This window comes from Macaca thibetana, chromosome 19 (genome assembly GCF_024542745.1).
Source record: "Macaca thibetana thibetana isolate TM-01 chromosome 19, ASM2454274v1, whole genome shotgun sequence".
Lineage (NCBI taxonomy): Eukaryota > Metazoa > Chordata > Mammalia > Primates > Cercopithecidae > Macaca > Macaca thibetana.
The window spans coordinates 34,634,120-34,769,894 of NC_065596.1; the positions used below are offsets into that span (position 1 = coordinate 34,634,120).

The 135,775-nt window shown below is 53.3% G+C and overlaps 8 protein-coding genes and 3 pseudogenes across 20 annotated transcripts; 4 read left to right on the plus strand and 7 right to left on the minus strand.

Annotated features, from left to right (window-relative positions):
• Positions 1-1,327: 1,327 nt before the first annotated feature.
• On the plus strand, positions 1,328-19,288 carry CNOT3 (CCR4-NOT transcription complex subunit 3). Of its 3 annotated transcripts, none has more exons than XM_050771896.1 (18): positions 1,328-1,626; positions 6,548-6,625; positions 6,741-6,808; positions 7,063-7,137; positions 7,281-7,370; positions 7,625-7,753; positions 7,857-7,952; positions 9,217-9,439; positions 9,530-9,663; positions 10,220-10,276; positions 11,749-12,127; positions 12,210-12,333; positions 13,144-13,342; positions 15,837-15,936; positions 16,040-16,238; positions 16,477-16,609; positions 17,330-17,455; positions 18,918-19,288. In XM_050771896.1, the coding sequence occupies exons 2-18, from the start codon at positions 6,601-6,603 to the stop codon at positions 19,014-19,016; spliced, it is 2,256 nt and encodes a 751-aa protein (XP_050627853.1). In that variant the 5' UTR covers positions 1,328-1,626; positions 6,548-6,600; the 3' UTR covers positions 19,017-19,288. The 3 variants fall into 3 exon arrangements, with proteins under 3 accessions (XP_050627853.1, XP_050627852.1, XP_050627854.1); XM_050771895.1 differs by having other exon boundaries at positions 6,551-6,625; XM_050771897.1 differs by having other exon boundaries at positions 6,551-6,625; positions 9,220-9,439.
• Positions 18,026-73,452, plus strand: RPS9 (ribosomal protein S9). Its single transcript, XM_050771949.1, has 6 exons — positions 18,026-18,029; positions 66,626-66,656; positions 66,928-67,049; positions 67,276-67,398; positions 72,095-72,281; positions 73,203-73,452. The coding sequence occupies exons 3-6, from the start codon at positions 66,953-66,955 to the stop codon at positions 73,378-73,380; spliced, it is 585 nt and encodes a 194-aa protein (XP_050627906.1). The 5' UTR covers positions 18,026-18,029; positions 66,626-66,656; positions 66,928-66,952; the 3' UTR covers positions 73,381-73,452.
• LENG1 (leukocyte receptor cluster member 1) lies at positions 19,246-23,419 on the minus strand. Its single transcript, XM_050771942.1, has 4 exons — positions 23,185-23,419; positions 21,891-22,070; positions 20,365-20,627; positions 19,246-19,541 (listed from the first exon to the last, which is right to left on the minus strand). The coding sequence occupies exons 1-4, from the start codon at positions 23,314-23,316 to the stop codon at positions 19,325-19,327; spliced, it is 792 nt and encodes a 263-aa protein (XP_050627899.1). The 5' UTR covers positions 23,317-23,419; the 3' UTR covers positions 19,246-19,324.
• Positions 23,727-39,715, minus strand: TMC4 (transmembrane channel like 4). The gene is made up of 15 exons (XM_050771898.1): positions 39,438-39,715; positions 37,411-37,624; positions 34,470-34,615; positions 33,553-33,785; positions 33,274-33,395; positions 28,942-29,089; positions 27,977-28,144; positions 27,256-27,419; positions 26,570-26,696; positions 26,211-26,308; positions 25,650-25,833; positions 24,720-24,850; positions 24,468-24,623; positions 24,084-24,162; positions 23,727-23,993 (listed from the first exon to the last, which is right to left on the minus strand). Exons 1-15 carry the CDS (start codon positions 39,514-39,516, stop codon positions 23,925-23,927), a joined length of 2,118 nt encoding a protein of 705 aa, XP_050627855.1. The 5' UTR covers positions 39,517-39,715; the 3' UTR covers positions 23,727-23,924.
• Positions 26,704-62,190, plus strand: TSEN34 (tRNA splicing endonuclease subunit 34). 4 transcript variants are annotated; one of them, XM_050771931.1, is made up of 6 exons: positions 26,704-26,707; positions 58,587-58,658; positions 59,680-59,926; positions 60,233-60,476; positions 60,628-60,885; positions 61,699-62,190. In XM_050771931.1, exons 3-6 carry the CDS (start codon positions 59,684-59,686, stop codon positions 61,884-61,886), a joined length of 933 nt encoding a protein of 310 aa, XP_050627888.1. In that variant the 5' UTR covers positions 26,704-26,707; positions 58,587-58,658; positions 59,680-59,683; the 3' UTR covers positions 61,887-62,190. The 4 variants fall into 4 exon arrangements, with proteins under 4 accessions (XP_050627888.1, XP_050627890.1, XP_050627887.1 ...); XM_050771933.1 differs by lacking the exons at positions 26,704-26,707; positions 58,587-58,658 and adding an exon at positions 58,378-58,496; XM_050771930.1 differs by lacking the exon at positions 26,704-26,707 and having other exon boundaries at positions 58,587-58,705.
• MBOAT7 (membrane bound O-acyltransferase domain containing 7) lies at positions 39,807-58,015 on the minus strand. Of its 5 annotated transcripts, XM_050771915.1 has the most exons (9): positions 57,671-58,014; positions 56,762-56,840; positions 56,547-56,676; positions 55,512-55,638; positions 50,963-51,122; positions 48,268-48,628; positions 46,248-46,424; positions 43,140-43,281; positions 39,807-40,825 (listed from the first exon to the last, which is right to left on the minus strand). In XM_050771915.1, the coding sequence occupies exons 2-9, from the start codon at positions 56,835-56,837 to the stop codon at positions 40,634-40,636; spliced, it is 1,365 nt and encodes a 454-aa protein (XP_050627872.1). In that variant the 5' UTR covers positions 56,838-56,840; positions 57,671-58,014; the 3' UTR covers positions 39,807-40,633. The 5 variants fall into 5 exon arrangements, with proteins under 5 accessions (XP_050627872.1, XP_050627869.1, XP_050627870.1 ...); XM_050771912.1 differs by lacking the exon at positions 43,140-43,281 and having other exon boundaries at positions 57,671-58,015; XM_050771913.1 differs by lacking the exons at positions 43,140-43,281; positions 57,671-58,014 and adding an exon at positions 57,512-57,657.
• Positions 73,453-83,474: 10,022 nt separating the features above from the next.
• Positions 83,475-135,104, minus strand: LOC126943321 (leukocyte immunoglobulin-like receptor subfamily B member 5). 3 transcript variants are annotated; one of them, XR_007721734.1, is made up of 12 exons: positions 134,940-135,104; positions 134,741-134,776; positions 134,269-134,553; positions 133,824-134,123; positions 133,079-133,375; positions 132,532-132,834; positions 132,154-132,204; positions 131,815-131,865; positions 130,651-130,767; positions 129,667-129,730; positions 129,547-129,584; positions 129,190-129,287 (listed from the first exon to the last, which is right to left on the minus strand). XR_007721734.1 is itself a non-coding variant. In XM_050771902.1 (11 exons), the coding sequence occupies exons 1-11, from the start codon at positions 134,971-134,973 to the stop codon at positions 83,487-83,489; spliced, it is 1,866 nt and encodes a 621-aa protein (XP_050627859.1). In that variant the 5' UTR covers positions 134,974-135,104; the 3' UTR covers positions 83,475-83,486. The 3 variants fall into 3 exon arrangements, 2 of the variants coding, with proteins under 2 accessions (XP_050627859.1, XP_050627860.1); XM_050771902.1 differs by lacking the exons at positions 129,190-129,287; positions 129,547-129,584; positions 129,667-129,730; ... (1 more) ...; positions 131,815-131,865; positions 132,154-132,204 and adding exons at positions 83,475-83,815; positions 84,044-84,081; positions 84,162-84,237; positions 84,517-84,633; positions 85,804-85,854; XM_050771903.1 differs by lacking the exons at positions 129,190-129,287; positions 129,547-129,584; positions 129,667-129,730 and having other exon boundaries at positions 130,423-130,767.
• Positions 86,065-88,798, minus strand: LOC126943330 (leukocyte immunoglobulin-like receptor subfamily A member 6). Its single transcript, XM_050771925.1, is given in 9 exon segments — positions 86,065-86,114; positions 86,117-86,476; positions 86,728-86,865; positions 86,868-86,891; positions 86,894-87,022; positions 87,466-87,768; positions 87,915-88,199; positions 88,383-88,418; positions 88,584-88,798. Coding segments are annotated over 9 exon segments (1,359 nt in total). The 5' UTR covers positions 88,618-88,798.
• On the plus strand, positions 99,627-100,703 carry LOC126943343 (protein LSM14 homolog A-like; annotated as a pseudogene).
• Positions 110,688-115,991, minus strand: LOC126943323 (leukocyte immunoglobulin-like receptor subfamily A member 6; annotated as a pseudogene). The gene is made up of 8 exons (XR_007721735.1): positions 115,824-115,991; positions 115,624-115,659; positions 115,156-115,440; positions 114,707-115,009; positions 113,975-114,270; positions 113,425-113,727; positions 113,073-113,122; positions 110,688-111,880 (listed from the first exon to the last, which is right to left on the minus strand). The product of XR_007721735.1 is annotated as a leukocyte immunoglobulin-like receptor subfamily A member 6 (transcript).
• LOC126943329 (trifunctional enzyme subunit beta, mitochondrial-like) lies at positions 122,331-123,755 on the minus strand (annotated as a pseudogene).
• Positions 135,105-135,775: the final 671 nt, after the last annotated feature.

The window sequence follows — 135,775 nt, forward strand, 5'->3', positions numbered from 1 at the left end:
TCTCGGTTGTGTGACCCTGGGCAAATGCCTCCGGGTTCGTGGAAGCCTCAGTGTCTAGTAAGTTTTCAATCACAAGTCATTCCTCACATTCATTCATCTATTCCTTTGACAAATGGTTACTGACTACTTCCTGCGTGCTAAGTGCTGGAGATGCAAAATCCAGACAGGGAAACCGAATAATTACGAAAATGACGGTAGACGTGCAAAAATAAATTCTAACGAACAAGGCGCACAGGAGCGCTCCGCCCGGGAGGTCAGGGAAGTTTTCTCCCCAAGAAGATGACAGAGCTGAGACCTGAAACGAGCAGGAATTAGGGAGCCACCCGTCTCCTCTGTACCTTCGGCGGCGTCCTCAACACGCTAAGGAAGCGGAGATGCAGAGGAGAATGACTCTCCCACCATCTGGTCGCCTAACCAGGCAGGGGCAGGACAAAAACTCCACGCCTCACGTTTCCCAACCAATTCTGCTATGCACGGTGCTAGTGACTTAAAGCACTGTCTCTGGTCCCTTCCTTCTTTCACTCAGCAAATAATTTCAGAGATGTGCCAACACGGAGGCACTTGGGGAAAGAAGAGGCAGCTGAGAGACAGGGAAGGAGCCTACCTGGCCAGGACGCAAGGGTTGCGCCCAAGTTCCACTTCTGCCAGTTACATACACCCTCTTTCACACGCTCTACGAGCAGCTACCGCCCACTCGCCACGCTATTGGTCAAACTAGCATGAATGATAACCGTTAGGGCCAACGAAGAGAAAGGGGTGGACTTTCTTGCCCAGCTCCTCCCCCTTGGCCCAGTGGCTGTTTTGATTGGCAGATGACTTCGGCTCGGCCCCCGCTTTGAAGGCACCTGTCTGTCTCCCATTAGGTACGCGGCCTCTAACGCCCACACTCCATGCCTTCCTCCGCTTTCCCCACCCACTTCCAGGACCAACCAATTACTTCAAGGCAGAATATGCCCCCGCAACCAATTAAAAAGAGCTCTAAACTTGACGGACGACTTCCCGCCCCTGGACTGTCCTAGCTCCTCCCCGCGACCAATTGTTTTAGGAGAGGGGGGCGGATACATCCAATCAGCACGACACAGGTCTCTTGATTGACGTTCGGGTCCTCGCGCTGGCGTGTTGTGCCCTGAGGCGGGAGGAGGAGGAGGAGCGGGGAGGAAAACCTGAGCCAATCCTAGCAGGCTGCGCGGGAGGCCAATCGAACGCCGCGCCTTGGAGCAATCACCCAATCCGCGAAAGGGGGCAGGGCACATCCCTGCCAGGAACCAATAGAACGCCTCCAAGGGTCAGGAGCGACGTTCAGCGGGAGCAATGACAGGCCTATATTCGGGACTCGGGGGCGGGTCGGCGCCAGAGACGAGAAGAGAGGAGGGGAGGCCTCCTCCGCCGCCGCCATCTTGGACCGGGCCCGGTCAGCTTCCGCGGAGCCATCGGCAGACGCCGCGGCCTCCCTTGATCCCCGACCCCCGTCGTCAGAACAACCCCGGGCCCACTCCCCCAACCCCACTTCCGCTTCGCGCCGCTATCGCGATAGCGCCCGGGCCCGGGGCGCGAGAAAAAGGCGGCGGGCGCTCGCCTCCCCCGCCTGTCGCGATACGCTCCTCAGCGGCGGCGCCAGCTCCTGTGGTGAGAGCGTCAGGCTCGACTGGGCCGGACCCCTTCCCCTCCTCCCCCCGGCGCCATCGGCCGCCCTTCCCGCAGCCTCCCGCCCTGGCGACACCGCCGTCTGTCGCGACATGGCCTCCCCTCGCCTGCCCCCTGCCGCCGCCTCTGCAGCGCGGGGCTCCCGGCGGGGGGCGGCTCCCTCCCTCTCGCCCTCCCGTTCCTCCGCCTTTTTCACGCCCCTCAGCGCCGCCCGGGGGTCCTTCCGCGACCCGGACCCCGGGCCCCGCCCGCCGCCACCTCCCCGCGTGGCATCGCGTCGGGCCCCCCGGTAGGGGTGTGAGGGTGCGAAGCCTCCCGGGCGCGAGGTGCCCGCCCCTCTCCGCGTCGGTATTGGCTCCTGGCTGGAAGGATGGAGGCGCCCCTGGTCCCAGGTGCCCGCCCTCTCGGGGCTCAGGTGCCTGCCCCCCTCGGCCTCGGTCCTTCGCGTTGGGGGGCAGCCTCCGCGCCGGGGCTTCTCTCTCGACGGTGGCGGGGTGGGGGGTGTGCCAACACCCCGGGACGAGGACCTCAGCGGGGTGGGGGAGTCACCCTTCCCAGGACCGAGGCCACCCTCCGCATCCCTCCTCAGTGCTCCCCGGAGCGCAGCCTCCCCTGGATCTCAGGTTCCAGCTGCCCGTCCGTATCGGATGGGAGCCTCTTGGGAGAGGAGTGGAGGAGAAACTCCTCGGTAGTTGGAGCCTTTGCCGAAGTTTCCACCTCTGTAGTCTGCAGCTCTTCCCTCTCGTAGCGAGAAGCGCCCTGGGTGGCTCAAGCCTCGCTTCCCGCTGCACCGGGCGCCTGCCTTTTGGGGGGCTCTGGCTTTCCCCCACCTGGGGTACAGGACGGTCCTCAGTGTGGCCCACGTCTGGCCTCAGCTCTCACACTTCTTGGATAGTGCTGTCTGCCCCTGGCTTTGCAGCCTTGAACTCCCCTGCATCCTGACTCTCCGACCTGGGCGTGGGCCTCTCCCGGTGATGTCAGGGCCACTGTGGTCTTGCTGCTGGGGGCTGCTGGGCTCCCCTGGCGCTCAGGTGCCTGGTGAAGGACACTAAGCCCCCACGCTGTCCATGTTAGTGAGCTCCCACTGCGGGCAGCGCCAGCCCCTCTTTCTGAGCAGTCCCTGCCTCTCAGTGCAGGGCGGGCACCCCCCCACCCCAGGTGAGCTCTCCTGCCCTTTTGGTGAGGGGTTTTGATGTCTCCCTTCACCCCTGCCTGTGAGGCTTCTTCTGCCTTCACACCAGTCTCCTCCTTTAGGATGTCATCTCTCCAGGGACCAAGAAGCCCACTGCCCTTGATATTTGCATCAGATCCCACACTGTGGGTTTGTTATCTTTCCATCTACCCTCACACTGGGTGTCAGCAGTTGGAGAACAAGGGTTTCGCTTTCCAGCCCCGCTGCTGGTACTCCATGGGAGTAGGAAGCTTCCTAGACCCGGGTTCCTGTACTGCGAGGTGGGGGCTCTTCCCTCTGGGGCTGTGCCTTCTCTCCAGGGTAAGGACCCTTTCTTGGTGTTGCCTCCCCCAGGGATAAGGTTCTTGCCATCCTTGGTATTGGTACGGCTGCTCTTCTGGATTTGAGGTGTCCACGCCTCTGCGTGTGTCCCCACCGTAAGGCTGAGGATCCCTCTCGGATGCAGGTGCCCCCGGCTAATGCTTCCAAAACCCCGTCTTGATTTTTCACTGTATGGGGTAAGGCATAGTTGCCTGGCTGTGTGGATGTAAGATACCTGAGTCTCAAGCGGGAGACTCCACTGTGGACCCCGTCCCTGGGACCAGAGACTTCTCTGGTGTAGACTTTCCAAAGTAGGAGTTTCCAGCCCCCAACCCTTGGCAGGGGCATCTCAGTGGAGATGACTACCTCCACCCCAGGCCCTAACGCATCCTCCTTCTAGAGTCTCAGAGCCTCTGTGTGGCCATGTCAGCAGCCACCCAGGTTAAGGATCACCCTTCAACATCAGTTCCCAGAGCTCCTTGCTGCAGAGGCGGAAGCTCTCCCAGATCAAAGGCGCCTCATGACAAAGACCACTGTGTGGGCACATGACAGCCCCCAAGGTTAAGGACCGCCCAGTGTTAGTTCCCCAGGACTAAGCCTCCTGCCTCTCCCTCCTCGAGTCTTTGTGTGGTGGTATCATCTTCCCTGAGGTGAAGTTTGGGGGGTTCTTCTTTACTGGTTTTGGCCCTCATGTAGGTGTGTTGGCTCCTGTGAGGCTGGTGTCCTGCTCACCCCACCCCACCCCTTGTGGGTCCCTGCCCTGTGGGGATGTGTGTTCCTCTTGGGTAAGTCTCCTGGGCCAAGGCTCCCAGATTCCTCAGTGCTCTTGGAGAGCCTTTGCTGCTGGAGCACAGGTTTTTCACACCTGGGAGTGGACCTGCGATCACCACCTTCCTTGGAGGATCTTGGTGGACGCCCCGCGGACTGCAGCAAATGGGGCTCTTTCTTCTCTGGCAGCGTCTCTGCTTCGAGACTCAAGCTCCAGCTTCCCTTCTCTCTGGTCCTTTGCCAGGGGGACCAGAGGTACAGACACCCTCATGATATAGGAATTTTCTTGGGGGGAAGGTGTTGTCTCCGCTGTGACTAAGGCTCCAGCCTCTATAGGGGACAAGTACCCTGGGCCTCTGGCACTTGCCCCTTCTCTGTGGAGGAGCTGCCTCCTCGCTGGGTCTCAGCTGTAGCTGACTTCGATGTCACGCTGTTCTGTCTGAAACATCACCTCCCTGGGCTAGGGCTCTTGTTCCCATCCAGCTGGCTGCTGACCACTCCAGGACTTCCTTCTCTTGCTGCCACAGTGTGGTCTCCTCTCTGGGGGTGTTCTTCCTCTGTGCTAGGGCACCAGTCCTTTCCGTGTGGAGACGCAGGGAGGGTGTCACCTCCCTAAGGTGTCGATTGCCTTGTTTAGGGGTGAAGACCATGAGACCTCTTCTCTCTCTGGGCTGGAGCACCTGCCCATGACCCTCTGTTGGGTTCTTGGGATGGAAAGAGGGAGCGTACGCTCTCGTTTCACATTCTTTTTCCCCCTATGCAGTAAGAGGCTTTTCTGTGTTGGGGTGTTGGACTTTGGTGAGGATCTCTACACACCTCAGGGTTGGTGTCCAGGCCCTTGCCTTGTATAAGCTCCCTGGATCAAAGGGACTTGCCCCTCCTCAGTCAGAATCCCCACTGCGGCACTTTCTCCTGGGTCCTTTTGTTGTTGCTTTGCCTTCCTGGAGATTCTCCAGGTGTGGCATGTTAGCTGACTCTGACTCTGAGCGGGGGTGCTGCCTTTTGCTTTAGGTTGGGCCTTTTACTGAGGAGATTTAAGTCCCCTCAAGTGTAAGGTAGCACCCCTACCTATTACCACCCAGAAAGGGTCCCGGCAGTGTTGGGAAAGTTCTCTCTGGGGTTAGGGTACCAGCCCTGTCCTTTATGGGCTTCTTGTTCTAAAGCACACCCGTCCTATATGGTTGCTGCTAGTCACATGTGGTGATTAATAACTAGTTAAAAATGAAAAATTCGGTTCCTCCATTACACTTGCCATATTTCAGATGTTCAGTGGCCAACAGATAAGCATAAATAGAGTGTTTCCAGCATTGCAAAGTTCTGTTGGAGAGCACTGTTTGCCAGATGTTCCCTTCCTTGTGGGTGAGGACTCTCTTGGTGTGACTTCCCTCTGTATTGAGGCTCTTAGTCCTCAGTATGGGGCTGTTTCTGTCTTTACAGTAAGTGACTACTCCCGGGTGCCCTGCCCTGCACAAGTAGGAGTGGGAGCGGCCCCTGGATCCCAGGGAACTGTGCTTTTCATTACAGGCCCCCTCCCTGGAGGGGAAGAGGGCAATCTCCACTGGTATCTCAGAAGTCTTCTGAGCATAAGCCTCTCTCCCCAGGGCTCCCCGGTCTCGCTGTCAGGCCCTAAGATGTGTCTTCCCTTGGACTCAAGTTCCTTGGAACTCCCTTTTGACCTCAGTCTTCTCTGGGTTCCATGTAATTTCCTTTAAAATAAAGATGCTTCTCTCTTTAAGTTTTGGGTTCCTGCCCTGATGGTGCCTGTTTCCCTGAGTCTAAATTACCAATCCACTTGATATGGGATTCCTTCGTGTGTGCAGATTGGCTCCCCACAGCTGTGGTACCTTTGCACCGTCTTATCTTAGTAAGATTTCTGTCTTCTCCCAGGTCTCTCTTGGGTGCTGCCTTCTGCCCCCAAATCTCTAACCCTTCTTGGGGTCAGTTTCTTTGGGTTAGGAGTGTTATTTCCTTTTGGTTTAAGGATCCTGCTCTGGAATAAATTTCTTGGTGGTTTAAGTCCCTTCTACTTGGCATTCAGCCCTGTCTGTCTGAGTGGGTTCAGCTCTTCATAGTTTTCGGCATCTCTGCTCGCCGTCATTTTCCCCCACCCCCAATCTTTCTTCTCTCACCTACAGCTTACACACACACACAACACACACGCACACGCCCTTCTCTGTGAGCTGCCAGTTTCGCTTGTCTGCTGGCTTGTCTGAGGGATGACCTCTTCCAGCCACCTCTGTACCCAGCCCCTCTGAGTCGGAAGTGTGATCTGCAGGGCTAATGCCTTCATCCCAGTCATCAGCTGCGTGCAGCATGACTTTGTCCTGCTCTGAAACATCTTTCTGAGTGTAATCTGGGGAGGAGGTGCTCCATGCTACAGGAATTTTCCACTTCCTGAGTCAGAGGCACACAAAAAAGTATGTAACTTTTCTTGTTTCAACAAACTTATGGGATCCTCTGTTGGCCAGACACTGTGCTGAGCAGTCAAGTGAGCATCAGGAGAACTGGGACTGGTCTCTTGTCAGATAGCAAATGCTTCTTTCCTTTACCAGTCCCACCTACCTAACTGTGCTGACTAGGTCCGTGTCTCTGGGTTTTTACCAGCCGGAGAATACGTGTTAATTCCTCTCCAATCTCTCCCAGCAGCGTCCGTCTCCAAGAGAGTATGAAGAGAGTGCGTCTGTAGGGCAGGGAAGATGGCGGACAAGCGCAAACTCCAAGGTACTAGACTGACTTCCTGCTGCACCTGTAGCCATGTGCTCCCTCTTCGGAGGACTGCTCTTTAGATACCTGCCGCCTGGGCAGGATTCTCACAGCCTTCTTCCTCCCTGGCCAGGTGAGATTGATCGCTGCCTCAAGAAGGTGTCCGAGGGCGTGGAGCAGTTTGAAGATATTTGGCAGAAGGTACAGGGGCTGAGACCCTAATCATCTGGGTCTTCAGAGAGGAGGGCACAGGAAGAAGGTTCAGGACCTCTGGGTGTTAACCAGGGGGAGGGGCTACATATTGCAGATGCTGAGGACCTAAGAGAATAGGCTCTAAGACTCATTGGGGGTAGGGGTTGGGGGGTCCTCGAGTCCCTAGCATAAGGAAGACTCAGTGGAGTGGGTACTGGGACATCCCCTCCCACACTGACTTCTGAATTCCCTCCATCCCTCAGCTCCACAATGCAGCCAACGCGAACCAGAAAGAAAAGTATGAGGCTGACCTAAAGAAGGAGATTAAGAAGCTACAAGTGAGGGGGCTGGGGGCCTGGACGCCTGTGTCCTGAGGGTTGAGGGAACTGGGAGAGTGGACTGCTGGGTCCCAGGGAGAAGGAGCTGTGGGTCCCAGTTCCCGGATCCTGAGGTCTGACTTTCTTGCTTTTCCCATCTGCAGCGGCTGAGGGACCAGATCAAGACATGGGTAGCGTCCAACGAGATCAAGGACAAGAGGCAGCTTATAGACAACCGCAAGCTCATTGAGACGGTAGGAGCCTAGAGCCTGAGTCCTAGACAGCTGGGAAGGTCACCAGATTCTTGAGATCTCAAGGGGCGGAGGCAGCACGGCCAGACCCCAGAGTTTTTCAAGAGAAGTAGGGTTTCTGGAGCTAAGGGAAGGAAGAGGCAGCAGACTCAGAGCTCAGAAAGTAGGGTCATGAGGCTCAGGTCTGAGTGTCTGCTGGCCCTTAGTCACCTCCTTTCCCGCCTTTGAGAGCCCCCTGCCAACTACACTCTCTACAGCAAATGGAACGGTTCAAAGTTGTGGAACGAGAGACCAAAACCAAAGCTTACAGTAAGGAGGGCCTGGGCCTGGCCCAGAAGGTAGATCCTGCCCAGAAGGAGAAGGAAGAGGTTGGCCAGTGGCTCACGGTGAGTTGGGGTGGAGAAGAGGAGGTGAACTCTGAGGATCCTGAGCCCTGGGTGTAGGCGGGAACCCTGGCTGATGGCTTTCCTCTTCCTCTCCCTCCCCTAGAATACCATCGACACGCTCAACATGCAGGTGGACCAGTTTGAGAGTGAGGTGGAGTCACTGTCAGTGCAGACACGCAAGAAGAAGGGCGACAAGGATGTGAGTGAGGGAGACCCCACACCTTTGGGATGGGGATGGGCTGGCCAGCAGGAGGCCAGTCATTTAGGCTCCTGGGAGTTGGGGCCTGGATTCCTCAGGCAGACAGGGCCAGCAGCCGGGATTAGGGATTTGAGAGACAGGATTGGGAGGGCTTAGCAGCTGCCTGGGTGGGGCAGGGAGGAGGTCAGACAGAATCTCAGGGTCCCCTGGGTGTCTGGGTAGACAGTGGGGCCTTCGTGAAGAGGAGCGATTTGGGGGAATGTGAATGCAGGTTGAGCTTGAGCCACAGAGTAAGCGTGAGACCTGAAGGACACCCATGGCAAGAGGCCTCCTGGCATCCAGAGGACGCTGGTCCTAGGGAGAGCACAGTGGGTAGAGACAGGCAGAACATGGAGAAGGCAGAGAGCTGGGCCTGAAGGAAGAGAGGAATCTGGGACGAAGCTGGATATTGGGGTCCCAGGTTCTGAAATCTGGGATTGTGGGGTATGAGTTCAAAGGGATACAAACTGTATGGACTTGTTGAAACCAGAAACACAGGGAGGGGAGAGCCGGGTCCTCAGGGAAGCTCTGGGTGGGAAAGGGTCAGGAAGTGGACGATGACAGGGTTGGGTGTCAGATTCTGAGGGGTTTGGGAACCAGGGGCTTTTGGGGAGATGATGGGTCCTTGAACAGAGCAGGGATTTGGAACTGAGACTAAGATGTTAAATGCTAAAGGGGCCTTGAGAGGAGGGCAGGAGCGAGGCTTATGGATCTTCGCTCCCGCTGGGATAAATGGGTGGGGTTGGGGGACCTAGTGATGACAAATACCATCATGATTCTAAACAGCAAGCTCCTCACAAATGGGGGTTATCATTATTACTGCTGGAGCAAGCTGGAGGGTATCCGTATGCCAGAGGCAGTCAGTGGTGGGCAGGCTCAGTTGAGAAATCTGGACTCAGTTGAGAAATCAGGTGAGGTACAGATGAGGCCAAGTCATGGGATGGCACAAGGACCTCTGGGGTTGTTTAGAGGTTTCCAAGGACTCCTGGAGCCAGAAACGTGTGGGAAGAGGAGGGAGCAGAGCAGTGGGATCCCAAGATGTCAAGCCCTGTGGTCCCCACAGGGCTCAGAGGGTGGGTGGACCCCATACTGCCCTACCCCAGAAGGGGCTGGCGTGGAGGCTTTGGGTCTCTACAGGGGTCAGGGACTGAGGACAGGTTCTGTGGGGGCAGGAGGGGCCAAGCAGGTGGTCTGCAGCCCCTGAGCCTGGCCCTGGGCTCGCCAGCAGAAGCAGGACCGGATCGAGGGCTTGAAGCGGCACATCGAGAAGCACCGCTACCACGTGCGCATGCTAGAGACCATCCTGCGCATGCTGGACAATGACTCCATCCTTGTTGATGCCATCCGCAAGATCAAGGATGACGTTGAGTACTATGTCGACTCATCCCAGGACCCCGACTTCGAGGAGAACGAGTTTCTCTACGATGACCTGGACCTCGAGGACATTCGTGAGGCCCTGGGGCTGATCGTGGCACAGGAAGTGAGGGTCCAGAGTGGGCTGTGAGCCAGCTAAGCATGCCCTTCTTCTGCCCCCACAGCACAGGCGCTGGTCGCCACCTCCCCCCCCAGCCACAGCCACATGGAGGATGAGATCTTCAACCAGTCCAGCAGCACACCCACCTCGACCACCTCCAGCTCTCCCATCCCGCCCAGCCCAGCCAACTGTACCACGGTGAGGCCCCACGGGGCACGAGTACCTTGTGTTTCCAGCAGGGCTGGACTCGAGGAGGCAAATCTGGGTCACTCCAAAGTGGCTAGGGGAGAGTAATTGAGGAAACACAGATCTAGGTATCCAGGGTCTAGGCTCTTGGAGCACACCCTAAGATCCTATATCTGGGTCCCTAAAGAACATAAAGAGTAATAGGGTGTATCCTGGGCCAGTTTAGGTCCTGGATCTGGGAGATGGGAGGGGCCGGTGCCTGGGCTGCCTGAGGAGGCTGGGTAGCTGGCCACCTTGGGCAGGGATCCAAGGGTTGGATTCCCTGTGGAGAGCAGGTTCCCAGATCCTTAAGAGGCTGGTGGGTCAGTGCTGGCTCCCAGAAAACAAGAACATTGGAGAGCCTGAATTTAGGTGGTTTCTCCAGGCAGATTAAGGACAGCTGTTTGACCAGCTCTGGGGCTGCAGTGGCAGTCAGTTGGGCCCAGGGCCCGGGACATTCAGAGATTGGCGGTTCTCTGTCAGACCCCCAGAGGTCACACAGGTTTCTGTTCTGCCTCCCCTACCTCAGGAAAACTCTGAAGATGATAAGAAGAGGGGACGTTCCACAGACAGTGAAGTCAGCCAGGTGGGTGTGAGTCTGGAATGGATGGGCATGTTGGGCAATATCCCAAAGGCACATTGAGACCTGAGTGCTGGCCACTGTGCTGGGCTGGTGGACACAGGTGGGTCAGAAATCAGTGCTGCCCTGAGGGCAGGTGGGCAGGGCAAGTGGACAGGTGACTGGTGCTGTGGTCAAGGGGGTGGCACAGGTCACCCCCAGCCTGGCCAGGCAGTCAGGAGATGCTGCTGCGGAGTGCCCTGGGCTTGAGAGTCAGGTGAGTTTGCCTGGCAGGGAGAGGCGGCAGCCAGTAACAAGGGGAAGTTGTGACAGAAAGCCTGGAAGTGTGGAGAGATGGCTGGCCTGGTGTGCAGGGCCAGGGCTCCAACTGTGAGCACAGGGACTGGGACTGTCAGGCTGAGGGGCTCAGGCTTTGTGGACCTGAGTGGCCTCCAGAGCCAAACAAGCCTAGGAAGTGATGGGGCTTTGCTGTGCTGATAACACACACTTCAAGTTTCTGAGAGGAGACGGTGGTGGGCAGTGCTTCTCCAACTCCTTTAACATCGCCCAGGACAGGAGCCTGCTTTCGGAAATGCTGCTACAGAAGAATGTTAGGCAGGAGCAGCGTGGGCCTGAGGCCCCTCTGTGGGCTAACGGGATGGATGGTTTCGAGGGGACACCCTGAGTGGGCACTTAGGGGGCTGGCGTGGAGACTAAGACGACCCGCGGGTAGTAGGGAGGGCGGGCAGCAGGGCCAGGAGGCGATGAGGAGAGACACTGAGGCAGATACTCCAGGGGCCAGGCTGGGCTCTGCCACCTTCCCAGGCTCCCACTGCCAAGCAGCGATCCCAGGAGAGAAGTGGTTAGTCAGTCCTGTTGGGCGCTTGGTAAGCGCAGGGAGCCTGTGGGGTGGCTGGAAAGAAGTGCAGGAGGTGGTTAGGCTCAGCAGCCTGAGTGCTGTCGGCAGCTGCCTGCAGTGGGGATACCATGAGCACATTTACCCTCCTACCACTTTCTGGAGTGCTGGTAACTTACAGCCCTGTGAGTAGTTTCTATGACCCTTCAGGTGATGTTCAGAATTACTATCCAATTTCTAGCTGTTTTTCCTTCTACTCTTGGACATTAAGCTGCTCCAGCTAATCTCATATTGAGGACATTTAGGTGTTTCCCACTAGTCCCCTGGCTTCCAACAGATGGATCTTCTCTGGCTGCCAACCTAAGTTGTGGTCAGATCCCTGTGGGGGTGTCCGTGGGGCGGTGTCCAGGCAGGACTTGGGAAGCTGGGCAGGCTGGAAATCAGTGTGAGTGTTTTAAGCATGAAGGTGACTGAAGCCATGAGGGTGAGTAAGGTCACCCAGGTTCCCAGGAGGGCGGGAGCAGTTGGGGGCAGCGAGGCCAGAGAGGAGGCTGCTGGGACGAAAATGGAGCCTGAGGTGGGGGTGGTGAGGGAGACCAGCTGGCCCACTGGGTCCTGATCCTCTGCTCTCTCCCACCCGCAGTCTCCAGCCAAAAACGGCTCCAAGCCTGTCCACAGCAACCAGCACCCTCAGTCCCCAGCTGTGCCGCCCACCTACCCCTCCGGCCCCCCGCCTGCTGCCTCTGCCTTGAGCACCACTCCTGGCAACAACGGGGTCCCCGCCCCAGCAGCACCCCCAAGTGCCCTGGGTCCCAAGGCCAGTCCAGCTCCCAGCCACAACTCGGGCACCCCTGCCCCCTATGCCCAGGCTGTGGCCCCATCGGCTACCAGTGGGCCCAGCACGACCCAGCCCCGGCCCCCCAGCGCCCAGCCTGGCGGAGGCGGCGGCGGAGGTGGAGGGAGCGGCAGCAATAGTAACAGCAGTGCCGGTGGAGGGGCTGGCAAGCAGAATGGCGCCACCAGTGAGTGGGGAGGCAGCGGGGTGGGCATGGGCGGGGCTGGGCAGCCGCCGGCAGCCCTTCCCATTTTATTCTTTGTTCCCAGGTTACAGCTCAGTTGTGGCAGACAGCCCGGCAGAGGTGGCTTTGAGCAGCAGTGGGGGCAACAATGCCAGCAGCCAGGCCCTGGGCCCCCCTTCCGGCCCCCACAACCCACCTCCCAGCACCTCGTGAGTGTCTCGGCCATCAGCAGGGTTGGGATGGCGGCCTTTCGGCACAGAGAGGCGCTGGTGCCTCATCCCTGCATCAGTGGGTTCTGGGCCCCCCGCCCTTGCTGCTGGGAATGTCCGAGCACTGTCCTCCACCTCTGTCGGGTGTTAACACCCCCACTTCTTTCCAGCACGGAAACTACATCAGCCTCCCTGCTTTGCCCTTCAGAACATTCTAAAATATGTTCTCATCTAAGTGGAAGTTTTCTCAAGAACCCCATACCCTTTCCTCCCCATTTCTGTTACCTGCCCAAGGGTACTTGACTGCCACTGGAGGGTCACTGTTCCACTTTTCAAAGTGAATTGTCTCGAAGTCCTCGTTCCTCTGCAGCCACTCCTCCAAATCTTAGCTCAGACCATTCCCCTGTGTCCGCCTGTTTCCCGAAGACTGCCCCAAGAAAGATCAGTGTGCACAAAGGAAAGGCCTGCTTCCTGGTCCCCTCACCCCAGCTCCAGCTGGCCTGCCCAAGAGGGAATGGGCCCTGCGTCCACCTGCCCAAGGCAGCTGGTTTTGATCAGCCTGTGGCCTGGTGGAGCACCCGAGAATCCTCACTCCCACCCCCGCAGCTCTGCTCTGCTGATGGGAAACCATTCCAAAGATTGGGTTCTGCCTTTGTTTGCCCAGAGCCACTTTCTCCCATCTGTCTACCCTCAGCCGCCCCTCTCACATCCCATCTGATGTGTGCAGTCTCCCCTCTCTCCAGCCAGGCCTCTCTGCCCATCCCACCCTCAGGGGCCCTCCTCTCAACCCCTCTCTTCCATGCTCTCCAGGAAGGAACCCAGTGCGGCAGCCCCAACAGGGGCTGGGGGCGTGGCCCCAGGCTCAGGGAACAACTCAGGGGGACCCAGCCTCCTGGTGCCACTGCCTGTGAATCCTCCCAGCTCCCCAACGCCCAGCTTCAGTGATGCCAAGGCAGCCGGTGCCCTACTCAATGGGCCTCCACAGTTCAGCACCGCCCCGGAAATCAAGGTGGGCTCCTTGGACATCCCCCGAGCCTCTGTGTCCTGACTCTGCTGCTCCTTTCCTCCAGGTCTCTAGCTGCGCCCCTTGCCCCAACCCCCTTTCTGGATCTCTCTCTAGCTTTCTGTCCCCTTCTCACACTTGCTCGTTCTCCAGGTCTTTCTGTACCACCCTTCCCGTGACCTTGATCTCTGGGGGCTCTCATACCTCCCCTCTTGTTCCCTCCAAAGCTCTGTTTCTCTGGGTCTCTTTTCCTTTCTCTTGGTTATACTTGTTGCTTGCTCTCTCTGGGTCTCCATCTTCATCCCCACCCAGGCCCTCAGTTTCTGTCCCCATTTGTCCTCACAAGGCATACCAGTCTCTCTAGTTCACATGATCCATTACCTAGCTCACTACCCTCCTTTTCCTAGCTAAGAAACCATTTCAGTCAAGAAGACACTTGTTGAAGTCCACTGGGGGCCACGCTTTGTGTTGGGTGAATGCAGCCTGGTTCCTCCCTTTAGGAAGCTTCCCTGCTGGGGCAGCTGCAGGGAAGGTTGCTGTGGGCCCACTGAGGGGCATCTGAGCTGACCTGGGAGACAGGCCCAGGAGGGCTCTGAGAGGTGGTGATATTTAAGCTGAGACCTGGACCAGGCAGGGGGGCTAACAGCTGCAGGAAGGGCTTCAGGAGGTGCTTTAGGAGGAGCATGCATCTTTAGGAGGCTGGGCAGGATGCAGCAGAGAGGAGAGAGGTGTCCACTCTGCAGGAGGCAGTGCCACCAGCTGCAGGGCTGAGATAGTGGGTGTAGCAGGACAGGACGGGGGGTCCTGATCATCCAGGCTCAGGAGCTGGGGCTTGGCTTGTGAGCCAGTATCCTGTAGCGCAGCTTCCACGGGGAGGCAGCGTGTGCGCCCAGGCTGTCCGGGTCCAAGTCTTGGCATTGTCCTTTCTGTGCCTTCCCTTCATATGGGAAATGGCAATAATCACAATTATACCTACCATATAGGTTTATTTGGAAGACTAAATCATTCTTACGAAGCTATTGGAACAGTTTCTGACCCAACAGAAGCATTAATTTTTTTCTTTCTTTTTTTTTTTTTTTTTTTTGAGATGGAGTCTTGCTCTGTCACCGAGGCTGGAGTGCAGTGGTGCCATCTGGCTCACTGCAAGCTCTGCCTCCCAGGTTCAAGTGATTCTCCTGCCTCAGCCTACTGAGTAGCTGGGACTACAGATGCCTGCCACCACGCCCAGCTAATTTTTGTATTTTTAGTAGAGATGGGGTTTCACCATGTTGGTCAGGCGGGTCTCGAACTCCTAACCTCAGGTGATCTGCCCGCCTTGGCCTCCCGAAGTGCTGGGATTACAGGTGTGAGCCACCGTGCCTGGCCCAAATTTTAGAAGTATGGTGGACAAGATATTTATAGTGCATGCATTTTTCTGGAAAAAGGGGAAACAGCAGCTTTGAGATTTTCAAAAGGGGTCCATACCTTTTAACATCACCACCAACAAAAAGGAATTGCTGGGGTGGGTGGTCGGGAACCGTGGCAAGGTTTGGAGTAGAGAAGGAACAACACGACTTCATTGGAAAGGTCCCCCGGGGCTGGTGAGGACAGGATGGAGGGAGGGTGGTCTGGGTAGGAGAGGACAGGCTTGGGCTGCGTGGGGCATGGTGGCGTGACAGGGAAAGGAGCCATCCAAGGTGGGTTAGAAGCAGGACGGATAGCCGGGCGCGGTGGCTCACACCTGTGATCCTAGCTCTTAGGGAGGCAGAGGCAGGAGGATAACTTGAGCCCAGGAGTTTGAGACCTGCCTGGGCGATACAGCAAAACAGGATGGATAAGCCTTGGCAACTGATGCATTGTGGAGTCCCGCACAGGGCTGGGGTTAGGGACAGCTGCACGTGGCCGGAGGAGATGGAGGAACCAGCCCTGACTTTGGGGAACAGAAGCCTGCTGTAACCTTTGTAATAGGAAACGAGGCTGTGGCTACAGGTCTGGAGACCCAGCCTACCTGTCGCCAGCAAGGAGACTGAAGTCTAGCAGGGCTGGGCTCACCCTGATCCCAGTCACCCCATGCCAGTCAGAGGCAGAGAGCTGAGCATGTAGACTCCTGCCTCCTTCAAGACAGGCGGGAGCTCTCCCAGCATGTAGGTGTCCCTAGTGAAGCAGCGTGTACTATTGGCACATCCTTTGACAAAAATGGTAGCGCACTGTGCATAATTCTGCAGGTTGGCGTTTACTTCTGTAGTATGTCACGAACTTGTGTTTTGAAAATCTCCGTGCAGTATTCCACGGTGCAGAGTCCCACTTACTAGACGTTCCTCTGCTGATGAATGTGTCAGTCGTTTCCAGTTGTTTCCCTACAGTTTGATGCTTTTACCTGTCATGGGTAGATCATGAGGAGTGGCTCATTGGCCCTCCACAGCCCCCAAGCAGGGCAGGCGAGCGCATCTGGGACCTGTGTCAGGCTGCACTTGCTGCTGCAGCCCAAGTGCTCAGGCCAGGCCTCTCGTTTCCTCCCCAGGCCCCTGAGCCTCTGAGCTCCTTGAAGTCCATGGCGGAACGGGCAGCCATCAGCTCTGGCATTGAGGACCCTGTGCCAACGCTGCACCTGACTGAGCGAGGTGAGGAACCCAGGATGGTGGGGAAGCAGTGGGCCAAAGAGGAGGGGCTGGCCCCTGACCCATCCTCACCACTGAGGGGCCGGACCCCCACCTCTCCCCACAGACATCATCCTGAGCAGCACATCAGCACCTCCGGCCTCAGCTCAGCCACCCCTGCAGCTGTCAGAGGTGAACATACCGCTGTCGCTGGGTGTCTGTCCGCTGGGCCCTGTGCCCCTCACCAAGGAGCAGCTCTACCAGCAGGCCATGGAAGAGGCCGCCTGGCACCACATGCCCCACCCCTCTGACTCTGAGCGTATCCGGTGAGGGTCCCAGGGAAGGGGGGTGGGCTGGGGCTCGAGTCTTAGCAAGGAGGCAGTGGCTAAACCTGTGAGGCTGTGGGTAGAGCGCCAGGCCCCTGACTCGGGCTCTCCACTGAAGGTCAGCACCGCCCTGGGTCTTTCTGTACCACCTCCCCTGTGGGGATGCAGTTCTGAGCACCCTTTTGGTCAGGGCAAGACTAGCAGGCAGCTGGCACTGACCTTCCTGTTGCTCCCACAGGCAGTACCTCCCCCGGAACCCCTGTCCGACGCCCCCCTACCACCACCAGATGCCACCCCCACACTCGGACACTGTGGAGTTCTACCAGCGCCTGTCGACCGAGACACTCTTCTTCATCTTCTACTATCTGGAGGTACAGCAGGGCCCCCGGGGCAGCCTCGGGCCCCCCGGCTTCGCCGCCACCGCCGCCGTCCCCCCTCGGGCTAGAGGGGTGAGGTGGGTGCCCCACTGCGGCCACTGGGACCGCACCCCCTCCCTATTCCCAGTCCTGGGCCCCCCCCCCGCCAATTCAACCTGTCCCTGTCCCCGCTTCCAGCCCAAAGGTGTTAGAACTGCTCGGGTTGAGAGCGAGGCCAGTCCACTGTGGCTCACCCCAGCCCTTCTTCCAATAGCTTACTGGCTAACCCATGGGGTCCCCCCACAGCCCTGCTCCAGCAGCCCCTCAGTCTAGGCCGACCCCACTCCACTCGTCGGCCATTCTCAGGCCTCCCTGGAGGCCACTGGGGAACTGTCCAACCTCCTCCCAACCCCAGTGAGTCATGAGTGACCTCCACCCTCATCCCCGCTTGGGAAATTTTCTAAATTGCCTCCTCTCTCAGCTCTCATCACACATTAGTTTTTCTTCCTTCTCAAAGCTTCTCTGAAAGCAATTTTCACCTCCTGTCTCATTTTCCTTCTCCTGACCAGCATTGGTATGTTCTGTGCCCCCAGCCCCATCTCCACGAGGATTGTCCAGCCCAACTGTGGTCTGTGGCGGGGGCCGGGGTTCAGCCCTGATGTCCTGCCCCGTCCCCCTGGCTCCCCACCCAGTTTGGGGGCCCCCTGATCCCCCTCTCCACTGTTCCTCCCCCAGGGCACTAAGGCACAGTACCTGGCAGCCAAGGCCCTAAAGAAGCAGTCGTGGCGATTCCACACCAAGTACATGATGTGGTTCCAGAGGCACGAGGAGCCCAAGACCATCACTGACGAGTTTGAGCAGGTGAGGGCCCCGCTCCCTCTCTTCCCGCTGCTAGGGTTGGGGTAGAGTCCCCAGGCTCCAGGCAGCCCCTGCTGGCCTCTGCGCCCTCGCCTCCACCTTTCAGCCGGCGCAGTCCCTCAGCCTGACCACGTTCTCCTCCCTCGGGCTGTCTGCTCAGCCTGGAACACTGCCCTCTCATCCTCCACTTGGCCAGCTCCTAGGCCTCCTGTGGGTCTTAGCCCAAATGTCCCTTCCCCAGACACCTTCCTGGCGCCACCCAGCCCGGTCCCTCCCCCTTGCTTGGGTGTGGGATTTTCCCGGTATGTCTCCCTGTACCAGGCTGTGGGCTCTGCTGCCCAGGGACCTTGATGGGCCCCCCTTTCACCTCCAGGTCCCAGCACCCAGCAGGGCAGGGGCTCAGTGGGGAAGCTATTTTTTTTAATGGGCTTCTCAAGTTTTAATACTGGGAAATTCCTGCTTCTTGCAAACACTCTGGAGCCAGCCTACCTGGGTTTGAGCCCAGTCTAGCTGGGTGACTCTGGGCAAGTCACTCGAACCTGTGTGTCTCAATTTCCTTATCTGTAAAAATGGGGGGAAGAAGACCTACCTAATGCAGTTGTTATGAAGATTAAATGAGTTAATAACGTGTAAGTACTTAATGGTGACTGCTACATAGTCAGTGTCATGGATTTTTTTTTTTTCCAAATTACTTTCAGTGTGTTCTACAGTGACGTTTTTTTTCCCACCAAATACTTCCCTGAAGCCGAGCCCCTTCATGGGGATGAAGTATTACAAGGTCCTTGTCCTCAGAGAACTCAGTTCCCTCTCCTAGTTTTCCCAGGTTGCCATCTTTGATGCATTTAAAACATTCATTCAGGACCTAGCTCCTCTCCCACTGTGTCCTCAGACATTAACTACAGACTTCCTGTCCTTTCCTGGTTTGCCCCAAAACCATCCTCCAAGTTAGTACATTTCAGGCCATCCAGTCATTCAGAAATTCCCACACCACTGCCGTCACCAATAAAATGTCCCTGCAGAGTGCTTGGATTTAGACTCTGAGCCTGTTCCATTCTCTAGAACAAGGGTGACAGTACCCACTGCCTCGAGGTCTTTGTGAAGATTAAATGCTAGGCTATGCATCCTGTACTCACACGTGAGAGGTGCTCAAAAGCCGCAGCCCTCGAGAAAACGAAGGCTGTGCACTCATGCCTGGTGCTGGTGCTGGTGCTGGGGCCCCGCTCTGGCAGCTGGCTTCGGTGGAACCTCTGCGGCCCCCTCCGTTTCCTCCTCGCCGAAGTGGCATGATAACATTTCCTACCCAAGAAGAACCCTGTGAGGGTGCAGTGAGTGTGCGCATGCAGGGCAGTTGGCCCGGCGCCTGACACACCTACAGCCCTAAGAACTGTCCCCTTTGGCTGTCGGTCCGGCCCAGATCCCAGACCACCTCCTCGTCCACTCACTGACCGCCTTCTCCCCCGGCCAGGGCACCTACATCTACTTTGACTACGAGAAGTGGGGCCAGCGGAAGAAGGAAGGCTTCACCTTTGAGTACCGCTACCTGGAGGACCGGGACCTCCAGTGACACCGGCCCCTCCCTCTACCCACCCCCTTCCCCCGCATGCTGATCCCCCTGCCCAGGCGAGGGCCCTGCCCTGGAAGACTGGAGGGAGGCCCCAGGCCAGGGGCATCCCCCTCTCCCAGGAAGCAGGGAGGGGCCGGGAGGTTTTCCTCTCAGCCCCACCCTGGGGGCCCGGGGGCGAGGGCTGCCCCCTCCTCCCCTCCCCAGTGAGGGACATTTTTTGGTAAACCTATTTTCATTTTGGAAAATATTTATGAATAAATAGTTTTATATGACGGCTGGCAGCAGCTCTCCTGTACCCCCCTCAGGAGTCAATGAGCAAAGTGAGGGTCCTGCTGGCGGGGGCGCCGGGCCAGCTGGGGGTTGAACTGGGAGTTGTACCGCCGCCTCCGGTCATCTGTCTCTTCTTCCGGCTGAGCCTCCTGTAGTGCCCGGCCTTGGACCCGGGCCAGCAGGGCCTCTGCCCGAGCCCTCTCAGCTGCTTCCCTCCGAAGACGTTCAGCTCGAAGCTGGTCCAGGGATGGAGGCCTGCGGGGAGAGGAGTGAGGTCAGAAAGCTGGTAGCTCCTAGGAGGCCATTCCCCCAACCTCTCCCATAGAGGGAGCTGCCGCCTGGAAGCCCTGCTGCGTCCAGTACGCCCCAGCCTCAGCTCTCAGGTCTTCTACAAGAAGCCGCTTGGTGCTGGGACACCATGGGCACGTCTCTGGCCTTCCCTTCTGTGGACTTTGGTCCTCCCCAGTCTTTAAGATCTGATGCTCCTCCAGGTCAAGAAAGCACAATAAGCAGCCCCCTGGCCCTCTCTGGGCCTGTTTCCCTTTCTAGAGAAAAGAGTACAGGCAGTGTACCCCCTCTAGACCAGGGGTATGGAGACAAGCCTGCTTTTACTGTCTTAACCCAGCAGCTCTCAAACTGTTTGGTCTCAGGACCCCTTTATACTCTTTAAAACTGAGGACCCTAAGAGCTTTTGTTTAAATAGATTCTACCTGTTAATATACTGCAAATCAGAAGTGAAAACTAAGAAAGTTTGGACACAAGCATCTGTGCCATCAGCCATCAGAACGAGGGTGTCTTCTCATCACACAGCCTCTGGAAACCTGCACTATGTGCCTGAGAATGCGAGTGAAAAAGGCCAACAGTGTCAGGAAAATAGGCTTGATACCACGGCACCCCGGGAAAGGGTGGCAGGACCCCTGGGGCTTCCTGGACCACATGTTGAGAACCACTTCACCCAGCCAGCCCTTCACCGAGTCCCTGGTTGTCCTGACCAGAGACCCTGCAGTGCCTATGCTGGGCTGCTGCCAAGCCCTGAAGGTCTGGGCCCTGGTCTGCCGAGGAGGGTCTTCCTTCTTACTCCTTGGGTCGCAGCTTCTCAGACCCCTCCTTCTTTTCCTTTCTGCTGCAATTGCCTTCACCGCTGTGCCGTCTCTTCTTCCCCAGATGCTTCTGCATCTCCCGAAGAGGGTCCAGACGGCTCTTGATCTTCTCATCTGGGGCTGGGCCAGGAGGGGGCCCCCCTCGCTCTGGGGGTAGCTGGTACCAAGGGGGTTGAGTCTGTGCCTCCGCTGCACTCTGGCCCAGGTATGTCAGGATGCCCAGAGCTTTCTCTTGCCTCTCCTGAGGGGGCCAGGAAATACAAGAGATGGGATATAATCTTTCAAGGTGTCAGGTGTGTCTCCCTGACATAGGAATCTAAGCAAACAGGTACCTAAGGCTTGTCATGAACCAGTTGTACCAGGTGCTGGGGATGGAAGACACCAACAGAGGCCAAGTTCCCCCTGGGGGGACAGTGGCAGGTAACAGCAGGGGAAGGAGGGGACAAGTGGAGCCACTTGAGTGTTCAGAGGCAGGCATCTTTGCAGAGAGACTTGAAGAGAAGCCTGAAGGGATCAAGCAAAGCAGAGGAGCCATGGGTGGGGTCAGCAAGTCCAGAGACAGCAGGTGAGTGACAAGAGCTCATGTACCTGTTTTTTTTTGAGATGCAGTCTCGCTCTGTTGCCCAGGCTCGAGTGTAGTGGCACCATCTCGGCTCACTGCAACCTCTGCCTCCCAGGTTCAAGCAATCCTCCTGCCTCAGCCCCCCTAGTAGCTGGGATTACAGGCACGCACCACCATGCCCGGCTAATTTTTGTATTTTTAGTACAGACGGGGTTTTGCCATGTTTGGCCAGGCCGGTCTTGAACTCCTGACCTCAGGTGATCCATCCACCTTGGCCTCCCAATGTGCTGGGATTACAGGTGTGAGCCACCATGCACGACCAGACATACTTTTTACACTTGATCTTAGCCAAAAGGCAAGAGGCGAATGATTCGCCTTTTTTTTTTTTTTTTTCTGTTTTTTTTTTGAGATGGGGTCTCGCTCTGTCACCCGGGCTGGAGTGCAGTGGCGCAATCTCAGCTCACTGCAACTTCCACCTCCCAGGTCAAGCGATTCTCCTGCTTCAGCCTCCAAGTAGCTGGATTACAGGCGTGCACCACCACACTTGGCTTATTTTTTTGTATTTTTAGAGATACCATGTTGACCAGGCTGGTCTTGAACTCCTGACCTCAGGTGATCCACCCGCCTCAGCCTCCCAAAGTGCTGGGATTACAGGCATGAGCCACAGCTGGCTGATTTACATTTTTAAAAGCCTATCAAGGTTTCAGACCCCTCCAGTTTTGAGAACTGAGCAGTTTGCCTAGCAGCTGGGGACCTCTAGCATCTACCTCCAAGCCCTGTGGGTGCCCAGATGGCAACACTTCTTAAGTGTCATGCTTTGGTATGGTTCTAAATTCTGTGTGTTCGTTCTCGTTTGACCTTGATCACAAGCAGTGGCTAAAGTGCCCTCTCCCCCCAACTCGATTCATGGCTCCTCTAATGAAGTGGGTGAGGCCAGCTTACTTTCTCCTGTCGCTTTTCTTCCTCGTACTCTTTATTGCCTCTGATCACTCCTTTCCCTTCCTCCAGCAGCTCCCGAAACAGGTCCACAGGGCCAGAACTTGGGGCTCCCGCCTCTGCTGCTTCAAGCTCAGGCAGTGAGTTCTGATGTCTGGCTTTCTTTCGTAGGAATTCTGTACGGGCCTGGGGAGAAAGTTATAGGCAGGGCATTCAGAACCTAGAGGTGATTCAAGAACTGTGAGTCTGGTGCCCACCACAGAAAATGGCAGTCCAGGGTGCTGGGGTTATAAGAAAGGGAGCACTAGACGCCTAAAAGAGGCACCTGTCCTAGCTGGGGGTGAGGGTAGGCAGATGAGGCAACGCCTGGGTTTTGTAAACTGCCTTTCAAATCGTAAACCACGGGTCATCAAGGATGGCTGGAAGGAGGTCCCTGGCCTAAACCAAAGGGGTTCCTAACCTCAAGTGAGACAATTAAAACAGCCATAAAGGTAGACCAAACTGCATTAGGCCAGACGATCTGAATTCTAGCCATGGCTCCAAGTCACTACCCCAAGTCGACTGCTGAAGCCCTGTCCCCCGCCTTCAGGACGCAGATTTCAAACAGCGCTCAGCAGCCTACTGAGATTCTAAAAACCCAGACTACCTCCCACCCACTGTGGAGGATCAGACTAGCTAAGGAACTGAAAGTTGGGTGTACACCAAACAGATTTAAGGAGCCATACAGAAAGCCCGTGTTTGTGTGTATGTGTCTAGGGGGCGGTGCAGGAAAGGGCTCGCCCGATGGCGTGGAGCCTGGCTGTCCCCCTCTCCTTAAATGTGCCTTCCCCTCACTGAAGCCATCTCACTCCGTGCAACGGAGATGACAGTGCCCCTCTAAGAACGAACAGTGCCTCCTGGGGATTCCGCAAGTCAGGCGCTCTGCATGTAGTTAGCATACAATAGGTGCTCAATAAATAAACTGCGCAGGCAAACTAAAAAGTGATCCGAATTTCCTTGAACTGTCCAAGCGCTCATGTATTCATTAAATGTTTTTAAGCTGCTCTTTTGTGCTAGACACTGTTCCAGCCATGTGAAATACATCAGTGGAGGGAAACTAAGACGAAGGCGAGATCAAGGGAGGTTTCGTGGAAGTGGCCACAAGGTTTGCAGAGCAACGTCCTCGAAAACGGGATCGGCGCCTGGTCCCGAATTTCACACGGGGCACACTGAGCCTGCGCAACGCCTCCGCTTCCGGCCCCCAACCGCGGCGCGTGCGCGCTGGGCTCCGGCGGTCAGCCCGGCCGGCCTCCGAGCTTACCTCTTGCTGAGCCAGCAGCGCCCTCCGCTCACGCTCCTTCTCCTCCTCCCGGGCCTGGGCCTCGTCACGCCGCACGCGGGCGACATTGTCCTTGTTCCGGACGTGCCAGCTCTTCTTGGGCAAGATATTCATGGCGTCGTAGCTGTCCAGGGACTGGCACGCCCGCCTCTTTGCACTTCCGATTGGCGAGAGGATGCCCCCCCTCCTCTTGTCCCTACTTCGACCGCAGATTGGTTCCGAATTAGTTGGTACGGCCCCCTGGCCTGTAACGACAGGTGATTGGCTGAGACGTCCTTTTCACAGCGAATGTTAGGCGTTCGGCTCGTGGTATCCCCTAGCAACCGCCTCTTATCACAGATCTGAACCAATCATAAGTTGGCCCGCCCCGATGCTACCAGATGCGGCCGTCGATTGGTCGACATGACCGTCAAGTCTCCTTGCGGAAGTGCGCTCCGCACCGACAAACATGCCCATACATTTGATTGGCTCCTGCCCTGCGGTAGCCCTGCCCCCACCTTCAGGACGCAGATTTCAAAGCGCGCTCAGCAACCTCGGCTGTATTTATTGATACAAGAAAGATCACCCGAGAGTCAGGGACGTGGCGGCGAGGGGCCCTGGAAATCTCCAGATACCAAAGCTGGAAGGGCGTGGAGTCTTCTCCAGTTCTCCTAGTTTACAGATGTTGTGACCTAGGCTTACAATGGGCCTGGGGTCTGAAAGTGGGGCGTGAGCTGCGGGGGTCAAAGAGCCGGTTCGGTGGAGGTCAGCGCCACAGCGCGCCGTGCCAGGAAGACTTTATTCTGCGCCTCCTGCGGCAAAGAGAGGTGGAGGTGTGGCAGCCCTCTTCCCCAGCCCCTTTCCGTGTTCCCCGGGGGCCCTCTCGGACCCGCCTGGCTCACCGTCTCTCTCTGACGTTTGAGCTCAGAGATGAGGCGTCCGTAGGAGTTAGCCCGAGCCACAGTGTACGCCATCAGGATGCTGGAGGAGACAGGAACGGAAGCCACTCCTGACACGCTCTTCGAAGTCAGGGATGTGGACCCCTAAGCCCCTCCTCGTCCAGGCTCAAGGAGTTCAGTCTCCCAGCACCTCCGCGTTCAGATCCAGGAGTCCTAAGTCCCGCCCACCTCCTCCTTCGGACCCAGCAGTCCAGGAGCCTAGGCCTCCTCCCTCAGACTCAGTACATCGCCTGCTCCCACCCCCAAGCCTTTCCTCTCTTGGACGCAGGTGGTGGCCCCCAGATCACACGCATTCAAACCCAGACCCAGAAGTCTGTTCCACCTCACCTGGAGATCAGCAGAAGGGGCGCAGCAAAAGCCTGGGTCCCCAGGAAGAAGAGGAAGTTCTGTGTGGTCTCAGGGAGGCTGGAAATAGACTCAGGGATCTGGGCCCAGATGGACGACTGCCCCCGGAATGGACCACACGGCTTAGAAGGCGGGATCCTGAAGTCAAGACAGGCTGGGTTCAAGTAGAGCCAGGAGTCTGAACACTGAATGGGGGGAGAGGGAGGGAGAGAGGCGGGAACCTCTCGCACTTACAGGAAGATGCTGTAAAGCAGGGGAACGCTGGAGATGGCCAGACCCAGGAGAAGAACCAAGGGGAAAAAGAAATTCGCCGTGGAGGCCCGGAAGGTGCGGGCAGCCGGAGAGCAGGTGGAGAAGAGGGTAAGCTGGTGGGGGTAAGGCACGGAGAAAGGGGATCTGAAACACAAGAGTCTGTGCCTCTTTTTTTTTTTTTTTTTTTTTTTTTTGAGACAGTCTTGCTCTGTGGCCCAGGCGAGAGTGCAGTGGCGCTCACTGCAGCCTCCCCTCCTGGGTTCAAGCTATTCTCGTGTCTCAGCCTCCCAAGTAGCTGGGATTACAGGTGTGCACCACCACTCCCGGCTAATTTGTTTCGCTGTTGTTTGTTTTCTGTTTTTGAGACGGAGCCTCGCTCTGTCGCCCAGGCCGGAGTGTAGTGGCGCGATCTAGGCTCACTGCGACCTTCACCTCCCTGGTTCAAGCAATTCCCCTGCCTCAGCCTCCCAAGTAGCTGGGATTACAGGCGCTCGCCACCAAGCCCGGCTAAATTTTTTTTGTATTTTTAGTAGAGACGGGGTTTTGCCATGTTAGCCAGGCTGGTCTCAAACTCCTGACCTCAGGTGATCAACCCGCCTGAGTCTCCCAAAGTACTGGGATTACAGGCGTGAGCCGCCGCGCCCGGCCTACCCGCCTCTCCTTTTTCCCGAACCAGGAGTCTGAGCCCCTTCCTCATCTAGGACCCCAGAGTCTAAGTCCCCGGATCCTCAGACATAGAAGTCAGAATGCCCTAGACTCCTTCTTCTCTCAGATCCAGGAGTCTGTCCTCCAACCCCCTCCTCTCTTAAGACCTAGTAATCCAGGACCCCGTGATCTTCCTTGCCCAGGACCCAGGAGTGCGGGCCCCAATACCTCCTGCCTCAGACCCAAGAGTCCCCCCCTACCCCTTACCTTCTTCAGGTAGAAAAGCAGCAGGAACTTGACCGTGTTAAGCAGGGGCAGCAAAGGGCAGAAAAAACTCCCCACCCAGACCACCGTCTGCGCGTAGATGAGCCCCAGCACCTCGTCGGGCACCTGGAACTCCTGGGTCCCCGCCAGACGACCCAGCGCCCCAGGACAGAGGCCACAGAGGAGCCTGAAGGACGGGGCGGGGGCGGGGCCGGGCCCGAGTCAGGGGCGCGGCTACTTGGAGTTTCCCCGCCTCCACCGCCCTGCCCGCCAATAGGAAGCAAGCGTATCTGAGGAGGGGCGGGACTTTCAAGACTCCACGTGGAGGGGGTGTGTCCAGAGAACTAGACGGAGCCCAGGTGTCGCGGCGGTAGGGGCGGGGCCACAGGGAAGTAACCCACTAAAACAAGGGCGGGGAGTGGGGGAGATCTGCGGACCTAGGGCAAGCAAAGGGAGCCGGCAGAGGCGGGAACAGTAAAAAGGTGCGCGGTGAAAAGAACAGCGCGATGGGGCAGGGCCTGGTCCTGGGGGGGGTGGGGCCACAGCGAGGGGCGGGGCTCTCACTTTCTAGGAAACTGGATGAGCAGCGCGACTGCCAAGGCAGTCAGCAGATCAAAGAGCAGAAGTTTGTACATTTCCTGGCCCAGGACAGTCTCCCAGCACTGAAGAAGGAAGAAATAGGTCAGAAAAACCTCAGGACCCGAGCACCTGGAGGCCCACGCGTCCGAGTCTCCACATCGCAAGCCTATGAGACCCTGTCAATACTTTCTCTGGGGGTCCTCGTTTTTCAAACATTCATACCCATGGGAGAGTGTTCCAGCATCCCGAGCTCCCCTCTCCGCCCAAACCGAATCTGGACCCACCTAGCTCCATCTTTCCTTCAGGGACCCAGGAATCCCAGGCAGACCCCATGCCGTTCTCACCGGAAGTTCTTTGTAATTGTAGCCACAGGTTTTGCAGTCCTTAGCCTCGGAGTCGCCCCCACAAGTGATCTGTTTCCAGAGAGAGAAGAGCAGGACCACCAGGGAGGCCAGACGAAGAAACACGGTCCTGGCGGGGGGAAGGCAGAGAATGGGCCCTGATCCGGTACCCACCACGTGGCAGTCCCCTTCTCAGTGGAACGCGCTCACATTCAACCCATCTCACAGATGAAGAAGCAGAGGCCCAGCGACAGAGTCGGGATCTTTCTTTTCTTTTCTTTTCTTTTTTCTTTTTGAGACAGGGTCTCACTTGTCGTACAGACTGGAGTGCAGTGGCGCGATCTCAGCTCACTGCACCCTCTACCTCCCAGGCTCAAGCGATTCTCCTGCCTCAGCCTCCCGAGTAGCTGGGACTACAGAAGCCACTATCGCCGGGCTAACTTTTGTATTTTTACTAGAGACAGGGTTTCACCGTGTTTGTCAGGCTGGTGTTGAACTCCTGACCTCAGCCTCGGCCTCTCAAAGTGCTGGGATTACAGGTGTGAGCCACCACGCCTGGCCAGCGGAGTCAGGATTTGAATCCCTGGATCCGATATCAGCAGGATTTCCGTGTCTTACCTGTCAGCGCCAACATCCCTCTGACCGCCCCGACCCTCCATCATTCCCAGCCATCCCCATGAGGCTGGAACCTGAGCAGGATAAAAACGATCTGGAGACTTCTAGTGTAGCCTTCCAGTGGAGCAATGAGCTTGAACACGGGCGGCAGCACAAAGTTGACCCCAGCGATGAAGATGGACGGAAGGTAATTCACCACAAGCTTCAGCAGTGGCAACTGCTGAACAAGGGACTTCTCCTGGGAGAGGGAGTGGACCATGAGTAGAGGCTTGGGGTCTTGGAGGAGCTAAGCTTAAGGTCCTCCCCCAGACCTCTTCTTTGTTGTTTATTTTTGTTTTGTTTCTTTGTTTGTTTTGAGACAGAGTCTGGCTCTGTCACCCAGGCTGGAGTGCAGTGGTGCAATCTTGGCTCACTGCAACCTCCGCCTCCCGGGTTCAAGTGATTCTTCTGCCTCAGCCTCCTGAGTAGCTGGGATTACAGGCGTGCACCACCACGCCCGTCTAATTTTTGTATTTTTTGTGGAGACGGATTTTCGCCATGTTGGTCAGGCTGGTCTCGAACTCCTTACCTTGTGATCACCCCACCTCAGCCTCCCAAAGTGCTGGGATTACAGGCGTGAGCTACCGCGCCCAGTCTCTCTTCTTCCTTTAAAACCCCGAAGTCCAGGGTCCAAACATACCCTCTCCCATACTTCCTCTGTAAGATCTCTGGCATCCCAAACTTCCATTCCCTCCCTCCATCGTTGGAAATGTAGGTTCCAGGACCCCCGGCTTCCTCTTCCAAGACCCTCCGCACCTGCAGCGCCACGGTGCTCTCTGTAGCCCAGTAGATGCCATAGAAGGCTCCCCCAAGGAGTGCGATCACCAGCAGGTTAAGCAGCACCCGCACCAACCAAACCCTGGCTTCCTGGCCCAGAGTCCGCACAGCAGCCTGGCGCCGCACCACTGTCTCCTCCAGCTCCACCTGAAGGCACGAGAGATGCCCGCTTGGACTCCATTTCCCAAGGCGCTGGCCTCTGGGTTCCCCAGGCTCTCCAGAGATCCTCCTCAACGTGAACTGATGCAGCCTTCTCCCCACCAGCTAACAACCTCTGCAGTCCCGGTTCCACCCGCTCCGGGGCGCTCTAAGAAACCAGTGGCCCTTTACAGCCCTGCCCCTCCGCGGCCGGATCCAGCAACCCAAGCCCCCATCCCTGCGCGACCAATCTCAGCACCCCGGGCCCCGCCCCCGAAGCTCCGCCCAACACCCCCAAGACCCGCCCCTGGTCAGCCCCGCCCATCAGAGGCTCCGCCCCCAGGCGGCCCTGCGCTTTATGCCTGGCCTGAAGTTCCAGTTCATCTATATCAAGACGCCCCGCTGGCCGCTCCCATCACTTAACTTTGAACCAAATTGCCTTAAAGCCCCGCCCGCTTCTTGTGCTTACTTTTTTTGGTAGAGAGGGAGCCTCCCTATGTTGCCCAGGCTGGTGTCGAACTCCTAGACTCAAGCGATCCACCTGCCTCGGTCTCCCAAAGTGCTGGGGTTACAAGCATGAGCCACCGATCCCAGCCTTGGTGCATCTTTTTCCTACACCCTTGGATCTCGGGCAGCCTTATCGCGGCCTCCTCTCAACCCTCTCATTCCCCAGGACCTGCCTTTCTTGGAGAAGGAGCTGCCTAGCGTCTCTCCGGAGGCCCCATCACCGGGTTAGGCCCTGTGCGTTATCTCAGCCCAGTCCTGTCTGGTCCCTACCCCGTTGCATAACCCGCCCCCAATCGCACCTGTAATTCGTACAAGATGATGCGCTGGCGCAGCCGCACGTGGACGTCCCCGCAGAGACCGAAGTTCCAGGCTGAGAACACCCGGTGGCTGTAGCTGGTCAGATCCCCGGACTCCGCCAGCAGTGTCTGCTTCAGCCCGGACACCGAGCTGAGAGGAGAGACAGGATGTGAAAGGACAGCCAGGAACGGGGGTTATTGGGGCATCCTTCATATTGGGACCAACGGGGAAGACGAACCCTAAGGCCTTGGGTACTAGCGGAGCTGCCACCAGATGGGGAAAGGGTCAAAGAGGCGGAGACACCTACAATCATTGAAGGCAAAGTCCAAGGGAGATTCAGAGACAGACCTGGGGCACAGGCACCCCACAGAGAGAGGCAGAAACCTAGGAGACAGGGACAGAGCCCCGGAGCGAAGGGGGCAGAAACCCAGAGTGAAAGGGACAGAGGCCCTGAGGAAGACAGAGATGTGGAGGAGGGACAGAGGCCCCAGAGGGAGATTCGAAGAAAGGGAGACAAAGACAGTGAGAAAGGAGAAACTAAATCTACAAAAGATGGGGGTCAAAGACCCATAAGAAGTACAGGCATCCAGAGAAAGGGGCTGGGCGGGAAGACCCAAGAAGAAGACAGAGACCCAGAGAAGATGGCAGGTAAAGACTCAAGAGAAGGGGGCACGCCAGAAGCCATGGCTCACGCCTGTAATCCCAGTACTTTGGGAGGCCGAGACCATCCCGGCTAACACGGTGAAACTCCCTCTCTACTAAAAATTTTTTAAAAAATTAGCCGGGCGAGGTGGCGGGCGCCTGTAGGCCCAGCTACTCGGGAGGCTGAGGCAGGAGAATGGCGGGAACCCGGGAGGCGGAGCTTGCAGTGAGCTGAGATCCGGCTACTGCACTCCAGCCTGGGCGACAGAGCGAGACTCCCTCTCAAAAAAAAAACAAAACAAAACAAAACTGAGACTTCTTCCTAGCATAACCTGCCAGGGCCTACCTGATCTGACCCTTCCATACTTCTCAGAGCTTAAATCCTGTCTTTTTTTTTTTTTTTTTTTTTTGACAGGGTCTTGCTCTGTTGCCCAGGCTGGAGTGCAGTGGTGCGATCTTGGCTCACTGCAACTTCTGCCTCCCAGGTTCAACTGATTCTCCTGCCTCAGCTTCCCAAGTAGCTGTGACCACAGGCATATGCCACCATGCTCAGCTACTTTTCATATTTTTAATAGAGATGGGGTTTCACCATGTTGGCCCGGCTGGTCTCAAACTCCTGACCTCAAGTGATCCGCCCGCCTCAGCCTTTCAAAAAGCTGAAATTACAGGCATGAGCCACCGCAACTGGTCCTGCCGCTTCTTCTCATACAGGCCTTTTATTTCTCAGAACACCTCAAACCTCTTTCCTACCGCATGGCCTTCGCACTTGCAGCTCCCTCTGCCTGGAATGCTGGTGGCTTGGCCGTTCGCCTGCCTGGCTCCTTCTCTTCTTTCTCTTTATCTGCAGGTCCCTTACTCCAGATAGAAAGGCTTTTACCACTCCATCTAATGAGGGTCCCTACCTATTATTCTGTTTCACAGGGGTTGGCAAACAAGACGCCATGGGCCAAATCTGGGCCAACCACTGTTTTTGTAAATAAAGTTTTATTGGAACACAGTCACACTCACTCATTTATGTATTGTGTGTGGCTGCTTTTGCACTACAGTGGCAGAGTTTGGTTGAGTCCCAGACTGCAAGGCCTTCAAAGACGAAAATATTTACTTCCTGGCCCTTCACAGAAAAAGTTTGCTGATTCTTGCTCTCTATCCTCACATCCCATTCGTTTTCTGTATAGTATTGCTCCCAAACTCAAATAATTGATTTGCTTGTTTATTTTATTACTATTATTATTTTTGAGACGGAGTTTGCTCTTGTTGCCCAGGCTGGAGTGCAATGGCCCGATCGCAGCTCACTGCAACCTCCACCTCCTGAGTTCAAGCAATTTTTCTGCCTCAGTCTCCTGAGTAGCTGGAATTACAGGCATGCACCACCATGCCTGGCTAATTTTGTATTTTTAGTAGAGATGGGGTTTCTCCATATTTGTCAGGCGGTCTCAAACTCTCAACCTCAGGTGATCCACATGCCTCGTCCTCCCAAAGTGCTGACATTACAGGTGTGAGTCACCGGGCCCAGCCTGCTTATTTAACAGTCTGTCCCACAGTGTATCTCCCCTACTAAACCGTAAGCTGTACACATGTTTGGGGACTCCCAAATGGTTCTCCATGTCCTAGTACAGTGCCTGGGCTAAGGAGACACTACACTGCAATATATATATATTTTAAAGAGTAAAATTGAGCCAGGCGCGGTGGCTCACGCCTGTAATCCCAGCACTTTTGGAGGCCGAGGTAGGCGGATCACCTGAGGTTGGGAGTTCGAGACCCCCCTGACCAACATGGAGAAACCCCCGTCTCTACTAAAAATACAAAATTAGCCGGGTGTGGTGGCACAGGCCTGTAATCCCGGCTGCTTGGGAGGCTGAGGCAGGAGAATTGCTTGAACCCAGGAGGCAGAGGTTGTGGTGAGCTGGAGATCGCACCATTGCACTCCAGCCTGGGCAACAAGAGCGAAACTCTTTCTCAAAAAAAAAAAGAGTAAAATTGACTGGGCGCGGTGGTTCACGCCTCTAATCCCAGCACTTTGGGAGGCCGAGGTGGGTGGATCACTTGAAGTCAGGAGTTCGAGACCAGCCTGACCAACATGGTGAAACCCCATCTTTACTAAAAATACAAAATTAGCCAGGTATGGTGTTGCATGCCTGCAATCTCAGCTATTTAGGGGGTTGAGGCAGGAAAATGGCTTAACCCAAGAGGCAGAGGTTGCAGTGAGCTGAGATCACACCACTGCACTCCAGCCTGGATAACAGAGTGAGACTCCATCTCAAAAAAAAAAAAAAAAAAAAAAAAAAAGTTGACTTTTGGCCAGGCACATTGGCTCATGCCTGTAATTCCAGCACCTTGGGAGGCTGAGATGAGCAGATCTCTTGAGCCCAGGAGTTTGAGCACAGCCTGGGCAACATAGCAAGACCCTGCCTCTATAACATTTAAAAAAAAAATTTAGCAGGGCATGATGGTGCGTCCCTGTGGTCCTAGCTGCTCCAGAGGCTGAGGTGGGAGGATCAGTTGAGTTCCAGAGGCCCAGACTTCAGGTGAGCTTGATTGCACCACTGCACTCTACCCAGGTGACAGAGTGAGACCCTGTCTCAAAAAATAAAACAAGGTGGGCATGGTGGCTCAGACCTGTAATCCCAGCACTTTGGGAGGCCGAGGCAGGTGTATCACCTGAAGTCAGGAGTTTGAGACCAGCCTGACCAACATGGCAAAACCCTGTCTCTACTAAAAATACAAAAAATTAGCTGGGCGTGGTGGCGGGAGCCTGTAAACCCAGCTACTTGGGAGGTCGAGGCAGTAGAATCGCTTGAACCCGGGAGGTGTAGGTTGCAGTGAGCCAAGATCGTGCACTCCAGCCTGGGCGACAGAGTAAGACTCTGTCTCAAAAACAAACAAAAACAAATGAAAAAAAAAATCCCAAAACCTTTATTTTATTTTATTTTATTTTATTTTATTTTATTTTTTTTCGAGACAGAGTTTTGCTCTGTCGCCCAGGCTGGAGTGCAGTGGCCTGATCTCAGCTCACTGCAAGCTCTGCCTCCTGGGTTCAAACCATTCTCCTGGCTCAGCCTCCGGAGTAGCCGGGACTACAGGCGCCCGCCACCACACCCGGCTAATTTTTTTTTTTTTTTTTTTTTTTTTTTTTTTTTGGTGACGGAGTCTCGCTCTGTCGCCCAGGCTGGAGTGCAGTGGCGCAATCTCGGCTCACTGCAAGCTCCGCCTCCCGGGTTCACGCCATTCTCCTGCCTCAGCCTCCCGAGTAGCTGGGACTACAGGCGCCCACAACCGCGCCCGGCTAATTTTTTTTGTATTTTTAGTAGAGACGGGGTTTCACCGTGGTCTCGATCTCCTGACCTTGTGATCCGCCCGCCTCGGCCTCCCAAAGTGCTGGGATTACAGGCGTGAGCCACCGCGCCCGGCCCCGGCTAATTTTTTGTATTTTTATTAGAGACAGGGTTTCACCATGTTAGCCAGGATGGTCTCGATCTCCTGACCTCGTGATCCGCCGGCCTCGGTCTCCCAAAGTGCTGGGATTACAGGCGTGAGACACCGCACCCGGCACAAAACCTTGATTTGAACTCACACAGAAGAAAGGGTTACACTGCAAGACTGAGGATTCTTGGGGAGGGAGTTTCTGCCACCACCACTTGCTTTCCTACCCCAACCCGTCCCGTCACGGGGTCAGGGGTGCAGGTGCCACTGACCGATGCAGGATGAGCAAGAGGCAGATGAGGCCGACGGCAAAGGCCCAGCACAGGTAGGTGACCGCCAGGCGTGGGCGGGGCGGGTAGAAGCCATAGAAGAGAGGGGACCATTCCAGGTAACCCTGTGGGGGGGAAGGCGGCGCGGGGGCCACTGTGGGAGGAGGCGGGGCTCCTGGAGCTGCACAGTCAGGGTCTGGGGTCAGGGTTTGAGGTTCGTGTCATTGAAGGCACTGGGCTCACAGGTGGGCGGGGGAAACTCCCAGGGCCCCAGGCACCTACTTCTCCTGAGAGCAAGTTGAAGAGCTGGGTGGCAAAGGTGACCAGGCCCTGGGGGTGGGGGTTATAGGAGCCGCAGGGCGAGGAGGTGTTGGAGCCGGGAGGGCCTGGGGGAGCGCCTCCCAGCCAGGTGGGCAGCAGCGTCATGCAGGCCATCAGCACAGAGGCCAGCACGTTGAGGAGGAGCAGGAAGCGCAGCAGGGAGAAGTAGGACTCCGTGCCGGCGCCAAACTGGCCTGCAGGGGGCAGCAGAGAGAGAGGCTCAGGTTCCTTCCCGGGAGCAGGACCAGCTCCTCCCATCCCGGCACTGGGGGCCCAGCCGTGCCTTGCTTTCTTTCTATTTTTATTATTATTATTGTTATTGTTATTATTATTTTTGAGACGGAGTCTCTCTCTGCCGCCCAGGCCGGAGTGCAGTGGCGTGATCTCGGCTCACTGCAACCTTCGCCTCCCAGGTTCAAGCAATTCACCGATCTCAGCTCCCGAGTAGCTGGGATTACAGGCATGCGCCACCATGCTCAGTTAGTTTTCGTATTTTTAGTAGAGACGGGGTTTCACCATATTGGTCAGGCTGGCCTCGAACTCCTGATCTCCGGTGATCCACCCACCTCGGCCTCCCAAACTGTTGGGATTACAGGCGTGAGCCGCCGCGCCCGGCCCAGCCGTGCCTTTCTCAGACCCAAGAGTCCAGGCCCCGAGCCCCTCCTCCTTCAGACCCAGATCCCAGTCCCTTCTCCCTCAGATCCAGATCCCAGCCCCTCCTCCCTCAGATCCAGACCCCAGCCCCTCCTCCCTCAGACCCCAATATCCAGGCCCAAGCCCCTCCCCACTCAGACCCAGAAGTCTGTCCCCAGCCCCTCCTCCCTCAGACCCAGGAGTCCAGGCCCTGCCCCCAACACATCACCCGAACCCCACCGCACCCCCGATCCTCTTCAGTGTCCATGACCAGGGCTGCAGGCTTTGCAAGCCTTCCTTTGTTTTCTCCTTGGACCTCCGAAGTAGCCGCGCCCATTGGTCCGTCCTAGTTCCAGAGCCATAGATCACCTGGTCCCTGGCATTTCTTTGCCTGGGAGGGAAAGAGGCAGAAAATGAGGGGTTTTGCAGCCCCAGACTGGGAACCATCCGAATGTAGAAACAACCCAAAAGTAGAACGGAGAAGTAAATTGTGGCCTATACATAAGATAGAATACTCTGTGGCAATAAAAAAGAAACCAGTTGGCCGGGCGCGGTGGCTCACGCCTGTAATCCCAGCACTTTGGGAGGCCAAGGTGGGTGGATCATCTGAGGTCAGGGGTTCGAGACCAGCCTGACCAACATGGTGAAATCCTGCCTCTACTAAAAATACAAAAAAAAAAAAAAAAAAAAAAAATTTAACTGGGCCTGGTGGTGGGCGCCTGTAATCCCAGCTACTGGGGAGGCTGAGGCAGGAGAATCGCTTGAACCTGGGAGACAGAGGTTGCAGTGAGCTGAGATGGCACCATTGCACTCCAGCCTGGGTGACAGAATGAGATTCCTTCTCAGAAAAAAGAAAGAAAGAAGGAAACCTAATGTCAGGCAGAAGAAAACAGCAGAGAAGACTGAAGCCTGCATGATTCTATTTGTACAAAGTTGCAGAGCACAGAGCTGGCAAAGCTACACAGAAAAGCGGGAGGCTGGAGTGGGAGAATCGCTTGAGCCCAGGTGTCGGAGGCTGCAGTGAGCTGAGATCACACCACTGCACTCCAGCCTGGGCATCACAGCGAGACTCTGTCTCAAAAGAAAAAAAAAAAGGGCGGCTGGGCGCGGTGGCTCAAGCCTGTAATCCCAGCACTTTGGGAGGCCGAGGCGGGCGGATCACGAGGTCAGGAGATCGAGACCATCCTGGCTAACCCAGTGAAACCCCGTCTCTACTAAAAAAAAATACAAAAAAAAAAAACTAGCCGGGCGAGGTGGCGGGCGCCTGTAGTCCCAGCTGCTCGGGAGGCTGAGGCAGGAGAATGGCGTGAACCCGGGAGGCGGAGCTTGCAGTGAGCTGAGATCCGGCCACTGCACTCCAGCCTGGGCAACAGAGCGAGACTCCATCTCAAAAAAAAAAAAAAAAAAGGTTGGGGGAGAAGGTTACCATCTCCTCGTGAGGAGAAAGGGGGTGTCAGGGGAGGGACGCACAGGGTGCTGTCATGCTGTGTCGCTTGCCCTAGCTGGAGTTTATCTGGGCTCTCACTTTATAAATACAGTCGTCCCTCAGTATCCATGGGAGTTGGTTCAAGGACTCCCCAAGGATACCGAAATCTGTAATATCCAAATTCTGTATATAAAATGGCATAGTATTTGCATACAGGCTACACATACTCTTCTGTGGTTTTTTAAATTTTATTTTATTTTTTATCTGATTTTTCAGAGACAGCGTCTCGTTTTGTTGTCCAGGCTGGAGTGCAGTGGTGCAGTCGTAGCTCAATGCAGCCTCAAATTTCTGGGCTCCAGCAATTCTCCTGCCTCAGTCTCCCAAAGTGCTGGGGCTACAGGTGTGGGCCACTACACCCAGCGCTCCAATGCACTTTCAATCACCTCTAGATTACTTACAATACCTCATACAAGATAATGTTATATAGATAGCTGTTCTTTTAATTTGTATTTTTTTGTCATATTGTTACTTTATTACTTTTTTTTTCTTTTCTTCTTTTTTTTTTTTTTTGAGACGAGTCTTGCTCCGTCACCCAGGCTGGAGTGCAGTGGCGCGATCTCGGCTCACTGCAAGTTCCGCCTCCCAGGTTCACACCATTCTCCTGCCTCAGCCTCCCGAGTAGCCGGGACTACAGGCGCCCGCCACCACGCCCGGCTAACTTTTTTGTATTTTTTAGTAGAGACGGGGTTTCACCGTGTTAGCCAGGATGGTCTCGACTCCTGACCTTGTGATCCGTCCGTCTCGGCCTCCCAAAGTGCTGGGATTACAGGCTTGAGCCACCGCGCCCGGCCTGATTATTACTTTTAAAAGATACAGATGGGGTCTCGATATGTTGCTCAGGCTGGAGTATAGTGGCTATATTCACAGGCACGATCCCGCCACTGATCAGTAGGGGAGTGGCGATATATTGTTGTTTTTTATTGTTTTTTCCATATATATACTATATATATATTTATATTTGAGATGGAGTCCCGCTCTATCACCCAGGCTGGAGTGCAATGGCACGATATTGGCTCACTGCAACCTGTATCTCTGTGGTTCAAGCAATTCTCCTGCCTCAGCCTACCGAGTAGCTGGGATTACAGGCACATGCCACCACACCCAGCTAATTTTTGTATTTTTAGTAGAGTTGGGGTTTCGCCATGTTGGCCAGGCTGGTCTCGAACTCCTGACCTCAGGTGATCCACTCGCCTCGGCCTCCTAAAGTGCTGGGATTACAGGTGTGAGCCACCGCGCCGGGCCCACAATCATTTTTGAAGGAGGGCACCTGCATTTTCATTGTTCACCAGGCCCTGCGAATTATACCGTGAGAATGGGAAAAGAAAGAAGTTAAAGAGAGGGAGGCTTTGAAGAGGAGGCAAAGATGAAGGAAGACGTAAAGCAGAGAAATATTAACAGATTTTGGACACGCACAGAGAAAAACTGAGAGGCAGAGACAGGATTGGAGGAGACCAGGGAGATGGCGAATCCCAGAGACAGGGAAGAGATCCCGGAGCCACGGAAAGGCAGCACTCACCTGGAGTCCGAAGGAGAAACAGAGACAGGGGAAAAAAGAAACCAAGAGAGGCAGCTCTGAGCGAGGCAGAGAGAGGCCCCAGCAGCCAGGAGCGGCAGAGGACAGAGGGAGGAGACCGCGTCCAAGGTATGGGAGAAGCGCCTGGTCCAGGCTGCGCGGGTCCCAGCCGGAGGTGGGGCCTCACCTGTGTGCCCGTCTGGCCTGCATGGGCCAGGGCAGTTCCCGGGAAGGGTGAGGGTCCTGCAGCTCCGCCTGGGTGACTTCGGTGAAGGCCTTTCTGCTCCTTCCTCCGGCCTCCTCCTCCTCCTCCGGCACCCCCCAAGGCAGCACCCCAGGGCCTCGGTACCGAAGGGTGGCAGCACTGGGCAGCTCGTTCAGCACAGAGGACAGCGATGGGCCTGGGGAGGGGCAGGGGGCTGGGAAGACCCGGGAGTCTGGGCCCAAATTCCTCCTCCCTCAGACCAGGAAACCAGGCCTCAGTCCCTCCTCCCTCAGACCCGGGAGTCCAGGCCCCCAGCCCCTCCTCCCTCAGACCCAGGAGTCCAGACCCCCGGCCCCTCCTCCCTCAGACCCAGGAGTCCAGGCCCCGGCCCCTCCTCCCTCAGACCCAGGAGTCCAGACCCCCAGTCCCTCCTCCCTCAGACCCAGGAGTCCAGACCCCCAGCCCCTCCTCCCTCAGACCCGGGAGTCCAGGCCCCCAGCCCCTCCTCCCTCAGACCCAGGAGTCCAGACCCCCAGTCCCTCCTCCCTCAGACCCAGGAGTCCAGACCCCCAGACCCTCCTCCCTCAGACCCAGGAGTCCAGGTCCCGGCCCCTCCTCCTCAGACCCAGGAGTCCAGGCCCCCAGCCCCTCCTCCCTCAGACCCAGGAGTCCAGATCCCCTGACCCTCCTCCCTCAGACCCAGGAGTCCAGGCCCCCAGACCCTCCTCCCTCAGACCCAGGAGTCCAGGCCCCCAGCCCCTCCTCCCTCAGACCCAGGAGTCCAGGCCCCGGCCCCTCCTCCCTCAGACCCAGGAGTCCAGGCCCCCAGCCCCTCCTCCCTCAGACCCAGGAGTCCAGACCCCCAGACCCTCCTCCCTCAGACCCAGGAGTCCAGGCCCCCCGCCCCTCCTCCCTCAGACCCAGGAGTCCAGACCCCCAGACCCTCCTCCCTCAGACCCAGGAGTCCAGACCCCCAGACCCTCCTCCCTCAGACCCAGGAGTCCAGGTCCCGGCCCCTCCTCCCTCAGACCCAGGAGTCCAGGCCCCGGCCCCTCCTCCCTCAGACCCAGGAGTCCAGATCCCCAGACCCTCCTCCCTTAGACCCAGGAGTCCAGGCCCCCAGACCCTCCTCCCTCAGACCCAGGAGTCCAGGCCCCCAGACCCTCCTCCCTCAGACCCAGGAGTCCAGACCCCCAGCCCCTCCTCCCTCAGACCCAGGAGTCCAGGCCCCGGCCCCTCCTCCCTCAGACCCAGGAGTCCAGGCCCCCAGACCCTCCTCCCTCAGACCCAGGAGTCCAGACCCCCAGACCCTCCTCCCTCAGACCCAGGAGTCCAGGCCCCGGCCCCTCCTCCCTCAGACCCAGGAGTCCAGATCCCCAGACCCTCCTCCCTCAGACCCAGGAGTCCAGGCCCCCAGACCCTCCTCCCTCAGACCCAGGAGTCCAGGCCCCGGCCCCTCCCCCTCAGACCCAGGAGTCCAGGCCCCCAGACCCTCCTCCCTCAGACCCAGGAGTCCAGGCCCCGGCCCCTCCTCCCTCAGACCCGGGAGTCCAGGTACCCAGCTCCTCCTCCCTTGGACCAGGAAACCAGGTCCCCAGCCCCTCCTCCCTCAGGCCCAGGAGTCGGGGTGCCAGTCTCTACTTTCCCTGGACCCAGGGGCCCACAGTCCTCAACTCCATCCCCAGGCGCGGACCCCTCCTACTCCAGGGCAGAGGAGTCCAGTCCTCAACTTTCTTTTCCTTCTAGCTCAGAAGTGTGGGAACCCAGCCTCTCCTATTCCCAAGACACCCAAACTCCCAGCCCTTAGCCATCCCCTCCTTCCAGACTAGCCTGGTTCTCTAGGCTTCTCCTCCTCAGACCCCTTCAGTTCCTTTGTCCCCCATAATATCAGGAAGTGGAACCTTCTCTTCAGCCCTCAGACTCAGCAGGCCAGGCCTCCCCTTTCCTCCAGCAGGACTCCCACCTAGCCTGAAGGTCGGATGGATCTGAGCTTCTCCTGGCATCCCTACCTCCTCTGGCCTCCCGGGGGGCCAGCCACCCCCTGGAGGAGCCCCAGGCTTCTGATTCCAAGGTTGGGTTTTCTTCCATGGCCCCAGGCTGGGCTGTTTCTAGTGGCCACCAGGCAAACACTGCCCCAGGTAAGGGAGGGGCCCGGGGCAGGTGTGTACCTGGCCAGTAGGTGGCCCGGAGGGAGTAAGGTACACTTCCTGTAGTTTCTCAGGGCCGCTGATGCGAAAGGTGTCCTGGGAACTGAAGTCCCTCTGGTGCCCCAGGCCTGACAGTTTGGTTCCTGGGCTGGGCAGCTGTACCTCACCCCGGACTTCGTGGCCTAAGTCCTTCCTGCCGTTTATCACCCAGATACCTGCACAGACACAATGCCTTTGTGCAACACTTTATTGGGAAAGATTTACACGTGGTGACTTGTCATAGGCCAAGGGATGAGAAGAGGGTGCCAGGAGCGTTGGGGCCCCGAGGTGGCTCAGATGGAAGCCATGGGACGGCCGTCCCCAGGCCCGCGCATCTGCACCTCAGTTTCCCCTTTGTGAAATGGGAAACTTATGCTTCCTTCCAAGTCTGCAATATCGGTGCCATGAGCTAAAAGTGGAGCGAAAGACACAAGGAAGAAGCTTCCCATTCCCAGGACCTGCCCCCAAGCTCTGACCCCACATTGTGGATGCAAAGAAAGGGAATTTGTCCAAAACCCACTGCCCAGGGGCTCCTTCCGTTTTGGGGAAGTGCAGCGCTCTCTGGATACCCAGAAGCTGGAGCAGGGGCCCACGAGACTCTTGTCCGGACAAAACTTTGATTTTGTAGGAGTGGAGGTGGTCCCTGGGCGGAGGGCAGGGAGGACACCCCCAGGTCTGCTTCAGTTGCAGGCAGAGTATTTAGCTGGGGAAAAGGAAATTCTCTCCAGGACCCTCTCCAAGGTAAGGACTCTTTCTGGGGAGGAGACAGCGGCCTGGTTCACAGAATTCCCGGGACCAGCTGGCAGAGGGAGCGTCACGGAGCTTACTCCTCCCGGAGCTTCTCCGGGGCAAGGCTGGTGGGCTGGGATGCTGCCTTCCGCCGGCTGGGGCTGCCCCCACCCAAAGCCAGCCCCAGCCCCAGGGCTGCCAGGGCCAGGAAGTGGATACAGAAGTAGATGGAGGCCCAGTACCGAAGCGTGTCGGCCAAGGAGAGCAGCACGAAGCCCATGCACATGTAGTCATAGGCGCGCATCTTCAGGAACCAGTGCACCCAGTCCCAGGCCTTCTGGCCCCCTGGGCTCAGCCGCCCCCGCAGGGCTGACTCCAGCCGGCCCTCGGCAGCCAGGCACAGAGGGATGGTCAGGAAGCTCAGGTAGTAGCCCGGGTGGAGGCCGTGCCAGTAGGCGCTCAGCAGCATGGTCCAGGCGCTCCTGAGGAGGAGGCTGGGAGTCAGGACCTGCGAGTCCAGGTCCCCAGTGCCCACTGACCCCAGATCCAGGAGTCCCGGGCTCCAGCCCCTCCTCCCTCAGACCCAGGAGTGCAGGCCCAGCCCCTCCTCCCTCAGACCAGGAGTCCAGGCCCCCAGCCCCTCCTCCCTCAGACCAGGAGTCCAGGCCCCCAGCCCCTCCTCCCTCAGACCCAGGAGTCCAGGCCCCCAGCCCCTCCTCCCTCAGACCCAGGAGTCCAGACCCCACCTCCCTCCTCCCTCAGATCCAGGAGACCAGGCCCCAGGCCCTCCCTGCTCAGAACCATGCCCCTAGCTCCAGAAAGCGGAGGAGGCGATAGGTCTCCTTCAGGGATCCAGCCTCCCATACACACTCACAGTCCTATGAAGACCCTCTCCTCCTTTAAAGATTTAACATTTTATGTTCCACTGCCCTTCCTCTCCCAGGACCAACAAGTCTAATTCTTCAGCCCAATGGGTTTTTTTTTGTTTGTTTTTTTTTGAGACAGAGTCTCGCTCTGTCACCCGTGCTGGAGTGCAGTGGCCGGATCTCAGCTCACTGCAAGCTCCGCCTCCCAGGTTCAAGTGATTCTCATGCCTCAGCCTCCCAAGTAGCTGGGATTACAGGCAAGTGCCACCAAACCCAGCTAATTTTTGTATTTTTTTGTTGTTGTTCAGACGGAGTCTCGCTGTGTCACCCAGGCTGGAGTGCAGTGGCGCAATCTCGGCTCACTGCAACCTCCACCTCCTGGGTTCAAGTGATTCTCCTGCCTCAGCCTCCCGAGCAGCGGGGACTACGGGTGTGTGCCACCACGCCTGGCTAATTTTTGTATTTTTGGTAAAGACGGGGTTTCACCATGTTGGCCAGGATGGTCTCGATCTCTTGACCTTGTGATCCGCCTGCCTCGGCCTCCCAAAGTGCGGGAATTACAGGCGTGAGCCACCGTGCCCAGCCATTTTTGTATTTTTAGTAGAGATGGGGTTTCACCACATTGGCCGAGATGGTCTTGATCTCCTGACCTTGTGATCCATCTGCCTCGGCCTCCCAAAGTGTGAGATTACAGGCGTGAGCCATTGCACCCGGCCTCTTTTTTTTCTTTGTAGAGATGGCGTCTTGCTGTGTTGCCCAGGCTGGTCTCGAACTCCTGAGCTTAAGTGATCCTCTCACCTTGGCCTCCCAAAATACTGGAATTACATTGCACCTGGCCAAGTCCTGTTTTCTTGAGAAGGGAAGACCACTGGTTTTCTGGTTCTTCAAGAGTGTGGAGGCTGGGGCAACGGCTGGCGCCTGTAATCGCGGCACTTTGGGAGGCTGAGGTGGGAGGGCTGCTTGACGCCAGGAGTTCAAGACCAGCCTGGGCAACATAGTGAAACTCCATCTCTATTAAAAAAAAGAAAAAAGGGCCAGGCGCTGTGGCTCACACCTGTAATCCCAGCTATCTGGGAGGCCGAGGTGGGCGGATCATGATGTCAGGAGATCGAGACTATCCTGGCTAACACAATGAAACCCCATCTCTACTAAAAATACAAAAAATTAGCTGGGCGTGGTAATGTGTGCCTGTAATCCCAGCTACTCAGGAGGCTGAGGCAGGAGAATCACTTGAAACTGGGAGGTGGAGGTTGCAGTGAGCGGAGGTCGCACCACTGCACTCCAACCTGGGCGACAGAGTGAGACTCAGTCTTAAAAAAAAAAAGGGCAGGAGTTCGATTTGAGACCAGCCTGGCCAACATGGTGAAACCCTGTCTCTACTAAGAATACAAAAATTAGCCTGACGTGGTGGCAGGCGCCTGTAATCTCTGCTACTTGGGAGCCTAAGGCAGAGGAGAATCACTTGAACCCGGGAGGCAGAGGTTGCAGTGAACTGAGATTGTGCCACTGCACACCAGCCTGGGCAACAAGAGTGAAACTCTGCCTCAACAACAACAAAAAAAGAAACCAGGAGCCCCCAGCCTCCCATTCCTCTATACAGCCCAGGTCCCCTCTTCCTTCAGGAACTCAGGATTTCGGAAGCCTGTCCCCCTTCCTCCCTCAGGGCCCCAGGAGTCTCTACTCCTTTCTTTTTAGGGCCCAGTTCATCCCCTCCCACCCAGAATCCCTCCCATCCTTTCCCTCAGGACCCAGAGTCCCAGCCTCTTCTTCCTTCAGGGATTCAAGAATATAATTCCCGCCTCCTGAAGACTCGGGAATCTCCAGCCTCGGTCGCCTCCTCTTTTGGGACCCAGAGTCTTGGTCCCCTCTCCTCATACACCCGTAAATTTAATTCCCTAACCCTCGAAGACCTACAGAGTCAGGCTCTCACCCCATCTTTATCAACGACAGAGAAATCGCTGTCCATCTCACTGTCCATCTGTGTATCTATCAGTGAGCTTTGCCCAGATGGTGACCTGAGGGAGGTCTTCCCTGTCGTGGTCACTGGCTTGTCCCTCAGACACATCTGAGTGCTAGAAGCACAAAAGTAACCGGATGATTAAAAAAAAAAAAAAAAAAAAAAAAAAAAAACCTCTGGCTGGTGTGGTGGCTCACACCTGTAATCCCAGCGCTTTGGGAGGCCGAGGCAGGTGGATCACCCGAGGTCAGGAGTTCAAGACCAGCCTGGCCAACATGGCAAAACCCCATCTCTACTAAAAATACAAAGATTAGCCTGGCATGGTAGCATGTGCCTGTAATCCCAGGTACTAGGGGGGCTGAGGCAGGAGGATCGCTTGAACCCGGGAGGGGGAGGTTGCAGTGAGCCGAGATCATGCCACTTCACTTCAGCTGTAAAATAAACAAAAAGGATGAATCCTGTGCATTTTAAGGTGTTTAGGAGCATCCCTGGCCTCCACCCACTACATCCCACTAGCACCTTCCAGTTAAAACAAAATGTCTCCAGGGATTTCCACGTGTCTCCTGGGGGTGCAGCAGCAGCACAACTGCCCCCAGTTGAGAAGCACTTGTGTAAACACTGGGGTGCTCTGGGCTTTGACCTGGCCTCAGCCCCAGAGCTTTAAGTATCACCTGTATACCTGGCCAGATGCAGTGGCTCATGCTTGTAATCCCGGCACTTTGGCAGGCTGAGATGGGAGGACTGCTTGGGGCCAGGAGTTTGAGAACAGCCTGGTCAACACAGCGAGACCTCATCTCTCTGTATTTTTTAAAAAGTAAAAAAAAAAAAAATTAATTAAAAAATTTTGGCCAGGCATGGTGATTCACGCCTGTAATCCCAGCACTTTGGGAGGCCGAGGCAGGCGGATCACTTGAGGCCAAGAGTTCGAGACTAGCCTGGCCAACATGGCGAAACCCTGCATCTACTCTTGGCATGAGAATCACTTGAACCCAGGAAATGGAGGTTGCAGTGAGCTGAGATCACACCACTGCACTTCACCCTGGGTGACCAAGCATCAAAATAATAATAACAATAAATAATAATAAAAATTTTTAAAGGTATAATTTACACCTAATGCCACTCAAGCGTCCCCTTTCAAGAGCGACTTTTCCCTTAAGCGTCAGAATCACATAATCATATATCCAATAACCTCAGCTGGAAATCTAATAGTCACCTCAAAGTCAATCAGACTAAAACCCAAGCCCTGTGTCCTCATGCTTCTTACTCCCAAAACTTACTCCTGCTGGGTCTTCCCCTTCCGCCTTTAATTTAATTTAATTGATTGATTAATTTTTGCTTTTTTACTTTTTTATTTTTTTGAGATAGAGTCTTTTCTGTTGCCCAGGCTGGAGTGTAGTGGCGCGATCTCAGCTCACTGCAAGCTCTGCCTCCCGGGTTCATGCTGTTCTCCTGCCTCAGCCTCCCGAGCAGCTGGGACTACAGGCGCCCGCCACCTCGCCTGGCTAATTTTTTGTATTTTTAGTAGAGACGGGGTTTCACCATGTTAGCCAGGATGGTCTCGATCTCCTGACCTTGTGATCCGCCCACCTCGGCCTCCCAAAGTGCTGGGATTACAGACGTGAGCCACCGCGCCCGGCCTCTTTATTTTATTTTGAGACGAAGTTTCGCTCTGTTGCCCAGGTGACCTCGGCTCACTGCAACCTCCGCCTCTTGGGTTCAAGTGATTCTCTTGCCTCAGCCTCCTGAGTAGCTGGGATTACAGGCGCCTGCCACCATGCCCAGCTAATTTTCTGTATTTTTAGTAGAGAAGGGGTTTCTCCATATTGCCCAGGCTGGTCTTCACCATATTGCCCTGACCTCAAAGTGATCCACCTGCCTGGGCCTCCCAAATTGCTGGGATTACAGGTGTGAGCCACCGCGCCTGGCTATGAGTTTCTACTTCTTTTTTTTTTTTTTTTGAGACGGAGTCTCGCTCTGTTGCCTAGGCTGGAGTGCAGTGGCGAGATGCCGGCTCCCTGCAACCTCCACCTCCCGGGTTCAAGCCATTCTCCTGCCTCAGCCTCCCGAGTAGCTGGGACTACAGGTGCGCACCACCACGCCCAGGTAATTTTTTGTATTTTTAGTAGAGATGTGGTTGCACCATGTTAACAAGGATGGTCTCAATCTCCTGACCTCGTGATCCGCCTGCCTCGGCTTCCCAAAGTGTTGGGATTACAGGCGTGAGCCACCACGCCCGGCCTTTTTCTTTTGAGACAAAGTCTCGTTCTGTCGCTCAGGGTGGAGTGCAGTGGCATGATCTCAGGTCACTGCAACCTCCGCCTCCTGGGTTCAGGCGATTCTCCTGCCTCAGCCTCACAAGTAGCTGGGATTACAGGTGCGCACCACACGTCTGGCTAATTTTTGCATTTTTAGTAGAGACAGGGTTTCACCATGCTGGTTAGGCTGGTCTTGAACTCCTGACCTCATGATCCACCCACTTGGGCCTCCCAAAGTGCTGGGATTCCAGGCGTGAGCTGCCGTGCCTGGCCTGAGTTTCTGCTTCTAAAGGCTGCACAGATAACAATATTAAGCACAGAGTCTCCACTCAAGAAATACTGGAAGAATGAAAAACAATAAAAACGAATACGTAGCATGCACTTACCTGTCAGGCCTCACATTAAATACATTTCACATTTTATCGCATTTAGTCCTTCTATCTACCTATGACACCAGTAATAAATAGCATTCACTCCATTTAACACTTGAGGCAACTAAGAGGTCAACTAACTCCTCAAGGTTTCTCCATAACCTGGATGGCCAAGATTCCAGGAAGGCTGGCTGTTGAGTCCACAGGACTCAGTACATTGCTTCTGTCAAGTGAGGCTGACTTTACAGAAGTAGAAACTGAGGCCCAGAGAGGGGGAATGGTTTTACACCAGCATGCTGCCACTAATCAGAGGCAGGGCAAAACCAGGCTAAACAAACTACAACTCCCATGAGCCTCCGGGGCAGGAGCCCAGCCAGGGAAGCTGCAGGCTACCCTGGGGCTTGCTGGGTGATGTAGTTCTGCAGTGTCACCTGAGGCTGGTGGGACTCACTCACCGCAGGACATAGGAACGGGCAGGTGCGCTCTTGTAGATATACTGCGCCAGCCACCACTGCACCGTCATGTTCCAGTACCGCATGCCATCGCGCACCCGCACGCAGAAATCTGTGCCGTAGCAGTCGATGTTGCGGATGGTCTCATAGTCATACTCCAGGGAAGCCGCCTTCTCCGGACTGGGGGGTGGAGGATGAGGGTGGGGGACAGACATGCAGCTCAGCCAGGCCCCCTCCCGACGCCTGCTAGTGTCCCAGCCCCGGATGCTAAGGAAGGGATCCTGGCCAGGCAATGGCCTTCTGGCTGTCAGACTTGCTAGGGCAACAAGGGAGGGGGGCCCAGAGGGTGCCTGTAGGGGAGGACGATGGTTGGGCCGGGTGGTACAGTTCACTGACAATGGGCTGCTGCTTCTTTTGGTACCTAATGGGGCCTGCCACAGCCATGAAAAGCCTTGAAGGGCTATGGTTGCTAAGCTATGAGTCCTTTAAGCAACCAAGCTCAGTATGTTCAGAGAAGCCTCCAAGGATGGTCCCTTCTAAATCGTCGGACACTGCAGTTGCTAGGGAAGTTGTGATTATCATCCCTCATAACAAGGTGCTTCATGGTTGCTAGGGAGATGTTTCAGGCACCAGTGAGGTCCCCATGATCTTTGTTGCTAAGGAAAAGGCATTCCTTAGCAACAAGGCCTAGGATGTTTAGAAAGGCTTTTAGAAAGGGACTTTTTCCTGGTCGCAGTGATTGTTGGAGAAGTGTCACTTCTAACAATACAGTGGTTCCCTCGTCACTCATGCCGACAGCCCCAGCAGTGGGAAACGTTGGCCCATATGAAGCCTTGGTGGCCTCTGATGATGGGAGGGGAGCCATCCTTTAGGGGTGGGGACCCAGCAGATTTAGAAAAACCTTCAATTCCTGCTTGGATTCACTGGGGGGACATCGTCTCTCTAGCAGCTGGAGATCAGAGCATGGTTATTAGGGCAGTGGTAATAAATTCACGTGGGGGTGTCACTACCCCCACAACAGAATGGCAGTTGGTGACGACTAGGGGACAACCCTAGCAGGGAGTAGTTCATCATTTACATCGACGGGCTGTTCCCCCAGCTGCAGTCCAAGCCCCTGGGGGAAGGCTGACTGCAGCTGCGAGGAACGCAAGAGCAGTCTACTCCTGGTTGCTGGGGGTGCCATTTCCCTAGCAACACGGGGGCAATGCTTCCTTAGCCACAAGAGAGTCCACAGCTACGGCCGTGCTACTTGCCTAGCAATACCGGTGCTGGTGGGTGGGGGGTGGAGCCTCTCTGGCAACAAGGGTCAACCCATAGTTACCAGGGGGAGGTTTGGCTTCCTTAGCAACAGTGTAACCGTAGTTGGTAGGAATGGCATGCCCTCTGCTGGGGAACAGCACTGGTCAGGGATTGGAAATTGCTATTTCCTTGCAAACAGAGGGCAGCTGAGGGCTGCCATGTGAGGATATCCCACATGGGATGGAGCAGTGCTAGCTCCTAGCAACAAAGGCGCAGTGCAGGGGGAGCCATATCTGCAGCAACAGAGCAAAACTCCTGGCAAAAAGGAGGTGAACTACTGTGGCTAGGGATCCTGCTTCCCTAGCAAATAGCAGTGTTCCGTTGCTAGGGAACCGTTTCCCTAGCAACAGAGGGTGACCCACCACTACCAAAGGATGGCATCCCCAGCAAGCAGGAACAACCTGGTTCTGGGGGGTGACACTTCCGTGGCAACAGAGGGGTGGCACAGGGTTGCTAAGTTACCACCTTTTCCTAGCGACAGGGGGCAGTTCACCATACTGCGGGGTGACAAGCGCTAGCAACAAGGGGCATCTGTCAGTACCAGGGGTCTTTTCCCTACCGACAGGGGCTGGCAGGCCGTGGTTGCCAAGGGGGCGACACTCTGCTAACAAAAAGATGGTGGCCCTAGCCCCTTGCTCCCCGCTCTCCTCCCTGCTAGGGGCAGAGCCAGCCCTTGGAGGTGGGGGCTGCTGGGTCTTGGGAAGCCTCCCTCGCGCCGCCTGACCTGCTGGGGGGTGGGCATTGGAGGGTGGGGCCGCCCCCGGCCCGGGCTTTGGCGGCCACGGGGTAGGCCCCGAAGCCGGCGGCAATGCAGCCGCACTCGGCGGCAATCCAGGCCACGTAGAAGCGCATGCGGAAGGCGAAGAAGACGGGGATCATGTAGAAGAGGCGGGCGGGCAGCGGGCGGGCGTAGAAGGCGTCCTCGCGCACGGCCTCCAGCGGGAAGAGGTGGGAGGAGAGCAGGAACAGCAGGCCGAAGAGCGGGGCCGGCCAGGCGCGGCGCAGCAGGGGCCGCAGGCTGGGCACGGCCCCCGGGAAGGGCTGCTCCAGCCAGTCCAGGTAGGTGCGGTAGCGGAAGAACGGGCCTGTGGGGCGGGGAGGGAGGGCCGCCGTCAGACAGGCAGCTGGGCAGAGCTCCAGTCTGCAGGAGGAGGAGAGGGAGCTTGGAGGGAAGGTGGGAAGAGGGAGAGAGAGGGGCAGAGACTGGGCGCCGGGGAGACCCCAAGGGTAGGGACAGAGACCCAGAGAGATGGGGATAAGGAACGAGAGACAGGGGAACAAGAAACTCAGAGAGACAGAGACAGTGATAGAAAATTAGAAAGAGGGGCTGGCGCGGTGGCTCACACCTGGAATCCCAGCACTTTGGGAGGCTTAGCTGGGAGGACTGCTTGAGCCCAAGAGTTCGAGACCAGTCTGGGCAAAACGGCAAGACCCCATCACTACAAAAAATAAAAATTAGCCAGGTGTGGTGGAGGGCACCTGCAATCCCAGCTACTGGGGGGGCTGAGGCGGGAGGATCGTTTGAGCCCAGGCTGCAGCGAGCAGTGACTGTGCTACTGCGTTCCAGCCAGGGAAGGAGGGAAGGAGGGAAGGAGGGAAGGAGGGAAGGAGGGAAGGAGGGAAGGAGGGAGGGAAGCAGGGAGGGAAGGAGGGAGGAAGGGAGGAAGGAAAGAAACTAGGAGATAGTTGTGGAACTTTAGCTACATGATGGTGATCTGGCCTAGGGAGGAAGCAGTGTGATTCACAGAAGGGACCAGGGTTAAAATTTTTGTATGTTCACAAAAGACCATATGTTTAGGTCAATGTAGCATGGAAAGTTAAAAAAAAAAAAAAAAAAAAAAATTAAAATAAATAAATAAGACCACATATTGTGTGATTCCATGTGTAAGTACAATGTCCGGAACAGGCAAATCTTTACAGATAGAAAGTCAATTACTGGTTTCCAGGGATGGATGGAGGTTTGGGGGATGACGGATATGGGGTTTCTTTGCAGGGTATGAAATTGTTCTGAAAATACACTACACAGTGGTCATGTTTGCACAACTCCGTGGATATACTAAAAATCAGGGAGTTGTATGTTGGTTTTTCTTTTCTTTTCTTTTTTTTTTTTTCAGGAAATCAAAGAAGCCAAGAGTTGTATGTTTTAAGTGGATGACTATGTGAATTAGAGTTCCCTAGAGCTGTTATTGGAAAAAAAACTTTGATGAGGTAAACATTAATGAAAAATTTTTTAAAATTTCACATATATATACATATATATACACATATATATACACACGCACACACACACATATTATATATATAAATATGTATACATATATATACACTTTTTTGAGATGCAGTCTCGCTCTGTCGTCCAGGCTAGAGTGCAGTGGCGTAATCTTGGCTCACTACAAGCTCTGCCTCCCAGGTTCACACCATTCTCCTGCCTCAGCCTCCCGGGTAGCTGGGACTACAGGTGCCCGCTACCACACCCAGCTAATTTTTTGTATTTTTAGTAAAGACGGGGTTTCACTGTGTTAGCCAGGATGGTCTCGATCTCCTGACCTTGTAATCCACCTGCCTCGGCCTCCCAAAGTGCTGGGATTACAGACCACCGCGCCTGGCCAACATACATATATATTTTTTGAGACGGAATCTTGCTCTTTTGCCCAGGCTGGAGTGCAGTGGTGCAATCTCGGCTCACTGCAACCTCTGCCTCCTGGGTTCAAGCGATTCTCCTGTCTCAGCCTCCCAAGTAGCTGGGATTACAGGCGCACACCACCATGCCCGGCTAATTTCTGTATTTTTAGTAGAGATGGGGTTTCACCATGTTGGACAGGCTGGTCTCAAACTCCTGACCTTAGGAGATCTGCCCGTCTCGGCCTCCCAAAGTGCTGGGATTACAGGCGTGAGTCACTGCGCCCGGCCCTTTTAATTTTATATTTATTTATTTTTTTAAAATAAAGGTTTAAATTAAAGAGACGGGATCTTGCTACATTGGCCAAGTGGATCTTGAACTCTTGGCCTCAAGCCATCCTCTGGCCTCAGCCTCCCACAGTGCTGAGATTATAGGCGTCAGTCCCCACGCCCAGATGAAAAATATTTCCTTAAACTGAAAGTGGACCCTAAGCTGTGAATATTTGTTATCTGGGCAGCAAAAACATCAGGTTGACATAGATCTTTACCTCCTTTCTCTCTTCTCTGTGCTCCCCATAAGCTACAGGAGAAGAGAAGAGCAAGGAATCACTTAGGCTGAGAACAGCCAGCTTCTACCCCAAAGCAGCTCTGGTCCAGCGGAGGCGTGAGACGTAGACCCAGACACATGCTCACCCTCACAGCAGCAGATGCTAGGATGGAGGTTGCCCCGGGCAGGGCGGGAACATAGAACAGGCACTCAGGGCGGCGGAGAGACAGAGCTGCCGGGCAGGCCCACTCACCTGTCATGATTCCCACGTAGCAGTAACTGTAGCTGAGCGTCTCCATCAAGGAGGGCACGTCGGGCAGCAGCCCCAGGGTGGGCCCCTTGCTGAAACCCGAGGCCATTTCCTTCCTCTGGGCCAGGTGCAGGTCCTGGACTTCACTGGCCAGGCTCACCAGCTGGGCGGAAGGGGGTGGGCAAGGGGCCAGGTCAGACTTTGGGCCCTTCCCCACACCCATCTCCCTTGTGCTGCTGCCCTCTGCAGCCAAGGGGTGCTGCATGCTCGCAGCTCTGCGTATCTAGGTTGTGTGTAACGCCTCTAGCTGGGCAGTGCTCCCCAGGGCTCAGTCCCAGGCCCTCCTCCCCGCCTTCCCTGTTCTGTCCTTACCTGCTCTCAGGCAGTCACAGAGGTTTCGATACTATCCACACACTGATGATGCTCAAACGCTACCCCAGCCCCAGACCTATCCATCAAGTGGCTTATTGGCATTTAGACTCGGATGTCTCCAGGCACCCCAAAATGCACTGGAAACGGAAGACGATGTTACCCGCCCCACAAAGTAGATCCTCTTCTAGTGTCTCCCCTGAAACAATAGGCCACCAAATTGTTCAAACCCAAAACCTCCCTCACTCCCCAAATCCGATCTCTTTTTTTTTTTTTTTTTGAGACAAGTTTTGCTCTGTCACCCAGGCTGGAGTAGAGTGGCATAGTCGGCTCACTGCAACCTCTGCCTCCTGGGGACTCAAGCAATTCTCATGCCTCAGCTGGCCAGGCTGGTCTTGAACTTCTGGCCTCAAGTAATCGGCCTGCCTTGAAATCCCTTAAGTTTGACTCTGTTGCCTCTTTTCATCTCCACTACTGAGCTGAATATGTTGTACTCTCCACCCTTTCCCACCAGTCCCAAGGTCCACCCTATATCAATAGATCTCATTCTTCCAGCTTGTGGCTGGGTTGTCCATAGAAATCCCTGGCTGGAGTCGGACAAAGTCAGGAGAGGGAGGGCAGGGCTTTTATTCCCTTGTGAGATGGCCTTGGGCTGGCCATCACCCTTGACAGATCGTTTCAAGGTGGGTGGCTCTACTCACCCTTTAAAAAAAAATAATGGGGCGGGCGCGGTGGCTCAAGCCTGTAATCCCAGCACTTTGGGAGGCTGAGGTGGGCGGATCACGAGGTCAGGAGATCGAGACCATCCTGGCTAACACGGTGAAACCCCGTCTCTACTAAAAATACAAAAAACTAGCCGGGCGAGGTGGCGGGCGCCTGTAGTCCCAGCTACTCCGGAGGCTGAGGCAGGAGAATGGCGTAAACCCGGGAGGCGGAGCTTGCAGTGAGCTGAGATCTGGCCACTGCACTCCAGCCCGGGCTACAGAGCAAGACTACGTCTCAAAAAAAAAAAAAAAAAAAAAAAAAAAATAATGTTGGCCGGGTGTGGTGGCTCGCGCCTGTAATCCCAGCACTTTGGGAGGCTGAGGTGGGCGGATCACCTGAGGTCAGGAGTTTGAGACCAGCCTGACCAACAAGGAGAAACCCCGTCTCTACTAAAAATACAAAAAATTAGCCGGGCATGGTGGTACATGCCTGTAATTCCAGCTACTCGGGAAGCCGGGGCAGAATTGCTTGAACCCAGGAGGCGGAGGTTGTGGTGAGCCAAGATCGTGCTATTACACCCAGCCTGGGCAACAAGAGCGAAACTCCGTCTCAAAAAAAAAAAAAAATATATATATATATATATAGGGCCTGGCGTGATGTGATGGTTCATGCCTGTAATCCCAGGACTTTTGGTTGGCCTAGGTGGGCAGATCACTTGATGTCAGGGGTTTGAGACCAGCCCGGCCAAGATGGTGAAACCCTGTCTCTACTAAAAATATAAAAATTAGCCAGGTGTGGTGGTGGGCGCCTATAGTCCCAGCTACTCAAGAGGCTGGGGTGGGAGAATCGCTGGAACCTGGGAGGCAGAGGTTGCAGTGACATCACACCACTGCACTCCAGCCTGGGTGACAGAGCGAGATTCTGTCTTAAAAAAAAAATTTATTTTTTTTTGTAGAGACAGAGTCTCACTATATTGCCCAGGCTGGTCTTAAACTCCTGGCCTCCAGCAATCCTCCCGCTATGACCTCCCAAAGCGCTGGGATTATACAAGTATGAGTCACTGCACCAGGCCTACACAACCCTTTTTCCATCAAGGTACCACAACCTGAGCCACTTCCCCTGGGCCATGAGTTGGGAACGGCTCCTGCTGCTGGTCTGGGGTTCAGGCACCACCCCTTTTTTTTTTTTTTGAGGCAGTCTTGCTCTGTCACCCAGGATGGAGCGTAGTGGCACTATCTCAGCTCACTGCAAGCTCCGCCTCCCGGGTTCACCCATTCTGCTGCCTCAGCCTCCCCAGTAGCTGGGACTACAGGCACCTGCCACCACGCCCGGCTAATTTTTTGTATTTTTACTAGAGACGGGGTTTCACCGTGTTAGCCAGGATGGTCTCGATCTCCCGACCTCGTGATCCACCCACCTCGGCCTCCCAAAGTGCTGGGATTACAGGCGTGAGCCCAGCCGGCACCACCCCTTTTCGCTCTTCTACATCCTGCCCACACGGTGGCCACTCCTTCAATCATCCTAAATGCGCATTTCCGGCTGCAGCTCAGACCTACCCACAGCCGACAGCCTGTATCAAGGCACCACAGTCTGTCACCTGGACTTGGATAAAGGGATCCTTTTTATTTGGATCTCTTTATATAGGATAAAGGAGGATCCCTTTATCCGAGTCCATTCCATCTTGCCCTGTTCCACTTCAATTCTCCCTCAGCATCCAGAACGAGTATTTTTTTATTTCTATTTTTTGAGACGGAGTCTCGCCCGGGGAGGCCCAGGCTGGAGTGCGATGGTGGGATCTTGGCTCACTGCAACCTCCACCTTCCAGGTTCAAGCAATTCTCCTGCCTCAACCTACCAAGTAGCTGGGATTACAGGTGTGAGCCACCACACTGGCTCATTTTTTTATTTTTAGTAGAGATGGAGTTTTACCATGTTGGCCAGACTGGTCTCAAACTCCTGACCTCAGGTAATCCACCCGCATCAGCCTCCCAAAGTGTTGTGATTAAAGGCGTGAGCCACCGCACCTGGCCTAGAACGAGTATTTCTATTTATTTATTTTTGAGACGGAGTTTCACTCTTGTCACCCAGGCTGGAGTGCACTGGCGCGATCTCAGCTCACCACAACCTCTGCCTCCTGGGTTCAAGCAATTCTCCTGCCTCAGCTTCCCGAGTAGCTGGGATTACAGGCGTGCGCCACCACGCCCAGCTAATTTTTTGTATTTTTAGTAGAGACAGGGTTTCTCCATTTTGGTCAGGCTGGTCTCAAACTCCCCACCTCAGGTGATCCGCCTGCCTCAGCCTCCCAAAGTGCTGGGATTACAGGCGTGAGCCACCGCGCCCGGCCAGAACAAGTATTTTTAAACATTTAAAACTGGTCACGGCCGGGCGCGGTGGCTCAAGCCTGTAATCCTAGCACTTTGGGAGGCCGAGGCCGGCGGATCACAAGGTCAGGAGATCGAGACCATCCTGGCTAACACGGTGAAACCCCGTCTCTACTAAAAAATACAAAAAACTAGCTGGGCGAGGTGGCGGGCGCCTGTAGTCCCAGCTACTCGGGAGGCTGAGGCAGGAGAATGGCGTGAACCCGGGAGGCGGAGGCTGCAGTGAGCTGAGATCCGGCCACTGCACTCCAGCCTGGGTGACAGAGCAAGACTCTGTCTCAAAAAAAAACAAACTGGTCACATTGCCTCTTCTGGCAGCAAACCAATGATCCCCTCTTCCAGCAGATCTCCGTCCTCCGTGGGAAGTCCAAAGTCCTCACGGTCGCCAGCCAGACCTAGCATGGTGTCAGCCCTGCTGCCCATTCCCTTTTGCTCTTCCCAGAAAGCGGATGTGGCTGGTGCAGCAGGTGAACCCATCCTGCTCCCCTCCACACACGTCATCCCTACGGCCTGAAATGCTCCTCCTCTAACCCCTCTCTCATCCAACCTACTCCTGCCACTGCTGAGCTCCCGCGGGGCACGCTGAAGGCTGTGGAGGCCGCTCCCTACCTAGCATGACCGCTGTGTTCACAGATAAGCCTCCAGTAGGAAACTGTGACTCTGTGGGTCTGGGGTGGGCCCTGGGAGTCTGTTTTCACCCATCTTCCCAGGTGACTAGGAGCCAGACCTGGATGCCCTAGTTTTGTGCCCTTCAACAAGTACCTTTTCCCCAGAGCTGGTTTTTCTCCTTTGCAGAATAGCTAGCTACAGAGATTCAAGGACAGCATGTTGGTAAACCACCCGGCTGGGCCTCTGGCTCACAGCAAGCACCCAATGGCACCTACTGTTACCCCACATGGGTTATTTCCTCACCCCAGGAGGAGCTGGGAGGTGAAGACCTGCCAAGAGCATGTGAATGGGGAACCCCATGCCCAGGGCAGCAGTGTGGTGGCGGCCCACCCCCAGGGTGTGCAGGAGGTAAAATCCTGGAGCGGCTGGAGGGGGAGGTAAAGGGGCCCACAGGGAGGCTGGAGGGGAGTGGCAAGCCCCGAGTCTGACCTTCAGTGTCAGTAGCAGCTGGACGGCATTGGTGAAGGGCGTGGGAGTGGGCAGGCCCAGCAGGCTGAGGGCTCGGAAGAACAGGAGATAGGAGAAAGTCCAGGCCAGAGCCAGGGCGTGGCAGGAGCTGGGCAAAAGCAGGAGGTGCGTTGTGTTGGGCACAGAAGTCTCGGCCTTGGCCACCCACTCCCCGAGTCCAGCCACCAATCCTCCCCCAAATCTCCCCATTCATTCAGAGACAGAAACACAGAAGGGCAGAGAGAGAGGACTGGAGGGTGGATGTAGGGACGGAATGAGTATGATTGAAATGGGGAGAAGAGGCTCAGCCACACAGAAACACACAGCAACAGAGAAGAACGAGATTCAGAGAAGCTTCAGGTGAAGACCCTGCACTCCTCCACTTTTTCTTTATTTCCAAGGTCCAGGGCTCAAGAAGAGGGGGGTGGATATGAATGAATATGAACGGTGGCAGGGCCAGCAGACACACCATCCACCTCTCTCCATGACATGGATGTAGCGGACTGGGACAAACACACAGGGACCAGATGCAGAAGGCGGGGGAGGAAGAAAAGCAGATGAAAAGGCTGGGTGTGGTGGCTCACGCCCGTAATTCCAGCACTTTGGGAGGCTGAGGCAGGCAGATCACAAGGTCAGGAGTTCGAAACCAGCCTGACCAACATGGAGAAACCCCATCTCTACTGAAAATACAAAATTAGCCAGGCATGGTGGTGCATGCCTGTAATCCCAGCTACTCGAGAGGCTGGGGCAAGAGAATCGCTTGAACCTGGGAGGTGGAGGTTGCAGTGAGCTGAGATTGCACCATTGAACTCCAGCCTGGGCAATAAGAGCGAAACTCCATCTCAAAAAAGAAAGAAAGAAAGAAAAAAAAAAAACATGAAACAGAGAAGGGAGCTGATCAACAAGAGACAGCCAGACAGCCAGAGATGAGGCAGAAGCTAAAAAAGACCCAAAGAGGAAACAGGTTGCTTCCTCCTCTGCCCTCCTCTCCCTCTCCTCCCTCCACCAAATTCTCACCAGGGCTGGGCCTGAATGAGGGCCCAGGTCCCAAGGATGGTGATCAGAGAATGCAAAGTGTGGGGGCCACAGGTGAACAGGGTGAGCCCCAGGCCCACAGCAGCTGCCCCCCATCTCTTCAGCCCAGGACCTGCAGGGGGAAGGGACAGCATAAGCCTGGAACCTTCCAGAGGGTCCCCCCCTTTATTTTCCACTGCGGAGGGAGCCTGACTCACCGGCTTTCTTAAAGAGGAAGCCGATGGGGATGGAGATAAGAAGAACCACTAGATACGTCCATTCTTCAGGCGACATGGTCTGGGGGAGGGGCAGAGATTCACAGTGAGAACCCAGGAATCCAGGCCCCCTGCCTCCTCCCTCTTCCAGGATCCAGGAACCCAGCCCTCTAGACCCCAGTTTTTGAGGATGATGGAGTCCGAGACTCAGCTCCTCTCCTTTGAGAACCTAGGAACCCGGACTCCAGCCCCTTCCTCCTTGGAGACAGGAATCCACCCCCAGCCCCTCTCCTATGAGCGCACAGGCCTCCAGCTCTCCTCTCCTTTGAGAACCCAGGAAAGCGTGGGGATCTCCCAGCACCCAGGCGCCTCCTTTGCGAAGGCAGAAATCAAAGTTACTCCCTGCACCCATACTAGGGACCCAGATTTGAAGACGCCCCTCTTTTTAAAACCCAGAAACAGCACCCCTCCCAGACCCTTCCTCTTCGACAGCCCAGGAATCTAGACCTCCGAGACCCCTCTTCCAGCGAGGATCCAGGAACCCAGACCCCCTCTTTGGATCCCCCATCCCCCAGCCCTTGTGAAACCAGATATCCGGACCCCCCAGCCCTTGTCCTTCGCGAGCACTCAGAGGAGCCCGGGCCTCCAGCCTCACCTCCTTCGGAGCTCCAGACCCCTCTCCTACGGAGAACCCGGGGATCGGACACCCTTCCCTCCCCAGGCCCAGGCCCAGCCCCAACCCGTCCCGCGCACCCCAGCGTGGGTCGGATCCAATCCCCGGCAGATCCACAGGCGGTTGCGCCAGCCCCGAGCTCTAACGCGCCTCCGGGGCCGCCCCGCACCCACCAGCCTGCAGAGACCCTGCAGCCGTGTAACCTCGCCTTGCCACTGGGCGCCGCCACCCCGGCCCACCTGAGCTGCTCGCCGGGCAGGAGGCGGCCGAGCAGTCCCAGCCCGCGGGCCGCTGCGGCTCCGGCCACGCCTCCCCCGCGCAGCGCGCCCCCGCGCCGCCTGCTCCTTCTGGGCGCCCGCTGGGCCGCGCGGATCGGGGCGGGGATGAGGCCACGGTCAGGGTCCCGGGCGGGCAGGGAAGGAGCCCCAGAGCAGGCGACCGGAGCGCGAGTCGACAACGGGACTCGAGTCCAGGTCCACACCGGGCTCCGAGCCCCGAGAACGTGAAGGGGCAGGGCTTCGGGCTCGGAACAAGGAGGAGCCAAAAGCTTTGGACCCGAAGGGAGACAGACGGGGATCCGGAAAGGAGGCGGGGTCTGGAGCTCGGCGTGAGGGATGAGGCGCGGTCTCCGTTCGGGTTACTTCGGGCACAATCGGGAGCTTGAGTTCACGGGAGGCGGGGCCACAAACTTCGGCTCACTTCGGAGATAGTCGAGAACGGAGCGCTGGGGCTACTGTGGGCGGGGCCACATGTTTCGGCTTTCTTCGGAGATAGTCGAGTCCTTAGTGTCACTGTTCCGATGTGGGCGGGACCACAGACTCGGCCGGATGTGGGTGGGGCCATATGCTTCGGTTTACTTCGTAGATAGTTGGGTACATGGGACGCTAGGATGATAGGCGGAGTCAACAGGTTCGCGAGATGCTGATAAGGATTTACAAGGGGGCGGGGCGAAAGCGGCTTGCCCTCAAAGGGGCGGAACCCCGAGGGCCGGCGTGCGCCTAGGGCACGGGGCCAGGGTGACGAGCCTCAAGCTCCCAAGCTGAGGAGAGGAAGCGGCAGAGGGAGGTGCGCTCGGTGGGGCGGGGCCAAGGTGGTCACCGCGGGAGGAGGGCGGAGCTTCGAGCCTGCGAGGGGCGGGTCCTGACTCCCCCCGGCGCTGACGGGGCGGGATGACGAAGTTGACGAGAGGGTCGGCAAGAGCGGGTGGAGGAAGGAGCGCGTGGCGCGGTGCGTAGTGGGTGGCTCCGCCTCGACTGCGAGTTAGTGTTTATGAGGTGACTCGCTGGTTCTGTCGGTGGACCGTGGGACATTCTGAAGGGAAGCAAGGAGGCGGACTGAGCGCTCCCAAGTGGGGTGAGCCCGCCTGAGCGGAGAGCGGACGGCGGGTGCCCAGGGGGCGGGGCTTTCGGCTATGGGGTTCGGTCGTCGGGCGGGAACTCCCCATCGGGGGTGCGCTGGCCCTCGGAGGGGGCGGGGCCACAGCCTGCGGGACTGCCGGGAGCCGATGACGCCCGAACGCCGAACCTCAGGCGTCCGGCAGGAGGCGGGGCTACGGATTCGGCCGAGCCGAGAACACCCGAACGCCAAATTGCTCGCGTTCGAGAAGGGGGCGGGGCTGCGGATTCGGTGAAGCCGAGGACGCCCGACCGCCGCAATTCTTGTGCTCTGAAGGGGGCAGGGTTTTGTACTGTTGGAGTCTGAGCGCTTGTAGACCCGAAAGCCGAATCACAGTGGTTCGGAAAGAGGAGGAGCCAAGGCCGGAGCGTCCCGAAGTGGGTGTGGCCTTGGCAGTGCCTTAGCCTCGAGAGCTTCTGACCCCTGAGGGGGCACCCGAAGGGGGACGCCCACTTTGCAAGAGGGTGGTGCCAAAATGGACCTTTGTAAGGGGGCGTGTCGCCGCGCTTGGGGAGGTTTGTTTTTGAGACTCCAAGGCGCAATGGTAGGTACGGCAGTGTGGGCACAAAGCGGGTGCCGACTGCAGGGTCACAAGGGTAGAGCAGGGCCCCGGGGGCGCGGCGAGGGGCGAGGGCCGCCGGTCGGTCTCCGGCGGCCGCGGGGCCTGGCGGGATCGCCCTGGGGTGGGGCCTGGCGCTCCGGCCCAGCAGGTGGTGAACGGCGGCTGAGCGAGGCCCCGCCCCCTGAGGACTAGGGGCGGGTCTTCGCCAAGACCCCGGAGGCTTTGGTTGTGCTCCGGTGGCCCGCGGCGCGCAGCCGTTTCGGTAACTGCTTTGCTTCCCGGCTCCCGCAGGAGGATGCTAGTGGTGGAGGTGGCGAACGGTCGCTCCCTGGTGTGGGGAGCCGAGGCGGTGCAGGCCCTCCGGGAGCGCCTGGGTGTGGGGGGCCGCACGGTAGGCGCCCTGCCCCGCGGGCCCCGCCAGAACTCGCGCCTGGGCCTCCCGCTGCTGCTGATGCCCGAAGAGGCGCGGCTCTTGGCCGAGATCGGCGCCGTGACTCTGGTTAGCGCCCCGCGCCCAGACCCTCAGCACCACAGCCTGGTAAGGGGGCGGGGCTCGAACGTCTGGGTTCGGTGGGAGCGGGACTTGGGAGTCAGGATTCCTGGCTTCCGAAGGGACCGTAAGCTTGGAGGTTCCAGCGACGTGTGCTTCTCAGGCCCTGACAGCCTTCAAGCGCCAGCAAGAGGAGAGCTTCCAGGAGCAGAGCGCCTTGGCGGGATCCCTGGTGGGATCATAAGGGGGCGGGGCCGGGACCCTGGGTTCGGTGGGAGCGGGACTTGGGAGTCAGGATTCCTGGCTTCCGAAGGGACCGTAAGCTTGGAGGTTCCAGCGACGTGTGCTTCTCAGGCCCTGACAGCCTTCAAGCGCCAGCAAGAGGAGAGCTTCCAGGAGCAGAGCGCCTTGGCAGCTGAGGCCCGGGAGACCCGTCGTCAGGAGCTCCTGGAGAAGATTACGGAGGGCCAGGCTGCCAAGAAGCAGAAACTAGAACAGGCTTCAGGGGCCAGCTCGAGCCATGAGGCTGGCTCGAGCCAGGCTGCCAAAGAGAACGAGACCAGTGATGGCCAGGCTTCGGGAGAGCAGGAGGAAGCCGGTGAGTATGGGAGGTGGAGTCCACGAACCACGGGAAGGGGAGGAGAGATCTTTTGGAAATTTTAGCTGGGAATCCAGTGCCTGGGTCTCCCTGAGGGTGAGAAGACTTTGCCCCTTGGATTTACCAAACTCTTCTCTGTACTCCCCACCAGGTCCCTCCTCTTCCCAAGCAGAGCCCTCAAATGGGGTAGCCCCCTTGCCCAGATCTGCTCTCCTTGTCCAGCTGGCCACTGCCAGGCCTCGACCTGTCAAGGCCAGGCCCCTGGACTGGCGTGTCCAGTCTAAAGACTGGCCCCACGCCGGCCGCCCTGCCCATGAGCTGCGCTACAGCATTTACAGAGACCTGTGGGAGAGAGGGTTCTTCCTCAGTGCGGCTGGCAAGTTCGGAGGTGACTTCCTGGTCTATCCTGGTGAGTTTGGGTTGGGGCCTCTGGTTGCTGTGCCTTTCCATACGATCCCAATGTATTCTGCGTTTTTTTTTCTTTCTTTTTTTTTTGTCTTAATAGAGATGGGGTCTCTATTGTTGCTCAGGCTGGTCCCGTTTCCTGGGCTCAAGCAGTCCTCCCACTTCGGCCTCCCAAAGTGCTGGGATTACAGGCCCAGCTGCATTTTTTTTTTTTTTTGTCTCACTTTCTCTTAGCCTCTGAAATTCATAGATGGACAGGAAACATTTTGGAGCTCCTGAACTCATTGGGAAAGCAGTTTAGCAACTTTTATTAAATGTTTACTATGATCCAGAAGATTCGCTTAGAAGTAGTTAGACATCAGGCTGGGCGCCATGGCTCACGCCTATAATCCCAGCACTTTGGGAGGCTGAGACAGGTGGATCACCTGAGGTCAGGAGTTTGAGACCAGCCTGGCCAACATGGTGAAACCCCGTCTCTACTAAAAATACTAAAACTAGCTGGGTGTGGTGGGTAGGCGCCTGTATTTCCAGCTACTCAGGAGGCTGAGGCAGGAGAATCACTTGAACCCAGGGGGCAGAGGTTGCAGTGAGCTGAGATGGTGCCATTGCACTCCAGCCTGGGGAACAAGAGCGAGACTTCGTCTCAAAAAAAAAAAAAAAAAAAGTCTAGAGCGGAATAGTTGGGTCCAAGAGCATCTGTTTTAGAGTATCCATAGTGATTGCTGAAATGATCTCAAATCTCCTCCCAGTGGTCATTCCTGTGGCATCCAGCCCTCTGCCATTGGTCACTGCTTCAGCGCTTCTCTCCCTCCCCCAGGTGACCCCCTCCGCTTCCATGCCCACTACATCGCTCAGTGCTGGGCCCCGGAGGACCCCATCCCACTCCAGGACCTGGTTGCTGCTGGGCGCCTTGGAACCAGCGTCAGAAAGACCCTGCTCCTCTGTTCTCCGCAGCCTGATGGTAAGGTGGTCTACACCTCCCTGCAATGGGCCAGCCTGCAGTGAACTCCAAGACCTAGGGGGACATGGCTGTGTCTGCAGCAAGAGCCTTTCTAGATGTTCCCCAGCTCTTCTCTGGGAGTCTAGAACATCCTCCTACCTTTCTCTGCGGTTAGTTTTTGATTCCAGGTTTTCGAACACTACATCCTTTTTATGTTCTTCCTTGTTTGAAAGCACTTATTGGCTGTGTTTTTGTAGTTACCTGTTTTCACACTGTGAGCTTCCTGAGAATGGGGCCTGGGTTTGATTCATCTGTTTTCTACAGGGTTTAAGTCTCAGGAGATCTCAATAAACTTGTTATATAAATGTTCATGATTTGAATGTTTATGATAAACCTGGAACCGGTGGATAGTCTCATCTGCATATACAGATGAGAAAAAGGCCTGGAGGAGGGGGAATGACTTGCCCAAAGTCACACAGTTAGTAAATAGCAGGCCTGGCCTTTCAAAATTGGTTTTCCTCACTCCTAAATCTGCACTCTTTCTACCGCACTAAACTTCCTTTTGAAAAGATTTCTACAAAATTTCCCAGATGCATACAAAGGTTATAAATAAAAATATAGGCTGGGCATGATGGCCCACACCTGTAATCCCACAGAACTTTTGGAGGCCAAGGCAGGAGGATCGCTTGAGTCTAGGAGTTTGAGACCAGCTCTGGCAACACTGTAATACCCATCTCTACAAAAAATAATTTTAAAAAAATTAGGGATCCCTTGAGCCCTAATTTGGGAAGTTGAGGCTGCTGTGAGCTGTGATTGCACCACTGCACTCCAGCCTGGGAGACAGAGCAAAGACATGTATGTGTGTGTGTAAATATATATATCATGAAAGTGAAAGGAAATGAGTATTGTAATTTTAGGAGTTCAGAGCATGGGGAGAGTGTCAGGAATGACTCTGGAAGGCATTCTGCTTTTTCATGGCCTGGGTAGTGGTTGAGAATTTTTTTGATACTATACATTTATATTTTAGACTCTTTTTTTGGATTTGTTACATTCTGCAATTTTTATAAAAGCTAAAACACATGTATATGTATAAAATATGCACTTACGAAATCATTTATCCATGTTTTTGCTTAAGAAAGTACTAGAACACTACCACTATTCCAATAATTTCACCTTTATCTTATCAATATGCAGTTTTATTTTGTCACGTTTATTTTGTCAGTGTAATACATTCACATGGTGAGGCCGGGCGCAGGGGCTTACAATCCCAGCACTTTGGGAGGCTGAGGCGGGCAGATCACGAGGTCAGGAGTTCGACACCATCCTGGCCAACATGCTGAAACCCTGCCTCTACTAAAAATGCAAAAATTGAGCCAGGCTGGTGGCGGGTGCCTGTAATCCTAGCTACTTGGGAGGCTGAGGCAGGAGAATTGCTTGAACTCGGGAGGCAGAGGTTGCAGTGAGCCGAGATCGTGCCACTGCACTCCAGTCTGGGCGACAGAGCTAGACTCTGTCTCAATAAAACAAAAACAAACAAAAAAGACATTCACATGGTAAAGTTCTGGGGCTGAAAGTCTCCACCGCTAGTTCTTCAATTTCTTCCCCCCATGTTTCATTCTTTCTCTTTTTTGTGTGAATTGAGCAGCCTCTAGAACCAGAATAGGTTTAGAGAGACTCCCATCTTCCCTCTTTCTTGCCATTCCCAGTAAACAGACTCATAGAATCTCAATTTCCTTTAAGTTTAGATTAATTTAAAATATGATACTGGGCCAGGCGTGGTGGCTCACGCCTGTAATCCCAGCACTTTGGGAGGCTGTGGTAGGCAGATCACCTGAGGTCAGGAATTTGAGACCAGCCTGGCCAACATGGTAAAATCCCATCTCTACTAAAAATACAAAAAAAAATTAGCTGGGCGTGGTGGTGCACACCTGTACTCCTAGCTACTCAGGAGCCTAAGGCAGGAGAATCACCTGAACCCAGGAGGCAGAGGTTGCAGTGAGCCAAGATCGTGCCACTGTACTCCAGCCTGGGCAACAAGAGCTAAACTCCATCTCAAAAAAAAAAAAAAAGACAAGACTCCATCTCAAAAAGAAAAAAGACCCCTGCCTGGCCAATACTCTCTTTGTGCCTGCTTCATAAGTGGCTTTGTATGTCTATTCTCCACCCTTTCTCCTGTCTACAACAAAGTACTTAGAAGTCTCATTACCTCTGTCAGGAGTCTCCGCTCTGAAATGTTCCTCATTTAAAACCCTTGTGGCTGGGTGTGGTGGCTCAGACCTGTAATCCTAGCAGTTTGGGAGGCCAAGGTGGGAAGATCAGTTGAGCTCAGGAGTTTGAGACCAGCCTGGGCTGAACATAGTGAGACCTCGTCTCGTCTCTATTTAAAAACAAAAAAACTTTTGTGACTGGTGTCCCCACATGTTGTCAGTCAACAAATTCTATAGGTGCCATGTTCAAAGCACTGTGGATCCACAGTTTGGCCCCACCCTCCACCTTCACTACCAGCATCTTAGAAAAACCGAACCATGGCTCATTTGATCTTGATAGCTTCCTAACTCATGCCCTGCCTGCTATTCTTGCCCCTCTATTGTCTGTTTTCAACAGAGCAGCCAGAATCATCATATTAAAAGTTAAGTCAGACCATGTCATAGCTCTGTCTAAAACTCGCCTGGAGTTTTCCATCTCAGAGTGAAACCCAAAGGTCCCACTTTGCAGCTTCCTCATGAACTGACCATGTGCATCTTCTTCCTTGCTTATTATTATTTGTTTTTGAGACAGAGTCTTGCTCTGTTGCCCAGGCTGGAGTGCAGTAGCACAATCTCGGCCCACTGCAGCCTCTGCCTCCTGGGTTCAAGCGATTCTCCCACCTCAGCCTCCCAAGCACCTGGGATTACAGGCACCGGCCACGGTGTCAGGCTAATTTTTTGTATTTTAGTAGAGACAGGGTTTCATCATAATTGCCCAGGCTCGAACTCCTGAGCTTAGGCAATCCACCCACCTCAGCCTCCCAGAGTGCTAGGATTATAGGCATGAGCCACCGACCCCCGGCCAGCTTTGTTCCTCTTTACTGCTGAATATTCCATTTATGGACATAACTGCATTTTGTTTATCCATTCACCAGGTGATTGGCATTTGTTTCTAGTTACAGAATAATATACGCATGTTCAGGATACAAAAATATATAAAATTTGGCCGGGCATGGTGGCTCACACCTGTAATCCCAGCACTTGGGGAGGCTGAGGCGAGTGGATCACTTGAGTCCAGGAGTTCAAGACCAGCCTGGGCAACATGGCAAAACCCCGTCTCAAAACAAACAAAACAAAACCCCATAAAACTGAACAAGGTAGTTTGTAAGATATGGAAGTACAATGCAGATGACAATAATGACGATGATAGCTAACACTAGGCGCTTTATTTACGCCAGACACTTTCCTAAACACTGGATAGACTCTCACTTAAGCCTCACAAATAAGCCTCTGAGGTAGGCACTACCATCCTTCCCCGTTTTACAGAGGAGGACGCTGAGGCACAGATTGATTGAGAAACTTGTCGAAGGCACTGCAACTAGCAAGTGGTGACATGGCGTTTGAATCCAGGCATCCGAATGGTGTGGATGCGGTGGAAGAGAAAGGGGTGGGTAGGACAGCTTCCTGAGGGGATACTGACTGCCGAGGCAGCAGCGTAGGGAAGAGAACTGAAGAACAGGAGCTGTGGAGACAGATCATCGCATCCGGTGTGGACAGATGGGTATGCAAGCGGACAATAACCAGACTATATATAAAAAGAGAACTAGGTCAGGCGCGGTGGTTCACACCTGTAATCCCAGCACTTTAGGAGGCTGAGGCGGGTGGATCACCTGAAGTCAGGCGTTTGAGACCGGGCGTTCGAAACCCCGTCTCTACTAAAAACATAAAAATTAGCCGGGCATGGTGGTGGGCGCCTGTAGTCCCAGCTACTCGGGGCACGAGAACCGATTGAACCCGGGAAGCAGAGGTTGCAATGAGCCGAGATCGCGCCACTGCACTCCAGCCTGGGTGACAAGAGCGAAACTCCATCTCAAAAATAAATAAAAATAAATTACTGATAATAGTATTAACACTCCTTAAGTGGGTATTGATAATAGTACCCTGGGGGAGGGCAACTTCTCCGAGAGTGCTCCATAAGTATGTATTGAAGATTGAGTAAATACTTTTAAAATTCTTAGAACAGTATGTGGCACATAGAAAGCGTTCCATAATGCCACATTATTGTCAGTGACAGAAATAACCGCGGCTGGGCGCGGTGGCTCACGCCTGTAATTCCAGCACTTTGGGGGGCCAAGGTGGGAGGCTCTCGCGAGGCCAGGAGTTCAAGACCAGACTGGGCAACATGGCAAGACGCCGATTGTACCAAAAAAAAAAAAAAGTTACCCGGGCTCGTGGCGTGTGCTTGTAATCCCATCTACTGGGGAGGAGGTGGGAGGATCGCTCAAGCCCGAGAGGTTGGTCGGGGCAGCAGTGAACCGAGATCACAACACTGCACTCCAGCTTGGGCTACAGAGCGAGACCCTGATTCTCAGAAAGAAAGAGAAATACCACCGTCCAGGGACGGAGAAGGATGATTCTCCCCGCTTCTCAGGTTTCTATTCCTTGCCCGGAAGAAACCTAGTCCTCCCAGGTTAGCACGCCGCTCTAGCCCAGCCTCACGTCTCTACTGCTGCTCAGCCAGCCAACGCCTCTTCTGATTGGCTCAGACGTGCCTGGTGCGTGATGACGTCACGAGGCGCCGGCGTTACTATAAGAGCGTAGCCTTGTCGGTGGCGCGCCTCTTCGTCAGTGGCCGGCTCTTGCGTTCAGGTGAGGTGTGGTGATGTCCTTTTTCGCTAGGGTTTGGGTTGGGTGGTCGCGCGGGCCTTCCGAGCTTCCATGAGTAAGCTAAAGGCGTTAGGGATTGGAGTAGGGTGGTTGAACGGGAGTGCAGCACAGTAGTGGGGGCGGATACCGGCGATGAGAGCTTTGGAGGTTATTCTCGCGAGATCCAATCCGGGCGCCGCAAGGTTTTGGCGTAGTTGTGGGACTGCGCAGGCGCCGCCCGGAGCTCTTAGGCTCACGCTTCCCTCCCGGGCAGGCGCAGACGGGTAAGCGGAGCCAACATGCCGGTGGCCCGGAGCTGGGTTTGTCGCAAAACTTACGTGACCCCGCGGAGACCCTTTGAGAAATCTCGTCTCGACCAAGAGCTGAAGCTGATCGGTGAGTGGCCAAGGCTTCTGGGAAGTGGTGCGGCTTCCGGGAGGAGGCGGGTAGCACGTGGATGAAGGCGCCCACGTGCTTGATGTAGTCGGCCCCCTAAATTTGGTACTCTTCGTGGTTTAGGAAGGTTCTGTGTATCCAAAGCTGCCAGGGTAGTTTTTGTACCAGTACGTGGGACTACACTTGTCCACTCCCTTACACTTGTTCACTCTCTTCTCCCCACCAGGCGAGTATGGGCTCCGGAACAAACGTGAGGTCTGGAGGGTCAAATTTACCCTGGCCAAGATCCGCAAGGCCGCCCGGGAGCTGCTGACGCTTGATGAGAAGGACCCACGGCGTCTGTTCGAAGGTACGTATGGGAGTCCACAGCAGAGCGATGGGGCGCAGGGCTTGTGAGGGGCATTCTCCGTTCTGCCGCCTCTGTTCTAGTGATGAGTTGTGTCATTGCACAAATGGAGCCAGCCTTTTAACTTAGTGTTTTAATGGCACTTGCGGAGTAGGAAAAGTGGAACTGGATCAGTCTTTGTCCTGTTTCTTAGGCGTGTGGCTTTTTTGCCCAGTTACTGGACCTTCAGTTTAGTAATGACCAGAGCTAAAGATAGGCCTGCACATTTGGGCACTTGTCTATGTCTTTATATGGTATCTCAAAACAGTACTCCTTGTGTGGCCTGTTTGCTGGTGGTGAGAGTAGACTAGGAAGTGGAATTTCTGGAATAAGTGATGGTGATAACAGGGTTTGCACGTTTGCTTGCTTTATTTTTTTTTTAATTTTTTTTGTTTTGTTTATTTTTTTGAGACAGAGTCTTGCTCTGTCGCCCAGGCTGGAGTGCAGTGGCTCAATTTCGGCTTACTGCAACCCCCGCCTCCTGGGTTCAAACAATTCTCCTATTTCAGCCTCCTAAGTAGCTGGTACTACAGACAGGCACACGCCACCACGCCCGGCTAATTTTACTTTTGATTCGGAGTCTCGCTCAGTTGCCCAGGCTGGAGTGCAGTTGGTGCAGTCTCCGCTCACTGCAAACTCTGCCTCCCGGGTTCAAGCGATTTTGCAGTCTCAGCCTCCCAAGTAGCTGGGATCACAGGCTAATAATGCACCACCACGCCCGGCTAATTTTGTATTATTAGTAGAGACGGGATTTCACCATGTTGCCCAGGCTGGTGCTTGCTTTATTAAGCTGGTTAAGGACATGTAGATGGCATTGAGCAAAGGCCTGAACAGGAGAGAATCTGTAAAATGTCTCAGGGAACAGCATTTCAGGTGATGACTTTAGAAGGGCATGCAGATCATATAGATTTAGGCTTGCTTTAGTAATTGTGGTGGAACAGACATTAACATGAAAGTTGATCATGTTAACCATTTTGTTTTAAAATTTACTCTGAGATGCGGTGTTATTGGAGTGCTTTCTACGGCAGATTGGCGTGACCAAGATTGGCATTAGTATTTCCTGAGACGCTGCTTTTGCCTGAGTTTGGGTAGTCATGATTTGTGGTGAAAAGCAGTCTCTGCACCTGAGCCCTGACTGAGGCATGAGAGTGGTCATCCACGTTAGGCATTGAGAAGGTCCTGGAGCATGCTTAGCCACAGATTATCGCAGTTTGACCCGGGCTTGCAGATGTTAGAAGCTTTTTTTTTTTTTTTTTTTTTTTTTTTTTTTTTAAAATAGGCACAGGATCTTGCATTGTTGCCCAGGATGGTTTCCAACTCCTGGCCTCAAGTGATCCTTCCACCTCAGCCTTAAATAGTGCTGGGGTTCCAGGTGTAAGCCACTGCACCTGACCCTTTCATTCTTTTTGTCAATTTGTAGACCCCGTTGACAATCTCATGAAAGTGCTGGAGATCCCTCCCCCGTGGATACTGATACTGGGTGGGAGTTTATCCCAGAGTCCTGTGGGGAGTGGGCTACAGCTGGCTCTGGTTTTAGGGAGGACTTTCCGAATATAGAGCCTAATCGCAATGAAACTTAGTCATGTGAGAAAGCGGTGCAGGTGTCTGAGGGATATTTGTGGTTTTCCAAGGCAGAAGTGAAAATTCCCAGGGGGTAGACAGCTGTTCAGGTAAGTACACTTTCTAGTAAATGAAACCCTCTAGCCTAGCCAGGGACGGGAAGGAGGAGCTTGGATGTTTGCTCTTTGGTGTAATCCTGCCTTGATTCAGATCCAGCCTTTCCCACTAACGTGTGACAGGCGAGATTCTGAGTCTCATCTGGTAAAAGACTGAACAGCCCGCTAACATTTGGCTGGCAGTTAACCAACAGATAGAGGCCAGGCGCGGTGGCTCATGCCTGTAATCCCAGCACTTTGGGAGACCGAGGTGGTCCGATCACTTGAGGTCAGGAGTTGGAGACTAGCCTGGCCAACATGGTGAAATTCCATCTCTACTAAAAATACAAAAATTAGCCGGGCCTGGTGGTGGTCCTGTGATCCCAGCTACTCGAGAGGCTGAGGCGGGAGAATTGATCGAACCTGGGAGACGGAATCCGCGGCACTGTGCTCCAGCTTGGGTGACAGCGAGACTCCATCTCAAAACAAAAAAATCAGGAATTCACCCTCAGCACAACTGTGAATAAATGTGGGAATCATGTCCATTTTTCAGATCAGAAATGAAGGCGTTGTAATACCTGCCTTGTATGACAAGGACCTGTTTCCCACTGAGGTCCTCCCTGGTTTGCATTTTTAAAGCATTTTAAATTCTCTCGGTGCATTGGCCCAGCGGAGCCCGTGTAACAGTACTCAGTAGCAGGACATGGTTTTGTTGAAGGTGTAAGGTTTATTGTGCTGTTGAAAACTATTGTCTTCATACTTCAAGGTTTTGCCTGTGGTTGACTCTTCTGTTCTTTTTCAGGAGATAGATGGGTTAATAAATGTGGGTCGGGCGCGGTGGCTCACACCTGTAATTCCAGCACTTTGGGAGGCAAAGGCAGGCGGATCACCTGAGGTCAGGAGTTCAAGACCAGCCTGAACAACGTGGAGAAACCCCCTAGTCTCTACTAAAAACAATACAGAATTAGCCGGCCATGGTGGTGTGTGCCTGTAATCCTAGGCTGAGTCAGGAGAATCCCGGGAAGCAGAGTTTGCAGTGAGCCGAGATCACCATTGTACTCCAGCCCGGGCAACGAGGGAAACTCCGTCTGAAAAATGATAATAAATGTGAAACACTTTCTTTTTAAATCATGGCTTTATTTTGCCTAATGGTGATGATCTCACTTTGTCTCCCAGGCTGGAGCACAGTGGCATGGTCGTGGCTCACTGCAACCTGGACCGCCTGTGCTTAAGTGATCCTCCTCAGCTCTAGTAGCTGGGACTGCAATCCACCATGTACCAACATGCCTGGCTAATTTAGTTTTCCTTTTTTTTTTGTTTTGGTACAAATGGGGTCTCACTATGTTGCCCAGGCTGGTTTCAAACTTCTGGACTCAATCGATGCTCCTGCCTCAGCCTCCCAAAATACTGGGTTTATAGGGCAGGCATAAGGTACTGTGCCTGGCTGAAGTTTCTATTTTCTAATGTAAACACAAAAAGGCATGAAGTGTCCAAGGAGGTAAATGATCCCAAACTCGTTTTCATTGCCTTTTGGACATGTTTTTGTATTTTGATATTCAGGTGTTTAAAAATTCTCTGATGTTGAGCATTAAAAAAGAGAACAAAAATTGAAGCCATAGTATGACACAGGATGCTGGAAAGGTACACAGCTGGTGTTTCCATTTTGATTCTATCTCCCTACCTGTAACTGCTCCCTATTGGGAAGACTTTGGGTCCTCACAGTCAGCTAGCTTTCTTTCAAACTTCGCTTGGAGGGTAACAACAGTGCCAGGAATATCAGAGTGCCTGATGAATGTGGGTCTGTTTATTAAAGCTTGCTTGAATTGTTTGCTATAACTAGTAAGAGGCACTTTTTATAAAAGTGCACATAATAAGGAAAAAAGTTTGAGGTGTTTACCCCAGTGTCAAGGGGCAGTTGATTTGCTGAACGCGTATGGGATTATAGCAGTGAGTGGGATCCTACAGGAAGACATTTGCCTTGACGGAGGTGGGCAGGGGGAGTCCAGAGTATTAGCTAGAAGCCATGGCTTTGGACAGGGTAAGGAGCAAGTTGTCCTGAGCCTGGGGTGTAGTAGCTGACATCTGTTGGATATTTTATGCAGTGTGTTGTTAGGTTATATACATACTGTGTATATTTTTAGTGGAAAATTTCATACAGAATAGTAAAATGAATGACATGTACTTAGCTGGAAAAATTCTAGTGTTAGAAATTTCTTTTCTCTCCCTAAAAGGTGTAGGTACTGATATTTATGGCATAGGGAATGTGATTTAATCTCACATCTGGTTAATCAGAAGAGCTTTCTGGACTCAGGATATGAACTCTCAACCACTGTGCTTTGTTAACGGTGGTAGTAGCTTAATAGCAGCTGCACTTGGTCTTTTGCAGACTGAGTCCTTGTAAGGAGATGATTTCCTTTACTGTTGTTAAGAATGTGGAGCGAGGGATGTGACACTCTTCAGATGAGGAGGCAGGTATATTTTGCCCTCCTGTCACCTGCACGTTACTATGGATGATGGCCTGACACCCATAGGGTGGTTGTGTGTGTGTGTGTGTGTGTGTGTGTGAGACAGGATCTCACTCTGTTTCCCAGGCTGGAGTGCAGTGGTCCCATCTCAGGTCACTGCAACCTCCGCCTCCAGGGTTCAAGCAATTTTCTTTCCTCAGCCTCCTAAATAGCTGGGATTACAGGCAGTGTGCCAACAGCCTGGCTAATTTTTTGTATTTTTAGTGGAGACAGGGTTTCGGCATGTTGGCCAGGTTGGTCTCAAACTCCCGACCTCAAGTGATCCATCTCACACTCCCAAAGTGCTGGGATTACAGGCGTGAGCCACCACGCCCAGCCCATAGGATAGTTTTGACAGTGATATGGGTCACAGTGACTGGTGCTAATACTACCTGTGCCTCACCACCGTGACATGGAGCTACGAAGAGGTGGAGCCAGGATTTGAACCCAAGAAGCCTGAGGTCAGAAGGCTGAATCAGTGCTTCCTCCCACTGTTCCCAGGCAACGCCCTGCTGCGGCGGCTGGTCCGCATTGGGGTGCTGGATGAGGGCAAGATGAAGCTGGATTACATCCTGGGCCTGAAGATCGAGGATTTCTTAGAGAGACGCCTGCAGACCCAGGTCTTCAAGCTGGGCTTGGCCAAGTCCATCCACCATGCTCGCGTGCTGATCCGCCAGCGCCATATCAGGTACCACCTCTGATGGGCGCCCGAACCTTCCTCCGCCTCCCCTCTGGTGGCTGCCCTCACTAAGCCTGCTGTCCTATCTCCTATGCAGCCCTCGGAAGTGATGGGTGTGAGCTCACCCAGAGGGTACAGATTCACCTTGCACACAGCTCACCAGGGAGCTGGGGCAGCCTCATGCCCCAATAGCCCAGCGCAAGGGTCACTGCGGCTCTAGCCGTACACCTTGTGAAGGCCTCTGCCAGGCATGTGGGCAGCTGGACAGGTAACAGCTCTTGGTGTCCCCAGTGGAGGGAGAGAACCAGCCTCTCCTCGCTTGGGTGGTGGGTTCAGCTGTCTCCTGACTCGTTTATGAAGTTGATTCCAGACCCTAATCCATGACTGCTTTCTGGGTACTCAGTGTGCCCTTCCTGTAACGTGGCACCATTGACGGGGAGGAGCTGTACAGGAAGAGGGCAAGATGTTAGCGTTTAGAATCTCCGCCCCAGCCCTTCACTAAGCCTGTGAGCCGCAGGCAGAGCCTCGTGTGTCAGCGTAGCCCCGGGTTGCTGTGCTGTTGTGGGCATTGCTGCCGCACGTGGTAATGCAGCTCAGTGTCAGGCGTGGGGTTCAGGATGTTTCAGACTCGGAACTTGGGCTCTTATTCGGCCGCCTCATTTGCTTTGTGGTCTTAGGTGGGATACTTTTGAGTTTCTCCTAGAAAATGTGGTTGAGAAACTCACCTGAAGCGTTTTTGGGGGTTAAGGTGATACCCTCAAACCCTGGACTCACATGAGGCCCATAGGATCAGGAGCGCCCTTCCCACAGTGCCTCGGTGTCTGTGGCCATGGCAGCCTCATGGGGTGGGTGAAGAGGAGAGAGTGGTGCCTGAGCTGGGGTTAGCATCCGTTTCTCCTCCAGTCCACTTCACTTTGTCGCTTCTTCCAGGGTCCGCAAGCAGGTGGTGAATATCCCGTCGTTCATTGTCCGCCTGGATTCCCAGAAGCACATTGACTTCTCCCTGCGCTCTCCCTATGGGGGTGGCCGCCCGGGCCGCGTGAAGAGGAAGAACGCCAAGAAGGGCCAGGGTGGGGCCGGGGCTGGAGACGACGAGGAGGAGGATTAAGCCCACCTTTCCCTCCTGGGCTGCTGGATTGTCTAGTTTTCCTGCCAAATAAACAGGATCAGCGCTTTACAATTGGTGTGTGTGGGTGTCTCCTTGACTCTCCCCTGCTCTGAACATGCAGCCTTCCCTGGGAGGCTCAGGAGCGTGCCTACCAGACAGTGGTCCCCGGCCTCGCAGTACTACTCTTCCACAGTGGTGAACACATGTTTACCAGAAGCTTCTGTCATCAGGGGAGAGACCAATGGTCTTTTGGGAAAAACAAAAACCAGATGGAGGCCGGGCGCGGTGGTCAAAACCAGATGGAAATTGAAACCCTGTCTCCAAGTAAGCCGGCGTTTGCATGTACCCGGGGGCGGAGCTTGCAGGAGCAAGTGGAGGTGGGTGCCCGTCCTGCCTGTGGCCCTGGGAGGGGAGGCCCTGAGGTGGGTGCCCGTCCCCTGTGGCCCCCTGAGCAAGAGACAGGTGGGGCAGAGCTGGCCTGAGACTGGTTGCTGGGGACGGTGAACTGTTAGTGACTGTTTTTGTTGGGGAGCACTTCACCGAATTTGCCGGTTTCAAAGCTTGTTTGTGTTGTGGTTGATGTTGGGCAAGTTCCCAGTTTTGTCTTCACACGTAGGGGAAGTGGGTTTGTGTAGGGGAAGGGGCATTGAGGGAACTCTTCCTCCTATCTGCATTTGGTGCCTCTGTGGACTCATGGTCAAGAGGTTGGCAGGCTTCCCTTTTCTCGGCCTTGTTGATCATCTGTGTTGGGAAGGGGTTTGGTTGCTGAGGAAGTGAGAAACTTGAACTTGTGCAACCCCTCAGGCTGTAGGCTGTAGTTGATTGGGTCCTTGTCTGGAGGCCTTCAGGGTTTGAGGTCAGTGCAGGGATGGCTCTGGAACACAGCTGAGTTGCTGTAAACCACGTGAAGTCCACTGCCACTTACTCGAGCTAGGTGGTGGCCCTTCCCTCGGTTGCTACTTGGGAAGTGATGGTGGTCTTGTTGGACGTCCATGGGGCCAGCTGCTGCAGCGTCTGGGCTCACTGTGGTCTTGCTTGGAGCGTGGGGTCTGGGTCTTGTGTGGGCTCGTGGATGGCCAGGGCAGCGTAGTCACTGGGCTCCTCTGGGAGCTCCCCTGGGAGGAAGAGGGTGCAGTTGTCTGGTCTGAGGTGGTGGCCCACCTGGGGGTAGCTCCCCCAGAGCTCCAGATGCAGCCGCCTGGAGGGGGAGAGGAGTGGGAGGTGAGGCGTGCGGTTCTGCTGGGGAGAGGCCTACAGGCTGGGGAGGAAACGGGTCTTCATCTGCAGGGCTCTGTGAACAGAGGCAGCGAGTGGGCAACAGAGGGAGGAGACTCCGTCTCGAAAATTTGTAGAGACGAGTCTCACTATGTTGCCCTGGCTGATCTCAAACTCTTGGCCTCAAGCAATCCACCCACCTCCCAAAGTGCTAGGATGACAGGTGTGAGCCACAGTGCCCGGCCTGCGTGGGTCTGTTTAATCTGCGGCCCTCTTGCTCCCCCTTTCTTGGTGATCTCCTTGGACCACTGCCCCCATCTCATTTTCTCCCTCTACCCTCATCACCAGGGCAGACCCTGAGCCCAGGGTCTGAGCAGAGAGCGGGACGGGGGCTAGGCAGGGGCCCCTCACCTGCAACCAGCATATTGGGTGGGGATGATGGGGCCAACCTCGGGCAGGAGGCATCGTGTCCTCCGCAGCATCCGTGCTGGCCCCCATGTGGGTGGCTCACAGGGCCCAGGAGGAAGTCAGGGAGGGGGTTGGGAACCCCTTGTCCTGGTCAATGCAGAGCTGTCAAAACTGGCCTGAGTGACACTGGGCGGTCAGGCCATCTCCAGAGAGCACCAGCGATCCCGGCTGTGCTGAGAGGGAGGGCTGAGGGCTGCCTGGACGCCCCTGAGATAAGGCGACTGGTATTTAGGGGATGCACACTCTCTGGGGCCTGCAGGGAGAGCGCCCACCGGTCTCAACTCCATGCCTTCTGCCTTGGGCTTCTGGCCCATGAAGGTCGGGGTCACCGACCACCCCGTGTCCGCCTAAGGCTTCCCTGGACACAGCAGGGAGATGGGCAATGAGGGTGGAGGTTGTGGCCCTGCCTGTCATGGTCCCCAGCAGTGCAGATGATTAGACCACTGAACCACAGAGCATGGGGGGCAGATGGGCGTGCTGGGTATTAGGAGCCCTGGGCTCTGTGTTACAGGTCATGTGTTCTCATCAGTGGCCTTGCAGGAGGGGAACAGCCCCTCCCCCAGGGCCTTGCTCGGCTCCCCCGAAGGATGGGGCTGTGGGGACAGTAGGCTCTGGGGGCCTTTTAGACCACATTTGACTCCCCCAAGCTCTGCCTGCCTCCACCTCACCCAACTCAAATCCAGGGGTGACCCTTGTTCTAGCACATGAGGCCAGAGAGGGCAGGGCCTTAGGACACAGCCCAGTCACTGGGATGCATCTTTTTCTAACTCTGCAAGAGGCAGCTCCGCCTCCTGGGTTTACGGTGTCTCCTGAGCTCTGGGATGCATCGGGGTTTTTTCTCTTAATCAGCCTCGCGATCAGGCGTGAGCCCACCGCGCCCGGCCGCATCTTTTCTTTAATCAACCTCGCGATCAGGCGGTGTATCGAGTGGTTACCACATCCAGGCATGCCGCCAGGAGGAGAGGACTTGTGGGTGAAGCTGATAGGATTCCTGCTGGACTCACGGAGCTTGGGTTACTGAAGACACATTACCCATGGTTAGACAGGAGGTAATTCTGCTCCGGTTTCGACAAGTTGTAGGAAAGGAGGAAAACATGCCCATAGCGGGTGAGCAGCGTGCACCTGGTCACGGGAGTGAGGGGTCCTTCTAGGGGATGGAGAGACCAAGACGTGAACAGCGAGTGTGGTGCGTGGAGGGCGTCCTCCACCAGAAACAGTGTGGGCTGTTCTCAGACCTGAGAGTGAGCCAAAGAAAGCTGGGACCTTGTCATTCAGGGGTCTTGTGCACCATGAAGATTTATTGGATGTTATACGTTTAAGAAAATGGGAGATCTGGCTGGGCGCGGTGGTTCACACCTGTAATCCTAGCACTTTGGGAGGTGGAGGTGGGCAGATTACGAGGTCAGGAGTTCGAGACCAGCCTGGCCAACATAGTGAAACCCTGTCTCTACTAAAGATATAAAAAATTAACCAGGCGTGGTGGTGGACACCTGGAATCCCAGCTGCTTGGAGGCTAAGGCAGGAGAATCACTGGAACCCAGGAGGCGGAGTTTGCAGTGAGCCGAGATTGTGCCACAGCGCTCTAGCCTGGGCGACAGAGTGAGACTCCGTCTCAAAAAAAAAAGAAAATGGGGAATCTTTAGAAAGCACAGTAGAAACAGACGTCTCTTTATACAAGCCCAACACTGCACAGAATGCAATAGGGAGGGTTTTACTGACGGTTAACCATAACCACACTCCATTGTGAGCCCCACCGCTAGGTGATGTGCTAATAAGGATTCTCAGTGGTTTGTGTGGACTCCTCATGACCTGTGACACAAATATGTTTGCAGTTGAGTGGAATGAGGCAGGAGGGCTTGTTTTTATCATGTCTACGAGCTCTGCAGAGGCGTCGGCTACATCCAGATTGGCTCAGGAAGCAGCCATCAGAAGACTTACAAGTGTTCAATAACGGAGGGTGTGTGTGTCTGGCAGAGGGTGGGTGACTGTGATGAGTTTGCTGTGGCAGAGCGGGAGCCATAGCCCGTGAAGCTGGAAAGCGTATCGGGTTTGGTCATCAACAGGCTTGAACATGAGGTACAGGAACGTGGATCTTATTTCTGGAAGATGGAGCCCCGTCGAAGGAATTTGAGCAGTGGAGGGTCAGAGCCAGGTGAGATTGTCAGAAGAGGCCTCGGAAGTGATGAGAAGGATGGATGGGAGCCGGGAGTAGGGGGCCAGGAGGGAGCTGACGCAGTGCACAGACAGGGCGTCCTCGGTCTCCAGTTGAGCTTGGACTGTGGGGATGGACCAGGGGACACGGGTGGAGCCAGGTGAGGAGCGGGGGCAGAGTGGTTTGGATTTGTTCACTGTGTGTGAAGCAGAGGAGCGTGAGGAGCTTTTCCACTCTCTGCGTTGGTTGATAGGAGGAGCCGGTGGGGCCGCCACAGGACAGACGGCCCGCATGGGAGAAGGAGGCTTGGGGAGGTATTTCTAAGACCGTTTCGTTCACAGAGGGAAGCACAAGCTTCCTTCAAGCCTGGGTTTTGTTTCCCCAAACAGGTGCCTTCCCTGACTTACTTTTTTTTTTTTAGAGACGGATTCTCGCTCTGTCGCCCAGGCTGGAGTGCCGTGGCGCGATCTCGGCTCACTGCAAGCTCCGCCTCCCGGGTTCACACCATTCTCCTGCCTCAGCCTCCCGAGTAGCCGGGACTACAGGCGCCGCCATCATGCCTGGCTAATTTTTGTATTTTTACTAGAGACAGGGTTTCACCGTGTTAGCCAGGATGGTCTCGATCTCCTGACCTCGTGATTCGCCTGCCTCGGCCTCCCAAAGTGCTGGGGTTACAGGCGTGAGCCACCGCGCCCGGCCAACTTTCCTGTTAGAGTAGCACTCTCTTTTCTTTTCTTTTTTTTCAAGACACGGTCTTGCTCTGTTTCCCATGCTGGAGTGCAGTGGCGTGATCTCAGCTCACTGGAACCTCCACCTCCTGGGTTCAGGTGATTGTCCTGCCTCAGCCTCCCAAGTAGCTGGATTACAGGTGTGTGCCACCACACCTGGCTAATTTTTGTATTTTTAGTAGAGACAGTTTCACCATGTTGGCCAGGCTGTTCTCGAACTCCTGACTTCAATTAATTCTCTTGCCTTGGCCTCCCAAAGTGTTAGGATTACAGGCGTGAGCCACCATGCTTGGCCTCTTTTTTCTTTTTCTTTTTGAGATAGAGTCTTGCTCTGTCACCCAGGCTGGAGTGCAGTGGTGCCATCTCAGCTCACTGCAGCCTCCACCTCCCAGGTTCCAGCAATTCTCCTGCCTCAGCCTCCCTGGTAGCTGGGATTACAGATGCGCGCCACCATGTCCGGCTAATTTTTGTATTTTTTAGTAGAGATGGAGTTTCACCATGTTGGCCAGGCTGGTCTTGAACTCCTGACCTCAGGTGATCCACCCACCTTGGCCTCCCAAAGCATTGGGATTATGGGCATGAGCCACCACACCTGGCCTCTTTTTTCTTTGCTGAAAAGAAAAGGTCTGTTGCCCAGGCTGGAGTGCAGTGGCACTATCCTAGCTCACTGCAGCCTTGACATCCTGACTCAAGTGATCCTCCTGCCTCAGGCTCCCGAGTGGCTGGGACTACAGACATGCACCACCATAGCCACGACTTATTTTTGTAGCAATGTCTATCAGCTGATGAGTAGAGAAACAACGTGTGGTATATCCTTACAACAAAATCTTATTCAACCATACAAAGGAATGACACACTCACACATGCTACACAGGTGAACCTTGATAATATATTAGATGAAAGCAGTCAGGAAAAAAAGGGTCACATATGACGTTATTTCATTTATAAGAAATATCCAGGCTGGGTGTGGTGGCTCACGCCTGTAATCCTGCACTTTGGGAGGCCGGGGCAGGTGGATTGCCTGAGCTTAGGAGTTCGAGACCAGCCTGGGCAACATGGTGAAATACCACCTCTACCAAACACAAAAAATTCGCCAGGCATGGTGGCATGTGCCTGTGGTCCCAGCTACTTGGGAGGCTCAGGTGGCAGGATCACTTGAGCCTGGGAGGCAGAGGTTACAGTGAGCAGAGATCACGCCACTGTACTCCAACCTGGGTGACAGAGTGAGACCCTGTCTCAAAAAAAAAAAAAAAAAAAAAAAAAAGCAAAGAAAGCCAATCAATAGAGGCAGAAAGTAGGTTAATTGTTGCATGGGATTAGGTGGGAGTGATTGCTGAATGTAAACTGGGTTTCCTCAGTATGATAAAAATGTTTTGGAATGAGATAGAGGTGATGCTTACAACATATTGTGAATTTACTAAATGCCACCAAATAGTGTTGTATCTCAATAAAAATATATTTGTTGGGTCGGGTGCGGTGGCTCATGCCTATAATCCCAGTGCTTTGGGAGGCGGGCGGATCACGAGGTCAGGAGTTCGAGACCAGCCTGGCCAGCATGGTGAAACCCTGTCTCTACTAAAAATACAAAAATTAGCCAGGTGTGGTGGTATGTGCCTGTAATCCCAGCTACTCGGGAGGCTGAGGCAGGAGCACCACTTGAACCTGGGAGGTGGAGACTGCAGTGAGCCGAGATTGCACCATTGTACTCCTGCCTGGGCAACAAGAGTGAAACTCCATCTCAAAAAAAAAAAAAAAAAAAAGAAAAAAAAAAAAACCACACATACACTAGTAGATAAAATCAAATATTCTGTACCCTATAAATATGTACAATTATTATTTATCAATTAAAAACTCTTAAGCTGGGCACAGTGGCTTATGCCTGTAATCCCAACACTTTGGGAGGTGGAGATGGGAGGCTCTTGAACCCAGGAGTTTGAGGCCAGTTTGGGCAACATAGTGAGACCCCATCTCTACAAACAATTTTAAAATATATTTTTAAAAAACTCTAATACAGTAGTCCCCCTTTATCTGTAATTTTCTTTCTATGTTTTCAGTAACCTGGTGGCCAACCATGGTCCAAAAATATTAAATAGAAAAGTTCAGGAATTGTAAGTTTTTAACAAATCAAAACTAAAAATATTTATTTATTTATTTATTTATTTATTTATTTATTTATTTATTTATTTAATTTATTTTTTTGAGACGGAGTCTCGCTCTGTCGCCCAGGCTGGAGTGCAGTGGCCGGATCTCGGCTCACTGCAAGCTCCGCCTCCCGGGTTCCGCCATTCTCCTGCCTCAGCCTCCCGAGTAGCTGGGACTACAGGCGCCGCCACCTCGCCCGGCTAGTTTTTTGTAGTTTTTTTTTTTTAGTAGAGACGGGGTTTCACCGTGTTAGCCAGGATGGTCTCGATCTCCTGATCTCGTGATCCACCCGTCTCGGCCTCCCAAAGTGCTGGGATTACAGGCTTGAGCCACCGCGCCCGGCCTTATTTTTTTTTTTTTGAGACGGAGTCTCACTCAGCCCAGCCTGGAGTGCAGTGGCGGGATCTCGGCTCACTGCAAGCTCCGCCTCCCAGGTTCACACCATTCTCCTGCCTCAGCCTCCCGAGTAGCTGGGACTACAGGCACCCGCCACCTCGCCCAGCTAGTTTTTTGTGCTTTTTAGTAGAGACGGGGTTTCACCGGGTTATCCAGGATGGTCTCGATCTCCTGACCTCGTGATCCGCCCGTCTCAGCCTCCCAAAGTGCTGGGATTACAGGCTTGAGCCACCGCGCCCGGCCAAAACTAAAAATATTTCTAAAAAACCAAGAGTAGGCAGCAAAGGGGAAACAACAAAAAACAGGAGACAAAAAGGCAAGCCTGAGCACAGTCAGGTGCTGCAGAACGATGTTTCGATCCGCTACACATTGCGTATGTGATGGTATAGCCTATGTATGTAGTAGGTTATACCACGTAGGTTTGTGTAATTGTAAGTACACTCTATGATGTTCACACAATAGTGAATTTTTTTTTTTTTTGAGATGGAGTCTCACTCTGTCTCCCAGGCTGGAGTGAAATGGCACGATTTTGGCTCACTGCAACCTCCGCCTCCCAGGTTCTCCTGCCTCAGCTTCCCAAGTAGCTGGGATTACAGGTGCACACCACGATGCCTGGCTAATTTTTGTATTTTTAGTAGAGACAGGGTTTCACCATGTTGAGCAGGCTGGTCTCGACCTCCTGACCTCTGGTGATCCACCCATCTTGGCCTCCCAAAGTTCTGGGATTACAGGAGTGAGCCATCATGCCCAGCCAAAATTTTTTAATGATGGATTCTCAGAACATATCCCTGTCATTCAGTGACACATGATTGTAATGCCATCAGTGATTACATTAAATATAAGTGATCTAAAAGAGATTACAAGATTGGATTTTTTTTTTGAGATGGAGTTTCGCTCTTGTTGCCTAGGCTGGAGTGCAGTGGTGTGATCTTGGCTCACTACAACCTCTGCCTCCCGGGTTCAAGCAATTGTCTGCCTCAGCATCCCGAGTAGCTGGGATTACAGGCGCCTGCCACCACACCGGGCTAATTTTTGTATTTTTAGTAGAGACGGGGTTTCACCATCCTGGCCAGACTAGTCTTGAACTCCTGACCTTGTGATCCACCCTCCTCAGCCTCCCAAAGTGCTGGGATTACAGGTGTGAGCCACCGCGCCCGGCCTGTTGTTTATATTTTATCACATTAAAAAAGCAGACGGATGAAAAATGTATTATGCAAACACTAATCAACAGGTAATTTCACTGGCCTTTTAATTGTTTTGGTTTATTTTTTTTGAGACAGGGTCTCACTGTTGCTCAGGCTGAAGTGCTGTGGTACCATCTTGGCTCACTGCAGCCTCGACCTCCTGTGCCCAAAGTGATTCTCCCGCCTCAGCCTCTCAAGTAGCTGGGACTACAGGTGTGCGCCGCCAGGCCGGACTAGTTTTATTTTTTGTAGAGATGGGGTCTCACTATGCTGTTCAGACTGACTCGAACTCCCGAGCTCGAGCCATCCTCCCCACTGACCCTCCCAAAGTATTGGGATTATAGACATGAGCCACTGCACCTGGCTATGCTTCTTAATTTTCCCATTTCATAAGTTCGATGTGTAATATTGACATTATCATTGAATTTAAAACATTCACTCACTCACTTTTTTTTGTCTCCCTCTGTCACACAGGCTGGAGTGCAGTGGCACAGTCATAGCTCACTGCAGCCTCGGCAGCCTGAACCTCTTGTGTTCAAGGAATCCTCCCGACTCGGCCTCCCGAGTGTCACACCTGGCCTTTATGTCTGTTTTTTTTTTTTTTTTTTTTTTCTTATTAACTCATTGATTATTGAGAAGTCTGTTGCTTTATTTCCAAAATGCGACGATATTAGTCATCTTTGGTGAGTCCCACAAGTTCCCAGCGTCTCCTCGTGGTCTGTGTTAGGGGTCCAGGCTGACTGGGGTTCACTGGTGTCCACTGGGGGCAGCTCCCGTGCCTTCAGCAGTCCCGAGTCTCCTGCTGAGTGTGGGATCTGGGTCCCCTCCGGGCTAGTGGATGGCCAGGGTGGCGTAGACGCTGGGCTCAGCTGGAGGTTCCCCTTCCTGGGATGGAGGAGGTTCAGTTGCCTCCCGTCTGAGGGTCAAGCTCTGCAGCTGGGCGTAGGTCACATCCTGGGGGTCTTCAGATGCAGCAGCCTGCAGTGGGGGAGAGTGAGAGGGAAGGAACGTGATGGGGGTGGGGGAGGGCTGGGGGCCTGGAGAGGAAAGGACCAGCCTCAGTGTCCATCTGCCTGTCCTCTTCCGCCTGTGTGTCCTTTGTGTCCAGGAATTCCTCGGACAGTGGGGAGGGAGGGGAGGCCATTTCTCTCCTAGGTCCGGAGTGTTTCACCCGGGCGTATGTCACTGCCTGGGGGTCTTCATCGTGTGGCCTCTGCTGGAGAAAGACACTGGTGGGGGGTGTCCTTGAGTCCCCCTGACCCCCTGGAGTCAATTTTCCTCACTGTTCCCAGGGTGATCTGATTACATCCCTTTCCTGATGGAATCTCAGGGATGCCCGAAGGCCGTGGGAGGTCTGGCCGCTCCCTCCCTGTGGTTCTGGCCTCTCCTCCTCACTCTGACCTTGCCCATTTGGCTGCAGCCTAAAGCCCGCCTTCCTGCAAGAGCTCGCTGCTGCCTCGGGGCCTTTGCACGGCTGTTTCCTCTGCCTGCAGGGGCTCGTCCATTAGAGGATCCTGTGGCCCCCTCCGTCCAGCCTTCTCAGATGACAGCTGAGCAGACAGCCCTCCCCTTACATTCAGACTGGCCCCACTGCCCCACACTCTCTGCCCTTTCCCTGGTTTATGTTTCTTACAGCACGTTGCACTCCTGGACACTGCATTTATTTGCATTTTGTCTCCCACCACGAGGTGAGCTCAGAGGCGGGGGCGGCTCTGCTCCCTGCTGTGTCTGCAGCTCTCACAGGGAGCCTGATCCACAGTGAGCTCCCTGGGAACACTCGCTGGATGAATGAATGAAGGGAGCCCAGGGGACCGGGGTGGTTCATCTATTCCTCATCCTCCTGAGGCCTGGGGAGCGCTCTAACCACCAGACGGCCAAACAGAGGAGGAGAAGCAGGAAGGGGACCCGGGAGGAGGCCCGCGAGGTCCCAGGACAGCAGGAGAGAGTGAGGTCACAGCAGGCGGGAGGCAGCGTGCTGGACAAGGAGGGGTCCACCGTGATGATGCTGAGAACCGGGGAAAGAGGACGGAGAAGTCCTGCAGGATTAGATCTGGCACCAGGAGGCCTTTGGTGCCCGGGACAGGGGGGGGGTCTCACCTGACTGTCCAGCTCCACCCTGTCCTCAGGCTGTGTGTCCTTCATGGCAGCATCTGCTGGGACAGAGCAAGGGCTTCGTCTCCTGGGAAGGATCCCTGAGAGCTCTCAGTCCTGCTGGCCCCTGCCCAGCTCCCACTAGGGCCACTGAGATCCAGGGAGGTCCCACAGTGGGGGGCGAGACCATCTTCCACAGAGCCCCAGACCCTTCCCAGCCCCTCCCTGTTGCTACTGAAATTTTGGGTCTTCCCAGCACCCCCATTTGTCCCTTCTCTTTTTCTTACAGAGGTTTTCTTCCTGGACGTCAGCAGCTGCACTGGACCTGGGGGAGGACACACGGAGTGTGAGGGGCAGTATATGGGCTGTGGTGGGTGGGAGTCTGGGGTCTTCAGGCAGAATTACCTCCTCAGCAGGCCCCTGTTCTTGGGCTCTGGCTCCGCAGCCCCTGCAGGACGCTGGAAATCAGTCTTTCTCTGGTCTGGGTGAAGATGGACAGAGTCTCAGCGCTGGAAACATTAGAACCCCCATTCTACACATGCAACTTGAGGGGAAGAAGGAAAACTAAAAATATTCCTGCATAGATGTTACAAATATTTTATGAGATAGAAAAAACTCCATGAATACTGAAGTTTGTAAATGTGTGCTGACATTACGTTTCCCTGGAACTGGTTTTCTAAACTGACACCCCCGTGAGTTTGGGTTCCCTCTGGCTGGTGCACCCTCCGTCGGCCCATGGGGTCCCCACTTCCCTACTCACCTGATTTCTTGTGTTTGCTCTGACGCTGACGTCGGAGGACGAGGAAGAGGAGGAGGAAAAGCAGCAGGACGAAGGCCACCAAGACCCCAATCAAAGCCTCCAGGTATCTTCCCAGACCTTGAGCATGATAACAGGAGTGGGAATGACGTCATTGATATGAGCACCTACTGTGTGCAGGCGCGTGCCAGGTCTTTCCTTCAAGACCTCCAACCCTTACAAGCAGTTGTGCAACGTGGAATTGCCGCCCCCACAACCCATTTCACAGATGCACAAACTGAGGCTCAGAGAGGGGAATCGCCTGCCCCAGGACCCCCAGCCAGGAAGCGGCAGAGCTGGGAAGGGAACCCGGGAGTCTGACCTGCAGCCCTTGTTCCCTGCACCAGAGCTGAGCCCTGGAGCTGCAGGGAAGAGCCTGACTGTCCTGAACCACGGCGCTGCTCCCCTCCCCTGCCCCAGGTCACCGTCACTGCTGCAGGAGGGACAGGACAAGCCCCTGTGGAATCGGGTCTGGGAGGTTTCCCTGGGAGTTCTCCTCTCCCAGGAGGCCACAGCTGGGAGTCAGAGCTGAAAGGAACATTCCCACCCGCCCTTTTTTTTTTTTTTTTTTTTTTTTTTTTTTTTTTTTTGAGACGGAGTCTCGCTCTGTCGCCCTCTGCCGATCTTCACTGCAACTTGCCATTCTCCTGCCTCAGCCTCCCAAGTAGCTGAACTGCGCCGCCCACGCCCGGCAGTTTTTTGTATTTTTAGTAGAGACGGGGGCCTGTTAGCCAGGATAGTCTCGATCTCCTGACCTTGTGCTACCCGCCTCGGCCTCCAAAGTGCTGGGATTACAGGCTTGAGCCACCGTGCCCGGCCCCGGGCTTCTTTCCTTTAACCTGGAGGACAGGCAGCGGAGGGGCCTGTCCACGTCACCATCTCCAGAGGCGCCTGAACCTAGGACAGAACCCACCTCTGCCTCCCCAGGACCCCGCCCACCCTCCTCTCAGAGCCCCCACTCACCACTCTGGGGGCTTGACCCTGAGGGGTTGAGGGGCTGGTCCTCAAGGCCTCCTGGGTCAGGACAGAGAGGTGAGAGCTGGGGCTGCCCTGCTCCCCTATATCAGCCTGGCTCCTCCCCCAGCTGGGCCCCAACACCTCCCTCTGCCTCGAACCCCCTACTCCTCACCAGCCCAGCCTCAGAGTCCCTGGGACACAAGCCTGTCCTTGAGGGGAGGGGAATGGGATCCTTTGGGAGACTCAGACTGCCCTGGGGGAGGCCACGCTCCCCAAGAGGGCTCAGTGACTCACCAACTGTGGAGCGCGGCCCTGTGGGTGGGGGGCTGGAGCCCCCTGAGGGTCCTGCAAGGAGCACAATAGGAGGGTGAGGGGCTGGGGCCGTCCATGGAGTGCACCCTTCCACTCCCACTCTCCTCATCCGCCCAGTGGATCCCCGGGAACCATTCCTCTGCCCACCTCGTACCTTCTGCATGCCAGGCAAGGAGAATGGGTGGCCATGCCTAGGAGAACCCCTGTTGGCCTCCTCCCCTCTGAGGGCTGCGTCCCCTCTGGCTAAGCCTCCCTCACAGCCTCCCTTGGTCCATCCCAGCCGAGAACTCTCCTGGAGGCTGGGCCGGAACTGAGCCTTTGAGCTCAGAGAGGACAGGGTCAGGGCCCTCACCTGAGACCACGAGCTCCAGGGGGTCACTGGGGACAGACAGCAGGTGGGGGCTGTAGCTGTCTGAGCCGTAGCACCTGTAGGTCCCCCCATGGGCTGACGTCACAGGACCCATGGGGAATTCAGCCTGGTACTTATGAGCTCGGTACTTTGATCTCAGACGCAGCGGGGGATGGGCTGCCCCCTCCTTGGTCAGAAGGAAAGTGTGGAACTGCCCCCATGACTGACACAGCAGGGTCACGTTCTCTCCTGAGGCCACCGTGGGACCCGGCTGCACCGAGAGGGAGACCGTGTCATAGAACTGTCCTGGAGAGAAGAAGGATGGGTGAGGGGCTGCCCCACCTTGTTCTGAGCTGACACCTCCCCAGGCCTCTCCCTAGGACACTTAGTTTCTCTGTCTTTGTTTTCTCTGAGTCTCCCCCTCCCCACCCATCCCTTGTCTCTGTCTCTTCCTCCCTTGGGACCCCCGCCCCTCATCCCAGCCATCACCACCTGGGTTCCCCTGGCAGGGCCTGTGCAGAGCCTGGGTCCCTGACTGAACCCGCTGGGCTCCTCACTTGCGATCAGGATGTCCAGGGGGTCACTGGGGGCCGACCACTCGGAGGAGAGGTTGTGTGCACCGTAGCATCTGTACTGGCCCCCGTGGGAGCCCCTCACAGGGCCCAGGGTGAAGTTGGCCTGGGAGAGCCCAGCCTGGGCTGCTGACCAGGGCACTGGAGGAGTCACGTTCCCCCTCCTTGTACAGAGCAAATCTGTCGTAGCCGACATCAGAGCCACACTGCAGGGTCAGGGTCTCTCCAGGGGCCACGACAGGGCCCTGCAGGGTCAGGAGGGAGGGCTTCCTAGACACGCCTGGAGGGAAAGAGGAGCCTGGACTCAGAGGGCTGGTTCCTCCCCGCCCCTTCCTTCTCCTGTCCTGGCCCTGCAGGTCTCACTGTCTCTCACTCTGAGTCTCTGACCCCAGGGTCTCCTTCTCACCCGGGGCTGTCTTGGAGTCACTTCCGAGGAGTGGGGTCTCCCTAGCCCTGGCCCCTGTGCCTGATCCTTCCTCCTCTCCCTGAGAGCCGGGACCTCACAGCAAACACACCGGTGCCTTCCGGAGTTCTCCCCTTCCAGGTGAGGGTGGCCGAGGCCTCCTCCTCCCATGCCAGAGCCTCCCCATGGGGTCTCCCTCACGCCTGCAGCCCGTCTGTCCACACATCACTCTGGGTCCTTTCCAGAGTCAGTCACCAGCCAAACTCCCCAAGCCTGTCAGCTGCCCCGAAAGTGGATTAGAGAAGGCCGTGGTCCCTCACCTGAGGCCAGAATCTCCAGGGGGTCACTGGGGTGGGACCACACCTGGGGGGTGTTGCTGTAGTATCCATAGCATCTGAACGTCCACCTGTGGCTGGGGGTCACGGGGCCCACAGGGAACAGGGCCTGGTACCACCCACTGTGGAGCTGCTGTGAGTCCAGGGTCCGGGAGAGCCTGTGTTCTCCTTCCTTCATCAGAACAAAATGGTGATATCCCCGCTGTGAGCCACATTGGAGGGTCATGTTCCCTCCTGAGGCCACCACAGGGCTGGGCAGGGCTGAGAGGGTGGGTTTGCTGTAGACTCCTAGGAGAGAAGGAGGCACCGTGTTTAATGGGCTCCCACCTCCCACATCATCCCCAGGGCTGGACTGTGAGAGGGAGACGCCCCTGAGAGCCGACCCCCTTCCTGAGGGCAGAGCCTGGGGCTGGGACCCCTGAGTGTCCTCTCACCTGTCACCACCAGCTCCAGGGGGTCACTGCGCTCTGACCAGCCCGTAGGGCTGTAATAGTGACAGCGAAATCTCCCTGCATAGCGCTCTGTCATGTATGGGATGGAGTATCTGGCCTTGTTCCTGGGCTCCAGTGGTTTCTGTCTGTCCCAGGGCTCTGGGATTCCCTCTTTATCCAGACGGTACTCCTGGGCCTCCAGGGTCCCCCGACACCAGATGGTCACGGGGCTCCCCCAGATGATCACAGAGCCAGGCTCAGCCCAGAGGGTGGGTTTGGGGAGGGACCCTGGAAGGAAATCAGAAGCTGGATCCCAAGACGTTCCCACACTCAGATCCCAGCTCCCAGCCCCAGGACCCCCCGTCATCGCCATCAGTCACCCAGAACTGCGGTCTCCTCCCCCAGCTGCCCATGTGTGGCCCCTGTCCCTAGTGAGGAGGAGGGACCTGGGACAGCTGGGGACAGACTCACCTGCCTGCACACGGGTCCCGGTGTCCAGACTCAGCCCTGGAAGAGAGTTCCCTGTGAGATTTGCCCCTGAAGCCTGAGCAGACCCTCCCTGCCCTGGTGCCTCCTGAGCTTTTGAGGTCTCCTGATGGACCTAGGGCTTGTGTGTGTGGGGTGGGGTCCCTCCAAGACTCGGATCTCCCCCTCCCCATCTGGAAATCTCACCGAGGCAGAGCAGGGCTGTGAGGGCGGGGGTCATGGCGTCTCTTCCCAGTGACCCCGGGCTCTGCAGATGGATGAACCCTCGGTGCTGGCAGGACAGAGACACACACAGGGTGTGGCCGCTCAGAGGCTGGGTCCTTCTTGTTATGGGATTGTCTCATCCTCAGCCCACAGGAAGGGGAACTGCCCTCCCCAGGAGCCTGGCTCTCATTTCCCCAGGGCTGAGGTGGGGGCGGGCATCAGGCTCTCTGCAGACATTTCAGAGAGAAATGGGGTCTCCTTGCCCCTGGGTCACTGTCTGCCTGATTTATCTTTATCTCACTGAGGGCCGGGACACAGCAGCAAATAGACCCGGTGACTTCCTCAGTCAGCCCCTTTCAGGCGAGGGTGACCGTGGGCTCCTCTTCCCTCTCAGAGCCTCCCCATGGGGTCTCCCTCCCTCCTTCGGCCCGTCCATCGGCTCAGCGTCGCGGGGTCCTTACCACGGCAGTCGTCTCTCCAGCCCTGGAGATGCTTCGGGGAAGATGCAGGTCCATGCTGCAGGCAGACCCAGGTCCGCAGAGACGCACCTGACACCGGGCTGTGCAGCCCAGGCTGAGCTGCGTGTGGCAGTGAACACAGAAGAGAAATGCAGGGTCTACAGTGGTGGCTCACGCCTGGAATCCCAGCACTTCAGGAGGCTGAGGCGGGTGATGGCTTGAGGCCAGGAGCTTCAGATAGTCCTGGACAACATACTGTGATCCTGTCTCTACAGAAAAGAAAAAAGTGAGTTGGGCATGGAGGCTCATGCCTGTGGTCCCTGCTACTCGGGAGGCTGAGGTGGGAGGATCACTTGGGCCTGGGAGGCGGAGGCTGCAGGGAGCTGTGATCACCCCTCGGCATTCCAGCCTGGTGACAGAGCAAGATCCTGTCTGAAAAGGAGAAATAGAGGGGATAGAGAAATTTTATATATATATATATGTTTCATTGTAATCTGTAATCTGATTCTGGGGGAGGGGAGCTGATTATTAATTATTATTTATAATAATAATAATTATTAATTATTATTAATTCCTGATTATCATCCAGGGTTTATGTGACCTTGGACATTAATGTCACCTCCAAGTCTGTTGTCATGAACCCCACTCATCACAGTGGCTGTGGGGTCTGTGGTGCCCAGGACACGGGAGGCTCAGCCGTGGTGGATTTCCAGACCAGTTCAGACTGAAGGGTGGGACAGGAGAGGATCCTGGTCCAGACCAGTTCAGACTGAAGGGTGGGACAGGAGAGGATCCTGGTGTCGGGTTCCACAGTCGAGGAGGATGATTGACGCCCTCACTCAAGAGCCGACATCGGCTGCAAACACCAAGAAGTGCTGCTTGTGATGCATCTGAAATATGCAGATCACCACAGCCACAGACCCAGAAAGAGAAAGAAAAGTTCCCAACATTGAGACGCGTCCCCTGCAATGAACAGAGTTCAAAGCTGAGTGGCCACAGGTGTCCGGGACCACCCAGGGTCACTAGGGAGGAGGAGGTTCCCACCTCCGTGTGGGACAGAAGAGGAACCCTGGGTCCTCCCAGGCAGGGAGGGGTCAGGGCTCTGGGTGGGGCTGGAAGCTGTGGCTCCCCCTCCCGTGTGTGTGTGAACAGGCACGGGGAGGGTCTCTGCTCACTCACTGGAGTCCACACTCAGCTCTCAGCCCCTCCCCTGTGTGTGAGAAACAGATTCAGTCCACGGTGCTCAGACATGGGCGTCTGCCCCACAGGTGAGTGTGAGGCTGGCGTTGGTCCCATCCCTGCCGGGCACAATCTTGAGCTGACGCTAAGTTTGGGAGAGTGGGGCAGGAGCAGCGGCAACAATCCCCTTCATCAGGCTGATGCCTGGACAGCTGTGGGAGAAACCCTTTATGAAAGGCCAGGTGCGTGGGAGGAGAGCCGCCCCACAGGAATGACAACCATATGAGGAACGTTGTCGAAATGCATTAGGTAGACATTGTGAAGCTGAAAAACTATATTAAATTAACACCATTAAAAAGGAATTTATCTGGGCGTGGTAGCTCATGCCTGTAATCCCAGCACTTTGGGAGGCAGATGCGGGCAGATCACTCGAGGCTAGGAGTTCGAGACCAGCCTGGTTAACATGGTGAAACCCCATCTCTAATAAAAATATAAAAAATTATCTAGGCGTGGTGGTGAGTGCCTATAATCCCAGCTATTCGGGAGGCTGAGGCAGTAGAATCTCTTGAACCTGGGAGGTGGAGGCTGCAGTGTGCTGAGATCACGCCAATGCTCTTCAGCTGGGACAAGAGGGAAACTGTGGGCCGGGTGCAGTGCCTCACACCTATAATCCCAGCACTTTGGGAGGTTGAGGCGGGCGGATCACCAGGTCAGGAGATCGAGACCATCCTGGCTAACACGCTAAAATCCCGTCTCTACTAAAAATACAAAAATTAGCCGGGCGTTGTGGCGGGCGCCTGTAGTGCCAGCTACTCGGGAGGCCAAGGCAGGGGAATGGTGTGAACCTGGGAGGCGGAGCTTGCAGTGAGCCGAGATTGCACCACTGCACTCCAGCCTGGGTGACAGAGCGAGACTCCGTCTCAAAAAAAAAAAAAAAAAAAAAGCGAAACTGTGTCTCAAAAAAAAAAAAAAAAAAGTAGTTTACTAGCCGTATATACCTACTATGCAAACATAACAAATCAGAAACATAATTTAATCCAGGACAAGACAGCTGAAATAGTAAATATATACATTAGGATAAAATGTTCATTAAATTTTCCATACCGTGGCCAGGCGCGGTGGCTCAAGCCTGTAATCCCAGCACTTTGGGAGGCCGAGACGGGTGGATCACGAGGTCAGGAGATGAGACCATCCTGGCTAACACGGTGAAACCCCGTCTCTACTAAAAATACAAAAAAAACTAGCCGGGCGAGGTGGCGGCGCCTGTAGTCCTAGCTACTCGGGAGGCTGAGGCAGGAGAATGGCGTGAACCCGGGAGGCGGAGCTTGCAGTGAGCTGAGATCCGGCCACTGCACTCCAGCCTGGGCGACAGAGCGAGACTGGAGGAGGGGTGGGAATTTGGGGAACAAGAGATACGAGAAACGGAGACAAGACAGAGCGACGTCAAAAAAAAAAAAAAAAAAAAAAAAAAATTTTCCATACCGTATCATGGAAAGAACAGAAATTGAACAATAGAAAAGATTAATATATACAGGAAGTGGAATGAGAAGAAAGAACGTGTCTGTCACGGTTTCAGAAAGAAGGAAGAAGGATGTGAGTTCACGATATGCATGAAGAGCTAATGGTTGAAATTTTTATAGAACTGAAGAGAAAACATCAGTTGATAACTAAATTTAATATCTCGATCATGGTAAAGTGAAAAACATGAGGCATCAATTTAAAATAATCCTAAAACTACCAGAGAAAATGTAAATGACCCTTGAATGAATGACAAGCTCATCGGGACTGGAGTTTGAAAAAGCAAACAGCAGCCCCAGAAGATACAGGAGAAACAACCACAAGGGCTTAATTGTGAGGACAGAGTTCTGTGCTGGGCCTAGTTATTACTATTATAAGTATTATTTATTATTATTTATTATTAGTTTTTGAGATGGAATTTCACTCTTGTTGTCCAGCCTGGAGTGCAATGGTGCGATCTTGGCTCACTGCAACCTGGCCTCGTTATTATTAAAGGACTAAGTTTCAGAGTCAGCTCTGGATAAATCCTAAAACACAAGGAGACTCGGGACATTTGTGAGTCGTCAGGTCAGGCGGTGGTCTTATGAGGAATAAGAAGGGCGTTTTCAGTGTCCTTTTATCAGGTACCACGATAATAACAGAGAGAGAGATTGAGACAGACAGAGAGAGATGGAGAGACAGAGAAGGAGAGAGAGATATTGGGGACAGACAGAAGGAGACACAGAGAAAGAGAGGAGAGAGACAGAGCCAGGCATCGCTGGAGCTGCAAGGCTGCAGATATGTTTGCATCTGGGCTCTTTCTGAAAGCCATACTAATGATGTAAATCAGGGAGTGGAATAATGAATCCCAAATGGAGAAGATGAGATGCTACTGTGAATAAAATAAATCAACAGTACATTCGAAAAACTAGTAAGCATAGATCTATCTGTAATCTGTGTATATACAAGTATATACATTTCTACTAAGAATCTGAAAGAGCAAGGAAATGGATTCACGTCTCTGGAGCCTCCAGAAAGGAATGCAGCCACGTCATGGCCTTGATTTTGTCCTAAAAGACCTCTTCAGAATTCTGATATTCAGAACTGTGAGATAATGAGTTTGTGTTGCTGAAGCTGCTCAATATGTAGTAATTTGTTATGGCAGCAATAGCAAACCAATACTAACACAAACAGCCTCTGAAAAGAAAAATAGTGGATATTTCATACTTTTAAATCAACAGTCTGTGAAGAAGAGAAAGTTATACACTTTCACTCAACCAACCACATGTCCTTAAAATTTACAAAGCTTCAATTGAGACACAATGGAGGATTTGAAGAAATACTGATCAGACTTTGATAGATTAAGTGAACAAAATATTTGTGAAAGTTGAATGGCACAAATGTTCAATCTGATGCTTATATATGATGTTTCGATTGTTTATGTATTATGTACGTTTGTATAGAAACATTTCTGGAATATACATATAACAACAAAGTGGGAAAGTGTATTTCTTTATATATTTATTTTTGAAACAAGGTCTCTCTCTGTTGCTCCATCTGAAATACAATGGCACTATCCCAGCTCACTGCAGCCTCGACCTCCCCAGGCCTAGGTGGATCTCCCACAACCATCTCCTGAGTAGCTGGGACTACAGGATCATGCCACCTTGCCCAGCTAAATTGTTTTAATATGTATTTTTTGTAGAGACGTGGTTTCGCTATGTTGCCCAGGCTGGTCTCAAACTCCTGGGCTCACGGGACCTGGCAACCTTGGCCTTCCAAAGTGTTGGGATTACTGGTGTGAGCCACCGTGTGAGGCCAGGAATACTTACTTATGAAAACATATTGATCAAAAGTATCTATCTTTTTTTTTTTTGAAACGAAGTCTTGCTCTGTCGCCAGGCTGGAGCACAGTGGCGCGATCTCGGCTCACTGCAATCTCTGCCTTCTGGGTTCAAGCGATTCTCCTGCCTCAGCCTCCTGAGTAGCTAGGATTACAGGCACCCGCCACCACATCCAGATAATTTTTTTGTATTTTTAGTAGAGACAGGGTTTCACCATGTTGGCCCGGATGGTCTCGATCTCCCGACTTCATGATCCGCCCACCTTAGCTTCCCAAAGTGGTGGGATTACAGGTGTGAGCCACTGTGCCCGGCCATATCTATCATTTTTAGACAACAAAGTAAGCATCCAAACTGTTACTACAGGTAACGTTTCCTGATTAGAAGTTCCATTAAATTAGCAGCCAACAATAAGAAGACATTTGGAGAAAAAGCAATACTTTGGAAACAAATAGCATTCTAAATATTGATGGGTTTTGGCTGGGTGTGGTGGCTCATGCCTGTAATCCCAGCACTTTGGGAGGCTGAGGCAGGTGGATCATTTGAGGTCAGGACTTTGAGACCAGCCTGGCCAACATGGTGAAACTCTGTCTCTACTGAAAATGCAAAAATTATTTGAGTATGGTGGCACACACCTGTATTTTCAATGACTCGGGAGGCTGAGACAGGAGATTCACTTGAACCCGGTAAGTGGAAGTTGCAGTGAGCTGAGATCATGCCACTGCACTCTAGCCTAGGCAAGAAAGACTCCACTGCAAAAACAAAAACAAATATTCATTGTGTTATAGAATCACACAACATTAAACTGATAGAACATTAACAAAAAAAGTCAATGAAATTATAACATATGAACATCTGCAGGATGTAAAAAGAGAGTGAGAGAGAGAGAGAGAGAGAGCACAACAATTACCAAACCAAGTTGGAAAGAAGCACCACTACCAGTCCTACAGACATAAAAGGACTAGTGAACCAAAACTAGAAATCTATGCTAAGATGTTCTACAACTTACATTTAATAGAAAATATCTTGAAGTATACAAACTACCAAAATTTACTCAAGAACAAATATATAGTGTAACATTTCCTATTTTTATTAAAGAAATTCAACTGGCTGGGTGCAGTGGCTCACACCTTTAATTCTAGCACTTTGGGAGGCTGAGGCGGGCAGATCACCTGAGGTCAGGAATTCAAGACCAGTCTGGCTAACATGGTGAAATCCCGCCTCTACTAAAAATACAAAAATTACCCAGGCGAAGTGGCGCATGCCTGTAATCCCAGCTACTCAAGAGGGTGAGGCAAAAGAACCATTTGAACCCGGGAGGTGGAGGCTGCAGTGAGCCGAGATCACATCACTGAATTCTAGCCTAGGTGACAGAGGGAGACTCCATCAAAAACAGAAAAAAAAAAAAAAAAAAAAGAAATTCAACCTACACTCAGAAATCTTTCCATAGGGAAATCTGGCCTGAATGGGTACACTGTTGATTTCTACCAAATATTTGAGAAAGTAATAATAACATGGAAAATCTAGAGGAAATGAACAAATTCCCAGACACACACAACCTACCATGATTGAACCGGGAAGAAATCTGAAGAGACCAATAACAAGTAATGAGATGGAAGCTGTAATGAAAAGTCTCCCAGTAAAGAAAAGCCTGGGACCTGATGGCTTCACTGCTGAATTCTACAAAACATTTATAGAATAAATAAAATCAATGCTACTCAAACCATTCTGAATAATAGAGGAGGGAATACTTCCGAACTCATTCTACAAGGCCATATCACCCTAATACTAAAAGTACACAAAGGCACATCAAAACAAGAAAACTACAAGCAAGATCTCTGATGAATATTGATGCAAAAATCCTCAACAAAATACTAGCAAACCAAATTCAACAATATATGAGAAACATCATTCAACATGATCAGGTGGGATTTAATCCCTGGGATGCAAGGATCGTTCAACACATGCAAATCAATTAATGTAATACATCATAACAACAGAATGAAGGATAAAAACCATATGATCCTTTCAATTGATGCTGAAAAAGCACTTAGTAAATTTCAACATCCCTTACAATAAAAACCCTTAAAAAACTGGGGATAGTTGAAACATACCTCAACATAATAAAAGCCATATATGACAGACCCACAGCTAGTATTTTGCAGAATGGGGAAAAACTGAAAGCCTTTCTTCTTAGATCTGGAATGTGACAAAGATGCCCACTGTCACCACTGTTACTCAACATAGCACCGGAAGTCCTAGCTAGAGCAATCAGACAAGAGAAAGACATAAGGGGCATTCAAATTGGGAAAGAAGAAATCAAATTATCATTGTTTGCAGATGATATGATCTTATCTTTGGAAATATCTAAAGACTTCACAAGAAAACTATTAGAACTGATAAATTCAGTCAGGTTGCAGGATACAAAATCAAAATTTAGAAATCAGAAGCATTGCTAGCCAAGCACAGTGGCTCATGCCTGTAATCCCAGCACTTTGGGAGGCTAAGGCAGGTGGATCACGAGGTCAGGAGTTCAAGACCAGCCTGGCCAAGATGGTGAAACCCCATCTCTACTAAAAATATAAAAATTAGCCAGGCACAGTGGTGGGCGCCTGTAATCCCAGCTACTTGGGAGGCTGAGGCAGGAGAATCACTTGAACACAGGGGTCAGAGGTTGCAGTGAGCCAAGATCGTGCCACTGCACTCCAGCCTGGGCAACAGAGCGAGACTCCATCAAAAAAAAAAAAAAAAAAAAAAAGAAATCAGAAGTATTTCTATATATCAACAGTTAACAACCTGAAAAAGAATAAAAGCTCATCTCATTTACAATATCCAGACGTAAAATTAAGTACCTAGGAAATGACTTAACCAAAGAAGTAAAAGATCACTATAATGAAAACTATAAAACACTGATGAAAGAAATTGAAGAGGACACCACAAAATGGAAAAATATTCCATGTTCATGGATTGGAAGAACCAATATTGTTAGAATGTCCATAGTACCCAAAGCAATCTACAGATTAAATGCAATGCATATCAAATGCCAATGACAGGCCGGGCGCGGTGGCTCAAGCCTGTAATCCCAGCACTTTGGGAGGCCGAGATGGGTGGATCACAAGGTCATGAGATCGAGACCATCCTGGCTAACCCGGTGAAACCCCGTCTCTACTATAAAATACAAAAAACTAGCCGGGCGAGGTGGCGGGCGCCTGTAGTCCCAGCTACTCGGGAGGCTGAGGCAGGAGAATGGCGTGAACCCGGGAGGCGGAGCTTGTAGTGAGCTGAGATCCGGCCACTGCACTCCAGCCTGGGCGACAGAGCGAGACTCCGTCTCAAAAAAAAAAAAAAAAAAAAAAAAAAAAAAAAATGCCAATGACATTCTTCCCACAAATAGAAAAAAATATCCTAAAATGTATGAATCACAAAACCCCCAGAATAATCAAAGCTATCCTAAGCAAAAATAATAAAACTGGAGGCACAACATTACCTGATTTCAAATTATACTACAGAGCTATAGTAACCAAAACAGCATGGTAGTGGCATAAAAGCAGACACATAGGTCAATGGAATGGAACACAGACCCCAGACACAAATCCATACACCAACAGTGTATGGATTTCAACAAAGGTGCCAAGAGTATACACTGGCAAAAGACAGTCTCTTCAATAAATGGTGCTGGGAAAACTCGATATTCATACTCAGAAAAAGGAAACCAGACACCCATCTTTTGCCACATACAAAAATCAAATCAAAGTAGATTAAAAACTTAAATCTAAGACCTCAAATTGTGAAATGACTACAAGAAAACTGGGGGAAATCTCCGGGATGTTGGTCTGGGCAAAATTTTTTGAGCAATACCCCAGAAGTACAGGCAACCAAAGCAAAAACGGACAAATGGGGTCAAATCAAGTTAAGAAGCTGCAGAGCAAAGATACAATTAACAAACATTCCCACGGAATGGAAGAAAATATTTGCAAACCCCCATCTGACAAGGAATCCCTAATAACTAGAATAAATAAGGAGCTCAAAAGACTCTATACGAAGAAATCTAATATTTCAATCAAAAACTGGGCAAATATTTGAATAACCATTTCTCAAAAGAAACAGATGGCAAAGAGGCATATGAAAAGGTGCTCAATATCACTTAGAGAAACGCAAATCAAAACTACAATGATACTATCTCATTCCAGTTAAAATGACTTATATCCAAAAGACAGGCAATAACAAATACTGGCGAGAATGTGGAAAACAGGGAACCCTTGTATACTGTTGGTGGGAATCTAGATTAATACAACCAGTATGGAGAAGTTTGGACGTTCCTCAAAAAACTAAAGCTAGAGGTACCGTATGATCCAGTAATCCCACTGATGGGCATATACTCAAAAGAAAGAAAATCAGTCTATCAAAGAGATATCTGCACTCCTATGTTGCCCAAGCTGGAGTGCAGTGGCGCGATTTTAGCTCACTGCAACCTTCGCCTCCCGGGTTCAAGTGATTCTTCTGCCTCAGCCTCCTGGGTAGCTAGGATTACAGGCGCCTGCCACCACGCCTGGCTAATTTTTGTATTTTTAGTAGAGATGAGGTTTTGCCACGTTGACCATGCCAATCTCCAACTCCTGGCCTCAAGTGATCCCCCCGCCTCAGCCTCCCAAACTGCTGGGATTTCAGGCATGGGCCACTGTGCCCGGCCAATATATTTACTTCTATTTACTATGCTAGGAGTTCTAATAGAAGAGAACAGAAACATATTTCAATGTGTAACGACCCCTAATGATTCAGCTTTGATGGTAAATATAAATCCATCACCACATGGCAGTCTTACCTGCGCGTCTTGTCTCATCCTTGTCTTATTAGGATGCGAGTGATACTGGATTCAGATCCTGTCCTCTTCCAGCATGACTGTATCTTTATTTACCTAATCACATCTCTAAGGACCCTGTTTCTGCATGAGTTCACACTTACAGGTAAGGGGGTTAAGGTGCCAACACGTCCTTTTGGGGTTACAATGCAACCCACGACACCCATCATGGTTGTGTCCACTGCGGAGCCTCCATCAGTGCCCAGTGAGTGAGCTACGCTGCCCATAATTCTCCCTACCGGCTCTTCTACTGTGATAAAGAAAATAAAAAGAAAAGGGTACAGTTGGCCGGGGGCGGTGGCGCACGCCTGTAATCTCAGCACTTCGGGAGGCCGAGGAGGGTGGATCACTTGAGACCGGCCTGGCCAACATGGTGAAACCTTATCTCTCCTCAGAAACAACAACAACAACAACAACAACAACAACAAATTAGCCGGGCATCCTGACACACGCCTGTAATCCCAGCTACTCTGGAGGTCGAGGCAGGAGAATCACTTGAATCCGGGAAGCAGAGGTTGCAGCGGAAGAAAGAAAAGGGCAAAGGGGCTTGAGGGCCGGATGCTGGGGGAGCTGCGCGGAGCAGGCGCCGCCGCCATGTTGGGTCTGAAGCAAGGGAGGAGACGGCGTGCGGGGGCGGCGTGCTGAGGCGGCGTGCGGGAGGCGGCGTGCGGGAGGCGGCGTGCGGGAGGCGGCGGCGGGCGCCGCCGCCATGTTGGGTCTGAAGCAAAGGAGGAGCGGGCGTGCGCCAGTTGGTCTGAGGCGAAGGAGGAGCGGGCGTGCTCAGCGGGCGTGAGGAGCGGGCGGCAGCGGTGTGGGATCTGCTTTTCTGCGAGCGGGCGGGAGCGGCGGCGGCGCCTGCGCCATTGAGCGGGAGCACCCTTAACATCAGCAAGCCTCAGCCTCAGTCCAAGGTGGAGATCCACTACCAGGGCATCCTCTACACCATGACACCGAACACTCCCCGCAGCCCTCGCCAAAGTTCGGTCCTTTGGTCCAGAAGACAGACCGCCAGATGGTCCAATACCGCCACAAGATGGAGTCTCTGAATCCATTGTATTCCGTGGGAGAGACATGAAAGACCTCACTGTTTGCCAGCCACCAAAACCACGGTGTTCTTTGCCTCAGGACCCAGCTATCCTGCAGTTCTCATTAGGCTCATTGACTTCTTCATTCCAGTCCGTGGGTTCCTAAGTAGGGCGGTTGGTTCTGCCTTTACACAGGATACAAGATATCTAAAAACACAATTATCTCAGGGTCGTTCAAGCGCTCAGTTCGACCCTTTGAGAAAAAGCCCAACTATGGAACAAGCAGTGCAGACCGCCTGGGCCTGCTTACCTGCTCCAGCACGTCTTGGGAGAAGGAGTCCTGTATCAACCAGGCCTGGGCCATCTACCAGCCAAAAAGCAATAGAGAATCAGGAGCACAGGTGAGTTGAAGCACACAACGTTCCAAGGCCAGAAAATGAGCAACTCAGAAATGATTACAAGAGACAAGTCTCCAGGTGCTCCTTCAGCGCCAAGAAGAGGGCGTGGGGGTCGTCAGGGTGGCAGGGGAAGATTTGGTATTCGGTGAGATGGGCCAATGAAACTTGAGAAAGACTTTGACTTTGAAAGTCCAAATGCACAATTCAACAAGGAAGAGATTGGCAGAGAGTTTCATAATAAATTAAAAGAAGATAAACTTGAGAAACGGGAGAAGCCTGGAAATGGCGAAGATAAAGGAGACTCGGGAGTTGATACCCAAAACAGTGACGGACATGCTGATGAAGAAGATCCACCTGGATCTAATTGCTACTATGACCAAACTAAATCCTTCTTTGATAATATTTCTTGTGATGACAATAGAGAACAGAGACCAACCTGGGCTGAAGGAAGAAGATTAAATGCTGAAACATTTGGAATCCCACTTTGTCCAAACCGTGGCCATGGGGGATACAGAGGCAGAGGAGGTCTTGGTTTCTGTGGTGGCAGAGGGCGTGGTAGTGGCAGAGGTGGTACCTTGACCACGGTGGATTCACCGTGGTGGATTCAGAGCAAGTTCTGGGGACAGGGAGTTTGCACATTTTGAATATCAGAAAAACACAGCTTTTGGCCCCTAAAAGGTCTGAATTGATGGTACTGCTTTTTGAAAGAAAGACAACAAAGCTGCTGCATAGTCTACAAACAAATCTCTGAAAATAGGTGAATTTCTAGCTCTTCGTGGTCCCGGAAATTGATTTCAGTCTTTGAGAAGAATGAAGAAGTGAATTCTCTGTATGTTTGCCACCGTCACTGGGTTTTTGTTTTTTGTTTGTTTTTCCGTTTAATTTCTTTTTTTCTTTTTTATTTTTTTTTTGAGATGGAGTCTCTCTCTTTTGCCCAGGCTGGAGTGCAGTGGCCGGATCTCAGCTCACTGCAAGCTCTGCCTCCTGGGTTTACGCCATTCTCCTGCCTCAGCCTCCCAAGTAGCTGGACTACAGGCACGCGCCACCACGCCCGGCTAGTTTTTTGTATTTTTTTAGTAGAGATGGGGTTTCACCGTGTTAACCAGGATGGTCTCGATCTCCTGACCTCATGATCCGCCCGTCTCGGCCTCCCAAAGTGCTGGGATTACAGGCTTGAGCCACTGCGCCCGGCCTCCGTTTAATTTCAGAGATAAAATGCAGTCAGTTTTTGCGGGAGGAAGGCTTATCTTAAGACATGAGGATTAACTATATTTGGAATAGCAGAAAGTTAAGTAATTTCTTCTGCATAGTTAAACTAAAGCAGTAATTCAGTGGGACTTGTAAGTATTGTTTCATCACCGAAAGTTTTGTTTTTTTTAAAATCACTGAATTGTATGTGGTAATTGCAGGTTGCCTGCATATAGGGCCGTGATACTGTGTTCTGAGCCAAGGAGGGTGTGTGTGTGTGTGTGTGTATCTTTATCCTCCTTTCTTTTGCGGAATCTTGTCATATGAAGTAGCTTATTTCGTCAATTAATTAGGGTGCTGGATGGTAGAGAATTTTGTCAGCTATGTACGCACGGTAAATACTGTTTCTTAGGCAAACGTAACTTTTTTATATAGATGTAAAATTTCTTTATATTCTATTGCCAAAGAAACATTAAAAACTAAAGCTGTATAAAAAGCAACTATTTTTTTTTTTTAAAATAAACATTTTAAAGTTAACAAAAATACAAAAAGAAAAGGGAAAGGGCAAAGTGATCACTTTTGGCATAGGGTAACCCTTATTTTCTTCCCTAGTGGTAATTTCCCACCAGACAGATCATCTAACTCCAAATCACCTAAAGGTGCAGGCCCAGGATGTGCTTATCTCCCCAGTGGATCACCTGGAAGGATGGGGATGGGGGCTGTTGATGACACGTTCCGTTCCTTTCCCAGCCCGTAGGTCCTACCTCTGAAAAGACATAGCATTTTCATTTGCAGAGCCCATTACAGAAAAATGAATAAGAACAAAAACATTAGAAGAAAAAGACAGCATCATTTAGTGTTCATTCATATGAATATGTATATTGTCTACAGCTATCTATATCCCTGTTTTATATCTATGTCTATTACACCATCAGAGAGCACATAAAGTGCAGTGTCTCATCCACAAACCGTTTCTTGCATCTACTGTAAGAGGCCATTCTGATGCTCTGTCAGCCCCAGCAGCACCCAACCACTACATGGCACGCATGCTATCTCAGTTCATCCCCAGGATATCACGTGGCCCTGTTCTCATTGCCCCACTGATTTCATGTGCGTGTAGGTCCCTCGATCTGAGATTAAGTCATGAGATGCTCCATTTAACAGGTGGGAGACTCTGCTTCCTGGCGGAGAGCGGCAATGAGCTCAGAGGAACCCCTCTCAGTGTCAGCATCCATCCCGGTCAGGAGGATTTGCTGCCCCCTCCTGGTTGAATGCGCATCATGTTGTCAAGCGGCCACCACATGACTCGCTGGTCCACTCAAAGGCATCACATCCAGAACACTCTGCTGCTGGTCACAGGTGAGACTGTCAGCAATAGTGGTGGCTACTTGGTCCTTGGTGAGAGGGAGTCACTGGTGTTGGTTCCATGCATGTCCTTTTTTTCTTTGATTCCTTTTTTTAAAAAAATTTTTTGAGACGGAATTTCAGTCTGTCGCCCAGGCTGGAGTGCAGTGGCGCGATCTTGGCTCACTACAACCTCTGTCCCCTGATTCTCCTGCCTCAGCCTCCCGAGTAGCTGGGATTACAGGCACCTTCCACCACACCTGGCTAATTTTTGTATTTTCAGTAGGGACAGGATTTCGCCATATTGGCCAGGCTGGTCTTGAACTCCTGACCTCAGGTAATCTGCCCACCATGACCTCCCAAAGTGCTGGGATTACAGGCGTGAGTCACCGCGCCGGGCAGCGTGTCCTTTTTTTCTTGCTCCGTGGCCTTGACACTCATGGGCCCTGCAGAATGCACTGGGACTGCTGAAACAGAGCCGACTGAAGCTCACTGCATTAACCAAGTCATCAGCGGATCCTTAGGTCCCCTAACCCCAGCTGTGGGTGCTCCTGCTTGCTTCTCAGGAGAGGCTCCTGGTCGAGGGCAGACGTTTCTCCTGTCCTCCTCCAGCCTCAGTCTCGGGCAGTTTCTGTGTGCCTGGGCCTTGAGGGTGGGCCTGTCTCCATGTTTCTGTCCCCGCTCCTCATGGCAGCTGCATTCTACTGAGTAGATTTGTTTGGTGGGGAGGGGTTTTCTGTCCCTATTCCAAATATTCCAAATGTGCATATCTCTAATGGTATTTGTCTAGGATCACGGTCCAGGATTGTTCTCTGCACTCCTCCTAGGGTAGAGGGATTTTATGATCCACTTTTTTCCAGCCACAGTGAGTCATTACCTGGGATCTGAGGTGGGCAGAATTATCTGAGCCTCTTCAATGGCTTATGTCTTTTCCTCCATGTGAGAGAAGCACCTGGGTAGGAAATCAGATTTCAGGCCATGCACAGTGGAAGCTCTTTCTGTCTGATTACCAGTGTGGGGTCTCCATCTTGCTCCCAGTCAGTCTTGTGAATGCTCAGTTGAGACCCATGGGAAAGAACTTGCGGGTGAATGCACAGTGCCCCCCGTCTTAGGTCCCCAGGTGTGTCTTGATCTCTGGGGAAGCAGAAAACATTGGCTCCCCACATTCACTGTTAGCTGAAGTCCCCCCTCAGTGTGTACAGCAGCCTCCCACCCTTATGAGTTCTGTCTCCGTGGAACCAGTCATGATGCGCCCCCCTCCTTGGCATTCAGGTTACTCAGCTGCTCCTAGAGCTCAGGTGTCTGATGGTCTCAGGAGAAGCTTCCACGATGGAGCTGAACTGAGTTTTCCTCTCTGTTAGGGCTGTGGCGAAACTCTCCAGCTTCCCAAACCCTGGGCAGAGACCTGAATATAGATTAAGTATTTGTTTATTTATTTACTTATGGGATAGAATTCGCACCATTTTAAGGTGTAGAAATCAGTGTTTTTTGGCGCAATCACCACCTCTATCTAATTCCAGATCATTTCCATGACCTGAGAAAGAAAGCCCCTGAGTCATCGTCCAAATTCTCTTTGTCCCTCAGCTTAAGAATCAGGAACACGCCTTCTGTTTCTATGGATTTGCATACTCTGGATATTTCATATAAATGAAATAAAAAAAAATGTGTGTTGTTTTGTGTCATTTTTCACAATAGGTAAATAGGGAAAATGACCCCATTGTTTAACAATTTGCGGATGCATAATCAAAATGTGACCTATCAAGGCGGGGCTCGGTGGCTCCCACCTGTAATCCCAGCACTTTGGGAAGCTGAGGCAAGTGAATTGCAAGTCAAACACGTCCCTTCCGCCTATGAGCCTGTAAAACCAAAAGCAAGCTAGTTGCTTCTTAGATACAATAGGGGTACAGGTATTGGGTAAATACAACTGTTCCAAATGGGATAATTTGGCCAAAACAAAGGGCCTACAGGGCCCATGCTAGCCCCAAATTCAGTGAGGAAGTCCAATCTTAAAGGTCCAAAATGATCTCCTTTGACTCCATGTCTCACATCTGGGTCATGCTGATGCAGGAGGTGGGTTCCCGTGGTCTTGGGCATCCAGGATCCCTAAAATCCCCACGTGTCCAGCAGGCTGTCCCTTAGACATGGCTCCATGATTTAGTGTTTTGCAGGGCATGCAGCAGGCATGGGCTTCCCCCATAACAAGTGCAGTGGGTCACTCAGGACTGAGCACTCACAGGCAGAGTCATTGGCAGAGAGCTGCAGTATCTACAGGTCCCATCACCAGCCCCAAGACCCAGAGGGAAGCTGGCCTGAATGCCCCACTGTGTCTCTGCACCCCAGTGAGCCAGTGTCCAGGGGCCTCCCCTTCCTGGTTAGAAGGCACAGGTCAAATGAGCTTCCAGAGCTGCAGAACAGGGTCACGTTCTCTCCAACCTTAGTCACTAGGGGGCACAGCTGGGCTGAGAGGGAAGGTTTCTTGTAGACATCTGGAGAGAAAAGAGTTTTTGATTGTAGAGCACAAGACATGCTAACACTATGCACAGGGCAGGAACAAAATATTTTTTTTCTTTGTACTGAGGAGTACTCTGCATGTCTGCTGGCGTCTGTCTTCATCTCAGTTTTATCTGTAGGATACTGACTGTGTGTGTGTGTGTTTGTGTGTTTGTGTGTCTGTGTTGTATGTGTGTCTGCCTAGCTGGCTGCCAGTCATAGGCTTTGTTTTCCTTGACCGACTTTCTTTCTGCTTGTGTCTCTGCATTACTGAGGAAGAAGTGCGTGAAGAAGCATGTGAAGTTTGTTCATCGTGTGTGAAGATGATGCTTATGTGTCCCTAGCAGCCATATAAGATTTGGGCTTCTTCTGGAACATGAAACTATTGACTTTGAGTTTCCTCAGAAAACATAGTGCTGGCCTTGGACTTCCTATCCTGAAACTCCAAGTCTATTTCCTAAGCTAATGCATGGAAAAGTGCTAGAATCTCCATAGGATCTGCAAGACCTCTATAGAATCTCCATGGCACCTCCACGGGACCTCCATAGGATCTCCACAGGACTTTCATAGGACTTCCACAGGTTCTCCTAGGACCTCCACAGGACCTCCATAGACTCTCAATAGGACCTCCATGGGACCTCCATAGGATCTCTATAAGACTTTCATAGGACCTCCATAGGTTCTCCATAGGACCTCCACAGGACCTCCATAGAATCTCAATAGGACCTATCCACAGGACCTCCATAGAATCTCAATAGGACCTATCCACAGGACCTCCACAGAATCTCAATAGGACCTCTATGGGACCTCCATAGGATTTTAATAGGACCTCCATAGGACCTCCACAGGACCTCCATAGGTTCTCCATAGGACCTCCATGGGACCTCCCTAGAATCTCAATAGGATTTCCACAGGACCTCCACAGAATCTCAACAGGACCTCCATAGGATCTCCATAGGGCTTTCATAGGACCTCCATAGTTCTCCATAGGACCTCCACAGGACCTCCATAGGATTCCATAAGACATCCACAGGACCTCCATAGGTTCTCCACAGGGCCTCCATAGGACCTCCACGGGACCTCCCTGGGATCTTCATAGGATCTCCATAGGACCTCCATAGCATCTCCATAGGATCTTCACAGGACCTCCATAGGTTCTTCATAAGATCTCCATAGAGTTGCCACATGATCTGCCACCAGCCGGCGTCCCCTACACCCCGAGATGCTGGAAATGACCACTTGGTGATAGTGGTTATGGATTTCCTACAGGAGGATGTGTGAAACCACGTTCCTGGGCAACTCTGCAGAGTTCCAATCTCAATTCAAATCCTCCAGGGGCCAGGCTGGAGTGGGTTTCTGGTGTGTCACTGTGTCTCATCGCACAGAATGGGGGCTTCTGCAGTGTTAATGGGAAACCTGCCCAGAGATAGAGGCAGGGATTGGAGTTATGCTGCCACAATCCATGAAGTGTTAAGCTGAGGAAACCGGCTAAGCTTGAACTGTAGCGTTGGACAGGAGACAATGATAAGAAGCGCTCTGGGATAGAATGGTGTGGATTTGTCCATCGTGTGTGAAGAGGAAGATGCTGAGGAAATGAAAGCTCTTCCATTCTGTGACTTGGTTGACAAGAGGAACCAACAGGGCCATCACAGGAGCAGTGACCCCATGGGGGAAGGAGACGGAAGGAGGTGTGTTTAAGACAGTTAACTGAGTCAGAGAGAGAAGCAGAACCTCCAGTACCTGGAAAGTGTGGTTTGTTTCTCCCAAACTTCCTCCTTCTGACTTCTTTATTTCTCTACGTAGCAGCACCTTCTCTTCATTTCTCCATCAAAGCCTCTGAGCTGTTTGAGTTCCTCATATATTCTGATGATCAAACCCTTGTTAGAGGAATAGGTAACGAATGTTTCTCCCTGCTTCTGTAGGTCATGACACTGTTGGTTGTTCCCTGAGCTCTGCAGAAGCTTTTTAGTTTGATATACCCATTTGTCTACTTTTGCATTTGTTTTCTATGCTTTTAAGGTTTTATTGATAGAATGTTTGCTTGAAGCATTTCCTCTGTGTTTTCTTCTACAGTTCCATAGTTTCAGGTCTTGCTTTAGGTCTTATTCCGTCTTGAGTAGATTTTGTATATCGTGAGAGACAGAGGTTGCGTTTTGTTTCTCTGCATATGGATATCCAGTTATGCCAGAAGCATTTATTGAAGAGACTGTCCTTTCCCCAATATATGTTCTTGGCATGTTTTTTGATAATTAGTTGGCTGCCAATTTCTGGATTTATTTATAGGTTCTTTGCTCTATTCCATTGTCTATGTGTTTGTTTTTAAGCCAGTGCCTTGCTGTTTTGGTTGCTACAGCTTTGTAGTGTATTTTGAAGTCAGGTAGTGTGATGTCTCCAGCTTTGTTCTTTTTTCTCTAAATTGTGTTGGCTATTTTGGGTATTTTATGGCTCTATATGAATTTTAGAATTTTTTAATATTTTGGTGAAGAATGACACTGGTATGTTGACAGGAATTACAATGAATCTGTAGATTGCTCTGGGTACTACGGTCCTTTTAATAAATATTTATTCTTTGAATGTATGAACAAGAGGTATCTTTACAGTTTTTTCCTGTCCTCTTTAATTTTTTTTTTTAATCAGAACTTTATAATTTTTTTGTAGAGGTTTTTACCTTGTCGGATAAATTTATTAGCATGTCTTTTATTGCTTGTGGCTATTATAAATGGGATTTAATTCATGAGTTCTTTTTCACCCAGTTCTTTTCTTCAAGGTCAAGCATCATGTAAGTTCCCATCTAGGAATGGAATCTGGAATGAGCGGCAGCTCCATGCAAATGCCTTTCTCTGATTTCCACTTCAGAGGAGTCCAGGAGGTGACTAGGCACATGGAGCATTGTCACATTTGGAACCAAGCCCTGTGAGATCCCTAAACCACCACCTGATTGGGTTGAACCTCATGTCTGAAATAACCCCAGGGCCATGTTGGTGTCCTTCATCCCAGTTCCGGTGGTTTCAACATAATAAAATCAGAAAGTTATATGGCCACTTAAAAATGTCAATTGCATGTCATGTAGTACTGCACAAGGGGTGTCCTCTTCTGAGGCCCATTCTTACCTGGGTAGTGGCTCATTGTCTGCCTGGACTCAGGTGAGGCTCATCAGGCAGGTTGGGGTCATGTTGTGAATGAAACACAAAAGTCAACCTGTGAGATCATTGCTCTGATAGATCAAGAGCCACCTTGTTTGCCATTTAGTGGCCAGTGCAGCCTGTGGCTTTCACCACCGCACTTCAATCTCAGCTCCCTAATGGCATGACAAATAAAGATAGATAGGTAAGAAAACAGAGATATGCCATTCCCCGGTTAAATCTCTAAGACAAAAATTAACAGATGCTGTCAAGGATGTGGAGAGAAGAAACCTTGTACCTTGGTGGGAACGTTGTTAGTGCAGCCAATATGGAAACAGTGTGGAGGTTCCTCAAGAAACTGAAAGTAGAACCACCACGCCATCCAGTAATCACACAGTTGGGTATATTTCCAAAAGAAAGAAAATCAGTATAGCAAAGAGGTGTCTGCATCGCCATGTTTATTGCTGCAGTATTCACAATAACCAAGATACGGAATCAACCTATGTCCATCAATGAATGAATGGATAAGGAACATGTGGTCTACATACACAATGAAATAATATTCAGCCAAAAAAAGAAGGAAATTGTACCATGTTCAGCAACATAGATGAATCTGGAAGACATTAGGTAAAGTGAAATAAGCCAGGCCCAGAAAGCGGAACATTGCATGTTCTCACACATGCGAGAGCTACAAAACTGGGCCTCGTGATGGCAGAGTGTAGAATGGTGGTCAACAGAGGGCTGACAAAGGAGTGTGGAGGAGGGGGATGGAGAGAGGTTGGTGGATGGGTGCAGAAATACAGGTGGAGAGAAGGAGTAAGTTCCTGGGCCCGAGAGCTCAGTAGGGTGACCACAGTTAGCAACAAATTATTGTATATTCCACATGAGCTAGAAGTGAAGATTTGAAATGTTCTCAACACAGAAATTATAAATGTTTGCCAGGTGCAGTGGCTCACACCTGAAATCCCAGCACCTTGGGAGGCCTAGGCGGGTGGATCGCCTAAGGTCAGTATTTCGAGACTAGCCTGGGCAACATGGTGAAACCCCATCTCCAATAGAAATACAAAAATTAGCCAGGCATTTTGGTGCACACCTGTAATCCTAGCTACACGGGAGGCTGAGAGAGGAGAACCGCTTGAACCTGGGAGACATAGGTTGCATTGAGCCAAGATCGCGCCCCTGCACTCCAGCCTGGGCAACAGTGAAAGACTCGGTCTGAAAAAAAAAATATGTATATATAAATGTTTGGGGTGATGGTGTCCTGGGAACCTTTATTGGATCATTACACATTGCATGCATGAATCAGATTACCACATGCTCCCAAGAAATATATGATTATTCTCTATCAAGTTAAAAAGTGTACTATAGACCAATAATTTGAAGTGGATTGTAGGTCACCAAATGAAAGTCAGCGTTCCAGTGCCCGTGTCCAGCGCCCTTGTGATTTCCATGTTGAACAGAACCTTCCGGTATTTCCTGATGTGTAACCACTATTTTGGATTACATAGAGTTATCTACTTCCTTTATTTATGGGGTCTATTTTGAGTTTGCCTCCCTACAAAATAAATGTTGCCTCCTTTTGAGCTTCATGTGCTGAAATAGCCATGCACGGCTTCTTTTTATACTCTTGTTTTTTTTTTTTTTTTTTTTGAGACGGAGTCTCGCTCTGTCGCCCAGGCTGGAGTGCAGTGGCGCGATCTCGGCTCACTGCAAGCTCCGCCTCCTGGGTTCACGCCATTCTCCTGCCTCAGCCTCCCGAGTAGCTGGGACTACAGGCACCCACAACCGCTCGCCCGGCTAGTTTTTTTTTTTTTTTTTTTAGTAGAGACGGGGTTTCACCGTGGTCTCGATCTCCTGACCTTGTGATCCGCCCGCCTCGGCCTCCCAAAGTGCTGGGATTACAGGCGTGAGCCACCGCGCCCGGCCTACTCTTGTTTCTTTACTCAACCTCATGATCGAAGGTTGGTTTGCGTTACTCTTTGTAGATTTCGTCTGTGCCTTTGCATGTCCTCATAGTATCCCATGGTGGAATTGAACCGCACTTGTTTCTTTTGTTTTAGATGTATTTTTGGGCTTTATGGCTGGTGTCTAATATGAGCACCAGTCCTGTCCATGTTGTTGTGAATGAAACTTCACCATGCGAACACATTTTCCTCTAGGTTCTGTACTTTATGTTCATAGCTGTGTGTCTCTCTTTTTAGTTACGTACTTCTGATATTCTCCCCAAATTGATTGAAGTAATTTGCAGTCCTACTACATGGATGTACTGGATTTCTAAGTCAGCCCTACTACCTATGACTTTGATGTTGTCATTTTCGTCATGCGAAATGAATACCTCAACATTGATCCCTATCTTCAGGAATGATCGGCAGATAGTCCAGAAAGCATAGGCTGTAGATTTTCTTCCAGAATGTCCTGGGATCATCAGATCTGTCCCTGAGGCTCCATGTCTCTGAATGGTGTATTGTCCTCTCTGCTGTTCACCTGCTGGCTGCATCTTGGGGGCTTCTCTGGTTGTGCTGAACCTCAAATAACAGAATCCCGAGGACCACCAGGATCAAGCCAGCCATGCCCATGCGGATGAGATTCTCCACTGTGTAATCCTGTGGGTGTGAGGCTGGGGATGGTAGAAGAAGAGATCTCAGAGGTCAAGGCAGATCAACATCACCCGAGACCCCTGGATACCCAGCCAGGGCACCCCCCATCTCCCGTTGAGAGACCCTGACCCTCTGTGCCAGTCCCATAACTGAGAGCATCTCCTCACTCACCAGTCTTGGGGTCTGACTTGTTTTGTGATGGGCTGAGGGTCTTAGCTCCTCCTGAGAATGAAAACAGAGGGAGAGAGCCCTGAGCCAGCCTCTCCCCTGGGCTCTGCGTTCTTACTCTTCCAGGCCTCATGACGTGGCTTTTCACGGAGTTTCTCAATAAACCCTCCCTCTCCTGGAGCTGGGTTCCCTCCAGTCTCCTCATGGAACTAGTTCAGTTTTCCTGTGTTCTATGAATTTAAACATTGCTCCTGAGTCATCTTGGGGAGAGTTTTCCTACAGCTCTGACAGTCATGATTCTGCAAGGAAAGTGGTCCCCAGTACAGAGGTCACTGAGCCCTGTGTGCCGTCTGTGCAGCCTGGGACACAGGAGCATATAAGCCGATTGCCCCCGAGATGAGAGTTTCACAGATCTATCAGTGGAGGACCCAGGTTGCATGGATGAGGGGTTTGTCCTCAGAGGCTCCTGAATGTCAGGAGCACAAAGTAGTGAAAGTCTGGGGCTGCCTCCTTTTCACTCCAGCTCAGCCACTACCCCTGGGTTTCACCTTCCATTTAATCTTTAGGTAGCTAATTATTCATATAGGCAGCAACAGGTAGAATGTGATACACAGAAAAACATAAACACAAATAGAAATCTATTTTATATATATGGTGTACCCTAAAAACTCTCTCTGCTTTCTGAACAAACATCTGAAACCACAATAGTGGAAATTTACCAGTCACAGGGATAGTTTTAGATGTATGGGTAGAGATCTATATTTATGTGTGAGTATATATTATCTGTATACATATACAGATAACTAGGTTTTAATGTCACATAAGATGTCGGTGTGACACATGTGTATGTGCAGAGATGGTGAAAGAGAGAGAGGGAGTTCAGCTGCATGGTGTAGGTTGATTACTTGATGTAGATGAGAAGCAGGCAGGTCTGGGCTGAGCTGTGTCATCAGTGAAGGTCACACTTGGAGGTGACACTGAAGCTGATTCCTCAGTAGGAAAAAGAGCCAGGAAGGAGGCGTGTGGAGACCCAGACAGGGAGCATCAGAGGCTCCAGAAAGGGCAGGTCCCAGCAAGGTCTCAGCCTGTTCTTCAGAGAGGAATGACCGCTTGTCTGTGGGGTGGAGGGGAAGGCAGAGGAGGAGGGGAGCTGAGCTTTGGGGCTTTGGTGGATTGAGACTAGGCCAGGATGAACTGCCCAGGAAAGGGCGGCCCCAGCATGTCTCTGTCTCTCCCTCCCTCTGAGATCTGGAAAGTGCTGTCGGGTTTCAGGGAGTAGTGCCAGTCACTTGACTTTTTCTTAAAAGATAAGCCCTACCCCCTCCATAGCAAACGTCCAGAACAAAGGAAGTCCACATTTCTACCTGAGGTTTACCAAACCTAGGGAGTGCGTAAGATCAGGGCTGTTACAAAACTGGGTGAGAATGAAAAACAGGCGATGATGCAAATCTACTTTCGCCAGCTTGCACACAAAAAGGCCAGTATGAGATTAAAAACCCAAATAAAAAATGTGGTCAGTGGAGCAGAAGAGGAGCCGTGCACAGTCCCTGAGCTGCTGCGGGAGCAGCTGCGGGTCCCTGTGACGCTCAGGTGTGCGCTGAGTGCCGGGGAGCTGCCAGGGGAGACAAGGTGAGGGTCAGGTGGCACCTGAATTCTTCTCCCTCCAGGAGGGCGTCTGCTGGGGGTTGGGACCCAGAGCTCTGATTCTGAGGTGGAGACATGAGGAGGGGAGCGGGTGGGGCCTCCGTCTTCCACCTTCAGTCTAATCTCATCTCCTCCAAGGTTCACCCCTGTGTCCTCCCAGCCCTCCCTGCTCTTTACCCTACTGGGACTTCAGGTGTGGGAGCCAGGGGTGGGAGGTCCCCGTCTATTTCCACCCTCCCATGGGCTGGATTCTCCCCCTTCATTCCCCTGTTTTCTAGTGTCCCAGAGCTCTCCTGGGTGCAGAGCCTGAGCTGAGCCTTTGAGCTCAGAGAAGACAGGGTCAGGGCCCTCACCTGAGACCACGAGCTCCAGGAGGTCACTCGCCTGACCCTGAGGGGTTGAGGGGCTGGTCCTCAGGACCTCTGGGGTCAGACAGGGAGGTGAGGGCTGAGGCTGCCTTGCTCCCCACATGAACCCAGCTGCTTTTCCCCTAGGCTGGGCCCCAACACCTCCCTCTGCCTTGAACCCCCCACTCCTCACCAGCCCAGCCTCAGAGTCCTTGGGACACAAGCCTGTCCTTGAGGGGAGGGGAATGGGAATCTTTAGGAGACTCAGACTGCCCTGGGGGAGGCCGCGCTCCCCAAGAGGCCTCAGTGACTCACCAGGGGTGGATGGTGGCCCTGTGGGTGGGGGCTGGAGTCTCCAGAGGGTCCTGCAAGGAGCACAGGAGGCGGGTGAGGGGCTGGGGCCGTCCATGGAGTGCACCCTTCCACTCCCACTCTCCTCATCCGCCCAGTGGATCCCCGGGAACCATTCCTCTGCCCACCGTACCTTCTGCATGCCAGGCAAGGAGAACGGGTGGCCATGCCTAGGAGAAGCTCTGTTGGCCTCTCCCCTCTGAGGGCTGCGTCCCCTCTGGCTAAGCCTCCCTCACTCCATCCCAGCTGAGATCTCCCGGGGCCTGGGCCTGAGCTGAGCCTTTGAGCTCAGAGGGGACAGGATCAGGGCCCTCACCTGAGACCACGAGCTCCAGGGGGTCACTGGGGTGAGACAGCAGGTAGGGGTTGGAGCTGAGTGAGCTGTAGCACCTGTAGGTCCCCGCGTGGGCTGAGGTCACAGGACCCATGGGGAATTCAGCCTGGTACTGCTGAGCTTGGTGCTTTGATCTCAGATGCAGCGGGGGATGGGCTGCCCCCTCCTTGGTCAGAAGGAAAGTGTGGAACTGCCCCCATGACTGACACAGCAGGGTCACGTTCTCTCCTGAAGTCACCGTGGGACCCGGCTGCACCGAGAGGGAGATCACATCATAGAACTGTCCTGGAGAGAAGACGGATGGGTGAGGGGCTCCCACCTTGATCTGAGCTGAGACCTCCCCAGGCCTCTCTCTGGGGCCCTCAGTCTCTCTGTCTCTGTTTTCTCTGAGTCTCCCCCTCCCCCCATCCCCTGTCTCTGTCTCTCCCTCCATTGGTGCCCCCACCCCTCATCCTGGCCATCAACACCTGGGTTCCCCTGGCAGGGCCTGTGCAGAGCCTGGGTCCCTGACTGAACCCGCTGGGCTCCTCACTTGAGATCAGGATGTCCAGGGGGTCACTGGGGGCCGACCACTCGGAGGAGAGATTGTGTGCACCGTAGCATCTGTACTGGCCCCCGTGGGAGCCCCTCATAGGGCTCAGGGTGAAGTTGGCCTGGGAGAGCCCAGCCTGGTGCTGCCGGCCAGGGCGCTGGAGGAAGTCACGTTCCCCTCCTTGTACAGAGCAAATCTGTCGTAGCCGGCATCAGAGCCACACTGGAGGGTCAGGTTCTCTCCAGGGACCACAATGGGGCCCTGCAGGGTCAGGAGGGAGGGCTTCCTAGACACGCCTGGAGGGAAAGAGGAGTTGGAACTTGGAGGGCTGGTTCCTCCCCGCTTCTTCCTTCTCCTGTCCTGGCCCTGCAGGTCTCACTGTCTCTCACACTCTGAGTCTCTGACCCCAGGGCCTCCTTCTCACCTTGGAGTCATTTCCGAGGAGTGGGGTCTCCCTAGCCCTGGCCCCTGTGCCTGATCCTTCCTCCTCTCCCTGAGAGCCGGGACCTCACAGCAAACACACCGGTGCCTTCCGGAGTCCTCCCCTTCCAGGTGAGGGTGGCCGAGGCCTCCTCCTCCCATGTCAGAGCCTCCCCATGGGGTCTCCCTCCCGCCTGCAGCCCGTCCATCCACACATCACTCTGGGTCCTTTCCAGATTCAGTCACCAGCCAGACTCCCCACAGCCTGTCAGCTGCCCCGAAAGTGGATTAGAGAAGGCCGTGGTCCCTCACCTGAGGCCAGAAGCTCCAGGGGGTCACTGGGGTGGGACCACACCTGGGGGGTGTTCCTATAATAGTAATAGCATCTGAACGTCCACCTGTGGCTGGGGGTCACGGGGCCCACAGGGAACAGGGCCTGGTACCACCCACTGTGGAGCTGCTGTGAGTCCAGGGTCCGGGGGAGCCTGTGTTCTCCTTCCTCAATCAGAACAAAATGCTGATATCCCTGCTGTGAGCCACATTGGAGGGTCACGTTCCCTCCTGAGGCCACCACAGGGCTGGGCAGGGCTGAGAGGGTGGGTTTGCTGTAGGCTCCTAGGAGAGAAGGAGGCACCGTGTTTAATGGGCTCCCACCTCCCACATCATCCCCAGGGCTGGGCTGTGAGAGGGATACGCCCCTGAGAGCCGACCCCCTTCCTGAGGGCAGAGCCTGGGGCTGGGACCCCTGAGTGTCCTCTCACCTGTCACCACCAGCTCCAGGGGGTCGCTGAGCTCTGACCGGCCTGCATGGCTGAGATAGTAACAGCGAAATCTCCCTGCATGGCGCTCTGTCATGAATGGGGTGGAGAATCTGGCCTTGTTCCTGGGCTCCAGTGGTTTCTGTGTGTCCCAGGGCTCTGTGCTTCCCTCTTTATCCAGACGGTACTCCTGGGCCTCCAGGGTCCCCCGACACCATATGGTCACGGGGCTCCCCCAGATGATCACAGAGCCTGGCTCAGCCCAGAGGGTGGGTTTGGGGAGGGGCCCTGGAAGGAAATCAGAGGCTGGATTCCAAGACATCCCCACACTCAGATCCCAGCTCCCAGCCCCAGGACCCCCCGTCATCGCCATCAGTCACCCAGAACTGCAGTCTCTTCCCCCAGCTGCCCATGGGTGGCCCCTGTCCTTAGTGAGGAGGAGGGACCTGGGACAGCTGGGGACACACTCACCTGCCTGCACGTGGGTCCTGGTGTCCAGACTCAGCCCTGGAAGAGAGTTCCCTGTGAGGGATTTGCCCCTGAAGCCTGAGCAGACCCTCCTCACCCTGGTGCCTCCCGAGCTTTTGAGGTCTCCTGATGGACCAGGGCTTGTGTGTGGGGTGGGGTCCCTCCAAGACTCGGATCTCCACCTCCCCATCTTGAAATCTCACCGAGGCAGAGCAGGGCTGTGAGGGCGGGGGTCATGGCGTCTCTTCCCAGTGACCCCGGGCTCTGCAGATGGATGAACCCTCGGTGCTGGCAGGACAGAGACACACACAGGGTGTGGCCGCTCGGAGGCTGGGTCCTTCTTGTCATGGGATTGTCTCATCCTCAGCCCACAGGAAGGGGAACTGCCCTCCCCTGGAGCCTGGCTCTCATTTCCCCAGGGCTGAGGTGGGGGCAGGCACCAGGCTCTCTGCAGACATTTCATATAGAAATGGGGTCTCCCTGTCCCTGGGTCACTGTCTGCCTGATTTATCTTTATCTCACTGAGGGCCGGAACACAACAGCAAATAGACCCGGTGCCTTCCTGAGTAAGCCCCTTTCAGGCGAGGGCGACTGTGGGCTCCTCTTCCCTCTCAGAGCCTCCCCATGGGGTCTGCCTCCCTCCTCCAGCCCGTCCATCGGCTCAGCGTTGCGGGGTCCTTACCATGGCAGTCGTCTCTCCAGCCCTGGAGATGCTTCAGGGAAGATGCAGGTCCATGCTGCAGCAGACCCAGGTCAGCAGAGACGCACCTGACACCGGGCTGTGCAGCCCAGGCTGAGCTGCGTGTGGCAGTGAGAACACAGGAGAAATGCAGGGTCTACCGTGGTGGCTCACGCCTGGAATCCCAGCACTTCAGGAGGCTGAGGCGGGTGATGGCTTGAGGCCAGGAGCTTCAGACAGTCCTGGACAACATACTGTGATCCTGTCTCTACAGAAAAGAAAAAAGTGAGTTGGGCATGGAGGCTCATGACTGTGGTCCCTGCTACTCGGGAGGCTGAGGTGGGAGGATCACTTGGGCCTGGGAGGCGGAGGCTGCAGGGAGCTGTGATCACCCCTCGGCAATCCAGTCTGGGCGACAGAGCAAGATCCTGTCTGAAAAGGAGAAATGCAGGGAATATAGAGAATAAAACATATATATATATATAAATATATATATACACACATATATATACTATATGTACAATATATATATCATATATAATTATATATAGTATATATAATATATATATACACACAGTCCTTGGAGTGTATGTTTCCTTCTTACCAAACAGTCCCTCTCTTGTACTTCCCCTTTTTCCCTTGTTGCAGCATCACCCACCCCCCTGGGAATGAGGCTCTGAGTCAGTCCTGCCTCCTCAGTGCCCCTTGTGTCCTTGGCCGTCCTTCAGCGCCTCCGTCCACGTTCAGGATTTTCAGAACAGTTTGTTAGGTCTGTAATCTGCTTCCGGGGGAGGGGAGCTGATTTGTGTTTAATTCCTGATTATCATCCAGGGTTTATGTGACTTTGGACATTAATGTCACCTCTGAGCCTGTTGTCATGAACCCCACTCATCACAGTGGCTGTGGGGTCAGTGGTGCCCAGGACACGGGAGGCTCAGCCATGGTGAATTTCCAGACCAGTTCAGACCGGAGGGTGGGACGGGAGAGGATCCTGGTCCAGAGCAGTTCAGACCGGAGGGTGGGACGGGAGAGGATCCTGGTGTTGGGCTCCACAGTCGAGGAGGATGATTGACGCCCCCACTCAAGAGCCGACATCGGCTCCAAATACCAAGAAATGCTCCTTGTGACACGTCTGAAATACGCAGATCACCATAGCCACAGGCACAGAAAGAGAAAGAAAAGTTCCCAACATTGAGACGCGTACCCTGCAATGAACAGAGTTCAAAGCTGAGTGGCCACAGGTGTCGGGACCACCCAGGGTCACTAGGGAGGAGGAGGTTCCCACCTCCGTGTGGGACAGAAGAGGAACCCCGGGTCCTCCCAGGCAGTGAGGGGTCAGGGCTCTGGGTGGGGCTGGAAGCTGTGGCTCCCCCTCCCCTGTGTGTGTGGACAGGCGCTGGGGGGTCTCTGCTCACTCACTGGAGTCCACGCTCAGCTCTCAGCCCCTCCCCTGTGTGTGAGAAACAGATTCAGTCCACGGTGCTCAGATGTGGGCGTCTGCCCCACAGGTGAGTGTGAGGCTGGCGTTGGTCCCATCCCTGCCGGGCACAATCTTGAGCTGAGGCTAAGTTTGGGAGAGTGGGGCAGGAGCAGCGGCATCAATTCCCTTCATCAGGCTGATGCCTGGACAGCCCTGGGAGAAACCCTTTATGAAAGGCCAGGTGCGCGGGAGGAGAGCCGCCCCACAGGAATGACAACCATATGAGGAAAATATAGGCAGCTGGTGAAATGCATTAGACAGACATTGTGAAGCTGAAAAATAGCAAATTGAATTAATACCATTGAAAAGTAATTTAATAAATATATACACCTACTATGTAGTCATAAAGTGAAAAATTTGACCAGGCGTGGTAGCTCATGCCTGTAATCCCAGCACTTTGGGAGGCCAAGGTGGGTGGATCACCTGAGGTCAGGAGTTTGAGACCAGCCTGGCCAACATGGTGAAACCTCGTCTCTACTAAAAATAAAAAAACAATTAGCCGGGTGTGGTGGTGCACACCTGTAATCCCAGCTACTTGGGAGGCTGAGGCAGGCGAATCACTGGAACCCAGGAGGCGGAGGTTGCAGTGAGCTGAGATGGCGCCACTGCACTCCAGCCTGGGCCACACAGCAAGACTCTGTTTCAAAAAAATAAAAATAAAATAGAAAAAGTAAACAACTTCTAAAGTGATTCAAGCCCTAGAAGGGTTCAAATGAACATGAGACCAAAGGAAGTAAATAAGAAGGAGGAGGGGATTTGTGAGAACACATTTTAAATGGTCCATTTTCAAAGCATGGACCTTCTCAGCACTGGCAGCCAGTCTGCGGATTTAACAAACCGCAGGGCTCATGCTCCCAGCAAATCACAGTAAATGAACAGAATGTAGAGCGGGGGTCAGCCCATAAAAGGGAAAAAACGTTTCGTTACTGGGAAATTACAAGTTAAGCGGGGAAGGGGACGAGATATATAACCTTATAAGGGGGATAATGAAACTCAGGGGAAGTCTGGGAAGATTGTAACCTCATAGTACTGGACCAGTGAGGAAGTGAGGGAGGGACTTGCGTGCTAGGAGATAAATTACCTGCTGTGACTGCCCCAGGTGTGCCTGCCTAGCAGACGCCCAATCTTGCAAGACCCTATTAAAAGTCTCAGGTTCAGGCCGGGCGCGGTGGCTCACGCCTGTAATTCCAGCACTCTGGGAGGCGAGGTAGGCGGATCACGAGGTCAGGAGATCGAGACCATCCTGGCGAACACGGTGAAACCCCTTCTCTACTAAAAAAATACAAAAAACTAGCCGGGCGAGGTGGCGGCACCTGTAGTCCCACCTACTCGGGAGGCTGAGGCAGGAGAATGGTGTAAACCCTGGAGGCGGAGCTTGCAGTGAGCTGAGATCTGGCCACTGCACTCCAGCCTGGGTGACAGAGTGAGATTCCGTCTCAAACAGACAAACAAAAAGTCTCGCTTTTGCTGTTGCCCGTGCCTCTGAGTGCATTCTTTGGGTTTTCAGGGGTGAGTGTGTTTCTCACACTGACTGTCCAGCTCCACCCCATCCTGGGCTGTGGGTCCTTCATGGCAGTGTCTGTTCCCCTGAGCCCCAGCCCCTTCCCAGCCCCTTCCTGTTACCACTGAAACTGCAGGGCCCCCATCTGCACCCCAGGTGCACCCCCTCTTCCTGTCACTGAGGTTTTCTTCCTGGATGTCAGCAGCTGGGCTGGACCTGGGGGAGGACAGAGAGTGTGGTGGGCGGGGAGTGTGGGAGTCTGGGGTCTTTGGGCAGAATTACCTCCTCTGAAGGCCTCTGTCTCTGGGCTCTGGCTCCACAGCCCCTGCAGGGTGTTGGAAATCAGCCTCTCTCTGGGCTGGGTGAAGAAGGACAGAGTCTCAGCCCTGGGAACCTTAGAACCACGCACCCTGTACATGCGACTTGAGGGGAAAGAAGGAGACTTGAAAACACACTCATATATGTGTGTGTATATATATATACACACACATACACACACACACACACACACACACACACACACACACATATATATATATATATATATATATATATTTTTTTTTTTTTTTTTGAGACAAGGTCTCGCTCTGCCGCCCAGGCTGCACTGTCAGCTTCGCAGCCTCTGAGGTTTTCGGACTTGGACGGGCTTCCTCGCTCCTCAGCTTGCAGACGGTCTATTGTGACACCTCACCTTGTGATCATGTGAATCAATACTCCTTAATCAACTCCCCTTTATACATACACCTATCCCATTAGTTCTGCCCCTCTAGAGAACCCCGACTAATACATAATGTTTCTGAAATACGCAGCCCTAGAAGGAAATGAGAAATGAAACTTCCTGACACCGGCAGGGAACCTCAGGAAGCAGCAAGCTCAGAGCCGAGTGGCTGCTGGTGACTTGCAATGTCAGGGAGTCACTAAGGGGCACGTTTCTACTTCTGTATGAGACAGAGGAGAACCCCAGGGCCCTCACAGTCAGGGAGGGGTCGGGGTTTTGGGTGAAAGTGGGACGTTGTGGCTCCTCCTCCCCTGTGTTTGTGGATAGCACTGGGATATCTCTGCCCATTGACTGAGGTTCATGGTCAGCCCTGAGCTGCCTCCTCCATGTGTGTGTGAAACAGATTCACTGTAGACTTGTCAGACATGAGGTTCACACTGGACCCTCCCCTGCTGGTTACAGCCCTGAGCAGACTCTCGAGACCCGGGCAGGTGGTGCCTTCCTCCCCTTTTCAAGCCTAACTCCCAGTACAGCCCTGGTAGAAACCCTCTCTGACAGATGAGATGCTGGGAGGTGTGTGTCCAAGAATGAGAAGAAAGAGGAATCATCCTAATGATAACAAGTGCTATGATTGGCTGCCTGCCATGGCTCATGCCTATTTTCCCAGCACTCTGGGAGGCCGAGGTAGACAGATCGCTGGAGCCCAGGAGTTCGAGACCAGCTGGGCAACATGGTGAAACTCCATGCATACTAAAAAGACAAAAAATAACTGGGTGTGGTGGTGCATACCTGTAGTTCCAGGTACTCCCACGATGGGAAGGCCTGCTCAGGCTCCCAGGGGGACAAATCTCTTACAGGGAACTCTCTTTCAGGGCTGAGTCGGGGCCCCAGGACCTGCATGCAGGCAGGTGACTCTGTCCCCAGCTGGGATTACAGGCATCCGCCACCACACCCAACTAATTTTTGTATTTTTAGTAGAGACGGGGTTTCACCATGTTGGTCAGGCTGGTCTTGAACTCCTGACCTCAGGAGATCCTCCCGTCTTGGCCTCCCAAACTGTTGGGATTACAAGCATGAACCACCATGCCCAGCCCTTTTGCTCATGTCCTAATTGGATTTTTTCTTTTTCTTTTAACTTTTGTTTCAAATTCAGGATACATGTGCAGGTTTGTTATACAGGTAAACTGTGTTGTGACAGTTTGTTGTGTAGATTATTATTATTATTATTTTTTTTTTTTTTTTTTTTTAGAGACAGTCTCACTCTGTCGCCTACTCTATCCCTCAGGCTGGAGTGCAGTGGTGCGATCTCGGCTCACTGCAAGTTCTGCCTCCCGGGTTCATGCCACTCTCCCACCTCAGCCTCCCGAGTAGCTGGGACTACAGGCGTTCACCACCACGCCTGGCTAATTGTTTTGTGTTTTTAGTAGAGACGGGGTTTCATCGTGTTAGCCAGGATGGTCTCCATCTCCTGACCTTGTGATCCACCCGCCTTGGTCTCCCAAAGTGCTGGGATTACAGGTATGAGCCACCGTGCCAGGCCTATTATTTTCAATATTTCTCCACTTTATTAAGGTTGACCACCATGATATTTATGTATCTAAACATTTTCTGTAAGTTTTCAGTGATGTTTAGATTCTGAATTATTTTTCCAGAATTAATTTAGGCACATTGGTTTGTATTTTATAGAGAACACTTATCTTTAGGACACAGATAGGAAAAATATAATTTGCAAATATTACAAAAATGATTCCAAATCTCAGCTGACCTCTTTCCCAATTGCATCCCGTCATTTTGTCTTTAGTGACAGTAGAGACCAAAACCAACCACCTACACATCTCTGTGTGAGATTCTGGTGGCTTAGAAATCCCTGAAAGAGCAGTAAACTGTGATTATTGAAAAGCTCAGAACACTGGCAAGGCTTAAGTGCAAAGTGTCTAACAGAAGGCCACAAGAATTGCTTTCCTTTTTTTTTTTTTTTTGAGACAGAGTCTCACTCTGTCACCCGGGCTGGAGTACAGTGGCCGGATCTCAGCTCACTGCAAGCTCCGCCTCCCGGGTTCACGCCATTCTCCTGGCTCAGCCTCCCGAGTAGCTGGGACTACAGGCGCCCGCCACCTCGCCCGGCTAGTTTTTTGTATTTTTTTAGTAGAGACGGGGTTTCACTGTGTTAGCCAGAATGGTCTCGATCTCCTGGCCTCGTGATCCGCCCGTCTCGGCCTCCCAAAGTGCTGGGATTACAGGCTTGAGCCACCGCACCCGGCCAAGAATTGCTTTCCTAAAGGGAGCTAGGAGCTATAACTGTCATTTCGGAATGCACTGAAATAGTGTTGCCTAGTGTGAGTGCTGCACAGAAACTTCCAGTCATTTCTTCTGGATCTATTATTCTGGATAAGTTTCCACTATCATAGCAGGGGCCTGCCCTCCAGCTGCACAGGCAGCCACTAAGCCATACTGACCTCCTCCCTTCTGTAATCTGTTGGCAGCTGCCGTAACCAACCTGCAGCCAGTGGCTCCAAACGGGTGTCCCAGGGGCAGAGATCCACCCTAGTTATTAAACTTCTCCAAAGGAGGCAATCCCAACCTTGGTTTTTCTACCGGTGTAGTTTTGTGAAAACCAATCAGAATCCAGGGCTCTAACGTTTGCCAAAATCTGACCCGAGACAGCTTCGTGAAATTCAAAAGCATCAATATCATTCATGGTTATTCCTGCCTGCTCTAGAACTTTTGGAGTCGCATACGTTGGTCCGAGTCATAGTTGGTCTTTTGGATCATGGGACACATACATAAAATCCCTCAAATATGCCTGCGGCTTATAACCCATGGCCAGAGCTTTTTCCTCTGCCATAATCAACATTGCAGATGCGCCAGCAGTCAAGAAAGAAGAATTTCAGCTGTCACTGTGCCGTAGGGCTTGATAATGCAGGTTTCAGTTTGGCCGTCTGCTCCAATGAGGAAGGATGGATGCCATTATCTTTGGTAACTGTATTTTTTCCTGGTACTTCGAATGGTACGTCATCAGAAAGGAATCCTTCATCCTGTGCCTTCTTGGCCAGACTGGGAGAGCACAGTGCGTCTTCACACTGTTCCAGCCAAGAAACAGCAAAGGAGGTGGCCTGTTGGTCTGCAGAGTGACCCATGGGCTCACCAGTGGAGAACTTGGCAACCACAGGGAGCTCAGGTGCTAGGAAATTCAATCGGAATTTAGAGATTAAAGACAGTCGCCGGCCCACAGTTTTGGTTTTATTGAGAGCAAGCACCAGTTTTCTCACTTTCCTTGAATGGTGAATAGGGACATCGGACATCAGCTGGACGCCACCTGCCACAATCACATCACACTGGCCAGAAGCAATCAAGTCAACACCTGTGGTCATGACTTGGTCGGCAGAGATACAAGCCATGGTGACAATGTGAGCAGGAGTCTTGTCAGAGAAGTCAGTTCCAAGGGCAGCCTCTCTAGCCACATTGCTTGTTTTCACTTCCTGAATAACTGTGCCAAAGATGATATAATCAACTTCCTCGGGGACACTGGTCTGATGCAACAAACCCGTAAATGCTGCTCTAGCCAAATCATGTGGCGTCAGATCTTTATAGAAAGCGCCTGACAGCAAAAATGGAGTGCGAACACCATCCACCACCACAATATTCCTTATGTTGGGTTTGGCTAATGTCTTCTTCATTTTGGTCTGGACGGCTTTCAGATAAAGCTAAAAATCCAATGATCCATCCATATAGGAACCAATCCAGAAACCAGGGTCATCTACGTATAAGTGATCAACTGTGCTGGTCAGATTCTCTCTCTGGGGCAGCTCGCAGCTGGAGGAACAGCTCAGAGGTCTTATAACGGGAAGACAAAAATCAAAAAATCTGAGGGCCTGTTTTGATGTAGTGGGAAGATTTTTTACTTTTTATTTTTTTGAGACAGAGTTTCTCTCTGTTGCCCGGGCTGGTGTGCAGTGGTGCAATCTCGGCTCACTGCAAGCTTCACCTCCTGGGTTCACACCATTCTCCCGCCTCAGCCTCCTGAGTAGCTGGGACTATAGGTGCCCGCCACCATGCCTGGCTAATTTTTTTTTTTTTTTTTTTTTGTATTTTTATTAGAGACGAGGTTTCACCGTGTTAACCAGGATGGTCTCAATCTCCTGAGCTCATGATCTGCCCATCTTGGCCTCCCAAAGTGCTGGGATTACAGGCGTGAGCCACCATGCCCAGCCATGTAGTGGGAAGAGTTTTAAAAATGTAAGTCAAGATGGTAGTCATTCTGGAAACTTAACTGATGTTCGCACAGACTCCTACTCTGAGCAAGGTTCAGACCCAAGTGCCAAGGCTCTGACTGTTGTGCAGATTATTTTGTCACCCAGATATTAAGCCTAGTACCCATTAGTTATTTTTCTTGATCCTTTCCCTTCTTCCAACCCCCACCTTTCAATATGTCCCGCTGTCTGTTGTTCCTCTCTGTGTCCACATGTTCTCATCATTTAGCTCTCACTAATAGGTGAGAACATGAGGTATTTAGTTTTCTGTTCCTGAGTTAGTTTTCTGAGGATAATGACCTGCAGCTCCATCCACATTCCTGCAAAGGACATGATCTCATTCTTTTTTTATGGCTGCATAGTATTCCATGGTGTGTGTATATGTATGTCTGTGTGTATGCATGTATGTGTATATATATATACCTCATTTTCTTGATCCTGACTGTGTATTTTCAAATAACCTGTCTTCACTAATTATTCTTCTGCTTGATCAATTCTGCTATTAAAGGCCTCTGACGCATTCTTCAGTATGCCAATTGCATTTTTTTCAGTTCTGGAATTTTTCTGCTTGATTTTTAAAAATTATTTTAATCTCTATGTTAAATTTATAAGATAGAATTCTGAATTCCTTTTCTGTTTTATCTCGAGTGTCTTTGACATTCCTCAACAAAACTGTTTTGAATTATTTGTCTGAAAGTTCAGATATTTCTGCTTCTCTAGGATTGGTCTGTGGTGCCTTATTTACCTCATTTAGTGAGGTCGTGTTTTTCTTGATGGTGTTGATGTTAGTAAATGTTCTTCATTGTCTGGGCTTTGAAGAGTTATATGTTTATTGTGGTTTTCATTATTTGTGCTTATTTGTAGTAATCCTTCTTGAAAAGGCTTTTCAGATATTTGAAAGAACTTGATTGTTCAGCCTAAAAGCTCCTCCAGTTGATAAACAACTTTAGCAACGTTGCAGGATACAAAATCTATGTACAAATTCACTAGCATTTCAATACACCAACAGCAGCCAAACTGAGGGCCAAATAAGAAAGGCAATCCTATTCACAAGTGTCACACACACACAAATAAAATACTAGGAATACAGCTAACTGGGGAGATGAAAGATCTCTACAATGAAAATTATAAAACGCTCCTTAAAGAAATCAGAGGAGACACAAACAAATGGAAAAACATCTCATACTCATGGATCAGAAGAGTCAATATCATTAAGATGGCTATCCTGCCCAAAGTAATGTGCAGATTTAATGCTATTCCCCTCAAACTACCAACAACATTCTTCACAGAAGTAGAGAAAACTATTATAAAATTCATATGGAACCAAAAATAAGCCCGAATAGCCAAGGCAATCCTAAGCAAAAAGAAAAAAGCTGGGGGCATCACATTACCCGACTTCAAACTATACTACCAGGCTACAGTAACCAAAACGGCATGGCACTGGTACACGAGCAGGCATATAGACCAACAGAACAGAATGGGGTGCCCAGAAATAAGGCCACACATCTACGACCATCTGATCTGTGACAAAGCTGACAAAAACAAGCAATGGGGAAAAGACTCCCTATTCAATAAATGATGCTGGGATAACTGGTTAGCCATATGCAGAAGATTGCAACTGGACTCCTTCCTTATACCATACACAAAAATTAATTCAAGACAGATTAAAGACTTAAATGTAAAGCCCAAAACCATAAATCCCTAAAAGACAATCCAGGCAATACTATCCTGGACATAGGAATGGGCAAATATTCCATGACAAAGACAACAAAAACAATCACGACAAATGCACAAATTCACCAGTGGGATCTAATTAAACTTAAGAGCTCCTGCACAGCAAAAGAAACTATCAACAGAGTGAACAGACAACCTACAGAATGGGAAAACGTATTTATAAACTACGCATCTGACAAAGGTCTAATATCCAGCATCTATAAGGAACTTAAGCAAATTTACAAGAGAAAAACAAACAGCCCCCTTAAAATGTGGGCAAAGTACACAAACACACACTTTTCAAAAGAAGACATACATGTGCCAACAAGCATACAGAAAAAACCTCAATATCATTGATCATTAGAGAAATGCAAATCAAAACCACAATGAGATACCATCTTTCACCAGTCAGAATAGCTATTATTAAAAAGTCAAAAAATAACAGATGCTGGTGGGATTGCAGAGAAAAGAGAACACTTATACACCATTGGTGAGAGTGTAAATTAGTTCAACCATTGTGGAAAGCAGTATGGCAATTCCTCAAAGAGCTATCAGCAGAACTACCCTTCAACCCAGCAATCCCAATTCTGGGTATATACTCAGATGAATATAAATCATTTAACCATAAAGACACATGGACGCAAATGGTCATTGCAACACCATTCACAATAGCAAAGACATCGAATCAACCCAAATGCCCATCAGTGACAGACTGGATAAAGAAAACGTGGCACATATGCACTATGGAATACTATGCAGCCATAAAAAAGAATGAGAGCATGTCCTTTGCGGGGGCAAGATGGAGCTGGAGGCCATCATCCTTGGGAAACTAATGCAGGAACAGAAAACCAAATACTGCATGTTCTCACTTATAAGTGGGAGCTAAAGGATGGGAACACATGGACACATAAAGGGGAACAACAGACACTGGGGCACATTTGAGGGTGAAGGGAGAAATGAGGGAGAGGATCAGGAAAACAGGGCACTAGGTTTAATACCTAGTAATCCCACCACTTTGGGAGACCGTGGAGGGTGGATCACGAGGTCAGGAGTTCGAGACCAGCCAGGCCAAGATGGTAAAACCCCATCTCTACTAAAAATACAAAAATTAGCCAGGTGTGGTGGTGGGCACCTGTAGTCCCAGTTACTTGGGAGGCTGAGGCAGGAGAATGGCGTGAACCTGGGAGGTGGAGCTTGCAGTAAGTGGAGATTGCACCACTGCACTCCAGCCTGGTGACAGAGCGAGACTCCGTCTCAAAAAAAAAATGAAAAAAAAAACCACACACAAAAAAACAAAACAAACCCCCTTGACACAAGTTTATCTATCTAACAAACCTGCACATGTATCCCTGTGCTTAAAAGTGAAAAAAATAAAGGCAATGTGTGTCAGATTTGTGGTGCTGTCTGCTGTTTCGCCCCCATATGGAAATGGGTGCCTGACCCCTGCTTTTTTCCTTGCTTATCGTGGCTAGGATTTGTGAATGTAATTACCATTCTCAAGAATGAGCTTTTTTGGCTTCATTGAGTTTTCACGTAGTTGTTTTGTCCTCATTAGTAACTCCTCTTGTTATTTTTGTCCACTTCCTCACACCTTCATTTGGAATAATTTGTCGTTCTTTTTCTAAATTCTATCATTGCCAAGGTCATTAATTACGTAGGTTTTATTCTTTTCTAATTCATTCACTCATTTGTAGTTTTCCGATTTCATCATTTAATGTGTAATATTTACATTATCATTCAATTTATACCATTCTCTAATTTCTGTTTTAGTTTTCTCAGCTCATTGATTTATTGAGAAGTCTGTGGCTTTATTTCAAAAATGCAAGGATATTAGTCATCTTTAACTGCAGAATCGAGTGAGTCCCAAAGTTCCCAGGATATCCTAGTGGTCTGTGTTAGGGGTCCAGGCTGGCTGGGGTTCATTGCTGTCCACTGGGGGCAGCTCCCGTGCCTTCTGGAGTCCCTGAGTCTCCTTCTGTTGAGTGTAGGATCTGGGTCCCCCATGGGCTAGTGGATGGCCAGAGTCTCAAAAGACTCTGGGCTCAACTGGAGGTTCCCCTTCCTGGGATGGAGGAGGCTCAGTTGCCTCCCGTCTGAGGGTCAAGCTCTGCAGCTGGGCGTAGGTCACGTCCTGGGGGTCTTCAGATGCAGCAGCCTGCAGTGGGGGAGAGTGAGAGGGAAGGAATGTGATGGGGGTAGGGGAGGGCTGGGGGCCTGGAGAGGAAAGGACTCACCTCAGTGTCCATCTGCCTGTCCTCTTCCGCCTGTGTGTCCTTTGTGTCCAGGAATTCCTCGGACAGTGGGGAGGGAGTGGAGGCCATTTCTCTCCTAGGTCCGGAGTGTTTCACCTGGGCGTATGTCACTGCCTGGGGGTCTTCATCGTGTGGGCTCTGCTGGAGAGAGACACTGGTGGGGGGTGTCCTTGAGTCCCCCTGACCCCCTGGAGTCAATTTTCCTCACTATTCCCAGGATGATTCGATTACATCCCTTTCCTGATGGAATCTCAGGGACGCCCGAAGGCCGTGGAGGGTCTGGCCGCTCCCTCCCTGTGGTTCTGGCCTCTCCTCCTCACTCTGACCTTGCCCATTTGGCTGCAGCCTAAAGCCCGCCTTCCTGCAAGAGCTCGCTGCTGCCTCGGGGCCTTTGCACGGCTGTTTCTTCTGCCTGCAGGGGCTCGTCCATTAGAGGATCCTGTGGCCCCCTCCGTCTGGGCTTCTCAGATGACAGCTGAGCAGACAGCCCTCCCCTTACATTCAGACTGGCCCCACTGCCCCACACTCTGCCCTTTCCCTGGTTTATGTTTCTTACAGCACGTTGCACTCCTCGACACATGCATTTATTTGCATTTTGTCTCCCACCACGAGGTGAGCTCAGGAGGTGGGGGCGGCTCTGCTCCCTGCTGTGTCTGCAGCTCCCACAGGGAGCCCAATCCACAGTGAGCTCCTGGGAACACTCACTGGATGAATGAATGAAGGGAGCCCAGGGGACCGGGGTGGTTCATCTATTCCTCATCCTCCTGAGGCCTGGGGAGCGCTCTAACCACCAGACGGCCAAACAGAGGAGGAGGAGTGGGAAGGGGAGCCGGGAGGAGGCCCGCGAGGTCCCAGGACAGCAGGAGAGAGTGAGGTCACAGCAGGCGGGAGGCAGCGTGCTGGACAAGGAGGGGTCCACCGTGATGATGCTGAGAACCGGGGGAAGAGGACAGAGAAGTCCTGCAGGATTAGATCTGGCACCAGGAGGCCTTTGGTGCCCAGGACAGGGGCGGGGTCTCACCCGACTGTCCAGCTCCACCCTGTCCTCAGGCTGTGTGTCCTTCACGGCAGCATCTGCGGGGCCAGAGCAAGGGGTTCATCTCCTGGGAAGGTTCCCTGAGACCTCTGAGTCCTGCTGGCCCCTGCCCAGCTCCCACTAGAGTGGCCGAGATCCAGGGAGTGACTGTGATGTCCCCGAGGTCCCATAGTGTGGGTTCAGACCACCTTCCCCTTGGCCCCAGACCCTTCCCAGCCTGTGCTCATGCTCCCATTGCTACAGAAACTTTGGAGCCCCCTTGCCCACCCCAGGTGCCCCCCTCTTCTCGTCACTCACTGAGAATTTCCTCCTGGACGTCAGCAACTGGGCTGGCCCTGGGGGAGGACACGGGAGTGTGAGGGGCAGTGAGGGGCCTGTGCGGGCGGATGGGAGTCTGGGGTCGTCAGGCAGAATTACCTCCTCTGCAGGACCTGGTCCTTGGGCTCTGGCCCCGCAGCCCCTGCAGGACGGTAGAAATGGGCTGGGCAGAAATGGACAGAGTGTCGGGCTTGGGAGAATTCGAACCAGCTGCCCTGTACACACAACTTGAGCAGAAAGAAAGAAACCTGGAGGCCCACTGGCCCTGAGGTTTTAAATACATCATAAATTTAAAGTAAAATCAGGAGAATCAAGCACTGCCACGCATGCTCACATTTATTCTCTTCTTTCTCGATGTTTCACCTGGGAATTTCTGGAGCAGTTTTTCTTTTTTTTTTTTTTTTTTTTTTTTTTTTGAGATGGAGTCTCGCTGTGTCTCCCAGGCTGGAGTGCAGTGGCGTGATCTCGGCTCACTGCAAGCTCCGCCTCCCGGGTTCACGCCATTCTCCCGCCTCAGCCTCCCAAGTAGCTGAGACTACAGGCGCCCGCCACCACGCCCGGCTAGTTTTTTGTATTTTTAGTAGAGACGGGGTTTCACCATGTTAGCCAGGATAGTCTCGATCTCGTGATCCACCCGCCTCGGCCTCCCAAAGTGCTGGGATTACAGGCTTGAGCCACCGCGCCCGGCCCTTTTTTTTTTTTTTTTGAGACAGGGTCTTGCTCTGTCACCCAGCCTAGAGTGCAGTGGCACCACCATAGCTCAACCTTCTGGGCTCAAGCGATCCTCCTGCCTCAGACTCCCGAGCAGCTGGGGCTACAAGTGCGTGCCACCACGCCCGGCTAATTTTTGTACTTTTAGTAGAGACGGGGTTTCACCATGTTAGCCAGGATGGTCTCGATCTCCTGACCTCGTGATCCACCCGCCTCGGCCTCCCAAAGTGCTGGGATTACAGGCTTGAGCCACCGCGCCCGGCCTCTGGAGCAGTTTTTCTAAGCTGAGTTTCCTGTGTGTTTGGGTTCCCTTTGGCTGGTGCCCTGAGCCCACCCTCGGTCAGCCCACGGGTCTCCTCATTCCCTACTCACCCCATGTCCTGTGTTTGCTCTGATGCCGATGTCAGAGGAGGAGGAAGAGGAGGAGGAAGAGCAGCAGGATGAAGGCCACTGAGACCCCGGTCACAACCCCCAGGTGCCTTCCCAGACCTTGTGCGTGATGACATCAGGAATGGGTATGACGTCATTGATGTGAGCACCTACTGTGTGCAGGCGCGAGCTAGGTCTTTCCTTCATGAACTCCAACCCTCACAGCAGTCGTGCAACATGGGATTGCCAACCCCCCAATTCACAGAGGAGCAAACCGAGGCTCAGAGAGGGGAATCGCCTGCCCCAGGCCCCCCAGCCTGGAAGAAGCAGGTCTGGGAAGGGAACCCGGGACCTTGTGTTTTCCCCAGCTGTTCTCCTGCTGCCCTACCAGGTGGACACCCGCTTCCTGCTCTGGGTCTCTTCGTCTGATAGGAGAGGCCTGTGCTAGTGTCTCCATCTGGGGCTGGTGTCCTCCTTACGACCCTCCCTTCCCCAGCACAGCAGGACCTGGGGGAAGGAGTGGGCTGTGCAGGACGGACCCTGCATTGCTGTCACCCCCAGCTCAGCCAGGTCCGCTTCCCACTCTGCTGAGTTCCCACACTCCCATGCAGCACCTGTCTGGATAGAGGCTCTGTGTGTATCTGGGAAGGGCCGAGGGTAGCAGGAGGGCTGTGTCCCTGCTGAACTGTGTACAGGGCCAGATCCCGAGATTTCACTTACACCTCACAGCGGTTCTATGAGCTGGATGGGACTGAGTCCGTTTACAACTGCTGAACCTGACTTGGAGTAGAAAATTGACCTGCCTGGGGCCCCACAGGGGGATGCAGCCGAGCTGGGAAGTGAACCCGGGAGTCTGACCTGCAGCCCTTGTTCCCAGCACCAGAGCCGAGCCCCGGAGATGCAGGGAAAGAGCCTGAATGCCCCAAACCATGGCCCTGCTCCCCTCCTCCACTCCAGGTCTCCTTCACTGCTGCAGGTGGGACAGGACAGGCCCCTGAAGAATCCCACCTGTGCAGGCCTCTCTCCTTTACACTTGGAGAAACTGAGGCCCAGGCAGGGGAAGGGCTTGTGCACGTCACCATCTCCAGAGGAGCCTGAACCTAGGACAGAACCCAGCCCTGGCTCCTCCAGACCCCGCCCACCTCCCACTCAGAGCCCCTCACTCACCACTCTGGGGGTCTGACCCCGTGGCGGTGAGGGGCTGGTCGTCAGGGCCTGCTGGGTCAGGATGAGGAGGTGAGGGCTGGGGTGGCCCTGCCCCCCACGTCAGCCCGGCTGCTTCTCCCCCAGGCTGGGCCCCAACACCTCCCTCTGCCTCGCGCCCCCCGCCCCTCACCGGCCCAGCCTCGGAGCCCCTGGGAGCCTGTGGCCCCTCCTGTGGCTCTGCCCGGCTCCCTGGAGGGAAGCTCGTGCTTGAGTCTTTGAGGGGAATGGGATCCTCCAGGAGACTCAGGGCTGCCCTGGGGGAGGCCGTGCTCCCTCTGAGCCCAGATCTCAACGACTCACCAGGTGTGGGGGTGGAGCCTGTGGGTGGGGGGCTGGGGTCCCCAGAGGGTCCTGGGAATAAGCACAGGCAGGGAGTGAGGAGCTTTGGTGCTGGAGTCCCCTCCTCCACTGAGACCCCTCCCTCCACCTGCTCTGTGGCTTCTCCGGAACTTCCTTCTGCTTACCTTTCACCTTTTGTGTCCCAGGAGATGGGGCCAAGGGTGGGCGTGCCTGGGGTGCCCCCACTGTCCTCCTCCCCTCTGAGGGGTGAGTCCCCCTCTGGCTGAGCCTCCCATCACGACCCCCCCAACCCCGACTCCATCCTAGCCCAGAGCTCTCCTAGGGGCAGGGTCCGAGCTGAGCCTTTGAGCTCGGACAGAACAGGGTCAGGGTCCTCACCTGAGACCACGAGCTCCAGGGGGTAACTAGGGCTTGACAGCAGGTAGGGGTAGGACCTGATTGCGCTGTAGCATCGGTAGGTTCCACCCTGGGCTGAGGTCACAGGACTCATGGAGAATTCAGCCTGGTATGTATAAGACTGGTACTTTGACTTTAGACGCAGCGGGGGATGGGCCGCACCCTCCTTGGTCAAAAATAAAGTGTCTATGTTGTGCCATGATTGACACAGCAGGGTCACGTTCTCTCCTGAGGCCACCGTGGGGCCCGGCCGCACTGAGACGGAGGGTGTGTCACGGATCAGTCCTGGAGAGAAGAAGGATGGGTGAGGGGCTGCCTCACCTTATTCTGAGCTGAGACCTCCCCAGGCCTCTCTGGGAGCCTCTGTCTCTGTTTTCTCTGAGTCTCCCCCTCCCCACCCATCCCATCTCTGTCTGTCTCTCCCTCCCTTGGGACGCCCCCACCCCTCATCCCGGCCATCACTAACTGGATTCCCCGGCAGGGCCGGTGCAGAGCCTGGGTCCCTGACTGAACCCGCTGGGCTCCTCACCTGCGATCAGGATGTCCAGGGGGACACTGGGGGCCGACCACTTAGGGGAGAGGTTGTGTCCACCGTAGCATCTGTACTGGCCCCCGTGGGAGCAGCTCACAGGGCTCAGGGTGAAGTTGGCCTGGGAGAGCCCAGCCTGGGGTTGCTGGCCAGGGCGCTGGAGGAGGACATGTCCCCCCTCCTGGTACAGAGCGAATCTGTCGTAGCCGACATCAGAGCAACACTGCAGGGTCAAGCTGCCTCCACGGGCCACCACAGGGCCCTGCGGGGCCAGGAGGGAGGGCTTCCTAGACACACCTGGAGGGAAAGACGGGTTGGGACTCCGAGGGCTGGTTCCTCCTCTGCCCCTTCCTTCTCCAGTCCTGGCCCTGCAGCTCTCACTGTCTCTCACGCTCTGTGTCTCGGATCCCAGGGGCTCCTTGTCACCTGGGTCTGTCTTGGAGAAATTCCAGATCACTAGTGTCTCCCTGGCTCCTGGCCACTGCCTGTCTGGTCTGTCCTCTCCTCACAGGGGGACAGGAAATTGCAGCAGATACACCCAGTGCCTTCCTGAGTTGACCCCTTTCCAGGTGAGGGTGACTCAGGCTCCTCTTTCCCTATCGAGCCTCCCCATGGGGTCTTCCTCACAGCTTCAGCCCATCCATCAGCACATCCTCCTGGGGTCCTGGCCATGATCAGTCATCAAACTCCCAACAACCTATCTGGCTCCCCAAAATTATATAAAGAAGCCTGGTGGCCTTTTCACCTGGGACCAGAATCTCCAGGGGGTCACTGGGGTTCGACCACGCCTGAGGGTTTTTCCTGTAGTAGTAATAGCATCTGAACCTCCACCTGGAGCTGGGGGTCACGGGACCCACAGGGAACAGGGCCTGGGATGGTCCTTTGGGGACGTTCTGTGAGTACAGGGTCCTGGGGAGCTTCTGTTCTTCCTCAACAAGAACAAACGTGAGAAATCCGTTCCGTATATCACACTGGAGGGTCACGTTCCCTCCTGAGGCCACCACAGGGCTGGGCAGGGCTAAGAGAGTGGGCTCTGCATAGAATCCTAGGAGAGAAGGAGGCACAGTGTAAATGAGCTCCCACCTCCCGCATCATCCCCAGGGCTGGGCTGTGAGAGGGAGACGCCCCTGAGAGCCGACCCCCTTCCTGAGGGCAGAGCCTGGGGCTGGGACCCCTGAGTGTCCTCTCACCTGTCACCACCAGCTCCAGGGGGTCACTGGGCTCTGACCAGCCTGCAGGGGTCTCAAAGTAGCAGCGGTATCGCCCTGCAGTGCTGTACACCGCGGAGCGAATGTGGAACTTGGCCTTGGCTCCAGGCTCCAGTGGGTTCTGTCTCCCCCAGGTCCACGGGAGTCCCTCCTGATCCAGACGGTACTCCTGAGTCTCCAGGGGCCCCTGACACCAGAGGGTCACGGGGCTCCCCCTTATGATCACAGAGCCTGGCTCAGCCCAGAGGGTCGGTTTGGGGGGGGTGCCTAGAATGGAATCAGAGGCTGGATCCCAAGACATCCTCATCCCTCAGATACTAGCTCCCAGCCCCAGGACCCTCCAGATGTCCCCATCAGTCAGCCCAGAACAGCGATCTCCACCCCCAGCTGCCCGGGGTTGGGTCTTTGTCCCCAGTGAGAAGGAGGGACTTGGGAGAGCTGGGGACAGACTCACCCGCCTGCACGTGGGTCCTGGGGCCCAGACTCAACCCTGGAAGAGAGTTCCCTGTGAGAGATTTGCCCCCCGAAGCCTCAGGAGTTCCTCTCCTCCCTCAGAGCCTCTGATAGACCAGATTCTCTGACAGACCAGAGCCTGGCTTTAGACTGAGTTCCCTCCAAGACTGGGGCCTTCCTTTCCCCTCTTCAAACCTCACCGAGGCACGTCAGGACTGGGAGGGTGAGGGTCATGGCGTCAGCTCCCACTGGACTCAGCTGTGCAGGCGGATGAGACCACAGTGCCTGGCGGGACACAAAAACACGCAGAGTGTGGACTGGAGGCTGGGTTCTCCCTGTTACAAGGCTGTCCCGTCCGCAACAGGAAGGGGAACCGCCCTCCCCAAGAGCCTGGCTCTCATTTCCCCAGGGATGGGGCTGGGGTGACCTCCAGGCTCTCCACAGACATTTCAGACAGAAATGGGGTCGCCCTGAGCCCTAGCCACTGTCTAGTGACCTACGCTCAGCTCACCAAGGGCTGGGGCAGAGCAGCAAAACCCGCTTCTCCGGGAATGAACCCCTGAATCATTCCTGCCTCCTCAGTGCCCCTTTGTCCTTGGCCGTCCCTCTGTACCTCCAACCACGTTCAAAGTTTTCAGGACAATTACTCAGGTTTGTCATCTGACTCAGGGGGTGGAGGAGGGAGCTGAATTTTATTCCCACTTCCACTGATTATGTGACCTTAAACAATAAAGTGGCTTTTGCTTGAGCCTTGTTCATTTGGAGCTTGTGGTCATGACCTCAGCTTCTCAGAGTGGACGTGGGGGTCAGTGGTGCCTGGGACATGGGAGAGGGCTCGGCCATGGTGAATTTCCAGACCAGATTAGGACAGGAGTGGTTGGGGCGTGAGAGGATCCTGGCGTTGAGCTCCGTAGTTGAGGAAGATGTTTGATGCCCCCACTCAAGAGCCCACATCTGCTCCAAATACCAAGAAACGCTCCTTATAATATGTTTGAAGTTCCCGGCACGGTGGCCCACCCCTGGAATCTGAGCGCCT

What these genes read in the sequence shown, in the direction of transcription:
- TSEN34 (XM_050771930.1), top strand. An exon ending in ACCCTCAGCACCACAGCCTG is followed by an intron (nt 59,927 to 60,232) that starts GTAAGGGGGCGG and finishes TGTGCTTCTCAG; the next exon opens with GCCCTGACAGCCTTCAAGCG. An exon ending in TGACTTCCTGGTCTATCCTG is followed by an intron (nt 60,886 to 61,698) that starts GTGAGTTTGGGT and finishes TCCCTCCCCCAG; the next exon opens with GTGACCCCCTCCGCTTCCAT.
- RPS9 (XM_050771949.1), top strand. Translation starts at nt 66,953, where the DNA reads ATGCCGGTGGCCCGGAGCTGGGTTTGTCGCAAAACTTACGTGACCCCG. An exon ending in CCAAGAGCTGAAGCTGATCG is followed by an intron (nt 67,050 to 67,275) that starts GTGAGTGGCCAA and finishes TCTCCCCACCAG; the next exon opens with GCGAGTATGGGCTCCGGAAC. An exon ending in CCCACGGCGTCTGTTCGAAG is followed by an intron (nt 67,399 to 72,094) that starts GTACGTATGGGA and finishes CACTGTTCCCAG; the next exon opens with GCAACGCCCTGCTGCGGCGG.
- MBOAT7 (XM_050771912.1), bottom strand. Translation starts at nt 56,837, where the DNA reads ATGTCGCCTGAAGAATGGACGTATCTAGTGGTTCTTCTTATCTCCATC. An exon ending in AGCTGCTACTGACACTGAAG is followed by an intron (nt 51,123 to 55,511) that starts GTCAGACTCGGG and finishes CCTTCCGCCCAG; the next exon opens with CTGGTGAGCCTGGCCAGTGA. An exon ending in CTACGTGGGAATCATGACAG is followed by an intron (nt 48,629 to 50,962) that starts GTGAGTGGGCCT and finishes CCCGCCCCACAG; the next exon opens with GCCCGTTCTTCCGCTACCGC.
- LOC126943321 (XM_050771902.1), bottom strand. Translation starts at nt 134,973, where the DNA reads ATGACCCTCACCCTCCCAGTCCTGACGTGCCTCG. An exon ending in CCTGGAGCTCGTGGTCTCAG is followed by an intron (nt 85,855 to 132,531) that starts GTGAGGACCCTG and finishes TGCTCCTTGCAG; the next exon opens with GACCCTCAGGGGGCTCCAGC. An exon ending in AACAGGGGCCTGCTGAGGAG is followed by an intron (nt 84,082 to 84,161) that starts GTAATTCTGCCT and finishes GTCCTCCCCCAG; the next exon opens with GTCCAGTGCAGCTGCTGACG.
- LENG1 (XM_050771942.1), bottom strand. Translation starts at nt 23,316, where the DNA reads ATGAATATCTTGCCCAAGAAGAGCTGGCACGTCCGGAACAAGGACAAT. An exon ending in CGCTGCTGGCTCAGCAAGAG is followed by an intron (nt 22,071 to 23,184) that starts GTAAGCTCGGAG and finishes CTTTCTCCCCAG; the next exon opens with GCCCGTACAGAATTCCTACG. An exon ending in AAGAAAAGCGACAGGAGAAA is followed by an intron (nt 20,628 to 21,890) that starts GTAAGCTGGCCT and finishes TGGCCCCCTCAG; the next exon opens with GAGAGGCAAGAGAAAGCTCT.
- CNOT3 (XM_050771896.1), top strand. Translation starts at nt 6,601, where the DNA reads ATGGCGGACAAGCGCAAACTCCAAG. An exon ending in AGGTTGGCCAGTGGCTCACG is followed by an intron (nt 7,754 to 7,856) that starts GTGAGTTGGGGT and finishes TCCCTCCCCTAG; the next exon opens with AATACCATCGACACGCTCAA. An exon ending in GCACCGCCCCGGAAATCAAG is followed by an intron (nt 13,343 to 15,836) that starts GTGGGCTCCTTG and finishes TTTCCTCCCCAG; the next exon opens with GCCCCTGAGCCTCTGAGCTC.
- TMC4 (XM_050771898.1), bottom strand. Translation starts at nt 39,516, where the DNA reads ATGGAAGAAAACCCAACCTTGGAATCAGAAGCCTGGGGCTCCTCCAGG. An exon ending in CAGGCCAGACGGGCACACAG is followed by an intron (nt 34,616 to 37,410) that starts GTGAGGCCCCAC and finishes TTTCCCTCCCAG; the next exon opens with GCAAAGAAATGCCAGGGACC. An exon ending in CTGCTTTACAGCATCTTCCT is followed by an intron (nt 24,624 to 24,719) that starts GTAAGTGCGAGA and finishes TCTTGACTTCAG; the next exon opens with GATCCCGCCTTCTAAGCCGT.